This window comes from Taudactylus pleione, unplaced genomic scaffold, assembly GCF_031769625.1.
Source record: "Taudactylus pleione unplaced genomic scaffold, aTauple2 ptg000117l, whole genome shotgun sequence".
In the NCBI taxonomy this organism is placed as follows: domain Eukaryota; kingdom Metazoa; phylum Chordata; class Amphibia; order Anura; family Myobatrachidae; genus Taudactylus; species Taudactylus pleione.
The window spans coordinates 21,165,735-21,309,913 of record NW_028284519.1 but is presented as its reverse complement, the minus strand read 5'-3'; the positions used below and the strand labels follow the sequence as shown (position 1 = coordinate 21,309,913).

General features: G+C 46.1%; 3 protein-coding genes across 6 annotated transcripts in view; 1 reads left to right on the top strand and 2 right to left on the bottom strand.

The window, feature by feature from the left end:
- Window positions 1–12,502, bottom strand: part of B3GNT9 (UDP-GlcNAc:betaGal beta-1,3-N-acetylglucosaminyltransferase 9) — a 23,407-nt gene extending 10,905 nt beyond the window's left edge. The window contains exon 1 of one of the 2 annotated variants that reach the window (XM_088471980.1): window positions 11,731–12,502. The gene's annotated coding sequence lies outside the window, so the exon portion shown is untranslated. The remainder of the gene's footprint in view (window positions 1–11,730) is intronic. The other variant, XM_088471979.1, reaches the window with a different exon arrangement.
- A 21,382-nt stretch (window positions 12,503–33,884) lies between these two features.
- On the bottom strand, window positions 33,885–77,354 carry TRADD (TNFRSF1A associated via death domain). 2 transcript variants are annotated; one of them, XM_088471911.1, is made up of 5 exons: window positions 77,290–77,354; window positions 59,564–59,702; window positions 56,692–56,972; window positions 40,736–40,964; window positions 33,885–37,324 (listed from the first exon to the last, which is right to left on the bottom strand). In XM_088471911.1, exons 2-5 carry the CDS (start codon window positions 59,691–59,693, stop codon window positions 37,020–37,022), a joined length of 945 nt encoding a protein of 314 aa, XP_088328037.1. In that variant the 5' UTR covers window positions 59,694–59,702; window positions 77,290–77,354; the 3' UTR covers window positions 33,885–37,019. The 2 variants fall into 2 exon arrangements, with proteins under 2 accessions (XP_088328037.1, XP_088328038.1); XM_088471912.1 differs by lacking the exon at window positions 77,290–77,354 and adding an exon at window positions 66,527–66,548.
- Window positions 77,355–78,282: 928 nt separating this feature from the next.
- Window positions 78,283–102,355, top strand: PDCD2L (programmed cell death 2 like). 2 transcript variants are annotated; one of them, XM_088471909.1, is made up of 8 exons: window positions 78,283–78,424; window positions 87,953–88,140; window positions 91,246–91,409; window positions 95,947–96,016; window positions 96,107–96,432; window positions 99,792–99,905; window positions 101,168–101,313; window positions 101,399–102,355. In XM_088471909.1, the coding sequence occupies exons 1-8, from the start codon at window positions 78,364–78,366 to the stop codon at window positions 101,527–101,529; spliced, it is 1,200 nt and encodes a 399-aa protein (XP_088328035.1). In that variant the 5' UTR covers window positions 78,283–78,363; the 3' UTR covers window positions 101,530–102,355. The 2 variants fall into 2 exon arrangements, with proteins under 2 accessions (XP_088328035.1, XP_088328036.1); XM_088471910.1 differs by having other exon boundaries at window positions 78,324–78,568.
- Window positions 102,356–144,179: the final 41,824 nt, after the last annotated feature.

The window sequence follows — 144,179 nt, the reverse complement described above, 5'->3', positions numbered from 1 at the left end:
GGATATAATAGATACGCTCAAGTAATAAGGAACTTAGGGCCTGATTCAGAGGCGCTCGCAAAAAGCAAGCGCTCGCTCTGAATCAGGGCGGCCACTTTTTTTTTTTACCCGGCCTCTTGGCCGCTCGCTAAGCTGTGGATGACCAGGTGATGGTCAGGGTCTCGTTCCTGCAAGCCCCAGTGAGCTTCCTGCTCTAATAGAGTGATATCAGTAGGGCCGCCCACAAACGGCAGGCGTTCCGTTTGCCCAGCCACCCCCCCTCCCCACCTACAAAACGGGGCGCGCTGTCAATCAACATCGAAAGCCGACCCGTTTGTAGCAAGACCCGGAGCGAGCGAATTTCGCGCAGTGCCCCACCATCGACCCGCTTACGAGTGCATAGCGCTCGCAAGCGGGTCTGAATCAGGCCCTTAGCTATAACCTGTGCATATGGGAATCTACCTGAACATTATAGAAGGTGAGACATGAATATTCTAGATATTGACTCCACGATCATTCTAGAATATTACCCCTCCATATATAAGTGATCGGCCGCCCAACCAGCACTCGGTGGACAGTTGACTATAGTAATTTTCTTGTTTCTCGTCCATGTAGCTCAAAAATTAAAGACAATCTAGCAAAACCGATGTCATATTCGGAATCAGCACCACAAAGTTACCCCAAAATAATCTAATATGATTGGCAATAAATTAGTGTTGATCACTGTAATTGGCCCCTAAATCTAGGATTGCTTCCTTGCATGTTGGTTACCTAATTCCTGGAGAGATGCCCTCTGCCAGCAATCTAGAATGTCACTGCTCCTTGCTGATTTACCAGCTGTCAATCAGACTTGTGAATGAAAGTTAAGGTGATTTCACATCTCATTGTTTCCTCTGTTAATCATTTAGTTGTTAGGAGGGGAAATTGCTAACTAATGTGGGCCCTGGTTAGTGCTGCACATACGCAACAGGACTGCCGGGTCGTGAACCTGGAAGTCCTCTAATCGCAAGGGACAGCTTTTATCAGAAGAATAGTCCCAGGAGGTAAGTATTCATGCATTATTAAACACTGGTATGGATATGATTGGGGGCGGGATGTATTGCATAGTATATATCAGATATTTGTGGAGAGATATATAAATAGCCAATCAATCAGCTTCTGTCATTATTCTAGAACAGCCTGTAAAGTGTCAGGAGCTGTTTGTTTGGTCATTCATATATCTTTCCACTTTATTTCTCTCCAAGGCGTGAACATCCCCCCTGAGCCTTTTACACACATAGTAAATATGTATTCTGCACAACTAGTGTTAGATCTGGGCCCTGGGCTTTGCGCACACCATTGGCCCCCACACCATGAAACTCATGTGGTCTTGTGGCACATACACCTCTCCTGGTTCAGTGTCAACTTAAGCCCCAACCTGAACTCCCTTGGTTATATATGCCCCCACCTTTCTTATTTCACAAATAGGCCTTCCCCCAAATATGTCCCCTCACTTGCTCCTTGGCCCATATGCCCATCACAATAGCATTTTCACATGTGAAGCCACCCTCCTGCCACTTGTCACATATGTCCATCACTCTCTCTTCCATTGTGGCTTATAATATCCCATGATCCCTTATCCTATTGACCAGTTTGGGTGAGGGACTACAGTGGTAGTTATGTGACATTGGGAGAATGATGCAAGATAATATGTGACAAGCGGAGGATTGGGAGGGCATAGTGGCAGGTCCAGTTTAATTATTGATCCAGCAATTCACACATTCATGTGTTCTCTGTTAGGCCTTGAGGACCAAGTTTGGGAACATTACTAACAGTCCAGGTTCTAAGGATATCCATGCTTGACCACAGATGACTTAATTAGTACCTCAGTCAATTTGATTTAACCAATGTACAGTGGTGTATGTGCAATTATTTAATGATTCCTAATGCAGTTTAAAAACAATATTAATACAATGGTTTATAAGATGCAAGACAAGGCATAATACAGTGAGCATATAAAATCATACAACAAACATAAGGGTTGACGAGCTGTGATCTGAAATTTTTGTGACTCAGATACCATCCATCACCATCTTCACAATATATGCCAGAAACTGGACTACCTATTTTTAAATCAATACATGTCCATACCCTTATGTTTGTTGTATGACATTGATTTTATATGCTCACTGTATTATGCCTTGTCTTGCATCTTATAAACCATTGTATTAATATTGTTTTTAAACTGCATTAGGAATCATTAAATAATTGCACATACACCACTGCACATTGATTTATTAACCTCTTGCTGCGCTGTTAACTAGACACAAGCTTCTTATATCACTTACCCCAACTCTGGTGACAACGGGAATAGTCACCTGTGTCTATAGCTGCAGAATAATCCCTACCCAATTTTTCCCACATTCTAATCCCCAGTAGCGCACCACACCACTATATATACTCAAATTTGATTTAACCACCTATGCTGAACCTGAGATATCTCTAGAACCTGAACTGTTTAGGTGCCTTGAGGACCGTGTTTGGGAACCTCCAATATAATTAATTACACTTGACCTCCTGCCTAGCAACATACTTGTCAACTCTCCCTGATTGTCATTGAGACTCCTTGAAATAGTAGTAATCTCCCTGACCCTGAAGAGCCTAGCAATCTCCCTGATTGTTCCTCACCCCCATTATGTAGCTGTTATATACTTAGGGGAAAAAAAAAAGAAATCAGAGATATATACATGCAAATTGAATAATCAGTGCCATTTCCCTGCATTGGTTATTACTTATAAGGCACAATGATCCCTATGGCTACATGCATTTTCAGTTTCTTTTGGCCACTTGTATGGAACCACTTGTAAAACACAATATATGAGCAAGCCCTGAAAAGGAGTTGGGTACAGAATGCCGGCAGTCAGAACCCCAATGCTGGCTTCCCGGTTAGGATACCAACACCTGTCGGTCAGTATCCTAACCCTCCCCCCTCTCTCTCTCTCTCCTAGCTGATTAAACCTAACCTCCACCCCCACACCCTAAACCTAACCCTTCCCCTAGTGCCTAACCCTAACCCTTCCCCTAGTGCAAAAACCCTAACCCTCCCCCTAACCCCAGTACTTACCGTCGGGATGTCAGCACAGGGATTCTGACAGGTGACAGGATTCCGGCACCGGGATCCCGACTGTCGGTATTATGACCGCAACCTCCCTGAAAAGTATCAGTGTGTTTTCATCAACAAATAGATCTTACTAATTGCTTTGGGGATCATTTCTCAGATGTAGCAGTACACGCCCACTTTACCGCCTCACTCATAGGGGTTGCTTTCACAATCTCCCTGAAATGCTTTTTCAAAAGTAGGCAAATATGACTAACAATAATTTATCAAATCCTAATTAAAATGCATCAGGTTTCGGTTGTAGCTACTGTACTACATTTACAGTGCAAGCGAGTACTGACTGCCTATCTCGAACTATAAAATAATAAAGTCAAACTATGCAGACCCAGTTCTAGCTCTCTGTGGATCTGCTATTTCCTGTTGTGTTATATTATACCACATATTTAACAAATAAAAGGAACATCTGCCAGAGCCTCTCGTCCTCAGAACAGGTCAACAGTAAAAAGTTCCCTACGCTGTTGAAAAAGGGAAACTCTATTACCGTACATCCACTGCCATGCAGTTTGTAACTATGGGGTTAATCAAACATATAATTTCAAGCAAAGTGCAAAAGAATATGGGTATGCACTCTACTTACTGTTCCCATGTAGAGGTATCCTTAAATTATGACATCCTTCAAACAAATCCATCTGCAGTGCCAAAACCATTGCAACGAGCTATGAAGAGGTCACTACATTTACGAGGTTCATGAAACCAGCTCTTTGTGTTCGCATGGAAATTTGGTTGTCTCCTCCTAGCAGACAGATAAAGCATTCTAGAAGAGAGGTAACCGATCTTACCCCATGTGCGGAGCAGGAAGAGTCTTCAACAATAAGATACGTATCTATCCTAGACCCATATGTGAAAAGGGAGGTGCCCTCTTGGGGGAGAGATGTCTATTGGTTGATGAGACACAGACTTGTGTATAGAGGCTCCAGGACATGTTGTCTTTTCTCATATTCCGGGTTGCATTTTTTGCAAATGTGAGCAAGCCCCTGTGTCTGACGGATAATAACATCCCAACTGTGGATCGTCTGCCAGACGCCACAGATAAAAATAAGACATTAGATGTCGCACACAACTTCTGTATTAGAATGTAGTCTAAAATAAACTCCTATAGGTCTGCTGCAGCCACTACAGGAACATATTGTGTATACCGATTGGTGGTGCACTGAAAAATGTCATGGATAGACATAGATCTGTGGCAGCACCAACATCATGGCACAGTGATACTTTGCAGTCAAGATGGAGCATCTAAATACATTATGGGGTATAATTACTAAAGGTCAATTTTAATCTATTTCAAATTGATCTAAATTGATGTTGTGCTTCTGGGGCTGAATCACACATTTACTAAACTTGGCATCTGATGAAGAGCACCAGACTCTAAGTGCCGTCTATTTTACATACCGCTGTTACATCTGTAACATCACTGTGTCTTATACTTGTTGTTCTACCTGATTTAAATAAATCTAAAACTGGTTAAGCTGTACCACGTGTGGACTAACCACCACCAGCACTGTTACATATTCAATACCACATGTACCTTTGCCACGTATTTTGTGTCCTAGCATAGCAATCTGCCTGGAGGACTACTGTACCCAGCAGGTCTGCTCGCACTTCACGTTAACAGTTCATAGGCTCAGTGCTCAGATCTCCCAAATCATGTTAATTCTGTACTCTGCCAGAAGGTTATGGGGTCAGGGTGTTGCCACATATTACTCTGCTAATATTAGAGGGAGGCTACGATGACATGATTCAGCGCAAATAGCATCTTTGGCAGCCCACTTCACTCGGGAAGAGGGCGGTGCCGGGTGGACGCAGGCAGCTCCGGGAGACTTGAAAACTCTTTCGGGCGTCCCGGATCGCCACCCGAGATTTGTGAGCCTCCCGGCCATTCCAGGAGAGTAGGCAAGTCTGGAATAAGGTAAAGACATCTACAGTCTCCGGCGTAACAAATTATGACTGAGACCAACATACGACTGTAAGCACTTGCATAAGATATACATACAATTATTATACCAAAAATTACAGTTACTTATGTAGCTACATAAAAGATGCAGAGAATTTATGTAAGTGATTTTCTGGACTGACATCGCAGCATCAATTACTTTGTTTTGAAGTTACTTTGGCCCAGCTGTCTTATCTGCCTGGCCCATTGTGTTTCACAATCAGCAATCTTCACAGAGCCAATTGCAGGAACATAATTAAAATTTAATTATGTATCTTTAGAAATTGAGGGAAATATATTATAAATGAAGAAAGCTGCAGTTTTGTGCCTAGGGTATTATCAGCATAGTAGACACTAGGCAAAAATAATTTCAGGTGTACACAAGTGAAAGGATGTAATTAACTCTATGTCCTCCTTACAGACAGTTACCCTAACCCAGTGGTCTCCAACATTAGTTGAGGTGTGAGCTACTTTAGAAAAATGAAACCTAATGAAGAGCTACTAAAATTGTAGAAAAAAAAGGTAAATGAACGAAAAAAAATAGGTTTCATAGCAAATAAAAATGCATTTAATTATTACAGTGATATTGTTGTAGTTTGTGTACTTTTCAGTCAGGGCTGGGCAGGAGTCACTCGCTCCGCCGTAGCGTAGACACCGTGGGTGGAACCACGGGGAAGCACATCAGGCGATTGCTGTAGAGGCTGCGACAATCACCTGACATGCTTCCCTGGGCCTCACCCATGGCGTCGATGCCAAGGGGGAATCACACTTCAGAGGTCACTTCCTTTGCCCCCTGTGTCACTCCAGCCTCCTGCATGCCGTGCCTCTACAGCTTGCTGCCCTATATGCCTCTTCAGCCTGCTGCCCCATATGCCTGTGACGCCTCAAGAGCCAACCACATCCCCGGGTGCCTCCAACTTACATTCTTCTTTAACAGCCTGAAATGCTGCTATTTATGGTCCTCTTCCTAAGTGGAATGGCATGGACGGTGACCCATGCATGCACAGAAGGCACATGACGGAGGTCGCATCTCTGCCAAGAGCCACTGGATCCTAGTGCCCGGCAGCCAACAGTAAAAACATCCAACACAGAGTACAGTTCCATCAGACGGCGGTGATGACTATGGCTATGCCCCTTCCCCCTCCCCCCATGCTACAGCACTTCGGGCAACAGCCCTGCCAGTCCACCCCTTGAGCCCTTGCACACACACCTATTCTATCTTTGCTTCTTTCCAAGCAGAACAGGATTTTGCTAGCTCTCTCCCAGCAGCTTTCTGACACTATGAATTGTATTCTACGTAATGCAGGTTTGGGATTTTCCTGTACAAAATACCTATAAAGCGAAGGGAAGCTGGTGATTCAGTAACTGCATGTAGGAAAGGGGTATTTTTAATGGCCAGTTGGCTAATAATAAAAAATAGGGATTTATTCATGTACAATAATTTCCACAGACCGCTCTATAAAACCTATTATTGAAAATGATGCACATATGACAACTATGATTATGCATCAAATAAATGTATTCCATTAGTAATAGAAATCACTGAATTTTAAGTCGCACTTGGGAAACTTTTAGTTATCAATTATCAACTGGGTATCATCAATTTCTCCATGTGTGCCCTGTATGGAAGTGGGTGAGGATGTGGACAGAATAATCTTATTAGACAACCAGATCTTCAGAATGTGCACAGCAGGGCATAATATTCTCCCACGCCCCCGCTAGACACTGCGGTCTGATGGTGGGACGTTGGGACAGTGGGACTGTATTGCCAAATACAGGACGGTTGGGGGGTATGAGATGACAGTAAAATAAAAAAAATCATGACCAGGCCGCCACATCATTCCTGCCAGGCTAGGCTTTCTACGCCTATGGACCTTTCAATAAATCTGGGTAAACCAGGCACTGTAGGAAATAAACTTTCTAGTCTGTTTATTTCTAAGTGTAGTGGGTGAGATGTGTGGGGAGGGGGGAGGTGGTAGCCCTCACACAAGTTCGGGGGTCTTGCAGTTATTTCAGGAGAGTAGGCATGTATAGTGTAAAGTGCATGACAGGTCACTTCTAGGCCATAGGTCCAAATCAATAAACCACATAAATCCCATAACAACCATTATTCAATGTATTTTACATTCCAATGGAAATTTTGCTGAACTTTAATAATTGGGTCCTATGAGCTAACATGGACACATTAAGCACTCTGACCTTGGTAATAGTAATTCTATATGCACTAGCTGTGGCAATTCTAGGTACATTTGCCCGGGGCGCTGCGGCCTGAGGGCACAGCTGCAGTCTCACTGCCAAAGCTGTATAATTCTATGGCACCCGCGGGGGTGCGGCTGTTAAAACCCTTAATCCGGCGGCGCCATGATGACAACCACCTCCCTCCCACAATGCCTGTCTGGCACACCGCGGCCGCACCTGGCATTCTGGGATGCAGAGGAGAGAACTGAAGACTAGGGATGGACATCGTAAGCCCGGCATCAAATGATTTCCAGGCTTCAGACATCAAATCATGCAATGCGATGGCAACTAGCCATCACATCGCAAATATTCTATTGTTTAACCACTACCACCAGAAAAGGGGCGGAGCCTCGCAGAACCACCATCTACGTCACTATGGGGGCTCTCTCTGAGATGCTGGGCTGCCCCCAGGCTCCCCCTAAACTGAGCATAGATGTCGTGCGCATGCATCTGGCATCTATTCTCCTGCTGCTCACCCTCTGCTCTGCTACGCAGAGGAGCGGTGTGAGCTCCCCCGCTACAGCCAATCATCAGATGGGCATCGAAAAGCTGCTTCCGATGGCTGGCAACCATCAAATTTCCGGTATTCGATGGAAAAAGTACTTCCATCAAATTGAAAACAGAGGAGCATCCTGCAGGCCCGCGACACATAGGAGCAGCCTTAGCTTGGAGGAACACACAGGAGGAGGAGAGTCACTGGGGGGGTTAGGAGGAGGTGAGTCGCTAGGGGAGCATTACAGTGTGGCATAATAGTGTAAAGGGCAATGTAGTGTGGCATAATGTGTAAGGGGCATTACTGTATGCCATATTGTATTATAAAGGGCATTACTGTGTGTGGCATAATGGGTTATAAAGGGTATTGCTGTGTGCGGAATACTGTGTAAGAGGTATTACTTTGTGCGGCATAATGTATTATAAAGGGTTTTACTGTGTGTGGCATAATGTGTTATAAAGGGCAATGTGTTATAAAGGGCATTACTGTGTGTGGGATACTGTGTACGAGGCATTACTGTGTGACGACTACTGTGTAAGAGGCATTACTGTGTGACGAATACTGTGTAAGAGGCATTGTTGTGTGCCGCATACTGTGTAAAGGGCATTACTAGTGTTCCTGCTAAAACATCCTGCTCTGAGCCTTACCCACCCGTGGGTCGGAAAAGTTGCGGTGACTGATCACCACAGGGTAAACAGATGCCGCGTGCATGCGCACGGCATCTATTCACTTTGAGGGGAGAGCTTGGGGGCAGCCCAGCACCTCTGTAAGTGCTGGGCACGCCCCCAAGTGTGATGAGTTGGGGGTGTTCTGCAAGGACAAGCCCCTTCCCAATCAGCCATGCCCCCTTTTCAGGAGCGCACAGAGGATCACCATCTATGCAACATTTTTGTAAAAAAATAAAGTTATAAAATAAGCACACAATAACATTAGCACATAAACTTATATATGGAACATAAATGTGGTAATTTCAAACCTTATATGAAATATTTAACGACAAACACTAGAATAAAAAAGTAAGATTATGGTGGAATACGTATCAAACATTAGAGATAAAGTGGAAAATTTGCCCTTAGCAACCAATAGGCTTCTGCCACTTTATAGACTGTGCTAGATGACTGATAGCTAGAGGCTGACTGGTTGCTATGGGCACCTTCTCCACTATGGGCCTGATTCAGTAAGGTTCGCTATTCTGCTAATACGCACGCAACACAGTTGCTAATATCAGCGGTGATATGCAAATGTTTACATTCACATTGCGATCACAGCCTAACATAAGGACGCCCACTTCCCCTTACACACATCCGTATACTTTAGCAACATAGCGAAATAATCAGTAACATCGGACCCATATGCACACTTGAACAAGCCCATACCTTACTCAGAAATTGCTAACCTCCACGCACGCTATGAGACCTTAGACTGTGTATGGCATCGCAGTGGCTAATTTGTGCATGCCCCTGCAACGGCGTGCAGTTTGCGTGCGTATTCGCAGTTGTGTACGGTAGTGAATCAGAACCAATATCTTTCGCTAAGGTTTGATACATATCAGCTAAATTGTTATTCATGTTCCAGGGTAAAACCCTGTACAATGCCACACAGAAGGTCTGTACCTGGATTTCCCAGCCCAGTACAACTATTTTTATCTTTACTATTGGATTTATATCTTATATCTGCTATCTCTGAAGCCTTTCCTCCAACGTGCTGTACAGTTCACTAAACAACTTTGTTAATAATGAGATATCAATTGAAACCTAACTGCTGTCTTTTTTTATTTTATATTTAAACCTGGTGCACTATATGTCTCAGCAGTTCCTCGATGCTATAGATAGATTTACACGAGGCAGTATGCCCAACCACATAATGGCAAATAGAACATGCTGGGAAATGTAGTACACCATGGAATTAATGATAATTTCACCACCTAATCTAATTAATTTCCACACAGCCACCACCCAGGGGTTTGGGAATAGGCCTTGTGTTATCAGCATGGGTCTGGTTTGAGACCTGTGGTGCAGTATGGAAAAGTAAATATTGCATCCAACTCTACACAGAGATTAAAGTCAGTAAGCCAGAGTCTGCAGAGAACACAAACTACACAACGTATATTTGTAGTATTGCTATAAGACACTACACTAAAACATATTCTGTTACTGTGTGACATTTTACACAAATTAGCAAAACATGAATTGAGATTAAAAAAGAGTGAGTTTGGTGTATTTATAAGGCAAATATATTGTATGTAATGGTATACCATCTACTAATGCATACACTACCACATTCACACACATAGCTATATGCAGGCTTATGCCTCTTAATGATATTCCCAAATAACCATGTGTGCGATATGTAATCTTGGGGTCTATTCACTAAGCCTTGGAGAGAGATTAAATGGAGAAAGATAAATTCCAGCCAATCATCTCCTATCAGTTTGAGGCTGTGTTTGAAAAATGACAGGAGCAGATTGGCTGGGACTTTTCCATTTTATCTCTCTCCAAGGCTTAGTAAATAGACCTGTTTGTGTGGTATAGTAGACAGTATATCTCCTGGCTCCTTCATCTATTGCCTCGTGCTGGGCTGGAGCTGCTTGTGGGTTCTGCTGCGGTTCAGTAAACAACTGGCAGGGTAAGCTCCGGAGGAAGACCTACCAGGAGCCGGATTAAGGAGGTGTAGGGCACAGGGGGCACGTGCCCTGGGCCCCCCATCCTACAATTACAGTGCCGGTGACCATTGAGGTTTACAACCATCAATGTCCAATGGTTTAGCCATCGATAGCGGAGATCCAATAGCACAGAGCCCTGCAATGTTTTTGTTTTATTCTCCTCCATCCCCAACGCATCCTTCACCCCACTCTGATTGGTCCAGAGCACGGTGAGAAAAAAAGAGCAGGAGATAACCATCAGTGGGCAAACCATCAATTGTTCCCCTGTTGATGGTTTCATACCATTGAGGTTAACCACAAATTGTACCATCGATGGTTAAGCCACCGATGGCTTGCCATCCCTAAATTACAGCTGTAGTACAGAGCAGGAGTGCACTACAATCTGGAGAAGAGAAGAGGGTGATGGAGTCCGAGCAGGGACAGGACTACACAGAACTGTACAGTCAGTGCCAGCAGCATGGGAGAGAGGAGAAGCAGCTGTAGACCTAGAGTGATGAGGTCTATCCAGCAACCAGACAATTAGGTAAGAGGGTCTCAGGGAGGGGGCACTGTCTTTATGTATGTGTATACATGTGTGACTATGGGGCATATTAATTAACTACTGGGTCCTAGACCCAGTAATATTAATTTTATATATCCATAATTTGCGGCAATAAGAAATTAATAATCCCCCCGGATGTAGTCAAAAAACACACATAAGCACTACTGCTGACCACACATGGGTGAGTGGAGAGTGCCAAGGAGGGATCCTACTGATACCTCTCCCAGTACTTTTTGCGATCTGTAGCCCATAGGCAAGAGAATTCTGCTAATTTGCTGATATTGCAGAAAATGTGTGTTTCGCAGGGTTTAATGCAATTTTAATGAAGTAAATAGGTTCCTTAGTATGTGTGAATGTGTGGGACTTTATGTATGTGTGCACGTGTGACTAGGTATGAATATAAATGTGTGACTGTATGTATGTGTGCATGTCTGTGACTGCATATGTATGACTATATATGTATGTGTCAATCACCTGGTAAAGCATGCTGGGACTTATAGTTTCACAACAGCTGGAGAGCTACAGGTTGGCCAGGCCAGCCCTAGGGTTTACAGAGTAAAACAGCAAAGAGAATACTATTATTGGCATAGTAAAGGAAAATGTAATGTAACCGATAAGCTATTCCAGCCTCTTCACCATCAGCTCATTAATGTTTTATATTTGCTTGGCTGAATATACCATTGAGTAAAATCACAATGAAACATTTAATACAAGAACATTTGCTACCTACCATTTTCAGATACACTCACCAGACATCCAGAGGGAACGTATCCTTCAGCTGGTATAGGAAACGCCAGTTATCAGGCTCAGGAACATGTGACTCCACTGGTATCTGAGCTCTGCGCAGTATGTCAGCTGATAACGGAGACCATGCACATCTTATACTAGTTTTGTGCTGGATTTGCACAAGATACTGTAATACATAAACCTGGACCTTTGTATATTGGTTTTGTATCAATATAAACTGTTTTATAAAGGGAAATGTATGTGCACTTGTGCACATGTAATAATTCAGGCTTTGGAAACCTGAAATGATTCCACCTTTTTATAAAAATTGAAAAAAAAATAGAAGAAAATTGAAATTGACATATGAAAGTTTTCTTTGTCATGTTATATTAATTTTCCTGATTACATATTTTCCACTTCACAGTTTAATCTGTCAACCGATCTATCACATTTCCTTGAGGATCTGCTTCAAGTATAATGACCAATTTGCTAATCTCCAGGTAGCACAACTGTATTCTCCTGGGTCTGTGTTCAGCAAGTTTCCGTCCTGCCCGTGATGTGGCAGAAGGCATGAAATCCTCTGTAGAAAACTCCAGAGCAGCCAGTGACAGCTACTGGGTCTCCCACAAAAGTGCTGTTTATGTGCAAGGCTGGCCATGTCGGAGGCATACGTCTAAGATGTTGGAAAGGATGAGAAGAGGATGTATTACTAGCAGATCTCCCATTGCTTCTCTACACCAGCCCTTCTCAGTGTTTCAGGCTTTCTGTGTTCTTTGTGTGTGTGCTTCTCTTTCTCAGGACTGCCAAATAAGCACATCTGGATTTTTTTTCAATATGTACATTCCTTAAGCCTCGCCTCTTGGATAAAAGCTGAGCCGGAGCCAGACGTCTCACGGCAGGCCTGAACTTGCATCCTTGTGTGATACACTACAGGTTTACATATCTCAGGCTGCCATGTGTCCCATTTACTAAAGGTCAGTTTTGCCGTCGGTTTCAAAACCGTTTGCTAACAGTATGTTGCAGTCTAAAAAAATGCAGATTTATCAACCATCGGGTTTCCGCGTAAATTGCAACCCAACTTCAATGTCTGTAATTTTTTGCAGCTCTAAACGCCGTCGGTTTTGATCTTTCAGTTCAAAACGAACGGCATATAGGAGTTACAATACGACAACAAGCCAGTAAAAACAGAAACACTGCACAGATCTGTTGCAAGAGGAGTGTGGTACTACGCAGACTCCAGTCTTTCTGTCCCTCCATGTGGGCTTCATGCCCTGTTCCAAGATGGCCACCAAGCTCTCTACTGAGGATGTGCAGTGGCCATATTGTCTTTACTCTGTAGAGTGGCAAGGTGGGAGACGGAAGTCTCCTACTTAGCTCCTATGAGAGACCCAGTCAATATCTGCTATAAAGTTGTTCCAGCATCCCTGCACTTTGTGTTGCATAGTGTTCAAATTTTATAGACCTGAGAAAGGTTTCCACTAATGTGTTAATTAAAGGATAACCAGCAAGCCAACCTGTGACTATGACAGGAGATTTACATAAAAGTTTATTTTGTATATTCCTTTAAAAGGCTAAATCCAGACAACATACTGTCTGCAGGAACAAGGAGAGCATTGCTGGACTAATGCATACACAGAGTGTGACCTGCTGGATCAGGTGGGGCACCAGACTCCAATTAATTTGCACACCTTTGGACAAATGTAGATCCATTAATTATTTCTAAATTAGTTTTGAAAGACTTCCTAAGACAGCAATATTATTCATATCCGTCTATAAATAACAGCATGGCTTCTGGGAGATCAGCCAAATACAAATTGAATTTGGAAAGAATTAAAAGATTCCCAAACTCAGATAAGACACCAGAACACTCAAATTAACCACTTCAGGTAGTTATAACTAAAGATTCTCTACTGTGACAAGGGTTTTTTTTCCCTTACATTCACAAACAGCCACACTTCTCCTATATGTGCATAATTGCTCCTACGTTCCTGGATCATGAATACATATATTTACACTTAGCTTGTACAGGGGCGTCAGGATTCATTAGAGCAGCCGATTTGTGTGGTCAGTATTACTGTCCTATTGAAGACAGTATCCCACAATGCATCACTCATACAAGTGAAAAGGGGTACAGAGTAGTAATCGCTCCCACATGAAAAATTCTCCTCTCTGCCCACTACAGCTGCGTCTGTATAGCAGTGCAGCGGCACATTGGGCAGTGAGAGATGTGGCCACAGATGTGGCCACAGCGGTAGTGGGCAGCAAGAAGAATTGTTACAGGTGGGCCCCTGGACCGACCCTCCCCAATGGAGCCGCCCTTGTGCCAAGCGTGCATAGGGATGGCCATTGACCATCCATGATTCATAATCATCGATGGTTTATGGCCAATGTCAAATGTATTTACCATCGATGGGGGAGAATCAGATGGTTTTCCTCCATCGATGGAATAGCATAACTGAATGTTTTTTTGATTTTGTTTTTTTTCAAAAGGTACTGGGACACGGAACATAGTCCCGCCCCCCGGTACTGATTGGTCCATGTGCCAGTCAGTCGAAGAACAGGGTCAACCATCACTTGGTGAAAACATCGATGGTCATCCATTGCATAGTTGGTTACCATCGATGGCCACTTGCTATTTTGCCATCTACAGAATGGTAACCACACTGATGGCCATCCCTAAGCGTGCATATTATTTTATTAAAAGTTTTTTGGGTAAGGGGCGTGGCCATGCCTCCCAGATTTGGCCACACCCCCCATACTAGAGTCTGACGGAGCTCTTGACAGCCCTGGAAGTGTAAACGTCACCATTAAGGACGGAATAGTTGTGGTCCACTCCTTCATTAATATTAAACTTTTCCATTTTCTCATTTTACGGTCATATTTCCCTCCGCATAAGCTGCCTTTGTTTCAAGTGTTACAAATGTGAATTTAGTTTTGAAAATACAGTGGAGCACATGAACAGATGTGCACATTTTACCATACTTCTAGCATAACTGATGGGACACTTACTCTGTGGCTCCGGTTAGAAGTGATCCTAATATCGATGTTTCTGTACCATTGGAAAACTATACATAATACTGAATCTAAGATTGAATGCGTCATTCTTAGCGTATTAAGGTTAATAATATTATTGATTATGGGGCTTATTCAGAGATGGACGGTAATCACACAGTCTCTGCATCTTTGTACGCAGCGTCTGTGCGATATTATACAAATGCCGCAGGAGACATCTTGTTTAAATAGAAGTGTACCTGCTGTCTCCTGTGGTCCACTGCTGACTCCAAAGATGCAGCTACAGATCACCATCCGGCAGGCATTGGCCATCTGAGTAAGAATAACGGCTGCCAGAACTCCGCTGCAGAGGCCAGTAAATCTGTGTCGCAAGACACAGACACTGGCATCGGTACACCTACAAAACGGGACTGACAGTCAAACACTCCCCGTCGCCTCCCCCACCCCCAAATGGCCGCAGCCTGTCCGTCAGATCAGCTGCATCCAGGGCAGTGCGACCGGAGCCGCAGCACCGTTGATGGACATGGGCCCCGCGGCTCTGATGAATGCCCTGTTAAAAATAATCGCCAATTTGCATAAAAATCAATATAGTGTGATGTCCATCTCTGACTGAGCCCCTATTTCCCTTGCAGGAATGAAAGCAGTAGTTGAAGACCGCAGAAAGCCAATCTGCTACAGGCTTCTCCTAAAGCACAGTCAGGCTTAGAGTATTGGCACACAGTACCAGTTACACTGGTGCTTATTCTGCCTCAGAAGAGCTCAGAGCTTTTTTTTTTTTTTTAATTCTAGATAGACTTGTGCAGCAGTTATACATCTCACATATTCTAATTAGCAGAGAGTTCGGTTTTACTCGGATATGTTCAGATCTCAAAAACGGCACCTTATTGGCTATCGGCTATCACATGTTTTGGATAGCCAATAAAATAAATCTGAACTTGCGATAATTTTGTCCAAAAGAACAGAGTAAAACCAAACCCGCACAACTCTACTAATTAGCGCTTCAAATTCTCTAAGCTACAAATATAACGGTCATCTATTGGTATTTTTAGCAAGTGCTTAGGAACACTTGTCCAAAATGCTGCTATTGGCTAGTTTACCATTTCATCTGAACTCACCCTGTCTGGCACTGGTGAATTTTTGTAAGCAGACCATAAGTGCGGCATATAGGCAACACTTGCTTACTGGAGCAAGAACATTGTGGTTGATAGGGTTGAACTAGGACATGATCTACCTCTTGGGTTAACTGGGGAAGGTAACTTAACCCTCCCTATCTACTGAGATGATAAGGGTAATGTTTCCCATGGCTGCGATTATTGTCCAGGAATGCAGACTATCCAACTCAAGGAGGCAGTAACAACTGGGTACGAGGGGAAGTCAGACGGACCTCACATCCCCAAGCCAGCCCCTAACTTGTGGAAAGCCGTGATGGGATCAAGTTGCTGATCCCAGCATCGGCACATCAAGAAGAGATGTGTCCCCTGCGGCAGAGTATCTGTTCCCAGTGCCGGACAGCCTCGGGCACGGCGGGAGGTAGTGGGCTCCGGGTGCGGGCTTACTGTAGCCCGCCGCCCGGTAGCCTTGAAGCGGCGTCAGGTCCGGCGGGTGCTTGGCTCTGGCCAGGAGCCGTGTTCGGCTCGCGGACCATCAGCCAATAGGAGGCAGATGCGACAAGCCAATCACGGCTCACTGCGTCAATGCCCTGCCCACTCGTGGCGCCATGTATTAGATGCCGCTGAGCTTGATAGATCAGTCTGGCGGCGGAGAGGGAGGAGACCAGACCTCCTGAAGAAGGCCTGGCAAGAGTTCCGGCTGCCGCGGAAGAGGCCAGAAGATGCCGCTGTTGAGAAAGAGGACAGGCGGCGCCGGCTGAAAGAAGAAAAGAAGAGGCGGTGCTGCTACCGAGCGGCGGGCTACAGTAAGCCTGCACCCGGAGCTCACTACGACCCGCCACGCCTGACGCATGACCGGCGCTGGGAACAAATACTCTGTCCCAGCGCTGGCTACCCGCCTCCTGCATTACCCCGGCGTTAGGAGCAAAAACAGCATCCCAGCGCCGGACGCTGCCGCAGGGGACACATCTCTTCTTGATGTGTCGATGCTGGGATCAGGCACTTGATCCCAGCACGGCTTTCCACAAGTAAGGGACTTACTTGGGGATGTGAGGTCCATTTGACTTCCCCTTGTACCCAGTTGTTACTGCGGTTGAGGACCGGAGAGAACTGCGGGGGTGGAAAGTAAAAGAGCTAACGAAGCTCCCCCTCACAGCCTCCTGCTATAGCACGTAGGCCATCCAAGAGGTCTAACATATACCCATAGGCGAAACTGGGGGGGTGGTCCGGGGGTGCACAGGACCACCCATTAGCCCAGTTCGCTAAAAAAAAAAAAAGATGGCCACCGGGGGAGCTGCTGCGCATGCTCAGCAGCAGCTCTTCCCACAACAAGCAGCAAAACAGAAGAACAGGAAGGAGGTAAGTGCTGGCGGTGACTGCAGGGAGGGGGGTAGGTGGGATTCTAGCTGTGTGCAGTGCTGAGGGGGGAGAGGGGATTGTAGCTGTGCACAGTGCTGAGGGGGGATTGGAGCTGTGCACAGTGCTGAGGGGGGATTGGAGTTGTGCACAGTGTTGAGGGGGGATTGGAGCTGTGCACAGTGCTGAGGGGGGAGGGGCAGATTGGAGCTGTGCACAGTGCTGAAAGGGGAGGGGGGATTGGAGCTGTGCACAGTGCTGAGGTGGGGATTGGAGCTGACTGTACAGGGGAGCTGGGGAGGAAGGTTGGAGTTAACTACACAGGGCTGGCAGGGGAATTGGAGCTGACTGTACAGGGCTGAGGGGGGAGGGGGGATTGGAGATGACTGCACAGTGGGCTGGGGGGTATGGTTGGAGCTGACTGCACAGGGCTGTGGGGGATTGGAGCTGACTGTACAGGGGGCTGGGGGGGTTTGAGCTGGACTGCAAAGGGCAGGGGGGGTTGGAGTTAACACAGGGCTGGGGTATGACGCTGATGCACACTGTGGCTGGGGGAATGGGGCAGATAGAGACGCACACTGGGTCCGAGGGAATGGGGCTGAGAGACACACACTGGGGCCGAGGGAATGGGGCTGAGAGACGCACACGGGGCCGGGGGAATGGGGCTGAGAGACACACACCGGGGCCAGCGGAATGGGGCTGAGAAACACACACCGGGGCCAGGGGAATGGGGCTGATAAACACACACCGGGGCCAGGGGAATGGGGCTGAGAAACACACACCGGGGCCAGGGGAATGGGGCTGAGAGACATACACCGGGGCCGTGGGAATGGGGCTGAGACACACACACCGGGGCCAGGGGAATGGGGCTGAGACACACACATCGGGGCCAGGGGAATGGGGCTGAGACACACACACCGGGGCCAGGGGAATGGGGCTGAGACGCACACACCGGGGCCAGGGGAATGGGGCTGAGAGACACACACCGGGGCCGGGGGAATGGGGCTGAGACACACACACCGGGGCCGGGGGAATGGGGCTGAGAGACACACACCGGGGCCGTGGGAATGGGGCTGAGACACATACACCGGGGCCGTGGGAATGGGGCTGAGAGACACACTCCGGGGCCAGGGGAATGGGGTTGAGAAACACACACCAGGGCCAGGGGAATGGGGTTGAGAAACACACACCGGGGCCAGGGGAATGGGGTTGAGAAACACACACCGGGGCCAGGGGAATGGGGTTGAGAAACACACACCGGGGCCAGGGGAATGGGGTTGAGAAACACACACTGGGGCCAGGGGAATGGGGTTGAGAAACACACACCGGGGCCAGGGGAATGGGGCTGAGAAACACACACTGGGGCCAGGGGAATGGGGCTGAGAGACATACACCGGGGCCGAGGGAATGGGGCTGAGAGACACACACCGGGGCCAGGGGAATGGGGCTGAGACACACACTGGGGCTTTGGGAATGGGGCTGAGAGACACACACTGGGGCTGGGGGAATGGGGCTGAGAGATATACACTGGGGCCGGGGGAATGGGGCTGAGAAACACACACCGGGGCCAGGGGAATGGGGCTGAGAAACACACACCGGGGCCAGGGGAATGGGGCTGAGACACATACACCGGGGCCGTGGGAATGGGGCTGAGAGACACACTCCGGGGCCAGGGGAATGGGGCTGAGACACACACCGGGGCCAGGGGAATGGGGTTGAGAAACACACACCGGGGCCAGTGGAATGGGGCTGAGAGACTTACACTGGGGCTGGGGGAATGGGGCTGAGAGACTTACACTGGGGCTGGGGGAATGGGGCTGAGAGACACACACTGGGGCAGGGGGAATGGGGCTGAGAGATATACACTGGGGCCGGGGGAATGGGGCTGAGAGATATACACTGGGGCCAGGGGAATGGGGCTGAGAGACACACTGGGGCAGAGACACGCACACTGGGGTTGGGGGAATGGGGCTCAGAGACACACTGGGGCAGAGAGACACACACTGGGGTTGGGCAATGGGGCTGAGAGACACACACTGGGGTTTGGGGAATGCGGCTGAGAGACACACTGGGTCAGAGACACACACTAGGACTGAAAGGAGCACTCTGGGGCAGGTGGAATGGGGCTTAGATACACACTGGGGCCAGAGGAATGGGGGCTGAGAGACGCACACTGGGCTGAGAGACACACTGGGTCAGAGAGACACACACTGGGGTTGGGGCAATGGGGCTGAGAGACACACACTGGGGTTGGAGGAATGGGGCTGAGAGACACACTGGGTCAGAGAGATGCACACTAGGGCTGAGAGACACAGACTGGGGCAGGGGGAATGGGGCTTAGAGACACACTGGGGTTGGAGGAATGGGGCTGAGAGACGCACACTGGGGCCAGGGGAATGGGGCTGAGATGCACACTGGGGCCAGAGGAATGGGGGCTGAGAGATGCACACTGGGCTGAGAGACACACTGGGTCAGAGAGACACACACTGGGGTTGGGGCAATGGGGCTGAGAGACACACACTGGGGTTGGAGGAATGGGGCTGAGAGACACACTGGGTCAGAGAGATGCACACTAGGGCTGAGAGACACAGACTGGGGCAGGGGGAATGGGGCTTAGAGACACACTGGGGTTGGAGGAATGGGGCTGAGAGACGCACACTGGGGCCAGGGGAATGGGGCTGAGATGCACACTGGGGCAGAGAGACGCACACTGGGGTCAGGGAAATGGGGCTGAGAGACACACTGGGTCAGAGAGATGCACACTAGGCCTGAGAGATGCACTCTGGGGCAAGGGGAAAGGGCTTAGATACACACTGGGATTGGGGGAATGGGGCTTAGAGAGACACTGGGATGTACTCTGGGGCTGACACACACACACACACACTGGGGTCAGGGGAATGGGGCTGACAGACTCACTGGGGCTGAGAGGCGCACACTGCGGTCGGGGGAATGGGGCAGAGAGATGCACACTGGGGCTGGTGGAAAAAGGCCACATGTGGGCCTGAGGATGGAGAGGCCCAGGGGGTCCTGGGGATGGAAAGAGACAAGGGGGCCTGGAGATAAAGAGAAACAGAGAGCCTGGAGAACCACAGAGGGGCCTGGGGATGGAGACATTGGGGGGTCTGGAGTAACACAGGGGAGCCTGGAGAGACAAATAAGTTTGATCAGGAAAATTCAAATTTTTCCTGCACAAAAGCTTCTGTTACTACAGTAGATATTATCTGGTTATGATGATGACATTGGTTATATTTCTACGTAAACTGGCATCTTCCAGACAATGTGATCTCCAACATGAATAGTGAATACCGGCTGAAGACGCTGCCCAAATTCCGCACAGTTTCCCCATTGCAGAGACACCACCATATAGGTAAGAAAAGACTTTCAAACTGACTGGGGTCCCAAAAGCCCGCCTAGGGGTGACACCAAGGTGACAGGAGCCAGATGCTGCACTGTAGCATTAAATGCAGCACTTGGCTCCTGACAGTGCGAGGTAGCCGGCACTGCATAATGCTCACCCGTACTTCTTAGACACACACCAGACCACTGGAGTTCAGGCTGCAAGGCCATTCCCCCTTCTCAAGTGACCACACCCCCTGTTCACGAGGCCCTGCCCCCTTGTTTGGCGGCGCGCAGCTATGCCGCGCACACAACATATCTTCTTACTCCAGTTGACACCATGGGGAAGGACGCCACTGGTGTTTTTTTTCCATTATCTGACATGGTGCTAAAACTGGGACCACCCATTACCAGATCTCTAATTTCGCCTATGCATATACTACCCCCTCTCTAGACCACCAGGGAAGTCGGGCACTAGGCCCATGGGGTCACATTCAGACATTAGGCCTGTGGGCAGATAGGTGGGCCCCACAGTTAGGCAGGCCCGTAGGCCTGAGCCATCATTATGAAAAGGGAACTCTGGGCATTAGGCCCAAGTCCCTCCTATGCCCTGTATTAGGCAGGCTTGAATGTCTGAGCTGCTGGTAAGACCCTGGGCGTTAGACCCAGGTCTCTGAGCCCATTGAGAGTGGCTCTGGGCAATAGGCCCAGGCCACTGGTATAGTAGTATGTAGCCCCTGTGTAAGAATATAGAGGTGTGAGTTGCTGTACGGCGCTTACCCTCCAAATACCCAGTGGAGAGCTGTCAGGCTCCCACCAAAAAGGTAGTGTTTCCCCCGTCATTTAGAAGAGGAGCTGGCCAGCTCTAGTTAGACAGGAAACAAACATTTAAAGGAACAGCACCGTGGTTTTACTCTTGTGTGATTACCGTCTGTGATTGTTGTTCCGTGCAGTGCAAACGTTTAGTTGTTTATTGTTATACATGCCGCACTACACACACACTGTAGGTTGAGGGTGATATTGTCATAGTATGTGTAGTAGCGTGACACAGGTTTAGGCCCTGCACAGCTGTGGTGTGTATCTCCTTACGTGAGTGGCTGAAGAGCAAGAGTGAACATGGTGAGCAATATCTGTACGTACTGTCTCTCACTGTCTGTTTGTTTCTTTCTGTCCACCTTCCTTCAGGGCGTACAGTGGATCTTGCATCTTGGTGCAAGGTTGGGTCTTCACCTGGTGCATGAGTACCTATAGGTGAAAACTCGGGATCTGAGGCCAAAAATGCCAATGATGATCTTCACTTCACCCGAATCTATCCCTCAGTCCGGTAGGGCATGTCGGTCGACGTGAGGAAGGACGGTTCTCACATCATCTCCTTCCTCCTAGGTCATCGTGTCCGTGTTGTGTTTGGGAATTCCAGGACCGTCTGTTCAACATACGGCCTGAAGGTGAGAGGATGCGACGCAAGGTAAGAAACAGCAGTACATCTGCATGGCACCAGGCACCGCACCGCACCCCTCTTACATACTAATAAATCCAATTCTTAGTTATGGGAGATACATAGTGGCCCCCTGGAAGAGGGTGTTTGTAACAGGGCAGTCAGGAACACGGTTCCCAATGGACTGGATACTGTGGGGGCGATTAATTTGTTCAGCCGGCGGCAATTTTTTTAAAGGCGCCCAGTGGAGCAATTCAATCGTTGCACTGTCTGAGCGCAATAGCCACCGGCTTTTCTGCTCGCACCCTCAGGAGGATGCGATCAAAAATGTGTGTGAGAAAGCTGGGGTTAGGGCGCATTAACCAGGACTTTTAGGCGAGTTTAGCCGTTTTACGCGGCTAAACCCGCTCTAATAATGCGTGAAGAGGGCGATAATTAATGAGCTCCCAAATCAATTGAATTGCAAAACTGATCGCTCATTAATTATCACCGCCTACGCAACAATTGAATCGCCCCTTGTGAAGGAGGAATTGGAATCTTGCTCTAGACCGCAACTACAGTTGGTAATTATACATAGGTTCTTGTACATGAGTGGATCTATCAAGAGCAGGGTCATACTAAACAAATGCCTTAGCTGGCAGTAGGATACTGGGACGAGTGGGACTTTATCACAGAGAAGTACATACAGTGTGCTCAGGTCGCTGGTAAAACCTCTGTTATTAGAGTGTGTCTCCCACATGATTTAAATGTTATTATTAATGTGGTCATTTCTGGGAGTTTGTTGTTAAATAAAAGTGCCACAACCGCGTCTGTGATTTTATGCTACTGCTAGTATCTGCCCTTCCCTCCCTGGTGTACAAGCGTGCGTCAGAATGCGCAAGGCCTGATACGCTTTGTGCGTCTTAAGACACTAATACCTCTTGGTGTGTCTTTAGACGCCACCAGTGTCGGACTGGGACAAGAAGGGCTCACCGGGGTAATGCAGTTCTAGGGGCCCATGCTTACGAGGAGGGGTCTTCCACCAGTGGGGGTGTGGCCAGCCACCACAGATTAATAGCTCACAATTAGACAAATCTTGGTGTAGTCACTATTGAAGGGAACCAAGCCCCCATGTTGATCAGTGGTCCTGCTCCACCTCATGACTGACCATCTAGTAGAGTAACAATCTATATTTTGAGGTCTGGAACCTGACACCTAGAGGATGGTGGGCCCACAGGCAGTGGGGCCCACCGGGGATTCCCCTGTACCCCTGTGGGCCAGTCCAACCCTGGAAGCCACCCTCGAAACTTGCACCAACCCCACTTCTGCGATGCGCCCATAAGACACCCATAAGATGTAAGCTATGGGTATTATGACAATCATAAATTATTTTTGCCCTGTTTTTACTTTTTCTGTCACATAATAAGTGTTGAAAAAAAAAAAAAGATGTACTTTTGATTTCGTTCAGCCTATTATAAATCCCAGCTGTACTGATCCAGACGAAGGCAAAACAACCCAACATGGAGGCAGCTGCCAATTTATCACCACTATGGGGAAAACAAACTCCTCCTGTTCTCACAAATGGATTCCTGAATAAATCACTTCACTTATATAATGTAAAGCCACAGGTAGCAATTAATCTAAGAGAGGCCACCAATCCACTTTTATATCCAGATAAAGAATTGCTCATAACTATTTCCATTTATAGAGAATTCCAGTCTGACTACCCTTACAGTAAAGAATCCTTTCTTATGCCGATGGTGGAAACGCAGTGGATGTCTACTTCTAACCTATACTCTCAAGGGTAAAGTATAACAAGCTGATTTAATAAACTTCCTTGGATTTACTGATATAAATGTAACTAGGACACTTCCAGGGCACCATATATATATATATATATATATATATATATATATATATATATATATAGTGAACAAAAAATTCTTACAGTAAATATAGTGGCGCCAGTGACCTCTGGCTGCTTGCTGATGATGGGCAGACAGCCCACACACCACTTTACATCATACCAATATTAGAGAGGGCTTCTACTATTGTGCCACCTGTCAAATTTGTAGAAATGGATGTACCACTAAAAAGAGGACAGAACAATTCAATCCAACTCCAGAAAGACGACCTATAAAATCAAACAACGTATCAGCTGCAATAGTACAGGGGTACTCTATCTAGTTGAATGCCCTCGTGGCTTACAGTATGTGGGCAGGACCATACGCAGATTGAAAGTAAGAATCTCTGAGTATCCGCAATGTGAGAAAAGGATTATGATACGCACAGCCTTTCACTGCATTTCAAGTAGAGATATAATAGAACCCAGAAGGCCTGAAATTCCTAGGGATCTCCCTGGTAGAAAATAATTGGAGGGGGAGGGAGATTTTGATGCTAAATAGAGAAGAACTAAAATGGATATTCACCCTGAAGACCCTAACATCCTGTGGCCTTAGGGCCTGATTCAGAGCCGCTCGCTTGCGCTGTGCGTTTGCAAGCGGCCCGATGTTCTGTGTACGCGCACGCATCATTCTGCGATTGCGCAAACTACACATTGCGATCGCAACCCTCTCGCTCACCCAGCAAAGGCAGCCCAGGGTAACGAGTGACAGGAGAGACCGTTTGTGGGTGGTAACAAGGGCAGGACACTAATAACGGGGGGGATGGAGATGCGAACGCAGGTGTGCCTGAGTGTTTCAACGCCGTTTTAGAGGCGTGCATAATTAACAGGCAGCGTCATAGTACACGTCACTTGCCATTTTTTTACATTGATTTCCTCGCAATGCTTGCGGTAGGGTAAAGCTACCTCAAACACTGCGTTCACATCCGATGGTGCTCGATGTACCAATGTTTTAATACACTTCCTGGTGATGACGTGTTGCTGGTGGGGGGCTCTGCCTGTGCGATTGGGCGTACACATACACAAAGTGGCCGCTCGCTAAGACATGGTGGGCGTGCTTATGCCTTGGCGAGCGATCGCTTCCCGTGGCGTCACTTTGAAAAATTTGCATTCGCATCTAGCGAGCGTACACAGATAGCGAACGGGTCTGAATCAGGCCCCTAATGCAGAAAATGAAATCATTAAAAAGTAATTCCGCATGAAACTGCCGCAAAATACCTGACCCCTACCTCAGCGATGAGGCCATAATTAGTCAACAAATGCGACCCATTACATGGGGCTGGTATCATATATTCCCATGTTTAAATACAATTTTATATTTATATAAATTACCCCCACATACCATTAATATCCACCAATAATAACAATTAGTCAAGTAACATCAGGTGATAGAAACACAGATTACTCCAATATATTGTTAATAATAATAATCATTAAGGAAACAGATTTCCCTGACTAAATATGGCATAAGTAAGACTAGAACCACTTCCAAGATGGCGTCTCTACACAATCTCCACGGACAATATGTAACTATGCACAAACCACAACAAAGATGGCGCCACTATCAGGTTCCTATAAAAAGGCACCACATCAAAGGTAGCGCATATTGATTCCCTGGTAACGGCCTAAAACGGCTGATACGCGTTGGAGCTGACATCTAACACTTAAGGGGCCTATCCATTAGCAGATAAATTGAACGATAGAACGATATATTGTTCAATTTATCTGCTATGGATAAGCCCTGAACGATGACAAATGCGCACTCCCGCCACCGATAAATTGAATCTTTCATCTCTCCAACATGTTGGTCAATTATCACATATCGCTGCCAGATATTAGAAATATCTGGCAGTTTATATGCGGTAAACGACGAAAGATATTAGCAGCAGCTACAGAGCGCTGCAGAGAAAAAAATCCACTCCCTGAATGATGTCATGTGATATCGTTCATCGTTTGCCAAAATCGGTCATGCACATGACAGATATCGTTCAGCACAGCCACCGGAATTTTCAAGGGATAACTTTTGTCTTTCATCGCTCAGAAAAACATCTGCTAATGGACAGGCCCCTTTACGCCCACTACCAACCACCGCTACCCACTAACATCCAAGTCTCCTCGCTGAGGTTGAGTGAGCGGCCAGACTGCTAGCTGAGACACGGGAACTACGTGATCTCGCGGACTTCCTGGAGGTCTGCTTCCCAGACAGTGTGTGACAGCCCTCACACCCTGCAATATAGAGGCACAGCGAACGAAGCGGACAGGAGACGAGGAGGAAGACCGGACCGCTTAGCAAGAGGTGACCGAAGCAAGACATAGTGGGCAAATTGTGCACCTGGGGGATACGGGACACTGCCCCACCAGACACAACACTAACACCTGGACTTACTTATTGGACACTGCTAGTTAAATTGGACTTTTTTAACTAGTGTTTTCTTCCATTAGGCCATCAGACTATTTTTTATCTAAACACTTGGACAATACTATACCCAATACTGGGCACCTATAGTAACCACATATTAATATAATACTGAAGAGGAGCACTGTGACTCCTAGGATGATCAGTATTTAATAAATAAAAGGAACCCATACTTTAACATTGCACATATACTGTACCATTGTTTTCTTTAGAATTGGTATACATGGTCACAACCACCGCACACTTGTAGTGCAGACTTTCCTTATTAATTTGTGAGTAATAATATTTAGGGACGGGTTATCCTCTATATGTCCTGCAGCTGACCAACACATATCCCACTATCTACTGAGCGCAGATTCTATCCTTGAGCAATACTGAAGCCCCTGCCACTATAACAAATGAATAATCTCTAGCCTATCTTTCATAGATAATGGGTCTATCTGGACTGGCTTAGGGGGTCACTCTACCTACCGACACAGTGGGAAAAAGTAGGGCTAGAAAGGACATTTTTGTGAAATAATTCTTTGTACATTGAACATGTTATAAGAGTCAATTAACGTTTTTATATTACATGATCCTGCTTTTTCCTGCAAAGCCGCCTTGCTCTGCACTGCTGTGTTCCTAGTGATAAACAGATTAAGAGCCACATTTATCATTGTATATTTGAGGTATAATCTCCGAAAAAAACTGTTTGAGGGTTAACCACAAATATTTAGGATCATCTGGATGTATGAAGGAGGGACAGCAGCTGTGATCTCTCCATTCCTGCAGGCAGCTGCATCCCCCGGTATGCAGCCGGGAAGCCGGCGGACGTAACCCCGCCGGCCGGCTTCTCCACTGCTTTATCCCGGCGAGGGTTAAATGACAGGCGTCTAAATCTAGATGCCTGAAAATTAGGTTTAGGGCTCCCGGGGGGGGGGGGGGGGGGATTTAGGGTTAGGCACCCCCCGGGGGATTTAGGCTTAGGCGGCAGGGAAGTTAGGTTTAGGCACTTAGAAGGGGGATTAGGGTTAGGCACTGGGGGGGAAGGTTAGGCACCCCTAAAGAGGGTTAGGGGGGGAGGTTAGGTTAGTAAATACTTACCTGGGGACGATCTGGATTTTCACCCATGTCGGGCAGCCGCTGTCGGGATTTGAACGTAATTCATACTGATTCCGCATCCCCCATAGGTTTGTATGGGGGATGCGATGCTGCCAAATTTACCAACCGCAGCTAAATCCATCTGAAGATGGCGTTAGCCGCTGTAGCCTATGGGCTAACACCGTGCATAATTAGCCAGGAGAGGGTTCCTCCAGAACCCTCCCCAGCAACGGTGGCCATGCATGTACAGCAGCCCCGGCAGCTCTCCGGGCACATCGCAGGAATGGGCTCCTTTCAGAGCCTGAATGTCACGGATTATACATCCGGGCGCTATGATCACATGTTGCAATGTGATCATGGGCGGTAATGTCATGCACAGATCACATTGCAACAGAAATCATTAATGGGGGCCTAAAGCTCCCACTAACTCACACCTTTGTTGCCCTTTGTGGAGCCCAATGTGCCTGAATAAGTACTCTACTTCTACATATTGCCCAAGGAGTGCAAGTGATTACAGGACCTACTGAAGAAATCTGGGGGTGACCGCGGTTACTGTCCTACAACCAGGGACACCCCATTTGTGTGCCAATCGGAGAGGACTAGTTGCTGAAAACCGGCAAAACCCCGAAAAGCCTACTGGAGTAGGCTGGCGTAATAGGCTCAGCCCATCTGAGTGATTTATTACATAAAGAATAAGTCAAGTTGTAAAATCAATTATAAATCATAAAAAAAAAGAGAATATAATAAGTGGGAAGGACAAATACCAAGTACCCCCCTGCCAGTCAGTAAAATAAATAAAATATATAGGGGAATTGTAAAGTGAATGAACGGTTAAGAGGATGGGGTGTAGAAGATATAACATAACTATTGTGAGACATGTGCCATCATTATTTCTATGTATCCTTTTAAAATACATTTTTGTATTGGTGGAATAGTTAGAGTTTTACAACCTAAAAACAGGAGAGGTGTAGAAATTACCAGTGAATGAACGCACAATGCTAGCGAATGAACAGACAAGTCCAGTAAATGAATAATCTCACTCAAATCAATAAAACAATAGATCTAATCCAAGATTGTATGCATTCAATTTAAGACGACTGCATCATAGCTGAAAATGCCCATTCACTGGTAGAATTTGTTTAGTCACTAGCTGATTCACTATACTGTATATGCATGTGGTATGTTACCACGTTGTTTAAATAAGAATCACAGAAGCCATTAGAAAGCATGGGGATTTTGTTCATATTTTGATCAATACATTTAAGCTTGCAGTCCGCCTTCAAGGGACCCCAAACTTCCGCTATCTATCACTATGAAGTATTTACATGGCAATTGCTATTACACTAGAATAAAATGTAAGATAAGCTTCCTGGTTTGAAGCTCAAATGCACACAGACTTTTAAAGGTAAGACATTCACCCATCATATCATCCATTAAACACCTAGGAAAGCACCTGACACAAAAAGCCATCTACCAGTCATCAGAAGGCCTGAACTCCAGTCAATAAGAATGCCACTTGTATGCAGGGGCCTAACTATAACTTTGTGGGCCCCATAGCAACATTTTGAAGGGCCCCCCTGCCCTATTGCTTCTAGAGAGACACTGAACAGTTGGGTCCCCCACCACTCTGGGCATGATCTTCCTTGGTCTTGCTCCCCAGGATGCTGGCGATGTATGTTGTACTGTGTACTATTATGTTGCTCAGCAAAACATAATAAAATCAGAGCACTGAACTTACCAGCCATCCTCAGTTCAGTTGTGTGGTGTTGGACATGGCTTTGTGTCGGTTTGTCCATGTAGCTTCAGACCAGCAGCCAACAAGACTTGATTGTAAACTAGAGCAGCAGAGGAAGAGGAAGGTAGGGGGTGAAAAGGAAAGTAGTTGAGGTAGTAGGTAAAGGTGGGTGAAGGTACAGGGTATAAGGTAAGTGGGTTCTGAGGGGCATAGCAGAAAAGTGGGGGTAAATGGTAGGAAACAGTGAACGGGTATACAAGACTGCATGTATACGGTTAAACATATACAGTCAGGTCCATAAATATTGGTACATTGACAGAATTTTCATATTTTGTCCTCTATTCACCACCACAATGGCTTTGAAATGAAACAAACAAGATGTGATTTAACTGCAGACTTTCAGATTTAATTTGAGGGTAATTACATCCAAATCAGGTGAACGGTGTAGGAATTACAACGGTTTCTATATGTGCCTCCCACTTTTTAAGGGGCCAAAAGTAATGGGACAAACTAAACAATCCTAAATCTAACTTTCACTTTTTAATACTTTGTTGCAAATCCTTTGCAGGCCATTACAGCCTGAAGTCTGGAACGCATAGACAACACCAGACGCTGGGTTTCATCCCTGGTGATGCTCTGCCAGGCCTCTACTGCAAATGTCTTCAGTTCCTGCTTGTTCTTGGGGCATTTTCCCTTCAGTTTTGTCTTCATCAAGTGAAATGCATGCTCAATCGGATTCAGGTCAGGGGATTGACTTGGCCATTGCATAACATTCCACTTTTTAGCCTTAAAAAACTCTTTGGTTGCTTTTGCAGTATGCTTCCGGTCATTGTCCATCTGCACTGTGAAGCGCTGTCCAACGAGTTCTGAAGCATTTGACTGAATATGAGCATATAATATTGTCCGAAACACTTCAGAATTCATTCTGCTGCTTTTGTCAGCAGTCACATCATCAATAAATAAAAGGGAACCAGTTCCATTGGCAGCCATACATGCCCACGCCATGACACAACCACCACCATGCTTCACTGATGAGGTGGTATGTTTTGGATCATGAGCAGTTCCTTTCCTTCTCTTCCCATCACTCTGGTACAAGTTGATCTTTGTCTCATCTGTCCATAGGATGTTGTTCCAGAACTGTAATGGCTTTTTTAGATGTTGTTTGGCAAACTCTAATCTGGTCTTCCTGTTTTTGAGGCTCACCAATGGTTTGCATCTTGTGGTGAACCCTCTATATTCACTCTTGTGAAGTCTTCTCTTGATTGTTGACTTTGACACATATACACCTACCTCCTAGAGAGTGTTCTTGATTTGGCCAACTGTTGTGAAGGGGTTTTTCTTCACCAGGGAAATAATTCTTTTGTCATCCACCACAGTTGTTTTCCGTGGTCTTCCGGGTCTTTTGGTGTTGCTGAGCTCTCCGGTGCATTATTTCTTTTTAAGAATGTTCCAAACAGTTGCTATCTCTCTGATGGGATTGTTTTGATTTTTCAGCCTAATGATGGCTTGCTTCACTGATAGTGACAGCTCTTTGGATCTCATATTGAGAGTTGACAGCAACTGATTCCAAATGCAAATGTCACACCTAGAATCAACTCCAGACCTTTTACCTGCTTAATTGATAATGAAATAACAAGGGAATAGCCCACACCTGTCCATGAAATAGCTTTTGAGTTGATAGTCCCATTACTTTTGGCCCCTTAAAAAGTGGGAGGCACATATTGAAACTGTTGTAAGTCGTACACCGTTCACCCGATTTGGATGTAATTACCCTCAAATTAAATCTGAAAGTCTGCAGTTAAAGCACATCTTGTTTGTTTCATTTCAAAGCCATTGTGTGGTGAATAGAGGCCAAAATCTGAAAATTCTGTCAATGTCCCAGTATTTATGGACCTGACTATATTTACACAATAGTGGCAATACTAGTCTCAAAGTTGCACTGGACACATTAGACATGATGAAAGTGTGTACTACGCCAGTTTGTGTAGCAAATCTTGTATGGAATCACTCTGTAGATCCCCAGAAAACGGAGGCACACATATGCACCTATGCAGACTTACGTGATTCTGACACACCTGCCTACAAAGTCAGGATGGCAGAAGACAGGAACGTACAGTAATGGTGTACTTGCATAATTGTACACTGGCAACCCGACTTACACATCTGAGAAAGCTGTATTATTTGCGGGTGATCAGGGGCAAGGTGCAATTGCACAGATGATGATGATGATGACGAACGGCTTGTGATTGTTCAACAGCAAAAGCACCACAGTCATGGTGCTTTCTATATGTTTGCGCATATTTTATGCTTATTTGTGTGAGGGTGTTTTTATGTAATCAAAACAATAAGGATTTTCTACTGTATTTGAGAGTTGTGTTTTTATTCTTAAAACAAAGCTTCATTGATGCCCAATAGCATATGCATCCTCTTTGTCTTTTTTTAAGTAAAACAAAAAGTTCTGAGCATAGATTTTAAGTTTGTGCATAAATACCCTATTTCTGCATCAGTCAAGCCCATCTGTGACCCATAATACGTACCATAGTGACATTTAAGTTAAAGACAAAGGCTTGGAAACGTTTCATATAGACCAATTATTATTGCAGTTGATCTGTAAGGCTCTGCAGGGCCAGTCAGTGAGGATAGCAAGCCATACATATAAAAGGGACTTACTAGGTAAATCCCAAAGAAACTTGTTGGTTAATAAATGTTATACGGTGATGGACAGCTCAATATAAAGTGCTCATTCAGGCAGGTGAAACCCAAATTACAGCAGCCCTTCCAGCAAATGAGTCAGTCTAACATGCCAATGACATTTACAGATGTTTAACAATATCTATACCTCAGTGATAGGATTCTAGACAAATACAAATAGTAGCGAAAAGTTAGAACCAAGCCCTTTTTATCACAGCTTTTGGTATAAAGTCTTATCATGGATCCTTATATAAAATACTTGAATAACGTTTTTGCTTTAGGTTTACAGCACCTGTATAGACCTTGGGAGTGCGGTAAGGGCGACTGCTCTGTTTAACGCACACCTCCTCTATGGGCACATTGGGCGTCTCCTCCCAGGGCTCGGGCAAATAGTTGGAGGACGTGGCCGCCCAAAGTCCCCATGGAGTGTGTTACGGGGTACAATCGCCCTGATCACCCACCCCCCTGGATCCACCACTGGCACATGAATGTTGGAAAGGATAGAAAAATAAAAGTGTCTGTAAAATCTTCAGCACTTTAGGATTTCTTTATTCATTCATTTAAACTCCTAAGGGAAAAATTTATCAAATATCTTCTGAAGAGTACATAAGAGGACAAGAGGAGAAGTTCCCCATAGCAACCAATCAGCTTCTAACTAGCATTTATCAAGTACATTCTATAAAATGATGGGCAGAAGTTAATTGGTTGCTATAGGCAACTTCTCCACTCTTCAGAAGATTTGATACATTTACCCCTTATACTGTAATGATACAATACTGATTGTGTGAGCATCATTTATGTCACAATAAATTGTAAGAGTAAGACAACATTGGGGACATTCAGCTCAGCGGCTACCGCTCCCCTCACTATGCAGATCTCATTTATAGATCAATCCCATTTTTGCATGTGAGGCCAATACCCGCATGTAGCTACATGCATCAGTGGGCCAAGCCCGCATGTAGCTACATACGCCCCAATGCGCTCCGATACTCTTTTTAGAAGGTGCAGACGCAGTCATGCTGATCCATGTACTTCCTGTGTAAAGAAACGTCTTCCTCCTAATATGACAGTATGCACGGCAGGGGCACATTTTTATTTATTTATTTTTTAAAACAAAAAATGACTTTGTTCCTACATTTAATGAGAGATCACAATAGAAAATGTTACCTTACGGCTTTAACAGACATTAATGTGGGTTTATGGTATGTGGGTATTGAATGAAAACTATAATCAAAATATACGGATATTAGGCGCTTTGTTATTTATAACATGTCTCTATAGAGCACAAAATAAGAAATAAAGGTTTACCCATCACCTAATTATAGTGGTCTTCATTTATAAATCACAGAATGGCATGACACCTCCTGCTGCATTGCCATAACTGCAAGGACAGAATTGCAAAGCTGCTTACAAGCTGAATCACGCCCCCAGTCCTCTTTAGTGTGCATAGATATCTGCCAATGTGCATGGATTTCCAGAGTACAATTGCACTGGCCACTATGAGAAAGATCCTTGCTAAGTACAGAGTAGAAATACAGAGCTTTGCAGGGCAGTGCAAAAACTAGATTTCTATATGCAAATCAAACTTACTCAAATAAAACATGGGTTGGAAGGGGGCACATTTCTGCTCTGAAAAAAGCTGGATTTTATTTTCTACCCCTGCCCCCCAAAAAACACAAACCAAACATTCATACTAGGGATGGCAATTAACAGAAATATCATCTATGGTCTCCATCAATGGTGGCTTACATTGATGGCAGCAAACCTTCAGCAGGAAACCATCAACGTTTTACACCACTGCAATTGATGGCCATCATGGCAGGTGGTCTGAGTGGGAAGGAGGGCGGGGATTTATGCGCCATGTCGGGGCTAAGCTCCGTGCCCTCTGTGCTGGGAGAAAATACATTGCTGCGCTCTCTGCCATTGATGGCGGAGAACCATTGAACCTCTGTCATTGATGGCAAACCAAGGATGGTTGCTAACTATCGATGGCCAATGGCTATCCCTGCTTTCTACACACAAATGTCCCGCATGTAATAAAAGTCGTAAAGTCTTCTCACTATTGTAATTAAGTTAAACTATAAATGAGAATAAAGCAAGCTGTAGTTTAGGAGACAGAGAACTTTAATTCAATAAAAGGAGTGATTCTGAAGTAATAGGTGGTTGGACTTTTTCACATTTTTCCACATTTCTGCAAACCTAGACACACTTTTGGTTCAGGCATCACAAGTGGAGAGTAGGAGTACACCTTGCAACGCTCTGAACATACATGTTGGAGCACCAGTGCAAAACCAAGGCAATCTAGAATGGACATCCACTGAACTATGCAAATTAGGTCCACAGGAGGCAGCCATTTTGTGAGTTAAAACATACAGGACTATACAGCCTATCAAATCACTGGAAACTTGTGACAGCACAGCCTCAATGATGTCACTAGTACCCAGTGAACTGATGGGCTGAATTTTGGTTCAGCCCATTAAAATGGCTTCCACCTCTGAGTGTATTTGACAGGTTCACTGTAAACAGCCAAGTGAGTTCTATGAGTTAAAAATAAGGTGCTTCATATTTACAGATAACACAATGCACTGAGGTATTACCATGTAAGGTAAATGTGTTTGGCTGTTTTAAGGCAACGTAAAACTGACATAAGAAAGATTCCCTGCACATATCAATTTCAACAATACATGTGTATAATTTGATCATTGGTTTCACAGTGATCCTCAGTGGCACTACACTGGCTAGATAATCTGCCATAACTCTACATTTATATCATCTTATGACAAAGACTAATGGATAACTGCTTTCTTTGGCTTCATTTACATACAGGATTAAAATTATTGCAGTTTTAAAGTGCTTGTTCAGGCACAAATGGATTAGGCAAGAACACTGGCTGATGTATGCGTCTGATGAAAAAATCAAGACAAATATTTAATTAGCCGCGAAAAGTGCCGTCTGGCGAAAAGCTGAATGAATTAGCCTCATTCGCCCTATTCAATTGTAAAGCAGGCGAAAACGCGGATAGGCGAATGTGTTACAAAGCAAAACTAGCGAAAAGTACATTTTTTGGGGGGGGAAATTGGTCTGTACCCAATAAAAAGGCTTTAGTGACCCTGGGAATTAATATAGAATAGTTGTAGTAGCCCTAATAAAACTATTTAGTGAATTTATTTTGAGGCAAAGGGCTGTTATATGCATATTTGCATATGTGTGAAAAAATGATAGAAAGCTATGTTTTTTTTCCAGAAAAATAAGTACCGTAGTTAAATTTGGGGCACCTGAAAATGGGTTCTAGTATATTTTGATGTTTCTAAAATGAAGATTTAAATACATTTAAAAATACACCTGCTGCAAGCTGCAATTTCAAAAACCCCTGTTTCATCCATATAGCCCCCAAAGTACCAGGCCCCCCACTTTTTACCCATTTACCAACATTTTTTACATTTTCGCCCCAAACATGTCATTTTTCGGGAGTTTTAATTTTTTTTTTGACTGATTAGTCCTTATGGGGGGTGGCCAAAGGGTTCTGGATGAAATCCCCACATTTGCACCCCAAAATAGCGATTTTGCACTTCCAAATTCGCTTGCCTATATGTGGAAACACTTTTTCGCCTATTTTCCATATAAAGTTTTGCGTAGGCAACAACGTCCTGGAATTGAATACAGATAAAAGTAGAAAACATGCGAAAAGCGCATATCGACAAAAACTTTTCTCCAAACTGCACTTTTGCGGCTATTTGAATGCGGCCCTGTGGCGTCGGTGCAGAGCTGAGGTTTACCCTGCTTGCGAGCATATCTGGCGTATTTTGCACTGTCCGTGTTCCGAAACTAAGTAATGGGCCTGATTCGGAGGTGGACGCAGTTGCAGCCGCGACTGTCCTCTTTTGCCGTGGCCACGTCTATTGAAATTCCGCGCCCAATGGTCTTCCTACTGAGAGGCCCACCACCTGCGGCACTAATCCATTGCGGTGCGTATTAAAACACACCATCGGTCACACCAACGAAGATTGCACCAGCCCTATGGCGGTACAGAATCTCCATCTGTACATGGGCGTTTGTGTCAGTGCAACTGCGTCTTTACACTCCGTCACTGTCCGCGACATACCTGGGTCTGGCTAGGCACCCCCATTACCTCCCAGAAACGCCCGCCCGAAATTGCCTCTTTCTGCGTTTATATTGATTCTGCTTCTCTCGGCGATAACCATCGGGACTCATGCACAGTAATTCCAACATCGGCCAACTGCGCGAGTATCAGCACTGCGTGCGGTTAGCGTTGCACCTCTGAAACAGGCCCAATGTGTGTTGTACACATTTCAGGTCGCATCTCCTCTTGCTACCGAAGGGGCATAGCTGGGCTGTAACACGGCGTTCTCCTATAGTGACAGCGTTTCAACGGAATAGCCATGCAGCACTTCCAGGCGCATCGCTGGCACCAAGTATAGGCTGACGATCGCGACTGGTATCACACAGAGCATGCGGATAGGGGAGGTCCTCCCGCACAAGGCTGCATCCAGATGAACACAACTATGATGAAGTTTCACAGCATCATCAGCAAGACTGAAATAAATGACCCTGGAGTGGGCAATATACAGTGCCTGCTGTACAGTGCAACCTCCTGACATAGGTGCCAGTCAGAGTGTGACTGTACATAAGAAGCATTACAGCGTTCCACTATAGCTGATGGTCTCATATATTTCATTATGGACCAATACAAATATAAAGCAAATTATGTTGTGCTACAAGTAGATTGGGCTCTATCTTGGTTCATACGTTTGGCTGTGTTAAACATTTGATGAAGAAGATAACTAGAGACTCTAAAAAGATCTATTAAATGGTTGAACACATTAAATGTGTCTCTCTCTCTTCCCCATATATAAAATGGGACAATCTAGAGACACAGAAGTGAAGGAAGAGATGAGAGGTGCTGTAAAACAAGAAGTAGCTTTGTTCATTTTTTTAGTTTACTTTGATCAACTGAACAGGATTGCCTTGTGTAGACTGAGGCAAGGCACTGGTCGGTGTGGCAGTCCTGCAGCGACCTCTCTACCTCTGCTGATGAGGTAGCTACCTGCAGAGGAGATGTGTAGCAGTACTGTATAAGCGTGGTCACCACTGCTGTATAAGAGCTGGCACTCCGTTACACAATGGACAAGGCAGTCTGCCTTCACATCACACATTTCTGAAAAGATTAAAGTAAACCAAGGACAGATGAGAAAAAAATTCCCAGGTTCCTTCCCGAGACACCTATTTCAGTCCATTTTCAGGTAAAGCTAGAAGTTCCTCGGCTATTCCATTTAGTCCATTTTCTACCAGTGCGTCCACAAGTCTCTGTACTGTGGCTTTCCTCCCCTCGCAATCAATGAAACGTCGTAGCATCTGGTAGGCCTGTTCGTACAAACCTTCTTTCTCATGTTCAAAAGCCAGGTTTTCTATGGCGGGATCTCTTAGGGCGCGGCAGTCTGTCTTCAGCGTCCTGCCCACTTTCTTCCAGGACTTGCCCACCGAATTGGCAAACAGCTGGTGATGTGCAGGAGTCAGAGGCCGGTCAACTGAAACAGTCACATCCATTAGTGATAGTTGAAGAGAGATCGAGGATGAAATGAGAAGGAGAGAAATATAATTAGAGAGTTCTCAGAATAAACTGCACTTTGCTCATTTCCAGAATACATTGATCGCTATCATTAACTTTATGTCCCTGTAACAGTCTCTATAAGAATCTGTACATCACATATAATGCTATAAATAACACTCATTGAGGGACATTTATGAAAACTGGTACAAAGGAAAAAGGGGGTATTGTCTATAGCAACCAGATTCTTTCATTTACTCCAGTGCTCTTTAGAAAATGAAAAGGAAACATCTGATTGACTGAAATGGGTAACACAACCATTTTTGTTTGCTGCTCCATACAGTGCATCCGGAAAGTATTCACAACGCTTCACTTTTTCCACATTTTGTTATGTTACAGCCTTATTCCAAAATGGACTCATTTTTTGTCATCAAAATTCTACACACAATACCCCATAATGACAACAACATGTAAAGTTTTTTTTTTAGATTTTTGCTAATTTAATAATAAAAACAAACAAACTAAGAAATCACATGTACATAAGTATTCACAACCTTTGCTCAATACTTTGTTGATGCACCTTTGGCAGCAATTACAGCCTCAAGTCTTTTTGAATATGATGCCACAAGAAATTGCTGCATTCATCTTTCCCTCTATCATGACTAGTCTCCCAGTTCCTGCCGCTGAAAAACATCCCCACAGCATGATGCTACCACCACCATGCTTCACTGTAGGGATGGTATTTGTCTGGTGATGAGCGGTGCCTGGTTTGCTCCAAACATAACGCCTGGCATTCACGCCAAAAGAGTTCAATCTTTGTCTCATCAGACCAGAGAGTCCTTCAGGTGCATTTTGTCAAACTCCAGGTGAGCTGCCATGTGCTTTTTACTAAGGAGTGGCTTCCGTATGGCAACTCTAATATACAGGCCTGATTGGTGGATTGCTGCAGAGATGGTTGTACTTCTGGAAGGTTCTCCTCTCTCCACAGAGGAATGCAGTAGCTCTGACAGAGTGACCATAGGGTTCTTGGTCACCTCCCTGACTAGGGCCCTTCTCCCACGATCACTCAGTTTAGACGGCCGACCAACTCTAGGAAGAGTCCTGGTGGTTCCGAACTTCTTCCATTTACGGATGATGGAGGCCACTGTGCTCATTGGGACCTTCAAAGCAGCAGATATTTTTCTGTACCCTTCCCCAGATTTGTACCTCGAGAAAATCCTGTCTCGGAGGTCTACAGACAATTCCTTGGACTTAATGCTTGGTTTGTGCTCTGACAAGCATTGTGAAGTGTGGTACCTTATATAGACAGGTGTATGCAGGGCCAGTGCAAGGTTTCTGGGTGCCCTAGGCAACATTTCACCAACCGCCCATCGCCCTCCAATTCATAATATGCCATGAATCAGTCTCCCCAGTTTATAATATGCCACACAGCAGTGCCCAAAATTCATAATATTCTATATAAAAGTTTCCACACAGCAGAGGACCAAAATCATAATGTACCTCATAACACTGCAAATTCATAAAATGCCACAAAGCGCTGTGCCACAAATTCATTACATGCCACTAATTTTTTTTTTTGTGGACTCAGTGGTGCCCTCTTTGGCCAGCTCCTCTAGGCAGCTGACTAAACCTGCCTAATGGTAGCACCGACCCTGGGTGTATGCCTTTCAAAATCATGTCCAGTCAACTGAATTTACCACAGGTGGACTCCAATTAAACTGTAGGAACATCTCAAGGATAATCAGTGGAAACAGGATGCACCTGAGCTCAATTTTGAGCTTCATGGCAAAGGCCGTCAATACTTATGTACATGTGATTTCTTAGTGTTTTTTTTTTTTTTTTATTAAATTTACAAAAAAACTTTTTACACGTTGTCATTATGGGGTATTGTATGTAGAATTTTGAGGACAAAAATGAATTTATTCCATGGTGGAATACGGTTGAAACATAACAAAATGTGGAAAATGTGAAGCGTTGTGAATACTTTCCGGATGTACTGTAGGTATCACTCAATACATTTTGCCTATGTCTACATCATTTATAAGGCAACAGTATTTTTCTTTGGTGTGTTTTGCATTCAACAGTCAATACATTTTCTGCACTTGAGTACGGTCTTTCAAGGAGATGTATCAAATCTTGCAAAGAGAAAGTGGAGAGAGATAAAGTACCAACCAATCAGCTTCTACCTGTCCCTTTACATATCTCTCTCCCTTTAAATTACTGCATAAAGTACTTGAGTTTCTCACTTTGGCCGGGATGTACTAAGGTTGTGGTGTCCATTCCGCCAGTCACCGCAACCTTACTAACCGCATATGTACTAACATATGCGATTAGTATCGCAAAGGACAGCTCTTGCGATAAGAGCTGCCCTTTGCGAAGCAGCCGATGCCTGGTGACTGGGTCTCCGTGGGACCCCGCCCCCTCCGAGCCCCGGGAGCTTCCTGCTGGTCACATGTGCAGGAAGCCCCGGGCTCCTCCTCCTCCTCCCTGCACCCGGAAGAAGACTAGGAGGAGGCGGAGGACCCAGGAGGAGCGTGGGCCGGCGACCATGGAGAGCAGGTGAGTGGGGGCCAGCGCTGGGCAACAGCAGCGAACCATTGGGAGCAGGGAGCGGTAAGAAGCCCATAGGCTTCTATAGGGCAACGCCAGGTTTTTCTGTCGTTACCCTCTGCACCGATAAAAGTGTGGCCGAGCCTTAGTACATATGGAAATGCGGTAAAAACCCTGAAAACTGGGTTTTTACCGCATTTTTCCTTTAGTACATCCCGGCCTTTATTATACTTGGAAGTCAGATTTCTTGCTATTGCTCTTTAGACTGAACCCACCCCCCCCTCAGTGAATTGCACTTATAAAGCCTGATGTACTTTCTATTGTAGAAAATAGGGGTAACTGAAGGCCTTTTGAAATGATATTGCCTGGATAATAAAGTCACCTGTCCTTCAACTTGTCAACCATGGAATTCCTCTGTATAAGCTTCTGCAACACTGCTATACAAGGTATGGTATACATTATTAGCTAAGTAACACCATACTTGCTGACTTCCTGGGGGTAGCCAAGTTGGCTCAGTGGAGGAGGGAGGAAAATGTTGCAGAAAAGTGGGTGGACAGGTGGGTGTGATGACGCAATTGCAATAACTTAGGCAACTTTTAATATTCTTTTATTTGACATAACCCCACAAAAAAAAAAAAAAATGCTTGCATAAGTTGATCATTACGTCCCTGACAGTTGTACATTCATTATGGAACACATTCAACGTGAGTCATGTGACATATGTGACATCACTACTCACCAAATATAAGAATAACATACTCATGTCACTGGTGTACTACAATAATCTTCTTTACTCAAATCTAGATTAAATGTCAGTTACGCAACCCAAGAGAGAACTCACCATATTCTTGTCCAAGGAATTGGAAGGTGTTTCCCTCAGATGGTCCATGAAGAGTGTGGGGTGGGGAGCCTTGACTGGATGGACACGGTGGGTAGCCTTGGCTGGAAGGACACGATGGGGATCCCTGGTTGGAAGGACAGCTGCTGCCCTGTGGAGTGACGGAACTCAGCGACAACTGCATTAAATTCCTGTCCAGCTCCGCAAGTTCATCATCCTTCTGATAACTGGGCTGAAGCACAAACAGATGGAGAACGTCAAAGACAATTTAATTTGGAGACGATACTCTCGGCTGCTCAACACCGCTCACTTTACTTCACACCCGTATGGTAAAATGAGCAGTACTGCAGTAGCATTGTATCGCCCATGCCATTCTGACAAGAGAATTGCAAACATCGCTCCGAAATTGAATTGCCCCCTCTGTGTGTTAATAGGACATCATCTGAGATATCTCTAGCTCTACCCTCTCAATATACAGTACTGTGCAAAAGGTTTAGGCAGGTGTGAAAAAAATGCGGCAAAGTAAGAATGCTTTCAAAAATAGAAGTGTTTATAGTTTATTTTTATTAATTAACAAAATGCAAAGTGAATGATCAGAAGAGAAATCTAAATCAAATCAATATTTGGTGTGACCACCCTTTGCCTTCAAAACAGCATCAATTCTTTTAGGTAAAACAAGAGATATGGTAAGACCTTTGTTATCTCTGTTTCTACGAAGTCCATAGGGTCCACAGGGTTGACCTTGGGGTATAGCTTGGATCTGGATCCACGGGCACCATACAGTTAAAGCTTTAGCTCCCAGGATGCACTTGGGTCCTCCTCTATACCCCGCCCCCGTGCCACAGGCACCTCAGTTGGTAAGTAGCCTAGGCCGAAGGAGGAGACTAAACAGAGAGAAGGAAGACTGGAACACACAAGAAACCATAACCACAGAAATGGGAGACGGAAACACCGGTGACCAGTACCACAGCCCATTTGAAGCCAGGTGCGTCAGGGCGGGCGCCCTGTGGACCCTATGGACTTCGTAGAAACAGAGATAACAAAGGTAAGTTCTTACCATATCTCTTGTTTTCTACTTCAGGGTCCATAGGGGGTCCACAGGGTTGAACTTGGGGATGTCCCAAAGCAGTTCAACTAAGGGCGGGGACGCTCCTGAGCAGAAAGGAGAATCCTGCGCCCGAAGGATGCATCCTGAGAGGCAAAGGTGTCAAACGCATAAAACCTCAAAAATGTCTGAATTGAAGACCAAGTGGCTGCCTTGCACAGCTTAACAGCGGAGGCACCACGTCTAGCAGCCCAAGAATGGCCTACAGACCGAGTGGAATGAGCCTTAACCGAGGCTGGAACAGGCAAACGTTCCTGTATATAAGCCTCCCTAATAACAGAACAAAGCCAACAGGCTAAAGTTTGTTTGTTGGCAGGCCAACCCCTCTTATGGAAACCCAAGAGGATGAACAACGAATCGGACTTCCTAACAGAGGCCGTCTGTTCAACATAAATTCTGAGAGCCCGGACCACGTCCGGCGAAGCCTCGCCAGCCGGAAGACCCGGAGCCTGAAAAGCTGGTACCACAAGTTCCTGATTTATGTGGAACTTAGAAACCACTTTAGGCAAAAACTCAGGACGGGTGCGAAGCACAGCCCTGTCCTGATGAAAAATCAGGAAGGGGGGGCTACAGGAAAGTGCCCCCAACTCGGATACCCTCCTGGCCGAAGCAAGAGCCAGGAGAAACACAGTCTTAAGTGTTAACCACTTGAGGTCAACCGACTCAAGAGGCTCAAAAGGAGGTCCCTGCAGGACCCGAAGAATCACCGCCAAGTCCCACGGAGGCACTGGAGGCACAAAGGGAGGCTGGATCCTCAGCACACCTTGGAACTAGGTGTGAACGTCAGGCAGTGAGGCAATCCTTCGTTGGAACCACACTGACAGGGCCGATACATGAACTTTTAGGGAAGCAAGCCGTAAGCCCAGGTCAAGACCTGACTGCAGAAATGCCAAGATCCTAGAAACTCTGAACACCTGAAGGTCATAGCTTCTAGACTCGCACCATTGAAAGTAAGTGTGCCACACTCTGTGGTAAATCCGTGCAGAGGCAGGTTTACATGCCCTAAGCATGGTACTGTTGACAGAGCCTGAAAAGCCCCGGGACCTTAAGACGGCTGTCTCAAGAGCCATGCCGTCAAAGACAGTCGACCCAGATCCGGGTAAAGGCAGGGACCCTGAGACAGCAGATCCCGACGTTGAAGCAGAAGGTATGGAGCGTCTACAGACAGGCCCCTGTTCTGAGTACCCGAGGGAGCAGGGAGATTGGAGGAAACAGATACGCTAGGTGAAACGACCATTTCACTGACAACGCATCCACTAGGCTTGCGCCAGCGTCCCTTGTCCTTGAGCCGTATATGGGCAACTTGTAATTGTGACGAGAGGCCATCAGGTCAGTTCCGGCAGTCCCCACTTGTCCACGAGAAGTTGAAACACCTCTGGTTGAAGCAACCATTCCCCAGGATGCACGTCGTGACGGCTGAGGAAGTCTGCCTCCCAATTGAGGACTCCCGGGATGAAGACTGCCGATATTGCTGGAAGGTGGCACTCCACCCAAGTCAGGATTTGGGACACTTCCGACATCGCAGCTCAACTGCGAGTTCCTCCCTGGTGATTTATGTATGCCACCGTGGTGGCATTTTCTGATCGCAACTGAACTGCTCTTCAGAGAATGGTGCCTGACACCAGAAGAGCACGGTACACTGCCCGTAGTTCTAGAATGTTTATGGGAAGTACGGCCTCCTCCGCCGACCAACGGCCCTGAAGAGACAACGAGCCGGTCACTGCTCCTCAACCCCGGAGACTGGCATCTGTCGTGAGCAGAACCCAGTCCGGAATCCAAAAGGGGCGACCCTGGCTGAGATGAGCTGACTGCAGCCACCACGCCAAGGACCGGCGCACTTCCGGGGACAATACCAGCATCTGGGATCGGATCCGGCGGGACAACCCGTTCCATTCCACAAGAATCTGCCCCTGCAGGGGTCTGGAATGGAACTGGGCGAACTCCACCATGTCGAATGCCGACACCATGGACCCCAGGACTCATTGCCGAATGTATTGACACCCTGCCACTGCTTAGGCAACCGTGTATCCTCAGTTGTAGGGAGGATACCTTTTCCAGAGTCAAGAAAATCCTTTGTTGACTGGAGTCCAGAAGTGCTCCCAGATGGACCATCCGTTGAGATGGGATCAGAGACGACTTCTTCCAATTTATTAACCACCCATGTGCTTGAAGACAAGCAATTGTCAGGTGTAGATGATGAAGAAGCACCTCCGGGGAACTCGCCAGCAGCAGCAGATCGTCCAGGTACGGCAGCAGCCGTATACCCTGACCCCGAAGGTGGGCAGCCATGACTGCCCTCACCTTGGTGAAAACCTTCGGAGCCGTGGAAAGAACGAAAGGCAACGCCCGAAATTGGTAGTGATGGTTTAGGATATGTCGAAGCTGAATAATTGAGTGAGACAAGTTCAGTTTAAAATTTAATCGCAGCGACGCCATTTTGGAAATGAGATCACAAGACACCATTTTGTGTGGTCAGCATTAATTCAAGTTATAACCCATTAACTAAGAACAGATGGCAATGTTTTTGTTAACACCAAGGGCAACGGGAAAAAACCAGCTTTCTAAGTAGATAAGGAGAGACAATGGGTATTTTTACATACAAATTGGGAATCCCGGGATGCAGATAAAGTATAGTTGTGGCAATTGTAATATAATATCTACACAATTGCATTTGCCTGAATACTAGACAAGATGTCTCCTAATCCCATAGTTTGAGGTGATAATACATTTGCACTTCACACAAGTGTCTGTGAGAACAAAAGAGGTTTTGTTTTCCTTTGAACACAGCAGGTGGGGGCCTGCTGACAGAGGGCATGTCGAATTACAACCCTCAACCATTCACACTGCTGGAGGTTCACTTCGTGTATGAGAGATTATGCACTTAAATCTCACCCATTAATAACTAGCGTCCTTGTATCAAACCCCAAATAGCCACACACTACATATTCGCACATAAGGTTCCATAAGCATCAAAATGTATGATTCAAGTTGGTTAAGTTAGTTTAAATGCTAAGAAATAGAGGTTTTTGATATCTAAGGTATTATATATGATAAGCAAGGTATGTTTGATCTCGTTCTGATGCCTACGCTTTTTACAGAATCCCGGTGTTATCGGTGGAGAGATCGCATCATGCAAACTCAAGTTATGGATCGCAGAATTTATAAGCAACAAAATGTTTTAGTTGATGGAATGTTACAGGAGGCGTTACCAGAAAGACCCCGGCTGTTAGAGGCAGGAAAAGTTTATTTGAAACAACCTGTTAAGTGTGTCGTTACATATGCTCCTCCTCTGGGAACCAATGAGATCAGCAGGAAGTTTCCCCTTTGTCCTGTTTTAGTCTGGGGGGGGGAATAAATACATGTGTCCAAACACTGGTTTGGTAGTTCATGCTGAATTTTGGGTGAGCTGAGGATATCTAGTGAGAAGTCTATCTCTGGATCCAGAGGCGCAGCGTATGTATAACCGTACTTGGCCTGTATTATTTCCTTTTACGCCTAAATTATGTATGTATAGATTGCGTGTAACTGACTGTACTTTTACCTGAATAATACTTGTGAGTTGGAACCACAAGATTCCACTCCGGTCTTTATTTGCGGTCATACTGCGTACGCAATTAGCGTTGTCTTAGAGGTTTTTAGGCAGGGTTTTGTCTTAGAGGCTCTAGGCAGGTGAATCTTAGAGGTTTATAGGAAGGAATATATTAAAAGGTTTATTTAAAATTTAACAGATAGCAAACCTCAGGTACCGCTAATGTGCCGGTGCCACGGGCACATGGAGATAGGTGTCCTGGATAACGAGGGAGACCATGAAGTCCCCTGGTTCCATCGCCAGGATGATGGATCACCATGTTTCCATCCTGAACCTGGGAACTCTGAGGTACTTGTTCTGAGACCTTAAATTCAGAATAGGGCCATGAGACCCATTGGGTCTCTGCACCAGAAACAGAGATGCGAAGCTATGGACTCGTCCAGCGAAGGACTCGTGCAAAAAAAATTGGTGGGGCGGCCTGCACCGAAACGACAGGGCGTACCCCTGAGAGACTACTTCTCGAACTCAAGCATCCGTGGTGGTACTGAACCAACACTGGGCGAATCTGAGAAGTCGGCCTCCCACTCTGGGGTCCCCCAGGGAGAGGCCCGTCCCGTCAGGCAGCAGGTTTATCCTCCTGTTTGGAAGAGGGGCGCCAAGCATTCCATATGCTTCTTGGGTTTGGATGAGGCTTTGGTCGCTGAATGTCTCGGGATGGACTGGCCCTTGGCCTTACCCTGAACCCGAAAGGACCGAACGGCAGTGCTCCTCACCCTAGCCGGCGCAGAAGCCGAAGGGAGGAAAGCCGACTTGGACTTAGCCAAGGTATCCACTATTTTGTCCAAATCCGGACCAAATTGCAAATCTCCATTAAAGGGGAGAGCCTCCAGACCCTTTTAGAGTCCGCATCAGCCCTCCAGGACCGCAGCCACAAGGATCTCCGAGCAGACACAGCCGCAGCCGAAACTCTAGAGGTTAACATGCTTGCGTCCAATGACGCTTCCCCAATATAGGAAGCGGCATCCCTCATTTGTGCCACTAATGCTCTCTGAACATCCGGAACATCGTCCGTAAGAGAATCCTCCAAGGCATTGGCCCAGTTCTCAATGGCTTTAGCCACCCAGGAAATGGCCATGGACGGTCGCGCCACCGCTCCGGAGAGCGAGTAAATGGACTTCAAACAAATCTCCTTTCCTGTCCATTGGATCCTTTAAAGAGGAAATAGATGGCAATGGTAGCGTAGCGGTTTTAACCAAGCGAGTGACATGTGAATCCACCGCCGGTGGAGTCTCCCATTTCCTGCAATGATCCTCAGGAAAGGGATAATGAGAAGCCAACCTTTTCTGCGGTTGGAATCTCTTGCTGGGTAATTGCCAGGCCACCGCCATATGATCCGCCAACTGATCGGACAGAGGGAACACATTAGAAGTAACCTTTGCTTTCTTGAAGTCAGGAAACTTCGACTTAGGGACCGGTGCCTCCTCTTCTATATTGAGAATAGCCCGCACCGCCCTAACTAATGCTGGAACATTAATGGAGGACCTAGGCTCAACCTCCTGTCCCACAGCACCCAAATCAGAATCCTCATGGACCTCTCCATCATCTGAAGAGGGATCCGATTCTGATACCTGCGCAGTGAGTAAACCCACAACAGGCCGCTAGGTCGCCTTCTGTGGCACATCACCCTGCAAAAATGACTGAAATGTCGAGGATGAGGCCGCCAAACACTGTACCGAGTTGGAGAGAACATCCACCCAAGGTGGAGGAGCCGACTGAGGGAAGCTCTGAAAAGGCACTACAGACTGTTGTGATACAGGGGGAGGCTGGACATACACAGGCAGCCCCGAATACGGTCTCACAGTCTGGGCCCCGGAGGGAGACCGCAATACCTGCGGAATATCCGGGGAATGGGAGATAGAGTGCTGGGACAATGCCCCAGAAGTGGTCACTGTAGGGATCGACATCTGCAATAGATGTCAGCACTTGTGAAAACATCGCCCAAGGGGGGTCCTGCTGCATAGGGGGTATAGAGGGGCCTGGTGCCAGCTGGCACTGCCCGCAAAGACCATCCTGAGATAAATCCCCCCCATTAACACCAGCAGAACAGCGTCTGCAGGAAAGCAACACAGGAGCCCCGGAGTGCTCAGTCTCCTCATCAGACATGATACAGTAAGTATGCAATAAATACTTATCAGCAGAGGACATACGGTGTTAACACCCCCGCACTCACCAGCATGCAACACAAACAGGCCCAAAAATATGGTACTGTGTAGCACACCACAGTATGTGACTGACCTCACAAATACATGATTTATAAAAGTGAGGTTAATAGAAAACGCCCCTCCCCCACACACCTTCGGGCTGTAGGAGAAGCAAAGGGATAGATATAAGCTGACAGCAATTAGAGAATAAGTACAGACAGCAGCACTAGCAAAGTCACATACAATGCAGGAAGATTGTACTTACTGCACCAATCGCTACCCTCAACCACCCAGATTCAGTGTCTGGGGGGAGTTAAAGCGCCGTGTACACTGTCCTTTTGGTGGGGAGAGGTACACAGGGGGACCTGACCATGCACCTGCCTGGGAGCCTGCGTTAGTCGGAGAGCTCTGAGGAGGAGTGGCCAGCAGAGGAGCAGCTCAGCGACGCCAGTACACATGAGAAAAGGCGCGCTGAGCTGAGGGGAGGAGCCGCTAAACCAGGGAAGGCTGCCTCCCCTGGCTAGTATTTAACCCCAGGGATGCCGGTTCCCCTCCGGAACTTATACCCTGGTGGTCCAGCGGAGCACGGGGTATGCCTGCATGAGGGGGAGCCCGCCGCCGCTACTAGCGCCGCCGGTCTGTCCCCAGAGACCGGCGGCAACTGACTGCATTTATCCCCGCGAGCGGCACTAAGAGCGCTGCTCGCGGCTTACCTGTTCCCCGTAGAGTCCGGCAGCAGTCAGAGGGAGGACCCGGAGTCATGCTAGAACTAACTCCGGGGTCCCGCTGCGATCGCCAGATCAGTACTGGCGTCGCAGCGCCAGCGGGGTGTTGAAGCGGCAGCATGGACCTTCAGAAGGACAGTCCTATGCTGCCGCATTAAGTGTAAAGCAATAGAGAAAAAAATAAAAAACTTTTCTTCTATAAAAATAAAGCTTAGGGGCTGCTCCTGCAGCCCCACTGCACAGTGCAACCGACTTCGGCCGGCACCAAACTGAAACTGAGGTGCCTGTGGCTCGGGGGCGGGGTATAGAGGAGGACCCAAGTGCATCCTGGGAGCTAAAGCTTTAACTGTATGGTGCCCGTGGATCCAGATCCAAGCTATACCCCAAGGTCAACCCTGTGGACCCCCTATGGACCCTGAAGTAGAAAGTACACTTGCACATGTTTGAAGAAACTCAGCAGGGAGAACTAACCACAGATCTGTGGCTGTAGGCTTGCTCAGATCCTTCTGTCTCTTCATCTAATTCCAGACAGACTTAATGATGAGATCAGGGCTCTGTGGGGGCCATATCATCACTTCCAGGACTCCTTGTTCTTCTTTACGCTGAAGATAGTTCTTAATGACATTGGCTGTATGTTTGAGGTCGTTGTCCTGCTGCACAATAAATTTGGGGCCAATCAGACGCCTCCCTAATGGTATTGTATGATGGATAAGAATCTGCCTGTATTTCTCAGCATTAAGGACACCATTAATCCTGACCAAATGCCCAACCCCATTTGCCGAAATGCAGCCCCAAACTTGCAAGGAAATTCCACAATGCTTCACTGTTGCCTGCAGACACTCATTGTTGTACCCACTCCAGCCCATCTCTCCAAGATGTTTGGAACAACCTCCCTGCTGAGTTCCTTCAAAAACTGTGTGCAAGTGTACCTAGAAGAATTGATGCTGTTTTGAAGGCAAAGAGTGGTTACAACAAATATGGATTTGCTTTAGATTTCTCTTCTGTTCATTCACTTTGCATTTTGTTAATTGATAAAAAGAAACTATTAACATTTCTATATTGAAAGCATTCTTACTTCGCAGCATTTTTCCACAGTACTGTGTATAATGTATAAAATGTTTTTGTCACTTGCCCTTACAACCAAAATAATGTATAATAGGAGCATTATCTTCTATAGATATCTAGACAACTACCTGTGCAGGTGTTAATGAGCTGCAAGAAGTAAGGACACAAAGAAGGTTGTAACTATAGATCCTGGAATTCTGAGGAATAATAGAAGGGTGAGGGAGAGAATTTATCTTTGTTACTCTGTCGAATGGAAATCTCCACTTCCTGCTCCTTGATAGGGACGAGCAGATAACTAATGGCAGCTCTATGATATTTTCTGTAATTATGCATGCTTGTCAAAATAATGATCTATAGATCTCTAGGGCCCTATTATAATACTTACAGCAGCTTTAAGATTTGCTGGACTAACCATAGATGAAGTTCATTCAATTTTTGATCCATTCAGCTAAAACTGCTGTAAATAGAGATCTATTATCACTACTTAATATTTTGAAGAGCCGTCAATCTTCGCTCACCAGTATCCGGTCGACAGCTAGAAGGGACACTATCATTATCAATATGTAGACTGAAATTTAGGTCGACATGGGCAAAATGTTGACACATCCAGAATGTCGATATTTAACATGTTGACGCAACAATTTTTTAGGGTTAAGTTGAAATAAAAAAATGTCGACATTAAGGTTTTGACATTTTTTAGCCATGTTGACCTTAATAGAGGTCTACATATTGATTGTCGATCTAATGACCGTACCAACATTCCAATTGTCAACATTTAGAACTTGACAAGTCATGAGACACCCTATCTCACCAGTGAAAGTGGAACAGGACAACGCGCCAGGGACATCAGTTAACACACTCGAGAATTTTAAGTATGAATGTCCATTTTGGTTTAGGTGAACAATCCTCTCGGCCCTCACTGATAACATCAATCAGTGAAGTCGTTTTGCTTTGGCGCACTCCAAGAAGCTGAATCGTCAAGCATAGATCCATCAGACAGCAGCAAAGACAGGGAAGAAGAACACCACATGAGGTCACATGTATAAATATGGCTGAGTGTAGTTTTTGCTAAATCCTGGGGCTAGCTCTTTTCCAGTCTTTGTTCATTTTGGTTTAACCACGTTTTAGCCTCAATGGTAAGTCTGCAGGTTCCTGGGGACTCCTACAGGACCACAAGTTATCAGGAGATTGGGTGAATGTGCACATTTTGAAAATGATTGCATTGATAAATCAATTCTAATGAATCATTACATACATAAGTTTCCTGAGTGTTCCAATGTCACAAATAACAAGAGATATGGTAAGAACTTACCTTTGTTATCTCTGTTTCTACGAAGTCCATAGGGTCCACAGGGTTGACCTTGGGGATATAGCTGGATCAGGATCCATGGGCAACACACAGTTAAGCTTTTAGCTCCCAGGATGCACTTGGGTCCTCCTCTATATCCCGCCCCCGAGCCACAGGCACCTCAGTTGGTAAGCAGCCTAGGCCGGAGGAGAATATGGAACAGAGAGAAGGAAGACTGGAACACACAAGAAACCATACTCACAGAAAAAGGAGACGGAAACACCGGTGACCAGCAACACAGCCCATTTGAAGCCAGGTGCGTCAGGGCGGGCGCCCTGTGGACCCTATGGACTTCGTAGAAACAGAGATAACAAAGGTAAGTTCTACTTCAGGGTCCATAGGGGGTCCACAGGGTTGACCTTGGGGATGTCCCAAAGCAGTTCAACTAAGGGCGGGGACGCTCCTGTGCAGAAAGGAGAATCCTGCGCCCGAAGGATGCATCCTGAGAGGCAAAGGTGTCAAACGCATAAAATCTTAGAAACGTTTGAACCGAAGACCAAGTGGCTGCCTTACACAGCTGAACAGCTGAGGCACCACGTTTAGCAGCCCAAGAAGGGCCCACAGAACGAGCGGAATGAGCCTTAACAGAGGCTGGAACAGGTAAATGCTCTCGTATCTAAGCCTCCCTAATAACAGAACAAAACCAACGGGCCAAAGTCTGTTTGTTGGCAGGCCAACCCCTCTTATGAAAACCAAAGAGGACAAACAAGGAGTCGGACTTTCGAACAGAAGCAGTCCGATCAACATAAACTCTGAGAGCACGGGCAATGTCCAACGAAGACTCCCCTGCTGTAAGATCAGGGGACTGAAAGGCTGGGACCACCAGTTCCTGATTGATATGGAACTTAGAGACAACCTTAGGTAAAAACTCAGGACGAGTGCGAAGCACTGCTCTGTCCTGGAGAAAATAATTAAGAAGGGGGGACTACATGAAAGTGCCCCCAACTCGGAAACCCTCCTTGCTAAAGCAATAGCCAGGAGAAACACAGTTTTAAGCGTTAGCAATTTGAGGTCAACTGACTCAAGAGACTCAAAGGGAGGTCCTTGCAGAACTCAAAGAACCACCGCCAAATCCCACGGTGCCACCGGAGGCACAAAGGGTGGCTGAATCCTGAGAACACCCTGGAAAAAAGTCTGTACATCCGGTAACATAGCAATTCTACGTTGGTACCAAACCGATAAAGCAGACACGTGCACCTTCAGAGAGGAAAGGCGTAAACCTAAGTCCAAACCCGACTGAAGAAAAGCCAGAATCCTTGAAACTCTGAATACCTGAGGATCATAAGTTTCTGGACTCACACCACTGAAAGTACGTGTGCCACACTCTATGGTAAATCCTTGCAGAAGCAGGCTTGCGTGCCCTCAGCATGGTAGAAATAACGGAACTAGAAAAGCCCCGGGACCTTAAGACGGCCGTCTCAAGCGCCACGCCGTCAAAGACAGACGACCCAGATCCGGGTAAAGGTAGGGCCCCTGAGACAACAAGTCCTGCCACTAAGGAGGAAGGTACGGAACGTCGATGGACAGACTCTGTAGGTTGGAGTACCACGGACGTCTTGGCCATGCTGGGGCCACCAGTACCAGAGTGCCTCCGTCCTGCTAGAACTTGCGCAGGACCCAAGGCAGAAGGGATATCGGAGGAAACAGATATGCCAGGTGAAACGTCCATCTGACCTACAGAGCGTCCACCAGACTGGCGCCGTCGTCCCTTGTCCTTGACCCGTACAACTGGTGATTGTGACGAGAGGCCATCAAGTCCATCTCCGGCAGTCCCTACTTGTCCATGAGTAGTTGGAATACCTCTGGATGAAGCGACCATTCCCCTGGATGCACGTCGTAACGGCTGAGGAAGTCTGCCTCCCAATTGAGGATTCCGGGAATGAAGACTGCAGAGATCGCTGGAAGGTGGCACTCCGCCCAGGTTAGGATGCGAGACACTTCTGCCATCGCAGCCCGGCTGCGAGTTCCTCCCTGGTGATTCATGTACGCCACCGTGGTGGCGTTGTCTGACTGCACTTGCACTGCCCTTCCGTGAAGAGTGGTGCCGGCCGACTGCAGAGCCCTGTACACGGCTCTTAGTTCCAGAACACTGATGGGGAGAGCCGCTTCCTCCGCTGTCCAACGACCCTGAAGTGACAAGGAGCCTGTCACCGCCCCCCAACCCCGAAGACTGGCATCTGTCGTGAGCAGAACCCAGTCCGGGATCCAAAAGGGGCGAACCTCGAAGGAGGTGAGCTGTTTAAAGCCAACAATTCAGGGACTGTCGTACATCCGGAGATAGCACCAGCGTCTGTGACCGGATCCGGTGAGGCAACCCATTCCAGTTTGCTAGAATCAGCCTCTGCAGAGGCCTGGAGTGAAACTGGGCAAATTCCACCATGTCGAATGCCGGCACCATGGAACCCAGCACTCTCATTGCCGAGTGTACCGAAAGACTGGCACAATCCAGGCAACTGCGTATCCGCAACTGTAGGGAAGATACCTTTTATGGAGTTAGAAAGATCCGCTGCTGACGAGAGTCTAGGAAGGCCCCCAGATGGACCATCTGCTGAGATGGGATCAGGGATGACTTCCTCTAATTTATTAACCACCCGTGCGTCTGCAGACAAGCCACCGTCAGTTGGAGATGTTGCAGCAGAACCTCCGGAGAGCTTGCCAGCAATAGGAGGTCGTCCAGATACGCTAACAACCGTACCCCCTGGTTCCGAAGGTGGGCAGCCATAACTGCCATCACCTTGGTGAACACCCTCGGCGCTGTGGAGAGCTCGGAACTGGTAGTGATGGTGCAACAGAGCGAACCGCAGATACCTCTGATGTGACGTTGCTATCGGCACATGGAGGTAAGCGTCCTGGATATCCAGGGAGACCATGTAATCCCCTGGTTCCATAGCCAGAATTATGGAACGCAAGGTTTCCATTCTGAACCTGGGAATCCTGAGAAACCTGTTCAGAGACTTTAAATTTAGAACGGGTCGATGGGAGCCATTGGGTTTCTGTACCAGAAACAGCAGAATAGTACCCCATCCCATGCTAAGATTGTGGAACAGGTACAATGACCCCTGCAGTCAGCAAGGAGTCTATAGCTTCCCTGATCAGCCTAGCCTTGGCTATGTCCTGAGAAGGACTCGTGCAGAAAAACTGGTGAGGCGGTCTGCGCCGAAAAGACAGGGCGTACCCCTGGGAGACCACTTCTCGCACCCAGGCATCGGTGGTGGTATTGAACCAGCTCTGGGCGAATTGAAACAGTCGGCCTCCCACTCTGGGATCCCCCAGAGGGAGGCCCGTCCCATCAGGCGGAAGGCTTATCTTCCTGTTTGGAAGAGGGACGCCTGGCACTCTAAGCTTGTTTCTTGGACCTAGCCAGTCTATCCACGATCCTATCCAAGTCTGGACCAAAAAGTAATTCCCCATTAAAAGGTAAGGCCTCCAGGCCCTTCTTTGAATCAGCGTCTGCTCTCCAGGACCTCAGCCATAAGGAGCGGCGGGCATGCACAGCCACAGCCGACACCCTAGAGGTTAGCAGACTAGCTTCCAAGGAAGCTTCTCCAATATAAGAAGCCGCATCACTCATCTGTCCTAGTAATGCCCTCTGGACTTCCTGAGTATCCTCAGGAAAAGTGTCCTCTAAGGCATTGGCCCAACCCTCAATGGCCTTAGCCACCCAGGAAATGGCCATGGACGGGCGAGCAATTGCTCCCGAGAGGGAATAAATAGACTTAAGGCAAGCCTCAACCTTTCTGTCCGTGGGATCCTTTAACGAGGAAACTGACGGTATTGGCAGCGTAGCACTCCTAATAAGGCGTGTGACGTGGCAATCCACCGCCGGTGGAGCTTCCCACTTCCTACAATGCGCCTCCGGGAATGGATAATTGGAAGCCAACCTCTTTTGAGGCACAAATCTCTTACTGGGTGTCTGCCAAGCCACCGCCATATGATCCGTTAATTGATCAGATAGGGGGAATACCGCCGAAGTCACCTTAGTTTTTTTTTTTTTTTTTTTTTTAAACTAGGGAATTTCTACTTATGTTCAGGTGCCTCATCCTCTATTAGGAGAATGGCACGCACCGCCCTAAACAGAGCTCGTACATTAATAGACGACCGAGATTCCAACTCCTGAGCCGAGGTGTACGAATCGGAGTCGTCCTGGACATCACCCTCATCTGAGGACCCCTCAGTGTCCGAAATCTGCGCCGCATGCAACTTATGTGCACGCTTAGATGCCCCTGCAGACCTGTCATTGTGCAGCATCGACTGAAAAGTCGATGATGCAGCTGCCAGACTCTGGACTGAACTGGAGAGCACGTCCACCCATGGTGGAGGAGCTGCAACATTGGCCTGGAAAGGCACCACAGACTGTTGTGTAGCAGGAGTGGCCTGAAAATAGATAGGCAATCCTGAATAAGGGTCCACAGTCTGTGACCCAGAGGAACTCTGCAATAATTGCGGGGTACCCTAGTAATGGGAAATGGTAGGCTGGGACAGAGTCCTCGTAGGATAGCAGACGAAGCCGCAAGGCGGTTCGCCAGAGACACCAGCACCTGTGAAAACATAGCCCATTGGTGGCTCCTGTGTCATAGGGGGTCTGGATTGACCAGGAGTCAACTGACACCGCTCACAAAGGCCATCCAGAGATGCCTCTTCCCTATGTGATCCCGCAGAGCAGCGCCTGCAGGAAAACAACACTGGAGTCCCGGAGTGCTCAACTTCACCCTCAGACATGACCAAATATAATGTACAGACAAAATATATATGGCAATAGAGGAAAAAAGAATTGCACTTCCCTGTGTGCTGAACAACAGTCCTGAATATGGCACTGTGTAGCACACAACTGTATGTGACAGACCTCACAAATACTTGATTTATATATGTGAGGTTAGTAGAAAAGCCCCTCCTCCACACCTGTAGGCTAAGGAAGAAGGAAAGAGATAGATGTAAGCTGACAGTAATAAGAGAAAAATACAGACAGCAGCACTAGCAAAAGTCACATACCATGCAGGACGATATACTCACTGCACCTTTACACTACACTCAACCGCCCAGATTCAGTGTCTTGGAGGGCTATAGTGCTGTGTACGCCGTCCTAACAGGGGAGAGGTACACAGGGGGACCGGTCCGCGTGCTCCCTGAGGGATCTGCGCTGCCACATGTAGAAAAAAATGGCCGCCAGAGACCTCAGAGGAGGAGTGGCCGAGTGAACTGCAGCTCAGGGACGCTAGACATGCAGGCTGAAAAGCGCGCTGAGCTGAGGGGAGGAGCCGCTGAACAGGGAAGGCTTCCTCCCCTGGCTGGCCATTAACCCCAGGGATGCTGGCTTCCCGCTTGCCGGTTATCCCTGGTGGTCTAGTGGTCCCACGGGTTATGGGGGGGCCCGCCGCCACTGCCAGCAGCCTCTGGTCTGTCCCCAGGACCGGAGGCTAAAGGACTGCGTTTTAAGGTATTCCGCTAGCCAGCGACGCGCGGCTTACCTGAATCCCCGGCGACTCCGGCAGCAGTCCTGGGAGGTAGACAGAGTCCGGCTAGTACGGACTCTGTCCTCCCGCCGCGATCCCCAGATCAGTACTGGCGTCGCGGCGCCAGTCGGGGATCAGAGCGGCAGCGTGGGCGTCTGTACAGACAGCCCTTCGCTGCCGTCTGTAGTAAACATAGAAACTAAAATAAATAAAATCTATTAGAAAATAAAAAGCTTCTGGGGGCTGCTCCTGCAGCCCCCCTGCGCGGTGACCGACTCCGGCCGGGCACCAACTTACACTGAGGTGCCTGTGGCTCGGGGCGGGATATAGAGGAGGACCCAAGTGCATCCTGGGAGCTAAAAGCTTAACTGTGTGGTGCCCATGGATCCTGATCCAGCTATATCCCCAAGGTCAACCCTGTGGACCCCCTATGGACCCTGAAGTAGAAAGATATTTAGTTCAAGTACTTTCACAGAAGCAATATATATCTGGCCAAGTTTCCAAAAGCTTAGAATATCTACAGTACTCTCTATTACCTTCAATGAGAAAATATACCGCAGACATTGGTCCTCTTTCTCTAAAATAGTGTCAAGTTTCTCTCCGTCAACATTAAGCTCCAAACGGACTTGCAGAGACTCCATAATCAGGCAACGACTGAGTTGGTTTTGTAGAAGCTGATGTAGCCTCCTCTTTCGGTAATCTTGGAGAAAACTCCTACAGGTCTCTTGTCCACAGAACTTGAGGTGAAGAATCAGTTCATGGTCACCTCTATTAATCTTTAGGATCTCAAGAGAATTGGTGGGACCTCTGGAAACCTCTGTGAACCAGAGACAAAATGGATAATCATGCTACACATAACTAAACTGCAGGCTGCATCTGATAATATTCATGGAAACAGGTCACAAAGTAAAATAGCCACAAACCCAACTATGAGGTCAAGCCAATAAGGTGCGAGTTGCCTTGTGTAAGCTGTTTTCAAGGCTAAATCACACAGTGAATTGCAGTTGCAATCCAATTCCAAACTTGAGGAAATTTGCGTTTTTTTGTGGGCATTCCCCTTTGGTGGTGAAAAGGTAGGAAAAATCTTTATTGTAAGATAAAAATGCCGGGACACAGCGCAGAACCCCTGGGACACCCCCCTACAGACTAGTCAGGCATTTGGAAGTTTTTAATTAGCTTAACTGGCCCATTAATTTGGCGGGGGGGGGGGGGGGGGGAAGAAAAAAAATGGCCTCAAATCACCTCAAAATCAACTTTTCCGCTAGTTTAAGCACCCCAAATGTAAACACAGTAGATGCACTAAGCTCTAAAAAGTGATAAAGTGGAGAGTGATAAACTGCCAGCCACTCAGCTCCTAACTGTCATGTCACAGGCTGTGTTTGAAAAATGACAATTAGGAGCTGATTGGTTGTTAATTTACCACTTCTAGAGCTTAGTACATCTGTCCCAGTATTTTATTTCAAATGAAAAATAACAGCTTTTTATTTATTTTTTTTGCAAAATTTAAAGTGGCCTAAAATGACCACCAAAAATCACCTTTTTTAAAAAATTTTTACATTTTTTTAGCATTTTTCATTTAATTCGTTTGTGATTAAATGAAAAACCTTTGCTTTTCATCTATGCACAAATGATACATTTGACACCGTTTAAAAACCTCCAATACTTTCCTTATAACCACTAACAGCTTTCTATATGATGCTGCTAACGAAGATGTCACTTTTTGGGGGACCAGGATGATTTCCCCACTTTTTCAATGCCCTTCTCCCAAGTCGCATGTTACAGAATATTTGCACACCCTCGCAGCGAGTAGCGCAAATAGGCATTTCTAATAGGATCTCGCATTTCTCGGGAGAGCGCATTCGTGTGATGTTTGTGAGTTTCAGAAGACAAACTCGCTTTTGCAAATACACACCCAATTGGGCTTAACCCATAGTTTTTGGTTGAACCAAAGTGGTCCATTCATTCAATGATCTAATTGTTTGACCAGAAAAAAACAACAACAACAACAACTTGCCGTTCTAATATTGTCCATTGAAAATTATTAAACCTAACCAGTTGCTTTTCTATTTTTTCTAGTCACATTTGATTCGACATCCCCATATAAAAATTTTAAATTATTATGTAGCCACTTTAAGCGTTAATCTAGTACACTGTATAAAACGATAGGTAGAATTATTGGATGAGGAGTGCTCCGCGCTTCCTCATATCCATAGAGTGCAACAGCCGACGGTCTCTAGGACCCGCAGCGGCTCAGCAGGAGGTCTGACCTGTGACATGCGCTACTGCGCATACGTGCCCAGCTGGCGCGCCTTTCCTTCTAAGCGTTCCATGATAGTGCACGTGCCCTTCGATACTTTGGTGTACAGCCAGCCATAGGAGCCACATACAGACCCCACAAGTACCCTGTACCACCAACACTTACATGGGGGTTATAGCACCACTAACCACCAACTTATCGCCCTGCGCACTATAACACCCAGCAGTACCCTTATGCTCCAGGCTGCTCCAGCATTCCCTGTGTCTCTATGCCAACTTGTTGTTCCATCTAATTAAATAAACCTGAAACGGGGTTAATATGTACCACTACCAGCACCCCTACTGTGTAACTCATGTAACATTCTGTGCACCCAGTGTACCCCCAGTGGTTATATACGTATATATTCACATCATACCATCTATCGGGTTATGGACCCCAGCGTCCTTCCCCAGTCACTCTGCCAAAAAGTCACGTACCCAGGCACACTCCACTATATTATGCTAATAAGAATCTGAATAGATGGTTTGATACATCTCGCACTATGGGGTAAATGTAAATTGGCACAATTTCGGCGAGTCGCCTGATGTTTTAATGCGGAAATTATTTAAGCACACAAAAGCTTCAGAGTAAGGAACTCAGGGCTTGCAGTGAGTAATCAGTGGTGCTACTGGTCAATGGGAATATTAATCAATATTAATATTAATAAAATAAGCAGGTTCCAGACCAGAAATGGTCAATCTACATCTAGGCTGCGAGAGGGAAGGATTAGGTTAAGGCTGTGGGGAAAGGTGGGTTACGGAAAGGTTGAAATTACTTACCTGCATCCGTTGGAATTTCGGTACCGGAATTCTGACCCCTTGGATCGCGTATCCAACCCAGTTGTTGGTGTCATATTTTATACAGTGTAACAGCAACTACCTGGTCAGAATCCTAAAGACCAGTATGCAGTGAGTGCAGTGTATAGGAGGTTTATAGCAACGTCTGATTTTATGTATTTTTAATTTGCGATTCTTCCTACTGATCATACCAATTATAACTTCCAATAATAAAGAGATTATGTTTTGTCAATTTAATATAGGTTCCATATGAACATGTGAGAAGTCCCGGCAAAGCTGTAACCACCCTATGAATACATAAGAAATCTGCTATACCTGTCAATGCTTTGCTGAGTGCAGCGTACACTGTGGATCTACTGTTGTCATATTGGGCAGGGAGGCAGGTAGAATCTGATTGGATGTAGAGGTAAACACTTCCAATCCAATCACTGGGACAGGATGTCATCTTTAGAGCCTGAAAGACACAAAAAGGGAACAAGGCTGTCCAATTACACTCCATGTACGGTACAACATAATATTGATAATCAAGTGAAATGTGTTTTACAAACATTTAAATACATTGGGGCTGATTCATTTGGCCAGTTTGCGTAAAACTGTATAAAATTGCTCAGCGCATGCCGAGAACACCAGCATCTGCGACCATTCCTGACAAGAGCTATTAAAGATGTATGAAGCATTACTGTGTCAAGTCTGGTGAGTGCCCTTTTATGATATGATCATTGATGTATCTAATATATATATATATATATATATATATATATATATATATATATATATATATATATATGTAGGGAGAAATTCCATGGCACTCACAAAACTTGTAGTTATAGTAAGAGCAGTGTATTAACACCTAACACCAAATGGTATCTTCATATAGTAAACGTTCCATTTTATTTAAAAATTTCGTCAGGACTTTTGAAATAAAATGAAACATTGACTATATGAAGATACCATTTGGTGTTATGCTGGCCATATACTAGCATGATTTTGGTCCGATTGCCCGATTTTCAACGCTTCGTACGATGAATCGTGTAGAAATCGTGCATTATTTAAGTAGGATCCCGATGCGTGCTCCCGCAGCTTCTAAAACGTATCGCATGATCAGATGTGCAGCCCATATGATCTGTCGTATTTGTATGCCGATCATGCAGTGACCTTCAGCATGCGACAAATCGTGCATCCAAGCGGCGTCACTTGTTAAAAAAGAAAAAAGACTGACGTACGCACCGGGAGGTCCGTGATGCATTCATCTGTCTGTAATAAAATAAGCACAGATGCAGTGTGTAAAAAAGATAAACGGCACACCCCCCCCTCAAAGAGCAACCAGCCCCGGGCTTAGTGACCCAGTGCTGGTTGGGCAACTTACGTAGGGGTCCCCCGTATGTAAGCACAACCAGCACCGGGCTAGTCAGAACCAGCCCTGGTTGCCAAAATACGGGGGACAAACAACGTAAGTGCCCCACGTACTCTGCTCAACCTGCACTGGGCTCTGATCCGGTCCTGGTTCTGGAAATACAGGGTGAAAAAATGCATAGGGCCCCCCCTTTATTTTCCAGAACCAGCACATGACTTTTTCTAGTGGGGGGCTAATGCCACAGCCAGGGGAGCCCTTTCACCTGGCCCCCCAGCCGAAGCATTAGCCCCGACTGCTAGTCAGCCCGTTTTTTTATACACTTTTTTTTATTTTTATATTCACAGATGTACGGACGGTTCTCACTGAACCATCCCTGCATCTGTGTTTCTTTTATTAAAGAAGAATACATCACGGATCTCCCCTTGTGTGCATCAGTCTTTTTTTTTTTTCTTTTTACAAATGATGCCGCTTGGACGTTGGACGCACAATGCATCGTATCGTGAGAACGCATGTACATCGTGTGTCAATCGCGTGGCCGGGACTGCCAGGGAGCTCGAGGGAAATCGTAAGTTGACTCTTATCTTATGCTGGTCGTACTACTGTATGGCCAGCATTACTATAACTACAAGTCCTGTGAGTGCCACGGAATTTCCCCTACTTGAATCTAACCTGGTCTGGAGGCACCCAGGCATGATGGATTCTGTATACAATGGAGTGCCGGCTTGCTCTGGTTGTTATAGATATATATATATATATATATATATATTTATTTGTAATGCTGAACCGTTATGAACTGTGCGTTAGGCACATCATTTATAATGTAATGGTTTGCTATTACAAATTTGGCTCATCAATGTTATGTATTTTTATGCATGCGATATATCACACTACTATTTATTAATAGTTATTTATATAGCGCAAAAATATTCTGCACCGTCTGACAGAGAATATATTAGTCATTCACATCAGTCCCTGCCCCTGTGCAGGTTACAATCGATATTCCCTACCACAGGAAGACATACATACAGTAGCGGCTCTAGGCCCGGGCAAGCCGGGCCGTCGCCCGGAGCCGCATTGTATACGGCGGGCGCTAGAAACGCCCGCCCTCCCTCCTGGCGCTATCGTTACTATGTAACTTCAGGGGGAGGGAGCGGAGGAGGGAAGGGGCGGCAACACAGGTCGGCGCTGGGCGCAGCAAAGGCTAGCGCCAGCCCTGCATACATATTAAGATACACTAGGGTTAATTGTTTTGACAGGAGCCAATTAACCTTTCAGTATGTTTTTGAAGTGTGGGAGGAAACCCGTAGCACCATGCCTTGAATGCAATAACTGGTTGGCACCAACTAATTGTTTGTCCACATAGATCTCAGTGTTAAAGCTGCATACACACGTAAAGATTTTCTGTCCAAACATCCAACTAGTTGGTTGGTTGGAATGAAAATCTGGTAAGGTAAGAAAGCAAATGACAATCAGCAATTTGCTCCCAAATGCTGGAAAATGGACAAAAACTGTTGTCTGAACAATTTGTTTAGATCAAACATTTAACAAACTTGTCTGACGACCATTTTCATCTGTTTTCTGCCATTTAGGAGCAAATTGTTGATCATCAGTTACTCCCATACATTACCAGATTTTCATTCCAACCAATCTTTACATGCGTATGCAGCTGAAGTTGGCAGATCCAGACCATGTGCATTGGTGTATTTCTGGCACTTTGCAATGCATGCAGAATGTGATCCTGGAAATCTGTTAGTCTTATTCTATGCACAAGGTTGTTTTTTTTTGCTGCAGACACACATTATCTAATTTCCTTACTGGCATAGGTGTGTCTTTTCCTGTAAATAGTTTGTGGATTACAAAATATTACTTAACACAGGGGAACACGATAGAACACACTGCTCCTTGTACGCATACACAGAATACATTCGCTCTGGGAATTTTGGACAACAGATCAGCAACCTATATTTCTACTTTTTGTACGCACAGTATATTTCTATGCAAGCAAGGTAATTATAACTCCTTAGTTGGTATACTACATAGGTGCCTTTCTATTTTGTCATTCCCTTCCAAAGCTACATACTGTATCTAAATTAATTTTTGCTACCAGTAACACCGAAGACACTCTACGGAGCACACTGCTCACTGTCCAATATGTCCAAAGGTCTGCAAGATTGTTTTTTTATTTTTTTTTATTACTACACCAAAGTTGTTGGGAAAAAAATATCAGAGTACACACTGCGTACCTGGTTAAATGGGATCATGCTAGAAAATATAGAACTGCCCATTTCATGAACACTTCCAAGCAAGAGGGAAACCCCCTCCCGGATGACAGCCAAGCCACCTATTTACTAAATAAGTCTTTTTATACTTAGAGTTACCACTTTTTTGCTAATTGCAGTTCAAAACAGAACCAGTGTTGGAAAAAAAATGTTTTAAATTCATTGGGAAACTGGCGATTCTTCCTTAGCTTGTTAATGGCAGAAAAAAAATTCTACTTGTAAAATATTTCTGTGGGTATAATAATATAAATATTATTCTTTATTTACTTATTTAAATATGTACTAATAAATACATATTTACATTACAATAATTGTCAGTGGCATAACTAGGGCAGGGCCGCCGGGGCTCGTGCCCTGGGGCCGGCGGTGCCAGGGGTGTGTGTGTGTGTGTGTGTGAACGGCCACAGTACAGGTCCGCCCTAGTCAGCCCTGCACCGCCCTGATGATGGTCGCGCGTGACCGTAAATGGGTGTGTGGCCTAATTACCATAGGCCACACCCCTAAATTATGTTATTTGGGGGAGTGCCCGCATGGCAAACCTCCCGTGTAACGTCAGGCTGGGGGGGGGGGGGGAGCCAAACACTAAGGACCTCATTCAGAGCCGGTCGCATAGAGCGTGCGGTCGGTCTGAATGAGGGGAGGACCTCTTGAATTTTCAAGACGTCCTCCTTTGCGGTGGTAAGGCTGTGTAACACCCACAGCCTTACGACCGCCTAAGGTGATGGTCGCGATGGTCAAGACCATCGCGACCATCGGGGCTTACGACGAGACCCTAGGGTAGGGTCTCACTTGTCGTAAGCCCCGGAGAGCTTCTGGCTCTGTCTGAGCCGGAAGCTCTCCACTGACATCACTAGTGATGTCAGTGGGGCCTCCCCCAAATGGTAGGCGTTCCCATGGGAACGCCTCCGTTTGGGCTGCCGCCCCCCCGGCCCGCCTTCCAAACGGGGCGAGCTGTCAATCAACATCGACAGCTCTCCCCCTTTGGATCGAGACCCGCTACTACCGGCGCTGTCGGTCGTAGCGGGTCTCACGCATGCGCACGACGGCGCCGTCGTGCACATGCTCTGTGGGGGGCCATCGACCCGGTCCGAGCGCATCGGCGCTAACGACCGGGTCTGAATAACCCCCTAAGTCACTAGCTGGGCTTCCCCCAGCACTGAATGGATGCCGGCACATGCGTGCATCATCCATTCAGACTCCGGGGTCCGGCACCGCCGCACAGTTGTGGCGGTGGGGGTGCCCAGCCTCTCGACCAGGCCACCCATGAGCCACTTCGTTCCACGAGTGGAAAAGTGGGGAGTCGGGGAGGTGTGCGCCCTCTATGGGGTGGCGCCCCTGTTCGACCACACTGGTCGAACACCCCAAGAGCCGACCCCGAGTACACTCGTACTACCCCGGCAGCGATGCGTGTGTTTAAGCAGCCAATGAGAGTCAGACAGACTGCTGCACCCACTGCCAGAGCCGGGTTGGAGCTCACTCATGAGCTCCGCCTTTCGGCTCCGGTGATGTCAGAGATGTCATGATGTCTCTCCCATAGTACCGAGCGGGAGAACGGAGGAGCAGACAGCGGCGGGTGCGGCAGGGATGGGGATTCAGGTAAGTCAGTGTTTTGTGTATGTATAGACACTTAGCGCTGATGGTTGCTATAAAATATATAGATTTATTTAGATAACATAAAATCAGTATAAAAGAAATAATAAAGTAGCTGCAATAGTACATTTTACCCAGAGGATTTAGGGATTAACCCAGTTAGGGCTCACTATCTACTTTTGGGGGTGCACTCAGAGACTCACCATACAATTGCTTTTGTGTATGTATGTCTGTGTGTGTGTGTTATGCACTACTGGCCGGGGGCACTGTATCCCTACTGGGGGCACTGAATAGGGAGGACCACTACAGGGGGCACTGCATAGGGGGGGGACCAATACTGGGGGCACTGTATAAGGGGCACTACTGGGGGCCTGCATACGGGGGACCACTACTGGGGGTACTGTAAATGGGGCACTACTGGGGGCCTGCATAAGAGGGACCACTACTGGGGGCACTGCATAGGGGGGCTGTATAAGGGGGACTGCATAGGGGGGCACAGTATAAGGGTGCACTACTGGGGGCACTGCATAAGGGGCACTGTATAAGGGTGCTCTATAGGACGCACTGTATAAAGGGCACTACTGGGAGCACTATATAAGGGTGCACTACTGGGGGCACTGTATAAGGGGCACTGTATAAGAGGGACCACTACTGAGGGCATTGCATACTGGGGTACTACATAAGGGGCACTGTATAAGAGGGACCATTACTGGGGGCCTGCATAAGGGGAACCACTACTGGGGGCACTGCATAGGAGGGACTGTATAAGGGGCATTGCATAGGGGGGAACAGTATAAGGGTGCACTACTGGGGGCACTGTATAAGGGTGCACTACTGGGGGCACTGTATAAGGGATGAACTACTGGGGCACTGTTACTGGGGACATTGCATAAGGGGCAATACTACAGTGGGCATTGCAAGAGGGGCACTACTACTCAGGCATTAAGGTGCATATGGAATGGAAAGGAACGTTCCCAAAGTGACGAGAAAGGGGTGTGTGTCATGTTAACATGCCCCATTTTCAGTGGCCATGCCCCTTGTGGCATTTGACCACACCCATTTACCGGCACATAGGTCTCTACTTTTCATCTTGCCCTGGGCTCCAAATACCCTAGTCACGCCACTGTAAATGGTTAAAATATAAGAAAAAGGGAGTAAAAGTAATGATGATAAAAAAATATTCCTAATTTACTTAAAAGGTAACAATAAATACATATTTACATTACAATAAACGGTTACAATATAAGAAAAAAGGGAGTAAAAGTAATAGAGTAAAAGATGTAATCAGTTCCATCTCCTTCACACACACAGCAGCGCTGTCTGCTTCCTCAGGCTGCCATATTCAATTAGGCTGCGAAAAGCCGTTATCGGCTATAATTTATCGCCGATGACGTCATTTTCGCCGTTTTGACTTTTCCCTATATTCAATTTCAAAGACTTTTCTCAGGTGCGAAGAGTCTTTGTCAAAAACCGGGGATAAGTTTTCACCACAGAATAGGTGGCGGAAAAAAGTGCAGAATTGAGGTTTTGGGGTGCAGACTTAAAAATCGTACCCTACACCCCTTGGAATGTCCACTAAAAGTCATCTGTGTCAAAAAAAAACCTTAAAATTCCCATAGGACACCTCAAAAAAAGTGGTTTCGTTTTAGAGGTGAAAAAAAAAGTTGGGGGACAAACTTAAAAACTAGTGAAATAGACTCAGGGGGGGTCCCCAAGTATGCGGCAGGTGTTTTATAGAATGCGGTTGGTTGCGGCAGGTGGATTTTTAATGATTTTTAAAAGTGCAGTTTAGGGACTTAAAAATATGCTTGCCCCCATTTTCATGTACCCCAAATTTGATGGGACTAGTTCTTTTCCCCCAAAAATGAAGCTAAATGCTATTCTGCACCACATTTTCAAAGACGCATTAAAAGCACCTGCCGACACAGTTTAAAAAACCCAAATACCTTTAGCGGGCCAATTTGGGGGTACCCATAATGATCCCCCATGTCAGACCATCTTTTGGGGGGTGACAGGCTGATTTCCCCAAAAGTGACAGGATTTTTCGATACTTACCTTTTCGCCGGGTCCCGTTTTCGCAGATTCCTAAATGAATGCGGGGATATGCCGGCACGCGCCAGATACTTTATTCCCAGGAAAACCTGCGATAACGGCGAAAAGTCCGACTTCAGACTTTTCGCTTCTAATTGAATATGGCCCTAAAACAGAAATATTTTACAATTAGAAAATGTGGGGGATTTTTTTGCTCATCATGGGCTGTGAGTTAATAATAACTTAAGTACAGCTCATAATCCCGATAGTCCTTATATCGCAAAGGATAGCTCTTATCGGGAGAGCTGTCCTTTGCGATTCTGGCTGCAATTGTACAAGCATTCGGCGTTACTAAAAGCCGATATGCAGGAGATCAGTGGCGGGATGCATCGCATGCAAAATGCGATGCTTGATGCATACCACCCATAGTGGCATCTGAGGATGGTGCTATGGGCGGGATGCACCAACGCCAGAAATGCAGTGAAACCCCCCCAAAATTCAGTTTTTGGGGGTTTGACCGCATTTCTCATATGCACCAAACCTCGGATGGCGATACATTCTGGGACTTAGATGGTGTTGCCCAAAAAAAGGTAGCCAGATCCTCCCAGCACCCCCCGCAGCGTGCATACGCAGAAGGACGACTGAGGGACTTCTGGGTCATAAACCCAGAAGTCCCTCTGTCGCAAAGGACAACTCTTAACGGGAGAGCGGTCTAGAGCCGTAACTAGACTTTTTGGTGCCCTGTGCCAGAAAGAGCATTGGCGCCCCCCTCATTTTTCAAAGGGACATAACGCACCCAAAAAAGGGCCATGGCTTCATGGGGAAGGGCCAGGGAAGAGATAGGAGAGGCCAGGAGATGCTGGGGATGAAATAAGAGGCAGCTACAAGCAAGAATGATAATAAACAGAAATTTTACAAGCCCAAACAGCGCCCCCTGACCTGTGGTGCCCTGTGCGATGGCACCGGCTGCACTACCCTACCTACGGCCCTGAGCGGTCCTTTGCGGTTTTCTACATGTATACCAGTGTAATTAACGCCGGCATGCATGCGATGAGTGGTGGGATGCATCGCATGCAAATTGCGATGCATCATGCATCCCACTCTATGGGGTTTATTTACTAAGCAGTGTTAGGAGACAGAGTGAAAAGTGATAAGAAAGTGATTAGGTGCCAGCCAATCAGCTCCCAACTGTCATCTCAAAGGGCGGTGTTTGAAAAATGACAGTTGGGAGCTGATTGGCTGGCACCTAATCACTTTTCACTCTGTCTCCTAACACTGCTTAGTAAATAGGTCCCACAGTCTGCTTACATGTCTGACCGCCGCCTCCAGATGGCTTTGCACATGTGTTGTTTGTGAACCTGATACAATACAGCATGGCAGAGATCGCCGGAGGGGTTACTGTAACACCTCTCCAGTGACAGCCATAACAGCCATAACACCTCAAACAGGTGACAACCATACATATATCTGTATAGTGGGCACTAAACATCAAATTGTAGGAACGATTTTCTTAATTTTAAACAGGCATAAAGTTATCCCTTACAGCAGGGGTGGGGAACCTTTTTCTGCCGAGGGCCATTTTTGACATATATATAACATTATTTGCGGGCCCGATGCAGGCCACGCCCCCTCCGTGTGATGTCACATGGGACGGGGCGACAATTACCGGTGATTACAGCAATGCTCCGGGGAGCCGTATGGGCAGCGGTGTAACTGTCTGAAGCGTCCTAAGGATGCTCCAGGCGGCACTGCTGCATAGATTTTGTGTGCAGGGTGCCATTCTAGGCACAGTGCTAGCCAGATGAGGCTTGCAGAATAAAACTCAGAGGGCCAGACCAAATGATTTCGAGGGCCTTATACGGCCAAAGGGCCTGAGGTTCCCCTTAGAGCCTACATTTATTTTTCAAAAAGGTTAATTTACTGAATTTGGGGAAATATATACATGACAGGTGTGTTACTCTACACAGATAAGGCCTGTGCACTTGGGCAAGGAGTGAGAATATTTTATTGCAGATTTACAGGAGAAGAATTTATAAACTAGTGACTAGATATCTGAACCTTTTTAGATCTGCCCTCCCTCACACTGCAAGAAATTTAGCAGGAAAGGGTTAAAGTTAAAGATAAAGATAAAAAGAGCTGCAAGCTGTCACACAAGGAAGTAAAGTGTCTAATGTAGTTTAATACCTGGAATCAACCCATAATCTTGCAACCTACATTTACAGAGTATACGTCTCATACACCAAGCCGCAGCTATCAGCTACTATCCACTACATGTAATATTACATATGATATTACACATTCACTTAATGGCTTTCTTGAAAAGTAACTATAAAAGCATTGTCATGGTCACAGGAAACATTTGTGTAGCTGTCTATCTTGTTTCCAGGACAGAATACACTATACATTTAAATCATGGGCTTGTTTGTAGGATAAATGAGCAATTGCTGGCAGGTATGTCTGAGTTACTGATCATCTAGTAACTATTTACCGGCGTTTCCTAATGTAGGGGTTCTATCAGGGACACATATGAATTATACAAGGCATATGCTGTCACATAAAATGTCTGTCAGACCGACAGCCATTTTATCTGACAGCCCGACACCCAGCAGAGATTGTGGCCATACACTGTGTAACAAACGGCATCTGCAAAGGAACATTTCACTGATCAATGATTGGGCATGTTGTAAGATTTATCCTGTCTGACCGTCCAATCATCACTGCTTGGTTGCGACCATACACAATGCAATTATCCTCCCGATCCGCAAATAATGTGCGGATTGGCCCGATAATTGCATAATGTATGCCTGGCTTTACACTGGTAACAGTGGCTGTTAGACAGCCACAGAAGCAGTGTAATGGTGCGTACAGACGAGACGATCGACAACGATATCGATCATCCAGCACACCACCAACTCACCAGCGACTATAACGACCTGCGTTCAACGATCGTGGGCCCCTACAGTAACCTGGTCGGTATCGTCCATACGTGTCCGCGCATCGCAGGTCATTGGGCACCGAAAAATGAACGATAACGGTATGATCAATATTGTTATCGTTCATATCGTACCATGTGTACGCACCTTAATGCTGCGCATCCACTAGGCAATTAAAAATAGCGATTGAACGATAACAACATCATTATCGTTCAGTCGCTCATTAATCGGGCAGTTTAATGTCGAAAAACAACCAGCGATGCGCGCTCCTGCTGGTCGTTTTCGACATCAATCATCGCCTGAACATGCCGGTCAATCTGCCGATAATGATAGATTGGCCATGTTCAGGGATGAGGGAGGGTGCCTACACTGACCGACATATCATTCAGTGTATGAGGAATGACTGTACGATTACAATGTTGTAAACGTACTGTCGTTCCACCATATGCTAGTGGATACGCACCTTAACTCGTGTGTCCCTAAATGAAAGGGATATTACAACAAAACACCAGCCTAGTGCCATAGTCTAGAAATACATGTAAAAGCATTGGTGCCCAATGTCCCTAATTTTCCAGCACTTGAGAATCTACTAACAAACCAGGGATTTGATGAGTTGAGCCAATAGAGTTTTACAAAGCCAGTCTACAAATTAAATCAGAAGCAGACCTAGTGCTAATAGCTAGAATATATTTCCATACCCTAGTTCAGGTCTGCCATAATAGTGTGGAAAGATGGCACCGTCAGGGTCAGGCTTGGCTTAGTGTACAGGTTATTGTTATGCTTGAGTATAGGTGCAACTTCGACACCTTTCTTATAATAGGTCACACGTGCTTCAGGAAAAGCTGAAGGTGTCAGTTGGGTGGGGGGACAGCTATAAATGCCATAACTATAGTCTGGGGAACACAAATATATACGTTCCCCGTAATAATAGTTGTCTTAGTAGTAGCAATTTTAGGTCTAGTGCTTTTTTTTTTTTTTTTTTAAATATCTTTTTATTATATCCAAAATTCAATAAATTACATACATACAAAAAATGTTACAACAAATGTATATCTTGCATCATAAAAAAAACATATACATGCAATAAAAATACATACATTTTGTGGAATATTGAGTATCTGAATTTTGTCTTTTTTACTTTTTATGGGGAGAGGGAAAGAGTCTAAAACATACCCCCCAAAAAGATATATAAAACATATTTATAGTAGTAAATACTATTAGACTCAGGGTTAATAAACTAGATGTACAATCAAACAAAAATAAAATGCAATAAAATAATAGAGAAATAAAGATAAACAAAATGTAATGAAAATAAAATAAATATAGAAATAGAATGAAATAGAATGAATCGTCTTACAATCACCAAAGCATACAATGATTATGTATTCTGTTAGCTATTCCTCAGTGAGAGTAAATCCTATAATGTGATATCAGGTCTAGTGCTCTTTTAAGACTTATTGAAGGGGAACAATTGTATTAGAACGTCTTCAGTTGTCATGTTGGTGGGTCACAGGGTCATCCATTTACATGTAGTGAAACTCAAGTGATCTGTAGGGATGAACCTGTCCCGCAGCATAGTTCCACCAGAAAGTACGTTACTATAGCTGGCAATAAGTTACATTTAAAAGGTGGGGCATAATGAGAAGCTGATGGCTGCCAGCAATTTAAAGAACAGAAAATAAAAGTCATTGACAGTCTCAGTATAATAAAATCATTTCATGACCACTATTATATTATCGCTTTGTCTGAATACTAGATAAATATTGCTGGCAACACCCAAGATAATTCCCGTCACTGCGTCGCCAAGTAACCACCATAATCCTTTAGGCAAATTTCTTCATGAATATGCAAATGAAACCACTCACTCATTGACTACTTTTTTGGACTTAAATCATGATTTGACCATACACCTACTTGTGGCCCACATTTGATAAACATATTGGCATCTGTCTCGCCATCTTAATGTGGGCACCATCGGTAGACCCACCCATTTGGCCCAAGAATTAACTTGGCCACTCCATTTCCAATTGGGCCAGTGAGGCGGAATTAAACAGTTAATGGCTTGCTACCACCACATACAAGTAGTGTGGCCAGACAGTGACTGCATACAATTAGATATTCTCATTATTCACCAGCAGTTTTGACATCTGAAAGATCCTCACCCAGATACTGACCAGCTTAATGCTCTTTATTGGCACAACATACACACTGCAATTAGTGGCTATTAAAATGACCTAACTGGCTGGTAGAATAGCGCAAGATTTAAAGTGGGACAAACCTGGCACAGCTAGAACACTAGTAGCAGAGGATGAGGAGGTAATTGCAGGGAAAATACAGGGCAAAACACAATCTGGATATTGGAATACTGTACATTAATAAAATGAATCTCTGTGTTTAATTACCTAGTGCAAAGGAGAGCAGCAGGTGGCCCTACAAGCCTTCACTCTCAGACCCCATCCGATTAGACTGGATCTCTGCTTTATGATAAAGACTGAATGGGAGCCGACTACAGCATCTTGTTACCTTACCATACCAGAGGAGCAGGAGGAGCAGTAGCCAGTAGAACAAGTTATATATAAAAGAGGGGGGAGGTGTGCGACAGTATGGATGGCATGTGAGGGAGTTTTGGCATACATGTGGGATCTGAAGGCTAGTTGTGAATAGTAGGTGGGAGGTCTGAGTGGCATGTGTTAATAGCTGCTGGGGGCAAAAAAGGGAGCATTTTGGGATGAGTGAGCTGGGCGTGGTGAGGCTGTTTTCTGGCTGTTTTTTTTTATTATTATTTTAATTAAGGGTAATGTGCGGCTCTTTCTTTCTTTGGTTGAAGGACCACACATGCACTTGCCCTTGAAGTATATCTGGTTGCCCATCACTGACCTCAAAGCCAAAACTAGTGGTGTGCAGGTGGTGCTGACTAGGGTGCAAGGCAGGGGGAGCGCCAACATCGCTGCCCCAGGGCACCTGTATTTGGCTTGTAGGGTGCCTCAAATGGCATCTGTAGAACTAATTGGACAAGATCTCTATTGAAGTACCATGGATTGACTTATGGCACCACAACTTGAAGCTAGCTCTGCAATTCACAAAACAGGGAATGACCACCATGTTCGCTATACGCACAGGGCAAGATTAATTAAGTTTTTTTTATTACATTTTAATTGTATGCATAAAAAATAATTTCACACAAATTGTGCCTGGACAGTGCCACTGGGGATATAAGCAAACATCCATTCTTTACACATGTAGAGAACCGTGGTCTCTTCCACCTTGTGGCTGACCTATGGGCCTGATTCAGAGCTGAACGCTCTGACCAGAGCGCTCGCTCTGAATCAGGGCCCTCCCCCATGAAAATGGAGCGGCCTCCTGGCCGCTCGTATAGCTGTAGGTGACTACCCACAGCATATGCGAGCGGCCAAAAAGATGGTCGCGATGGTCTTGACCATCACGACCATCGGACTTGCGACGGAGACCCTGCGGTAGGGTCTCCCTGCCACAAGCCCTGGAGTGATTTTGGCTCTATCAGAGCCAAAATCACTCCCACTGACATCACTAGTGATGTCAGTGGGGCCGGCTTCAGACGGTAGGCGTTCCCATGGGAATCAACATCGACAGCACGCCCCCTTTGGTGCGAGACCTGGAGCGATGGAAAGCCCGTCGCTCCCCGGGTCTCGCGCATGCGCACGACGGAGCTGGTCTGAATCAGGCCCTCAGTCTGCATTCAGCAAGGAATATCGGAATCTGCCTACACAAAACTTTTTACCAGTTTAAAAACACCAGTTCTGTAATTGAGATGTGCAAAGTACCTCTGACAGTGGTGTCATTGGCCAGAAAACATACACTGAAGTGCCAAAAGTCATGGGATAACAGTATGTAAAGGTAATGGTAGGTGGCATTAACGTACTGTGATGTCTTGGAAATGCCCAGACCTGCATCAGCTGTAATCGGACATCTCGTGAGTCAGTTTGAACACCGGCTAGGCTGCTCATCGAAAGGAGATGTGAAATATCGGCAGTTCGAACGGGGCACAATAGTGGGTGCCCGATAGATGGGATATTCCATTTCTGAATTTGAGCGGACATTCAACATTCCTAGATCTACGGTGTCATGTGTGTACTGGGAATACCTCATGGAAGGCATTACCACCCACCGTGGACAGCACAGTGGCCGACCATAGGTGCTTAATGATCGTGACCGGCAACGCCTGGCCAAAATTGTACATGGTAACAGACAAGCAACACTGGCTCAAATCACATCCACATCTATGCAGGAGGTACCAGCAGTACAGTGCAGCGTTCATTAGCTTCCATGTGATATGGGAGCAGAAGACCCATCCGGGTGCCCCTGTTAACATTATGACACCGGACACAGGATCTGATTCAGACCCGGACGCTATTTGCGGACGGTCGTTCCAAAAAAAGGGGCCGGCTATTTAAATTGAGCGCTCGCTCTTTGCGGTTTGTTGACGCCTCTATGACTGAGTGAGCGAACGAAAAATGCGCTCGCTATTTTGTAAAGACGCCCCTTTGCCGTTCGCATCACACGTCATCTCCGGTATTTATTAGATTAATCGGGAACATCGAAAGGCATCAGAACTGCCCTTTTGACTGTTAGGCACACCTGCGTTCGGATCTCCACTCCCCTGTTTTCAAGCACCTTCCCCTGTTACCACCCACAAACGATACATTCTGTCAATCACATTAGCAGCCCCTCGCTGTTTTGCGAGCACATGATTTCCGACAGCAATGACTGGTTTGCGCATGCGCATTACGACCCATACGCATGCGCAATTGTGCGAACATCGCTCAGAGCGAACGAGCGGCGCTTACGAGCGGCTCTGAATCAGGCCCACAGCTAATTGGACACGTGGTCTGATGAGGTTCCAATTGTTTTGAGCTAGTGGTAGGGTTCGTTTGTGGCACAGGTCATGGACCCCAGTTGTAAAGAGGCACTGCTCAGGCTGGTGGTGGTTCTATAATTGTGTGGGGTGTGTTCAGGTGGCATGGGTTGGGTCCACTGGTCCACCTGAATTCGTCATTGACCAGCAACTGCTACGTTGCATTGCTTGATGACAGTTTTCAGCTCTGCATGTACCCCCACAATGTTGGAATATTCAAGCAGGATAATGCACCATGTCATCAGTCCCAGGTTGTCTAGAATTGGTTCAAGGAGTATTCTGATGTATGGTTCAGCCACCACGTTCGCCCGACATGAACCCAATTGAGCATTTATGGGACGTGGTGGAGAGATCCATTCACACCCAAGATCCTGCACCTACAAATATCAGGGAGCTGCGGGAAGCTATCCAGGCGGCATGGGTCAACATCTATTCAGAGGTCTTCCATCCACTTGTGGAATTGATGCCACGTTGAGTTGCTGCACTTCTCCGGGCTAAAGGGGGGTCCTACACGATACTAGGCATCTATCCCATGACTTCAGTGTGCATGGCGAATCTATTCAAATTCTGCCGTTTTCGTAATCTTGGAACCTACATTTTCTCAGCAGTAAATTGGCGTCTCTATTATAGTACAGTGTAATTCTGATGCTTACAAGCTTGCGGACAACCTTTTGTAACACTTTAAAGAGTGTTTTGATTTCGTGCTTTGTTTTTTTTATCTGCTATGGAAAACGCTAAATGTAGCAATCATGAGACTTAGAAACTGTTTGCGCCAACTACGAGCAAATACCATAGACTTTAGTGACATGTGTTAACAACTTTAATTAGGTATTTCTACGGACACACAAAATCCTGCTTCCAAACCCATATGTGACACCAGCTCTATGCTTCAGTAAGCACCAGCAGATATTCATATCGCTAAAGAATATGGGATTGCTCTTTGCTGGCATACTAGCAGTCTCCAAAACGTTTTGGGTGATGTCACACAGGTGCTTTCCCAGTTTCCGATGTGCTCATGCCTAATTTTCTTTTATTGAATCTGAAAGCACTGCTTTTAAAATCACACTGAGGGGGTGATTCAGCAGAGAACGCAGATAAACAGTACCACCCAGATTATCGAGAATCTGTGCATGCACAGGATCCAGTCTGTGCATTGGTAGCAGACAGTCAGTGATTGACAGTCTGTTGCCGTTTCTGGGCGGGGGAGGGCCGATGACGGCTTGTTTCCCAGAACGGAGGCGTGTAGCCGCTGTTGGGGAGGAGTGGAGAGGCCAGGATCTCCGTCGGCAGACTTATGCTGCCCCTACACTACTAAATGCGGGGACGACGGCACGATTACGACATCATAATCGTGCCGTCGTCCCCCTAGGGCTGAAGTGCATACACTGAACGTTCAGTGCGTGCAGATCAATCATACCCGAACATGGCAACCTGCAGTGTCAGGTTGACCAACATGTTCGGGCGATGATAGATGTTAAAAATGACCAGCGGTTGCGCACATCACTGGTCGTTTTTAACATTTTACTGCCCAAGTTGCGGGCGATTACCAAGCGATTGAGCGATAACGAAGGACCCCATGGTCACTCAGCCTGGAGATGGACACGCAGATGTCACTGATCCTGTGTTTGAATGCACCGACAGTGCTCCAGTATGGAGACATGTGAAGCTCCTGGCTGCTGCTCCTCCATGTCATTATTACGGTGGTAGTGTGGCGCTTGGCTATGATGTCACAGTCAAACACGCTACTCCCAATCAGAGGAAGTGAGGATGCCAATCCCATCTCCTACCTGGCAAGGTAAAAAGCCTCTGGGAGAAAACTAGGCTGCTGCTTCAGAGTGTGGGGGCATCAGGGCTGGTGTCAGCTCTGGGCACATATATAAATATGGTTATCCCACCTAACAGAAGGAACAACTGCTGGAGAGTGTCCATTGGAAGGAAAGTATAATACTGTGTAGCCTGTGCCATTCATGAATAGCAGAGCAGCATTTCCCCAAAGAACTACAAAAATGCTCCTAAAACATGTTGTGAATATTTGTGATCACTAGGAGAACCCTATATCTGACACCCAGGTATGACCCCAGCCTTCCTGGATACATGCAGACAGGATAACATATTTATTTATTATTAGTTATTTATATAGCGCACACATATTCCGCATCGCTTTACAGAGAATATTTGGCCATTCACATCAGTCCCTGCAATCTACATTCCCTATCACATGCGCACACACATACACACTAGGGGTAATTTTGTTGGGAGCCAATTAACCTACCAGTATATTTTTGGAGTGTGGGAGGAAACCGGAGCACCCGGAGGAAACCCACGCAAGCACAGGGAGAATATACAAACTCCACACAGTTAGGGCCATGGTGTGAATTGAACCCATGACCTTATTGCTGTGAGGCAGTAACGCTAACCATTACACCGTCTGTGATGCCCATATAACAGGAGGATGTGATCACTAGGAGAACCCTACACCCAGGTATGACCCCAGCCTTCCTGTACACATACAGATAGGGTAACATATAACAGGAAAATGTGATCACTAGGAGAACCCTATATATAAAACCCAGGTGTGACCCCAGCCTTCCTATACACATACAGATAGGGTAACATATAACAGGAGTATGTGATCACTAGGAGAACCCTATATATAAAACCCAGGTGTGACCCCAGCCTTCCTGTACACATACAGATAGGGTAACATATAACAGGAGTATGTGATCACTAGGAGAACCCTACACCCAGGTATGACCCCAGCCTTCCTATACACATACAGATAGGGTAACATATAACAGGAGGATGTGATCACTAGGAGAACCCTACACCCAGGTATGACCCCAGCCTTCCTGTACACATACAGATAGGGTAACATATAACAGCAGCCCCCCAGAGTTATTTCCTATCACAGTGTAATGTTCTCAGCATTAATACGGCACATGTACATGTATGTTACACTTTACCTGTTCTCCCAATTCCCAGCAGAGAGTCAGCTCTTCCGACCTTGCTTGCAGCTCACAGTCACACCCAGGCCAGTGACGCTGCAATGAGCAGGAGCCTGCCGCCCACTTAACTCTTACACTGCTGCGGAGACCAGGAAACACCTCGTTACATGTATTCACACACCAAATACTACCACGTCCCTCTTCCTGGCTTTCCCTATGACAGACAGTGATAGCACCAGGTACCCAGGTAGTAGTAGCAGGAAAAGTCTTCACATTGGCCTGCGGCTACTGCATGATATGATAATCTACTGACCTCATATCATTTACATGTGTTTTGGGAAATCAAACTGTTGTTGATAATAATAAGAATACGATTAAGATGTTGATGATATAATAATAATAATAATAATAATAATAATAATAGAAGAGCAGTTACAATAATAACACTAAGAATAATGATGATAATAATAAAGGCTTATAACAGGAATAATAATAGAATTAACCTAATAGCAATAATAACAGCAATAATATTGATAATAAAATGCTACTACTATTATTATTAATAATAATAATAATAATAGAAATAGACTAGTAATAATAACGATTATAATAGAATGAGAAACATACTTATAACAAAAATAATATAAGACTAATAATAAAAAAGCTGATATAATATAAATAATAATAATAACGATATTAATTTGTCATAATCAGTACTCCGAGTAGATCTAAAGTGTCCAAATAAAATGAAATAAATTGGATGTAAAGATGGATTACTAAGTATTTTTTGTTTTTTTTAAGTGATTACTATGTTTTATTTTATGGCTAATGTGTGCACTCAGGATCAGGGTATTTATGTTGTATATATATATATAACCTGATAAAGTCAGACAATGAGCCTGGCTGGAATATGAGGCTGCTGTGCATTTGAACTATTACCACTAGCCCCAACCTCCATGGGTGAATGGGTTAATGTTACACACCGCCTTCTCTGACACAGCTGTGACCAGAGGACGCTCGTTTGCATGCTGCTACTGATTGGCCGCCTGGCGACAACTCTGCTGCTAGGCTGATCTCTGTGTAGTCTGTAATATGTATGATACTGGGAGGCTGAAGAAGAGGCTGCGAGTTGTACTGGGCCGGACAACGTCAGGTTAGGTTGCATTGGGTTTGTGTGACTCGCTACATACACCTAGCACATGGTCAAGTACTACTGAGAGAGGCCTGTGGCTGTCTTGTCTGTTGCTGCCAGACATAGAGTTGGGAGTGGACTGCTGATAGGGGAGCACAACTACAGGTAACCAGCTCCTGGTTCTTGTATTGGGTGATAAGGAAACAACTTTGCAGTATGCTGTGCCCATCTTGTGCGTTTTCCATCAGGAGACTAGTGGATATTGGATGCATAGGGATCTATTCACTAAGCCTCGGAGAGAGATACAGTGGAGAAAGATAAGTCCCAGCCAATCAGCTCCTAACTGTCATTTCTGCCAACACAGCCTGCAAACTGATAGGAGCTGATTGGCTGGGACTAATCTTATTTATGTATTACCAGTTATTTATATAGCGCACACATTCTGCAGTGCTTACAGCATACGTCCCAACTTTTCAACAGCTGAAGGAGGGACAGGGCGCGTGTGTCCGAAAAGGGGTGTGGCTTCTAAAAGGGGTGGAGCCAACTGAAAACTGGGCGGAGCCTTGCGGCTTTACCCCGTTTTCGTCACTATAGGGGGCGTGCCCAGCACTCTCCGAGATGCTGGGCAGCCCCCCAGGCTCTCCCTACGCTAGTGAACAGATGCCGTGCGATGCGCACGGCATCTGTTCACCTTCTGCACACCCGCTGCTCTGCTAGGCAGAGCAGCGGGTGTGCTCTCCCCAACTTCCCCCCCCACCGCGGGACAGTCCCAGAAAAACGGGATTGTCCCGCTGGAAGCGGGACAGTTGGGAGGTATGTTACAGAGAATATTTGTCCATTCACATCAGTCCCTGCCCCAGTGGAGCTTACATTCTATATTCCCTATCACATGAGCACACACATACACAGTAGGGTTAATCTATGTTTGGAGCCAATTAACCTACCAGTATATTTTTGGAGTGTGGGAGGAAACTGGAGTACCCGGAGGAAACCCACACATGCACAGGGAGAATATACAAACTCCACACAGGTAGGGCCGTGGTGGGTATCGAACCCTTGACCTCAGTGTTGTGAGGCAGTAACGCTAACCACCGTCTGTGATCTTTCTCAATTTTCTTTCTCTCCAAGGCTTAGTGAATAGACCCCATAGAGGAATATACTGTTATTAATATATATATGTACAGTATAAAGCCCAGTTGTTTCTGTATGATTTAAGTATGCCTGATATTTACCAAAGGCTGAATGCAGTATATACTAGTGATGTCATGCTCTCAGCTAAGTACCGCAATCAAATTTATTGCCAATGCTGTCCGCGATAGTCTCCAGTTTATCAAGCTATGAAAAATAAGTTCTCACTGGAGATGGAACTTTGGATCCCTCTCTGGCGGCCTATGCTCTAACTGGTGGTTGTGCATGCACATTAGGCAAATCATGTCTGATCCTGACCGTAATGTGATTGTGTAACCTATACTATATCCGGGCCATTGTCCCTGCAAGAGAAGAGTGATAAGTAGCCCTGAAAGTTCACATCTTATTACTGCAATATATGATAAGATATGATACCATGGGGCTCCCTCTGCCACCAGTGATAAATAGCCCCCTGAGAAGAAATAATGAGCACAAGGGTGTTGCGTGGAAGTCTTTGGCAGGAGAAAGGACTGATGTGAGAGTGGTGGGTCATGGAGGCACAGAAGGAACGTAGACAGATTATCTTGTTGGAGTGTGGATTAAAAGATCTACACTGTATTCACTACCCGACAGTGAAAAGACTGAACCATAACGATATCGTTATCGTTCAGTCATTCACTACACTGCAGGGTGCCCACACTGAACGATATGTCGTGCAGTGCAGGCACAATCAATCATCTGCAAACATGCTGAACCTGACGATATCGTCAGGTTGACCAGCATGTTTGAACGATGATAGATGTCTAAAAGACCAAATTTTCTAACGATTTTATCGTTCAATCATTCAACTTTATCGTCTAGTGGATACCCCCCTTTAGACCGTCAAAAGATTGACACTAAATGGTAGACAGGTTGACAAGTACAAAAGGTTGACATGGATGAAGATCGACCGGTACAAAAGGTTGACATTGGAATAGTCGACACACAAATGGTCGACACGTGGTTTGATTTTTCTAACACTAATCTTCACCCTATCTCTGCTCTTTGTGCCTAACCCTAGCCCTCCTTCCTGGTCCGTAGTCATCCCTCCTAGTGCCTGACCATCGGGGTAAGTGACTAACCTGTAGCCGGGTACACACTAGACGATGTGTCGTCCGACCCGGGCAGTGTGTACCCACTATGTCGCTGGCTATGCGCGCTCCTGCATGTCATCGGCGACATTGCAGGTCCGACAGGCGATATTGTCAGCGGGGGCCATGCTGCCTAATACAGCATGGCCGCCACTGTTGTTTCATTGCTGCTGGGATCGGCAAGTGTGTATGCACTTGCCGATGCCTGGACCTGCCGTGGACTACATCGAGCTGGGTACACATAGTTAAGTGTGTACCCAGCATAACTGTCCCTTCTAGAGCCTATCCCTAATCTTTTCGGTAAGTGCCTAACCCTAACAAACAAACAAAAAACAGTGTTTGCTGGGGTTTTTTTGTGTTGACCATTTATCCATGTTGACCATTTGGCATCTACCTTTTCATTGTCGATCTATTGACTGCCATCTATCTTGTTGAAATCTGGGAAAATATGGGACATATTCAGTAAGTGTTTCTCAAGGGGAAATTATGGGACTTGTGGGTGACCCGTATGGCAGAGGGAAGGGACAAGGATGCCATCTGGGTAATGGTATTTGGAGGTGGGTGTTAGGGCATACCTTATCAGATGAATTTCAGGAAGGGGTTGGTGTCTGAGATATGCAGGGTGAGATGGCAACTTAGCCTAGACAGGAGTACATGGAGCTTGGTGTTACAGATAGCATGCTGCTGAAGACAGTTTATCTGTATTGTACAGGGGGCACTGACTGACAATCACATGACTCGAAAGCTCATAATAAAGTCAGAGTGGTGCACTTTTCTTCTTACAGCTTGTGCAGCATTAACACCTCTTTGCATGCTTGAATTCCAGGACAGGCCTTGCTGGACCTGGAACCATTAGATAAAAATACCAGTTGCAATATTCAATATCATTAGTAAATCTGAAGCTTTTATCTCAAAAGTTAGTGCCAAAGCATACTTCACACCACAAATATATAGACAGTATATGGTCGCTCTTTTCCATCGAAGCTTCATCAGTAGTATTATACAGAAAGTAAATTCCTGCGAGTCACAGCTGGAATCCTTCAGGATCCCTTCACAGGAAACTGGAAGGAAATTGGCCCATACTATTTGACACTACTGAAGTGAGCGGCCATGCAAACTCTCCTTAGGCAAAGGCGCTATCTATGTATGCTTTATCATGTTATACTGGAATGTAAAGATGTCCTTTGTGATGTTAATGAAATTGGCAAACAGATCCCCCCCCACAATGTGTAGACTTCTTGAGAGTTTGTTTAGTGATATTCCCTCTAGGGGTTGGGTACGAGATGCCGGATCTCGGGATCCCGACAGTCAGAATACCGTTGCCAGCACCCCGACAGTTATCGCCCATGCAGGAAGGAGCATTGTTGGTCGTTCACTGCATAAAAATTAACGATATGAACGATTTATTGTTGAATGTTATCATGCATAGATATTGTACCGTGTATACTCACCATTAGGGGTATATTTACCAAAGTAAGGGTTTAGAAGTGGAGATGTTGCCCATAGCACAAATCAGATTCTACTTAACATTTACCTTCTAGAATATAACAGCTAGAATCAGATTGGTTGCTAATCCACTTTAGTAAATATACCCCTTAGTCTGACTCTTTTGATGAGAGAAAAAATCCTAATAACTTTGGATTGTTAATGTTAGATAGCATTAAAACGGGCTGGGTATGAAATACCAACGGCTGGGAAGCGGTCTGACTGAATCCTGACGCCGCAAGCCTGAACGCTGAAAATCCCTACTGGGGCTGGTAAGTACTCTAACCCTCCCCTCTTTCCCGCCCCCGCCCCCCCCCCCTAACCTCCCCCCCAGGGGTGCCTAAACCTAACTCCTCTCCGCACCCTAAACCTAACCCTCCTGGGTTAGTCCCTAACGTCCCTATTCTTAAAAACCCCCGCGCGGCTAGGCGCTAACACTGCTCGGCTTACCTTCGTTCGGGAAGGCGGCTGTCTAGAATTCGGCATCGGGATTTAGACGGGTGTCTGGATTTCGACGGCTGTCTTTAGTCCTGCGTCAGTATTTAGACGCCGGGATTTAGACAGTCGGTCTCCCGGTCGTCGGCATTTTGACTGTATCCCCATTAAAACATGGTTGATCAAGGTTTCTAATACCAAGTAATGTTTCACAGTATTAATATGATAAGTATGAATTAATTTGTTTTCATTAAACATTAATGCAAAAAAACTGGTTCAAACTAAAACAAAAATTTACTCCTTTTTTTTTTTTTTTTCCTCACAAACCTGGATTCCTTTTTCTTTCCCCTAATATTTTCTCTTCTCAAATCTGTCTAGCTAATGTAACTAAAGAGTAATAATGCTCTCACATTGTAGTAGTTTAGGGGATGATGCCTATAAGCAAGCAGTATGTGTGTGTAATGGAATAAGGAAATATGACCATATTAATATACTCATTTTGTACGTGCTACTTCTATACACTTTTGTAGACATATTGGTGCGTACACCCTTTCCATGCTTTTCATTGTACTTGTTACACCATCCCTGCTTAACGTGCTTTACCACTTAAATAACCTACAACCCCTAAATAGATAAACATGCTTAAGATATCCTGTATCAAGACTGTACTCTTATAAATAACCCACAATATATATCCTTGGTAAAGTTCACCTGCTTGTATAGACACTTTAATGTCTAGTGTTCCTTCTAGGGTGGTCAGGGGGCAGGGTGGCTCTTGGGCATTTTGCTATGTGTGCCTGAAAATGGAGCGTGGTCACTAGAAAAGGGGCGTGTCCTTGAGAAGCGCCCCCTTTTCATTACTGTAGGGGAAGTGGCCAGCAATCGCTGAGATACTGGGCTGCCCCCAAGCTCTCCTGCAGTGTGAATAGAGGCCATGCGCACATGCACGGCATCTATTTACTCGCCGGGGGAGCGCAGCAGTCTGGAACGCCTTATTTATCAATGAGTTTATCACTCAAAATGAGTGATAAATATCACTGTTTGTGATAAATGGTGCTCCAGCCAATCAGCTCCTGTCATCTGAAAATTGACAGTTGGGAGCTGATTGGCTGGAGCACCATTTATCTAAAAAGTAAAATTTCTACTTCAGGGTCCATAGGGTATCCACAGGATACCTTGGGGGTATAGGTGTGACGTCAGTCATCGGGCACCATAGAGTTAAGCTTTCAGCCTCCCAGGATGCACTAGGGTCCCCCTCCTATACCCCGCCCTCGAGCCAAGGCACCCCAGTTTAGTTTGGTGCCCAGCCGGAGTCGGGTGCACCTGTTGGAGTGGGGGCTAAGAAGGGCCCCTGGAGTTTTCCTGCATGCAGCTGTGGCTGCACATCTGGATGTACAGCATGGACAGTCAGTCCTGACGTCCATGCTGTCTTCCCTACGCCCCCGCCGGTACCAGAACGCCGGTACCGATCCGGGGATGCTGGTGAGCATCTGGGGTCACAGCTAGCGGTGACCCCAGATGTTCCGGACCATGGCCGGAATCAAGGGGGAATGCAAGGTAAGCAGCGGGGTCCCGCGGTGGGTCCCCGCTGTTACATGGTCCAGAGTCCCCAGGCAGGGGGCTCCCTGGGGACTGGCTGCAGCGTGGAGCCAGGTATGTAACTTGCGCTTCCACTACCCCCCTGGGACAGCGGACCGCAGCAGAGCGGTAGCGCTGCGGCGTCCCGGGGGTTAAATGCATGCCAGGGGAACGCGCCTTCCCTGTCTCACAGCCGGCGCCTCCCTCGCTGCACACAACCCTCTCTGCACATTGCCGACTGGCCCTGTGGCAGCGCTCCTCTCTGCTCCTCGGCGGCCATCTTCCTGAAGCATCGTGGACGCATAGTGAACGCTGCTGGAAGCCTGGAAGGAAGCCTCTTGGTCTGGGTCCCCCCCGCATACCTCTCCTCCGCTTGTGGTCAGGTCTGTGTATGCAGCGCTGTGTCCTACCAGACTCTGTGTCTGCGTAGTTGATTGACCAGCGCTGGTTAGTGCAGGAATTGATTTTCTTTGCATTGTATGTGACTGTGCTAGCGCTGCTGCCTGTATCTTCTATTCTGACTGTCAGCTTTATTACTGTCCCTGTTCTTTCTGCTAAGCCCTTGCGGTGCGGTGCTGCAGGGTGGTCTCTCGCCTCTTTAAAAAAACAATTGGTGAGAGGGGGTCACATACTTTGTACCATCATGTCTGAAAGTGATTTTCCTCTCCGGCTACAGTGTACTACGTATAAGGTACCTTTAGCGGAGGGGGAGGGTAGCGCGGAGGGCCTCTGCCGGCAGTGTTTGTCAATGGCGCGGCCTATTACGGTTACAGCACCGGTACAGGAGCCGCCCTGGGCTTGTTTCGCTCAGGCGCTTACAACCTTAGTGGGCCAGTTAGCTCCGCAGCCCGCGTTTACGCAGATGGGTTTGTCCCAGCAGTCAGTGGTGTCGTCACCCATGCAGGGTTTCCCAAGACAATTGGTGGTACCCCACAGTCTCCCTATTTCCCCTCTCCCGGTTTCTCAGGAGACGGCGTGGGTTAACTCCCTGACGAGTTCTGTACAGCACTTGTCGGATGTGTTGCGGCCACATAAACGGCCGGTGGCGTCTCTGTCGGCTCCTTATGAGGATGACGAAGGGACGTCTGATGATGGGGAGATTCTGGATCCTTACGATCAGGAACCTCTCCATACTAAGGACGCTGACGCTAGGTCCAAGGTGTATATTCCTGGACTTATTCGGGCAGTCCGCACAGCCTTGGTGATTGAGGACGAAGTTCCCCCAGCGGCTAAATCCAAGTATGCCTTTTTTAAAGATGTGAAGGGTGACGCCACAGTCTTTCCTCTTTCGGGTCAGTTAGTGGACCATTTAGAAAACAGCCTGGCAAGCGATACCAGCCGCAGAGGCGCCTGGCGGTGGCTTATCCGTAATTATTTTGCTAAGTGGGAATCCCCTCCACAGGTGGATTCTCACGTGACCCGTCTTGTCCGTAGTGCCACATTGCCGATGCCATCCATGTCCTCCCTTAAGGATGCTATGGACCGCAAGGTGGAGATCTGCCTGAAGTCCGCTCATTCCCTTGCGGGGGGGGCAGCGCGGCCGGCTATGGCCATTTGCTGGGTTGCCAGAGCGATGGAGCGCTGGGTGGATTCATTAGAGGCGTCTTTTGATTCCGACTGTCCGGCCGATCAGGCGAAGTTGATTGGTAATCTCCGTGATTCAGCCACTTATATCAACGAGGCGGCCTTAGACATTAGTACCCTGGTGTCTCGAATTTCTTCAGCAGCGGTGGCTGCTCGTCGCACCTTGTGGTTGCGATCCTGGAAGGCGGACGCTGATGAGGCGTTTCTGGTGGATGCTCTGTCCGTCCGGTGGACGTTCCGGTTCGCTTACCTGGACAGTCCTCTGCGGTTGCCGCTACGACCGGACCTTCTGTCGCAGGGTCCTTGTCTTCACCCGGACCTGACTCTGCTGTCTTTGACGGCGTGGCTGTTGAGACAGCCATGTTGAGGTGCAGGGGGTTTTCCAGCTCTGTAGTGCGTACCATGTTACGAGCTTGGAAACAGTCTTCAGCGAGGATATACCATCGCGTGTGGCATACGTTCTTCCAGTGGTGTCGACCGAGAGGTTATGCACCGCGGGAGTTTCGTCTGTCTCGGATACTCGCCTTCCTACAAGCGGGACTAGATCATGGGCTTCGCCTTGCTTCTTTGAAAGTACAGGTTTCGGCCCTGTCTGTCTGGTTTCACCGTAGGATTTCTACAATCCCGGATGTGCGCACCTTTATGCAAGGTGTTCTCCGCATTCAGCCGCCCTTTGTTCCACCTGTGGCACCTTGGGATTTGGCTGTGGTCCTGAGGGCTCTCCAAGGACCGCCGTTTGAACCACTGGGCTCAGTGGATCTTAAATGGCTAACAGCTAAGACTGTTTTTCTTCTGGCCATACGTGTTTCTGATTTAGGGGCTCTTTCTTGTAGCCCCCCTTTCTTGATTTTTCATGGGAACAGGGCAGTGCTCCGCACTTGGCCTGAATTTCTTCCCAAAGTTGTTTCCCAGTTTCATGTTAACGAGGAAATAGTTGTTCCGGCTTTTAACTCACCTGGACTTTCAGTGGGTGAGGCCACTTTGGATGTTGTGCGGGCCTTAAGGACTTATGTTGACCGCACTTCTTCATTTAGGAAGTCGGACGCCTTGTTTGTCCTCTATGGCTTCCGTAAAAAGGGTTGGCCTGCTTCAAAGCAAACTTTGGCAGCCTGGATCCGTATGGCTATTTCTGAAGCTTCTCTTCATGAAGGCCTGCCGGTTCCTCCTTCTGTGAAGGCTCATTCCACTAGGTCTGTGGGTCCTTCATGGGCAGCTCGACGTGGTGCCTCTGCAGTCCAGATCTGCAAGGCTGCTACGTGGTCCTCTGTCCATACCTTCGTGAGGTATTACAGGTTTGAAACCTTCGCCTCTCAGGATGCTTCCTTCGGGTGGCGGATTCTCCTTTCAGCACAGCAGCGTCCCCACCCTTAAAGGATACTGCTTTGGGACATCCCCAAGGTATCCTGTGGATACCCTATGGACCCTGAAGTAGAAAATATGAGATATGGTAAGAACTTACCCTTGTTATCTCTATTTCTACGAAGTCCATAGGGTTCCACAGGACTCCCGCCCTGTCGCACCTGTGCTGCAGATGGGCTTTGTTCTGGTCACCGGTTTTTCCGTCTTCCTCTGGTGAGAGTGTGATTCTTGTGTGTATCCAGATCTTCTTTCTCTCTCTTCCTTCTCCTCCTCTGGCCTATGGCTTGGTAACTAACTGAGGTGCCTTGGCTCGGGGGCGGGGTATAGGAGGGGGACCCTAGTGCATCCTGGGAGGCTGAAAGCTTAACTCTATGGTGCCCGATGACTGACGTCACACCTATACCCCCAAGGTATCCTGTGGAACCCTATGGACTTCGTAGAAATAGAGATAACAAAGGTAAGTTCTTACCATATCTCATATTTTATCACTAGTTTTGAGTGATAAACTTGTTGATAAATGACAGCTGCAGCTTGTCAGCGTGGCGATCCCAGCAGGGCAGTGGGCCCCACGAAAGAAGCCTAGCAGGAGCGCTAATGTCTATACCAAACACAAGTAGCATCACCTGACTGCCTAAAAAAACATGCAAAGGAGCATACGCTATAACCACAATTACAAGATATTTACAGTATGTTTCTGTTTAAGCTTACAGTGCAAGTCACACCCACAATTCGCTCAGTTTTTTTTAAATGAGTCAATCCAAATGCAGTATGGCATTGTTACTAGTGTACATTGTTTTGTTGTCATTTCTTACATTTTGATGACCCCCAATAATTGTTTATGTCCCCACAGATTACCGGTGTTTTCCATCTAATGAAGCACATGTGTTACCGGTTTCCTGGCTAGTGTGCCTTCTGCCCCAGCCTGAGGTGATGGCACTGGCTCCTTCCCAGGGGCAGCGGGTACTGCTGGGATTTAAAGATGCAGCGCTAGAAGAAAAAGGTTCCTCGTGGGATGTCAGCAAGATAGGGGGTCTGCCGGTGAGAGCAAAGGGCTCTGTCTCTGTCAGTTGTTCAATTATTATAGATGTACACAGGAATCATGTTTATGGCAGGATCTTAGAAAATCAGAAACCAAACATTCAGGGACTTATGTAATAGCCTGTTAGATGCAGGCACGGGCGCAATTCTGGTATGTTTGCCCACATTTTTAAATCGGCAGTGATTAAACAGGTTAAATTTGCTTTTACACGATTGCTGTTTTAAAAATAAATGTAACCACGAAAATAAAGTGTAGTTGCTTTCTGCCACAATTAGGCCGGCATTGCGGCTTGTATGGCAGGTGTGATGAAATCTTGTCCAATCGAAATCCAACCCTAGTGGATTGTAATGGAATTGCGGGATGAAAAATCATATTGGTTGAGATGCAGAATTCACTGCTTTGTTTGGTTGGTAAATTGCAAGGTGTATGTCCTATGTGGCCATAACAACTATGACCCATCAAGGCATGTTCTCCACAAGGCCTCTGAAGGTGTCCTGTGGTATCTGGCACAAAGGTTTTTGCAGCAGATTCTTTAAGTCCTGTAAAGTTGCGAGGTGGGGCCTCCATTCCTCTGACTTATTTTTTCCATCACATCCCACAGATCCTCGATTAGATGGAGATCCGGGAAATTTGAACAACACTTTGAACTGTCTGACATGTTCCTCAAACCATCCTGAACAATTTTTTTACAGTGTGGCAGGGCGCGCGTGTACTCTAACCTGTCTGCGGCTTTGTGGCCCCATATGTAGCAAGCTGCGATTACTGCATGTTCAGAAAGCTTTCTATCATAGCTAGCCTTAACTTTTTCAGTAATATGGGCTACAGTAGCTCTTCTGTGGGATAGGGCCAGACGGGCTAGCCTTCACTCCCCACACATCAATGAGCATTGGGCGCCCATGATCCCGTCCCTGGTTGTTAATCCTTGAAACACTTTTGGTAGGTACGAAACATCCATACCGGGAAGACCACACAAGACCTGTCATTTTGGAGATGCTCTGACCCAGTTGACTAGCCCTCACAATTAGGCCCTTGTCAAAGTCGCTCAGATTCAACTACAAAAACAGTGTTTATTTGCTGCCCAATATATCCTACCCCTTGATGGGTGCCTCTGTAATGAGATAATCAGTGTTATTCACTTACCTGTCAGTGGTTTTAATGTTATGGCTGATCTGTATATATATATATAACAGAATTTTCATATTTTGGCCTCTATTCACCGCCACAATGGCTTTGAAATGAAACAATCAAGATGTGCTTTAACTGCAGACTTTCAGATTTAATTTGAGGGTAATTACATCCAAATCAGGTGAACGGTGTAGGAATTACAACGGTTTCTATATGTGCCTCCCACTTTTTAAGGGGCCAAAAGTAATGGGACTATCAACTCAAAAGCTATTTCATGGACAGGTGTGGGCTATTCCCTCGTTATTTCATTATCAATTAAGCAGGTAAAAGGTCTGGATTTGCATTTGGAATCAGTTGCTGTCGACTCTCAATATGAGATCCAAAGAGCTGTCACTATCAGTGAAGCAAGCCATCATTAGGCTGAAAAATCAAAACAAACCCATCAGAGAGATAGCAAAAACATTAGGTGTGGCCAAATCAACTGTTTGGAACATTCTTAAAAAGAAAGAACGCACCAGAGAGCTCAGCAACACCAAAAGATCCGGAAGACCACGGAAAACAACTGTGGTGGATGACAGAAGAATTATTTCCCTGGTGAAGAAAAACCTCTTCACAACAGTTTGCCAAATCAAGAACATTCTCCAGGAGGTAGGTGTATATGTGTCAAAGTCAACAATCAAGAGAAGACTTCACAAGAGTGAATATAGAGGGTTTACCACAAGATGTAAACCATTGGTGAGCCTCAAAAACAGGAAGACCAGATTAGAGTTTGCCAAACAACATCTAAAAAAGCCATTACAGTTCTGGAACAACATCCTATGGACAGATGAGACAAAGATCAACTTGTACCAGAGTGATGGGAAGAGAAGAGTATGTAGAAGGAAAGGAACTGCTCATGATCCAAAACATACCACCTCATCAGTGAAGCATGGTGGTGGTAGTGTCATGGCGTGGGCATGTATGGCTGCCAATTGAACTGGTTCCCTTGTATTTATTGATGATGTGACTGCTGAGAAAAGCAGCAGAATGAATTCTGAAATGTTTCGGGCAATATTATATGCTCATATTCAGTCAAATGCTTCAGAACTCATTGGACGGCACTTCACAGTGCAGATGGACAATGACCCGAAGCATACTGCAAAAGCAACCAAAGAGTTTTTTTAAGGCTAAAAAGTGGAATGTTATGCAATGGCCACGTCAGTCCCCTGACCTGAATCCGATTGAGCATGCATTACACTTGATGAAGACAAAACTGAAGGGAAAATGCCCCAAGAACAGGCAGGAACTGAAAACATTTGCAGTAGAGGCCTGGCAGAGCATCACCAGGGATGAAATCCAGCGTCTGGTGATGTCTATGCGTTCCAGACTTCAGGCTGTAATTGCCTGCAAAGGATTTGCAACAAAGTATTAAAAAGTGAAAGTTAGATTTAGGATTGTTTAGTTTGTCCCATTACTTTTGGCCCATTTAAAAAGTGGGAGGCACATATAGAAACCGTTGTAATTCCTACACCATTCACCTGATTTGGATGTAATTACCCTCAAATTAAATCTGAAAGTCTGCAGTTAAAGCACATCTTGTTTGTTTCATTTCAAAGCCACTGTGGTGGTGAATAGAGGCCAAAATATGAAAATTCTGTCAATGTCCCAATATTTATGCACCTGACTGTGTGTGTATGTGTATATGTGTGTGTGTGTGTATATATATATATATATATATATATATATATATATATATATATATATGTGCACATTGCATTTGTGATTTTAATATATATTTTCACCAATCAAGCCAAGACTTAATATATGCAGATTAAGGGGGAGATTTTCTTGCTGTCATTTTATAGAGTGTACTTGTAAAAATAAGTAGAATCTGTTTGGTTGCTATGGGTAACACCCCCACTTGTCCTGTTAAGAAGGTTTGAAAAATGTCCCCGTAAAAGGACTATAGCATTTACCAATGAATGATGTTTCTTTGGCAGGACGCACCACCACACGTGACCCTTCTGTTTCCATCATGTCCTCTGTGTTCTGCAGTCCTCTGTCATGTTGTCCAAGTGTACTGTCCCTTAGAGGGCTCACAGTACCACCGTGTCATCCACGTGTTTGCATGCAGTAAGAAGTCGTGCTGGGGGAAGCCTGAGAGGTAAGTTATTAGTAACACCATAGACTATTAGCTGACTACTATACCTACTGTTCATATTGTCCTAAAAGGAACTACTGTTAACTGGGTGGGATTTGCAACCCTTATTAAGTATTTTTAGCTTTTGCTTGTAAGATGTCACAAGAGTTTCATTGTGCTGTACAGTACATAGGGGACAGAGGACAGAACAAACAAAAATTAGATATGTACAAACAGATACAGGCTATATCAGAACTTTACATATATGTATAATTGTGTGAAGAAAACAAAGGAATATAACCTACTTTACATATATGTATAATTGTGTGAAGAAAACAAAGGAATATAACCTATCTTGAAAGTGTTGATAATCTACATGGACAATGGTTGGGAATAAAAGGCAGTAGACTGAAGGGTAGGGGAGGACAGAGTCTGGAGAGTTAGGGGGGGTTGGTAATCCACAGGGCCGGATTATAGGCGGGGCGGTCGTCCAGGGGCCCCCACACTTTGGAGGCCCCCCACAGTGCCGCTAACATTGGCCGGAACCTGGCCACTCTAAAAATTCACTGGCTGGCTCCCGCCTCCCGGCAGCATCACGCAGCACACAGCAGCCACAGTCAGTGCAGCAGCACCCTTGATAACCGTGCCTGACTGTAGAAGCCCCGCCCCTTTTGATGAACTAATGCCGCGATTCGCGGGTGGGAAGGGGGCGGGGCCTAATTCCGCGAAGTGCCCGCCCCTTTTAGAAAAGCTGGTAGTGTGGACTGCTGGTACTACAACAGGTAAGAGGTTGGTACTGAGCGTGCACACACTCCTTTACTCCCTCTCAATCTCTCTCTCTTCCTCACTACCTCCACTGCTCTCTCTGTCCCCTAATCCTGTACACCTCCCTCTCTCTTCCTTTATCTCACTCTCTGTCTATCTCGATCTCTCTCTCTCTCCTATTCTCCCCCTTCTCCCTCCCTGTCCCTTCCTCCCTCCATCTCTTTCCCTCTCTTAGGGGTCTATTCACAATGTTAATTATCAAGATCCGAATGGACCCCGATAATTAGCATTCTAACTCTACGCGAGCGCCGGAGCAATTCATCATTGCTCCAATGCGGAGACAGCTGATCCGAAAATCAGCTGTCTCCCCAAAGTGTTTCACTGCTCCTTTCGGAGCAGTGAGACAAGTGCACATGCATGACCTACGGGTCACGCATGCACACTAGAGCCCCAAAGTCCGGTGGAAGGAGACGGACAGTGGGCCTGATTCAGACCCGCTCGCAAGTGCACAGCGCTCGCAAGCGGGTCGATGGTCCCCTACTGTGCATGCGCCACCTCCGGCGTGTGCATGCACGAGACCCACCGAGCGACTGAACTTCAGTTGCTGCGGATCTCGCTACAAGACGGGGCGGCTGTCGATGGTGAGTGACAGCTCGCCCCGTTTTGTAGGCGGGGAGGAGGGGTAGCTGCACAAACGCAGGTGTTCCCTTAGGAATGCCTGGCGTTTGTGGGCGGCCCTACTGACATCACTCGTGATGTCAGTAGTGGACTTCCTGCTCTATTAGAGCAGGGAGTCCACTCAGGCTTGCGAGAGCCGAGACCCTACCACGGTCTCCTCGCAAGCCCGATGGGCACCAGGCCGCTCGCAAAAACTGTAGGTGATCTCCTACAGCTTAGCCAGCGGCCTGAAAAAAAAAACCCCGCCCTGATTTAGAGCGAGCGGCTCTGAATCAGGCCCAGAGTCCTCTTCACAACCCGGGACTCCTCTCATAGGGAAGGAGCGTGTTGTGAGCCCCAAGCGGGAGCAATTGCCATCTGAAGATGGCGCATGCCTCTGCACTGAAGCTCTGAAAATATTGTATTTTCGGAGCTTGATGAATTCTGCCCCCATACTAGTGTATGGGGACAGAGGGCCATTCCGCGAGAGGAAGGTAAGCAGGAGATATCTGTGATATCTCCTGTTTTACCTTCTTGATGAATGGCCCGATAGCTTAATTTCTACAATTCCAGGTGAAAACTTTAATTTTCCTGTGCTTTTGTTAAAATTTAAGTGACGATGAATAGACCCATATATATATATATATATATATATATATCTCTCTGTTTGTCTCTGTCTTTCTCTCTCTGTCTTTCTCTCTCTCTCTCTCTCTCTCGTCTTTCTCTCTCTCTCTGTCTTTCTCTCTCTCTCTCTCTCTCTCGTCTTTCTCTCTCTCTCGTCTTTCTCTCTTCTCTCTTCTCTCTCGTGTTTTAATCCGGCCCTGGTAATCCAATATTAAAATATGAGTAGTAGGGACACATCTGAAGGCTGGGTGGCTGGATAAGAGTCTACTTGAGTTTAGGGGAGTGTCCCAGAGGTTAGGAGCGGCCTTGCAGAAATCCTCAAGACGAGCATAGGAAGTGATTGATGAAGGAGGAGGTGAAGCAGCAGAATGAAGAAGGTGTGCGGAAATGAGGCTGGAGATGTAGGACTTACAGATGGTATTAGAGGCTAAAGAAAGTGGGGGTGGCTGGGTGGGTGGTTGATCAGTGGAGACAAGGAGTACAAACGTATATAACTGGTCCTTGGATGAGGTAAAATCTTTGTGAGGGCTGAATACTGGATCACAGTGGGCCTACGAGAGTGTGAGAGGCGAGGCAGGTGGTGAGTGTATCTGAAGGTAAATATGGATAGACAGTGACGTCATTTGTCTGTGAATGAGCTTATTACTTGGTAGCATAAATGATGCTCCGCTGACTGTGTACCTTTCATCTATGGCCATACACATACATGTGACCTGGCAAAGATCCGGCCACCAGACTGTTATGCTGCGAGGGACTGGTTCAGCAAGTGTAGGGCCAGGTTTGTGTTGCATACAGAGAACCAACCATTGCCACCCATATATTGCAGATAAATTTTCCTGTATTATTGACAGCGAAGGATCTCCCCAACTTCCAGGCTCTTGTGGCAAATAATCCTGCAGCTACAACCCTCCTCTGGTGCAAACAGACATTACCTGCATCCTGTGGCAGAGAACACAGACCCAGCTTCCAGCCACATGTTGTACAGGCTGCTCACCTCCTCTCTCAATCTCCCACACTTCAGCAACTGGAGAGTTAAAAGGACCTCATCTTATCACTCCCAACATCACAGGCCTATGAGTGAGCTCCTATCGGTCCTGCATGGTCCCAGAATCCATACCAAAGTGTCTGGAGAATAGTATTGCTGTCTGGATCATATAGGTATGACTGACTGCTGTACAGTGGCTGCGGAGATGACCGTTAATGTATCTTCTCCATTGTCACGATCTGCCAGCATGGAATGCTGGGCATAATGGCCTGACATGGTCCTCCACTGATATGGTGCTAAGAGCAGAACCAATGGGCACATTACTGTAATGACTGATCTTCCTGCATATGACAGAGGGAATGTTTCTTCCCATGGATGTGACGCGATCACCGCACACCTTCCCCTCCATTGAGTCGCAGAGCTCACTGAGTGCATCCATAGCTGCATCATGGTAACACAGAAACATCACTCTTTGGATACTGACTGGTACATTCAGTGTTCATTTATACTGGCTGCCCAAAGAAATGCCATCATTGCCTTGAAGACACGAAGGGGTGAATTTACTAAAGTGAGCGTTTTTAGAAGTGGAGATGTTGCCCATAGCAACCAATCAGATTCTAGCTGTTATCTTCTAGAAGGTGCTAGTTAAATGTTAGGTAGAATCTGATTGGTTGCTTTTGGCAACATCTCCTCTTTTAAAAACTGACTTTAGTAAATGTACCCCCTAAGAATGAAATCTGCCCATGCATGCCAATTCTTGTAGCAGCCAATGGACACTGGCATTCCTGCTTCATCCTGCAAGTCCCACCTATGTCACCGCCAACCTCTGAAACCTGCCTCTGCCCACCACATTCAGCTCAATGCCAGCCCTGATATCCTCTGCTGAATGACCCAAGTGTGAGTGGTAAAATCAGGAATATACCCGGGATGCTAATGTGGGTGCAGCCCCATACACCTAGATCAGAACCAGAGAGCCAGCATTCCAGGAGGTGTTTCATTGAAAGAAGTTATAATGTCAATGTAGTGAGTGTAAGATGTAGAGCAATGTCTGTGCTTAAAGGCCCATGCGCAGTTTGTCAGTCTCTTATTCAGAGAAACCGTTACAGATCAACAGAAAATTAAAACTTGCTTGGTGTTTTTATATATACATGAAAGAACATACGTTTTCATTGCTGCATATTTAGTGTTCATTCTAGCACCCTGCACCTGTCACAGTGTATGTGACTAGCTCCACTATTCTACCCCCTATCATTGTTTTCAATTAGCCTCCTCATACCCATAATATCCACCCTCCTCATCACTTATCCAGGCTGCCACTCTGCTCCTCAGCATTTGCTGATATATGCTATGTTTTTATACTCCCCATTCTTATCGCTCTTAAAAAGCCTTTTTTTGCCTCCAAAGGGGCAATCTAATGGCACTGCGAGAAAAATTGAAGCACCGCAGTCATTTCAGTTATGTCCTAGAATGTATTTAGTAATAACTTTTTTTATTTTTTTTCTCCCCCATCTATCTCTGTTACGGCTGCAGCTGGGTGGCATTACGATCCCAGTGCCTTGAGGGACATAAGCCACAGGATACACAGTCCTTGTCACCGCAGGTACTAATCAGGTCTTCATGTGTACATATACAGAATGACATTAATGCAAATGGTTGCCTTACTTACTGAACGCCTGCGTCCTCTGTGTAGGAAAACAAGATGGCCGCTGCCGATTGGTGCGAAGATGCTGATAATTGGGGGTTTGATGGTGCTGAACCTCTTTCAACACCCACAGTGTCGCATGTCCCAAGTTGCCCTTCAGCGCCCCTGCAGACAGACTTTACATCACAGCTCCTGAGCCTGTCGCTCACGGACACATTGGAGCCGGTACTGTCTTGTGACTCTGTATTTCAGTCTTATTACATGGCTGTGGCAGAGGAGGAAGACACTGAGTGGGACATGGACTTGGATCACGCTCGGCGTCTTCTTCGTGACTACGAGCAGCGAGAGGCAACCTTGATGGAGGATGTGGAGAGGTGAGGTCACAGGTAGTGTTTGACTTTAATTTGCATTTGGTTGCGCTACAATTTGCCACTATAATGTGTAATTGTTTATCGGTAATGACATTCCTGACTAACTGAATGTAGAAGTCGGACACTGCATTGACTGTTCTATAGGGGCAGTTAAGTTCTGCACGATGTGTAGTTCCGTAAGTAGCTAGAAAGTGTGGTTCCTAAAGCAGATTTGAGGATGTACACTGATTTAGAGGGCAATTAAATGACGCTCAATGTGTGTTCTGCAACAGAATATTGCAGCCACCAACATCATTACTTTTGCTTCACACCCCATAGAGCTGCAATGTTGTGCTACCACAATATATGGTAAAGGGAATCGGTATGTTATACTGCCGGACGTCAGCCTAACGGATGAAATACCGATGGCGGAAGTCCGGCAGATGAGCTCTCCCTTAGGGGTGCCTGACCTCCCCCCTAGTTCCTAACCCTGACCTCCCCACAGGGGTGCATAACCCTAACACTCCCAGGGGGTGCCTATCCCTAACCCTCCTGGGGGAGTGCCTAACCCTAAGCCCTACCATCAGTATACCGGGCATTGGGATTTTGGCGTGGGGCTAATGATAGGCGTCGGTATTTAGACGCCTATGATTAATCCCATGTCAGGATTTCACTGTCGGGAAGCCGGCAGTCTGCATTTCGACCGCAGACTTATACCTTATACCTTACTTATATTAATTTACTTTGTATGTATGTGTTTTCTAACATAACATTAACCGTTTAATACGCACCCACCTTCCTCCAACCACAACTTGACAATATAATCTTGTCACATGGACAAATGGTCTATAAAGCTGAAGATTTCCTCTGTGTACAGACGGGGAGACCTCAAAGCTATCGATAGCAGCTGTAAACGTAACAGAACAAATGGTCCAGCTGCAGAGCTCAATTTGAAAAATATTTTAACACTTAGGTAAAACTGAAATTGTTGGTTAAATGAGAAGAGTCCCTTTTTTAAAGTTCCTATAACAAATCTAATTTGTCTACGTAGGAAAGATGTCGCTGTCATGCTTATGTGCAGATGAAAATCCATTTACCCATGTTCTCAGGAAACTTATATGAGGAGTCCTTGGGGTCAATTGTAAATTTCTCTAAAAACCAGAGACATTTCATCCTGGCTTGAAATTTCCAATCTACCCTCCCGAGTCCCCTCTCCTCCCCTGCCCTCCCTATCAATTGAAGGAGTTGGGTAAAGGGTCCTGGCGGTCGGGATGATGGCGGTCAGAATACAGACAGTGGCATCCAAACAGAATCCTGACACAATTAGGTTAGTATCCTAACTCACCTTTCCCGAGGCCTAACCCAAACCCTGCCCCCCACAGCTTGTGCCTAACCTTAACCCCTAACCCTTATCCTCCCACTAACCCTAATACTTACCGTCTGGATTTTGGAGCTGTGATCCTGACTGCTGTCGTGATTCCGGCGCCTGTATTGTGACTGCCAGCACCGCGACCGCTGGGATACAGACTACATCCCAATTGAAGGCAATACACTGTCTCTGTTTCTAGCTGCATTGCCCGGGAGCCATCCTTCACTCTTCCCTCATCATCTCTCACCTCGCACACTGAAACCCCCTTCTCTCTGGCCTTCCCAAGTCCCACCTCCTTGCACTTTAATACACGCCACTGCCCTCCTTATTGCTCTCTCTCGCTGCTCTACCTCAGCTGACATTTGCTGCATTGTCTCCCCCAGAATTCAGTTCAAACTCCTCACTCTAATGTACAAAACCCGCAGCCACTGCTTTACCACCTACATCTTCAGCCTCATTTCTTATACATCCTCACACCCCCTCCTCTCTGCCAATGGCCGCTGCCTTGCTACCACACTGGTTCTCTTTGCATTCCCACCTCTAGGATTTTGTATGTGCGGCTTCTGACCTGAGGGACACTCCCATATCCTATTAGATTAGCCACTGTTCACCAAAGCTTTAGACATGCTCTCAAAACTCACCTCTTCATTCAAGCCTATCAGCCTTCCTAACTCCTCTACTTATTGCTGCCATCTCTACTCATAACTTAAGGTGCCCATCCACTAGGCGATTAAATTGAGTGATTGAACGATAACAAAATCGTTCATTCATCATTTGCAAATCGTTCACTAAAACGACCAGCGATGCGCGCTCCTGCTGGTCGTTTTAGACATCTATCATCTGGCAAACATGCTGGACAACCTGACGATAATGTCAGGTTCAGCATGTTAGCAGATGATTGTGGCTACACTGAACGACTGCTCGTTCAGTGTAGACACATCAGAGACTGACAAACGACTGATCGATTGCGACATTGCCTGTCTTCTAGTGGATGGGCAGCATTAGTGTCACCCTATGTGTGTCTGACCCATCCCTGTAGGAATGCGTAGGACCCTCTTCCCTTATGGTTTAGCATCTAACCCTGCGACCTTTTCTTGCAAGTCCTGTTTTTCAAGCCTATGCTCCTGAGCACTGGCCTACATCACACAGGTTCTCATCACTGACGCTCACTGTCTTGTCAATCACTGGATCTGTAATTCTTTCTGTTTATACTGTACTCTGTCAGTTTGTTGCTGTTTGGTCATTGCATAATTTTGTGTTGTATAATTGTTTTATTCATTGTGTCTGTGCGTTAATACTGTTAAATGTGTTCTCTGTTCGCCCCCTATGTATGGCGCTGCTGACCATTTGTGGCACCTTACAATAACAACATGTGTAAAAATGGAGTTTGCCACCAGCCCCCATTTTTGGCTCTGGGACATGAGCAGAAAACCAGTGTTCTTGAAACTATTACTGACTGCAAGGATTCATGTCTGTGATTTCTCAAGGCGTGGGGAACATGCTGGTGTAGCACAACCTATGTTTAGTTTTTACTTTGTAATAATTGTACACTGTAATGCTGCCCATCCACTAGGCGATTATACCTAACGACGGTCGTTATAGCTCCATCGCTTGGTAATCGCCCGCAAATCGGGCAGTAAAAGGTTCAAAATGGCCAGCGATGCTTGTGCCCGCTGGTCGTTTTTAACATCAGTCATCGCCCGAACATGACGGTCAACCTGACGACCGCCGTCAGGTTGCTATGTTCGGGGATGATTGATCGGCGTACTCTGAACGTTCAGTGCATGCAGTTCACCCTGCGGGAGACGATGGCGTCGTAATCGTGCCGTCGTCCCCCGCATCGCCTAGTGGATGGGCAGCTTTAGACCTGGCCAACCATGACAATGTTTGTTTACTTGTATTTGTATATGTTGTATTGCTATAATATTATAACATACATAGTGTATGTATCTATTTGTATTTTTGGAAAGCTAACTACGTATGTTATTAGCAGAGTGTAATTATTCTCTTTCAGCATGAAGGGTAGAGGAGAGGGGGAGAAATATGAAAAGTGTGACCTGCAGAACTGTGACCTGGTGTTTTACAAGTTCCTGAAGAAGACCGCACCATGCCGACAGCAGATCCTCAGGTTACTAACCCCTATACCTGCCAGAAAGACTAACAACGATTTTTGTTGTGTCCTCACATAAAGTTACTATTGATGTTGATGACGTAAATGCCAATTGTGAGTGTGTTCAAGATATACAACAGTAACAGCATCTTGCCTAAATAACAGACTTTACTATTAGAATAATAATAAATTAAAGACTTATGTCACCCAAGACAGAAATAATCTTGAAATATCTAAACTGCCCTCAGTGGCTCCTTTGGGTTCCCCAATGTTTCTAAACTTCTAAATAGATTATTACAGAGGGGGACTGTTCATTTGTCATAGCACCTCCTCCGGTTTAGTGTTGTGAATCGTGTATTTGGAATTTATATTTACCAACATTCACAGAGTTCCAGAATTGTGGCTTTCTCGTGGTCTTCTAAGTATTGTCAGTATCCTGTGCAGCTAGGTACTGTTTCCTACAGTCTACAGTGGTAATTCTTCTCTACTGTGAACTTCCGACACACACACACACAAAGACACGCACAAATGGGAAACTCGCTGAGGAAGGGCAGTGACCTACAATGGTAATAGCACAGAGTAGACAGACTGTAGCAGACTTATAGAGGTATTGAGGGAATACCAAACTGCCTGTAAGTAACACTCTGTACTTTAGTCTAACATAGTGTACACCACCAAAAATTGCATTTTAGGTTTTGGGTAAACTTGTTTAAGAATTAATATTATACTTGTCCATAATTAAGAATCATGTCTGGTACAGCACCGCAGAGTAAAACCAATTCTCATACCATAAAGCAGGGATGGGGAACCTCAGGCTTTTTCCCGCTAGCCTCATCTGGCTAGCACTGTGCCTAGAATGGCACCCTACAGCCAGAATCTATGCAGCAGTACCACCTGGAGCGTCCTTAGGATGCTTCAGACGGTCACACCTCTGCCCTTACAGCTCCCTGGAGCATCCTCAGGATGCTACGGGCATTGCTGTAATCACCGGCGATTGTGGCTCTGCCCCCGTGTAACATCACATAGAGGCCCCGCAAATAATTTTATATATATCAAAATGGCCCTCGGCAGAAAAAAGGTTCCCCACCCCTGCCTTAAAGTATGTGAAGATCTGGCAAAGTGACCACTCTTATTACTTGATAGTGTTGCAGTGTCTTTCAGATAAAATTAGCCTCTATTTCATCTTCAATATAATTTACAAATAGGCAACTCGTGTGTTATTTGTCTATTCTTGCCACACCGCATTTGCACCTTGTTCATTAACCCTTCTGACCCCACAGATACTCTTGGAATGGAATTCCGTTATACATGAGCCCCCCTGCTTTTGGAGCCCAGCCTCCCCCCTGTACACGTTGCAGGGGAAGAAGAGTTTTTGAATTTCAGCTGATGCCAGCTCTTGTAACAATGCTGCATGGAACAGAAGCTGGTAAGATAATCATCTATTGGTCAGTGGATACATTGCTGTGACTCACCTGTGCATCTGATGTGTCTCATACTTGTGTGTCTTACAGACCTGTTGCTGGAGTTTGGGACAGTTCTTATTTTCACCTGTGAGAGGAGCTGTTGGGAGGCTGATGCCAATACACCAGTACAGGAAGTCTGCATTGTACAGGAAGATCCAGACCAGAGATACTTTAAATAACTGGAACTGGTATATTGTGTGCATCTCATGAACAGTCCACAGAAAGCAAAGAACATTTTCAGAATGTAATCAGCTAGGACAGAAAAAGGTGGTTTCGGTTTATATAGATGATTTAGTGCATTAACACTCTGCTTGCTGCATTTCTACAGCAGGATCTTTCACGTGAAGCCCAAAAGTGAACCTTATTATAACACTTTGCTATACAACATCAGGCATGAAGGATCTGTTTGTCCTCACGCGGCATAAGTTCATATTTTTGGGTAGTGGGTATCTCCTTCCTAGGAAGCCAAATGTGGTCTGTTATATGTCAGGCAGCTACAGCATTCTAAATATACCCATTTTTTTATCAAACTAGAGGTGCTCCTGGATATATTTATATAAGACCTTTCTATATGAGGAGCACGAAACTCATGCTACTTGGTCAATGCAGATGGGTTCTTCCAAAGTGAGACAATAATACAGATATTGTTGAGTTGTACAAAACAAAATTGTAGCTGGTAAGTAGCAGCATGGTTGGTGTAATGTATATCATTGCTGCTTCCCAGCCCTGAGGTCATAAATACAATTCCTGACAAGGACTTATCTGTGTGGAGTTTATATCTTCTCCCTATGTTTGCTTGTGTTTCCTTTCACACTGTAAAAACATACTGGAAGGTTATTTGGCTTATGACAAAGAAAAAAATGAAGTTTGTGTCTCTCTATGGGATATGCAATATTCAGTGTTATCTCCACACTGGACTGTGATGTGAATGACTGAAATATTCTCTATAGCGCTTTGTAATATGTGTGCGCTGTATAGGTAATAAAATAAAGGGTTCACACCTGGGCGTTTGATATTTTAAGTACTGAAATGCGGCAGAGCCTCAAGTCCCCTAATTTGACAAAGCAGGGGCCAAATGTCTAATACTGTGGGATATTTTTTTTATTTCCACGTTTTTTTTTTAGCCTTGTCATGCCATATGTAATTACATTTGTTATTTAAATGTCCTAATGGTATGCCCTGGGCCATTGATTGCTAATGCTCAGGTCTCAGGTTTATAATAGGAAGCTTTATTGTAGAAGTCTAGGATCGAATATAGGGCCTGTAATAAGATTTTTGGGAAGGGGTACAGGCAGGAGTACATCAACAGCAGAAAGAGTTTGTGTCGTTAAAATTTGCTCCCGAAACCTCTACATTTCTGACCATGGGTGTCTCTGGGAATGTGAAACCTGGCTGAAAGACCTTACTGAAGACCCACCCTCAAAGATGGATTATATTATAGAGCAGGCTCTAGTATTCACGCTGAAGAACCAAAATGGACATCTGTGCTCCTGGATGGAGAATAGCTGTTTGTATGTGTAAGTTGAATCAAAAATAGACAACAACTGCAAGCACACTGGCTAATACATAATAGGGACTCCCTTCAAAATACATACATTGCTTTATAGAAGGAATCTGGAATCCTGCAACTTGTTCCCATGGAGCAAAGTGGGAGGCACTCTGATCTCAGATGTACTTCGTGACCTCGTCTGCAGATATTAGCTGCTTCGGACAGAGATGACCTGCTCAGCTTCACCTGTGGTCCCAGCTTTTATCAGTAAGATCTGAGTGTAGATTGACAGTATATAAAGCATAGACTAAGAACCTGGGGCCAATGAGGAATAAAACAGATGAGCAAGGAGGAAGCAGAAAAGTATTTGTCTACTCTGGGCCAAATTTGACCTTATTTTTACATGCTATATTTCCTTACAAGAATGTATAACTATGCAAGAAACAACAAAAAGTTTTCCCCCAGCCACCTTCCCTGGGGTGGCTGGCCTTCACTAGCTTTTTCGGTGTTCGGCACCCCAGACTCTGACCAAGTTATAGGGACCTCCAGTATCAGGGAAGCCGTGACGTGGCCTGGAGGCTTAGCCATATTTTTGCAAATATATGCAACTGAGATCTCTGAATTATCTACCACCATGTAGTTTTTCGAATCGTATTGCTGATTTAATTCTGTGTGCTGGGGGATTACTTTTTGTTGTGTCTTGTATAGAATAACCCCTCCCTTTCATGCATTATTTCAGTGATATTACTGAAGTGATTTAGCAGCAACTAACATGTATTAATGTATACCTATGGCCTCAATCCAATTTATTGCTAGCGGAGAAATATTTGATTTTCAATTATACTTTCACCATAAAGAGGGTGAATTCAGTTATCTGCAAGGTTTTACCCTGTGGCTAATTACCTGTGGTGTGTGGGTTCATGCTAGTCAATTAAATAGCATTTTCCCAGTGCAGTAAACAGTGGCATCAATGGATTTCTCCGCACGTTAGCCCTTTGCGGGTGCCTTATCTCGCTGACTTACTTGCTGCTCCTGAAGCTGCAAGGAAAGGTCCACCTCTGCATTACAATGGCAGTATATCTGAACGGAATCGGTATGAAATACCGCCGGACGCACGATTCAAATCCCGACGCCGGAATACCGGCAACAAGATCCTGACAGGTAAGTATTTTGTCTATTACTAACCCTCCCTTAGGGGTGCCTAACCTTAACCTCCCCTCCCAAGTGCCTAACCCTAACCCCAACCCTTTTTCCCTGCAGCCTAAATCTGTCTCCCAGGGTGTTGTCTAACCCTAACCTCCCCCCAGTGTTGCCTTACCCTAGCCTTCCCAGGGGAGGTGCCTCCCCCCCGCAGCCGCTGCCCGGCTTACCTTCGTTCGATATGCCGGACGTCGGGCTCCAGCGTAGGTAAAATGACAGGCGTCGGGATTTCGACACCTGTCATTAGACCCCTGCTGGGATTAGACCGTTGGGAAGCAGACGGTCGGCATTCTGACTGCATCCCATCTGGTCTGGGGTGAAAGGGAGGATACTTTACTAGTTTAGCAGTCACATATCGCTGTACCTGAAGCCAAAACCATCTCGGAGGAGGAAGGCTCCACAGTGAATGAAACAAGTCTGCCTTCCTCTCCAAGCATGTAAGGGACATTGGGGCATATGTATCAAAAAAGGTGAAAAGATCATGTTTCTTTTCGCCAGACATCGTGTATGTTTTTGCTTTTTTTATCGTCATATTTATCATGTTTTTTTGCCAAAAATAAAAAAATAATAAACCCCCTGAATTGTGATAATTTTCCCATTTTTGTTTTCGAATTAGTAATGGGAAAACGGCATAAATAATTTTTTTCATGTTCCGATAAATAAATAACAACTGTGCATGCTCTGTTCCAGTTTTGGACATGCGCAGTGAACGGTAGGTGGCGTTCTGCGTGAGTGATGAGCGGAATTCTAGTGGTTCATCAAAATAAAGGAATCCCTTGATACTAGATTTCCCCTCCCCTTTAGTTTCTCCTGATTTTCCCTACGAAAACTTCTGCTTTTCTTCTATGGGTCAAATAGTGTGTGTGTGTGTGTGTGTGTGTGTGTGTGTCATCATAATATAATAACTGTTTTATAGAAGAATGGAGTTTATGTGTAGTACTTGTTTCCTTAATTGTGGATCCATTTGTAGCAAATGGTATGTTTAATGATAAAAAAGAGAACTATTTATAAGAGTTATCATTTATATTTTTATTTAAATTGAAAAAAAAACAACAAAAAAATATATTTAAAAATAGATTACAAGTAATACTGATTATATAACTTTCATGTTTCATAAAATAGCAATAACTAATATAGCTTATTTCAACATCAGTGGTGCTGGAATACAATTCTCGCCAGCCAAAGTATGTTGAAAAAAGCCCACAATTTTCACTTCAAAAAATTATAAAATGATGATACATAAGGCTCTCATTGATTTCAATTACAACAAAAATAACGATAACCTAAAAAAACCGAAAAGCATATTTTGGCCAAAAAATATGCGAAAAACATTGATACGTTTCCTCGATAATTATCTCTAGTGAAAACACAAACTATTTGTATCACTTTTTTTAACGCAAAAAACTGTTGATACATATCCCCCATTGTGAGATAGGGATAGACCTATAACATAACTATGAGGTGGGGTTAAATTACTGCGATGAAATACATTTAGGAATAGTTACATACACATACTAACAGGAATGAGGCGACAGGAATCTGTCAGAGCCTTCAGGGCTTCGGTTGTAAATTCAGGATGTAACGTTGGCTCAAACCTGATATAATGGACCCACGTACTTTAATGCTGGGTACACGTAAAGATTTTTTGTCCAACCATCCAACTAGTTGATTGGTTGGAATAAAAATCTGGTAACGTATGGGAGTAAATGATGATCAGCAATTTGCTCCTAAATGCCAGAAAACGGATGAAAATGGTCGTTCAGACAAATTTGAATAAATTGTTACAACAGTTTTTGTCCATTTTCCGGCGTTTGGGAGCAAAATGCTGATTGTCATTTGCTTTCATACCTTACTAGATTTTAATTCCAACCAATCAACTAGTTAGATGGTTGGACAGAAAATCTTTACATGTGTATGCACCTTAAGAAAGTGGTGTTTAGTAATGGCCTTGTGCTGGTGTGGGCTACATCTAGGACAGGGAGAAGCAACCTGTGGCACTATAGCAGCTGTGTAACCACACATTCCAGCATGTCCTGCCACAGTTTTGCTGTTAAGGCATGCCAAAACTGTGACAAGATATGCTGGGATGTGTAGTTCCACAGCAGCTGGAATGCTGCAGCTTGACTACTACTGATCTAGGGCATTTGCCAATCTAAGACTCCTAAATGTCATACTAATATAGTGCTTGTCTACCTGGATCACAGCGCAACAATCAGGATCTAGCACTGCGCCGTATAACACGCTTGGTAAAATCTATAAACTGCTGTCAAAACAAAATGGCTCCATCAGAAAAATGTAGCCAATCGCATGGGCAAAGGTTCCCTGCTATGACAGTCCACACACATATAGAGACCTGATTGGTCAGCGTGGTCATTTTTTTTTTTCAATTTTCTCTGTCACTTTTCATAGCTCCATCCTGACAGAGTGGAAGAATGAGCCTACTGGTGACCGGCAATGGGACGCATGGAAATAATGAGCAGCCAGATGCAGAGGGATGGGTGGTAAATGACGGTGCCTGGGCAGCTAAATGTTTGCTCACCTTCATTTGTACTTACATCCGTGTCAGTACAAATCCTCAACTCTCATTTTATGGTTCATTAAAGCATCACCAATCACTAAGAAATGTCAGCATTCAACACTAGTGGTACAGAGAGCAAAAACGATGTTTGATTTCAATTAAAAACTGGGCACGTTATCACTTTATTAACTACTTTTTGGTGCCCTGTGCCAGAAAGCATTGGTGCCTCCCCTATTTTTTAAATAGGGAGATAAAACCCGGAAAAGGGCAATGGCCTAATGGGGAAGAGAGAGGGGAGGCCAGGAGATGCTGGGGATAAAATAAAAGGAAGCTACAAGTGAGAATGATGATAAACAGAAAATGTACAGGCCCGAACAGTGCCCTGTGCCATGGCACAGGTCGCACCACCCTAGTTACGGCCCTGCGTTATCACTAGGGATGTGCAGGCTCGGATAGGTTCGAGTTTGCACGTTGAGTTCGGATTTTTCCCTCCAAAAAAACGGAACTCAGAAAGAGGCTAAACGTCATCTTACATGGACGAACATCATCATTCCTGGACTTTTGTCCAGGAATGATGATGTTCGTCCATGTAAGATGACGTTTAGCCTCTTTCTGAGTTCCGTTTTTTTGGAGGGAAAAATCCGAACTCAACGTGCAAACTCGAACCTATCTGAGCCTGCACATCCCTACTTATCACTATAGCAGGATGCAGGAAGTGTGAAATCTAGCAGCAATATATCCTTAGATAAACTACGTACAGCACTCCAGCTGACGGGAGGAGACGTTGCCTTGTAGTTGGGGCGTCTTCATAGGATACGCAATGTGGGAGATTTACCAAAGCGTGGAGAGAGGTAATGTATCAACCAATCAGCTCCTGTCATTTGTCTAGCACAGCCAGTAAACTGACAGGAGCTGATTGGTGGGTACTTTATCTCTGTCCACCTTATCACTCTACAAGGTTTGATAAAACTCCCCCAATGTGTAGAGGAGATCTCTATTCTCAGGCTGAAGCTGGCTGAATGACGGGTGGAACGACAGGTTTGAATACCAAACCGAATGATGCAAGCCGTTATTCAGCCATTTTCAGGCTGTGAACGATTATCACTCAGCACCCTACACTGAACGCTAATCGTTCAAACCAATCATGTAGTTGGCGGGTTTGCACGATTATCGTGCAAGGCACGCCTAGCTTTATACCTCTCCTAATGGCTGTATGCCCCTGTACCTTTTAAAATAGGTCAAATATAATCTGTTACTAATATACTTGTCTGTCCTTGTTGATGTTTATCACATATCAAAATACTGGAAAATATGTTCTTTTTGAAATATATATTTTGTCTGTACAATGAGTGTTATAATGTATAATCAATGGTACTAGCAGCATTATGTTTGCAACTTTAGCTATAACATGTATGTTACTTATGTAGTTTGCTGGCATGCAGGGGCGTATCTACCTATTGGCCAGGATTACTGGGGGGACTGTACAGGGGGGGCTACTACTGGGGGCACTGTATAAGGGTGGCTACTATTGGGGGCACTGCATAGGGGGGGGGGGGGCGTGCCAGTCCATTACATTGCCAGGGGCGCTTGGATCACTAGATACACCCCTGCTGGCATGTATTGTCCAGAGGACCACAGGAGCTCCCTCAAAATGGCTGCTGCCTGGGAGTGACTCTGCAAACAGAGACGTAAGTAGTAGCAGTGAGTGGCAGGAAATTGCGCCCAAAAGGTGATAAAAGGAGGTGTTTTGATGCCAAACGGAGATCTTGCTGTAGTGGAGAGAGGAAGTGGAGCCATGAGGCTCACGCCGTTAATGTGGTCAGGCTTGCCTGGGCATACGGCTGCCAGGAGCGGACATTTGGGAGCTAGCCCACAGGGCAGACAATCCCTGTCTTGGCTGTACAGTGGGCTGTAGTGACTAGCCACACACATCTCTACCGTGCAGGGGACCTGATTCAGCAAGGAACGCAGTTGCTAATGCGCACGCAATTGGCCAATTGTTGCGTATGCAACACAGTGCGTGAGGTGGCCACTGCGATCGCAGTGACTACGCAGACCCATTGCAGAGTGACAGGAAGTGCAGTTTGTGGGTAGTGCATAAATTATCCACTGCAATTGTCTACGCAGTCTGAGATCTCATAGTGTGTGTGGTTGTTAGCAATTTCTGAGTAAGGTCAGAGCTTGTGCAAGGGTGCGTGAGGCTGCAGTGGTACTCAATTGTACCGATGGTTTCGCAGTCTTACTAAACATGGATGTGTGGTAAGTAAAGTGGGCGTCCTTGTGTAGTGCTGCAGGGAATAGCGATTGGCATACTATCGCAGTTGAACTGTGCGTAATCGCTATTGCATACGCAGTGAGTCAGGCCCAGAGAGCAGAGTGGAGCTAACATTGACCCTTAATGGAGCTTAAGGAGGTGTAGGCGGAAGATGCAGAGTCCTAGAAGTAGAACTACTATACTGTAAGTGATTTAGTCCTACAGGGATTGCATTGTGGACCTGATTCAGAGATGGACGGATTTGCACAGCCGCACACAAGCGTCTGTGCAATTCCATCCATTTAAAATGCAAATGCAGAAGGAGGTGTCACACACACAGACATCTGCATGATCGCAGCGATGCGACCGAGTTCGCAGCCTGGGATCACCATCGGAACATTGGTCGCGATTGTTTTCCCTTCGGCCAGGCTGTGGTAGCTGAAGCTTACCACAGCCTGAACGGGTCTGGCAGCTTGCGAGGCAAGGAATTCTGCATGCACCCACACAGACCCTGGCCTCGTCCCTCCCGGACAGCTGAGGCGATACACTCCCGTTTCCGGGAACTCTGCTCAGGAACGACCCTGCTCCGCCTTCTAAATGCCGCAGCCTGTCAATCAGGCTGCATCTGTAAGGCTCTGTGTGCGAACTATCAGACGGAGGGCTGCACATGTGCAGTACACCTCCTGGGCATGCGTGGTCCTTCCACCCTCAGATGTGCGCTAACCATCGGGCCTGATTCAGAGCCGGGCGCAAGCAGCCGTTCGCTCGTACGCTTTCGATTTTTTTTTAAACCACGCATGCGTCCGGTTATCATTGCGCATGTGCGGCTGTATCTTTGCGGTCATTTTTCTTTCGCTCGTATACACAGCGAACAGGAAGTGACCTATGTAATTTGATTGACAGAATGGTCCGTTTATGGGTGGTAACGGGGGTGGAGATGTGAAAACGCAGGCGTGTCAAGCCGTTTTTTGGGCGTACATATATTATCTTGAACGAACGTCCAATTTGGACGGTATTTTTGATACGTCACTGTGTGATCCAGTTTCCATTATTACTGCTCGTTCAGCTTGTGGTAGGGTATTGGATCTCGCAAAGGCGATGGTCTCTTCGTAGCTCCCTAAGCGAATCGATGTTTTGCTATTCTCCTTAAGAAGGCACAAGACCAATCACCTAATAATTGGTTCACTTGTTAGAAGGTGATTTGCAATGGCCCTGATTTATTAGCTAAATTTAGAACGCAAGTTGTGTTCCTATTTGAATGTGTTTGAAATCACAGCAATCACCAAATAAATGTTTCATTTATGTTAAAAATGCTTGATGTTTTTGAGATATTCCGCACGCATGTTGTTGTCAGATTTCTTTCTGTTTTTTAATAGCCCAACACCAATCTACTTTTTTTGTAAAATATTCTTTTCGTTTAGTTTTAAATCCCGAAAGACAATCAGCTACTAATTGCTTGTTATTGTTTACTTACCTGTTACCTGATGTTTTTATTTTTTAATTATTATTTTTAGTATATGACCTTTGTTATGTATTTAAGTATGTTTGTTCCAGTCCCTTTTAGCCAGTTGATAATGAAATTGACGCACAATTTTTGAATTTTGGTTTTATTTTTTTAAAACCTTAAAATCCATTATTTATTTATTTTTGTTTGGCTTTTTGTTCCGCAAAAAATGCAATTTTTTCCATTTGGAAAAATCCAAAGTAATTAAATAAAAAAAAAAAACAATTCACAAGAAAGGAGAGGGGGGTTTTGGGTGCAAAAATATGGGGCAAACACAGAGATGGAATTTTGGGGAATTAGCCAGTGCTGTCAACGCCTTTTCCCCTGCTTGGCTTGATGTTGGAGGGAGCATGACTTTGTCTGTCTGGTCGTGCGCCTGGCCTGGCCAGAGGTAGATGTTGTTTCCTCTGGCCTAAGCATAGGGCTAGGCACATTTGGAGGGATGGCTGATGTTGCGCCAGAGGTGGAGGGCCCTGATGTTCCGGCAGGAAGGGAGGCCGGCTCCAACATGCGCAGGCGGACGAGCTGCTCCAGGGCATTAGCTATTCTGACATTGGCCGCAGCATTTTTCTCCAGGGCGTCCGCCACCCATAGCAGATTGGCGTCCATCCTCATCGAATCTCTGTGTTCTTATCCGTTTTTTCATTGAAATCTGAGAGTAGGGCCACTGCCTGCGAGGGGGAAGGCCCTGGACTGTGCGCCGCAGGGTCCCCGGCCGGATATACTGCTTCCTCCCCTGCGGAGCCAGCATATCCACTGCGGCCAAATCTCAGTTCTGGAGCAGACTCGTCCTCTTCTGTGCCTGTGTGAAAAAGATAGATAATACAATCTTAGTACATTTGTAAATTTACTTAAACAAGTTTTTTAATAATTTTTTACTAAATTACCTGCGGCAACATGTGGAGTCGCAAAGTCTGGCATGTCTGTGTCCATGTTGGACACGCCAAACACCTCCTCTTCCTGCACACACCCCTGTGCCAGCTCCTCCAAATCTGTTAGCTCCAATGACACAGGGTTTGGCCCACCACCTGTCCCCCCTGCATGCCTAGCCCTATCTGCCAATTTTTGTTTTAGCCAATATTTGAAGTCTCTCCATCTGTTGTTTAAAAATGTATGGTTAGATTTGTTCATAATTTAATACAAATTTGGAAATAGGTTACAGCATTTACGTACCGGCGTTTGCCCTCTTTGGTTGAACGGACAAAGTCAGCAACCCCATTGACAGCACTGGCTATTTCCTCCCACAGTTTCCATCTCTGGGTTGCACCCATATTTCGGGGTGCCTGTGCCAGGTTATCAAAGCACTTTTGCACCAAAGCCTCCATCTCCATTTTTGTGAATTGCGGCTGCCTTTTGCGTTTGGCCCTGGCCTGGGTACTAGGCCCCGCAGCCTCCTCATTCTCAGTCTCAACACCTTACAAAAAATGTAGAAAAAAATATAAATTTTTATTTTTTTTGTTTTAGTGGTAACTTTAATTTTGGAGCTACTTACTGTGAGGTCCTGCATTTTGGCTTTCCTGCTGTTCAGTGGACATGATTAAACCCTTGAATTCAGCTGACCCATTGTGGGCTCTCGTGACGTTTTTATAGATGAGTGTGCATTATATGGGCGCATCTATTGTGCGTCATTGATTTGAGCGGGAAAGTTCGGTCTATTTAAGGCTTTTTTGTGGCCTTGTTTCGGGGTGGGTTGTTTGTAGTGGTTGTCGTTTGAGAGTTAATCGGAGTAGTGGTGGTTTGCAGAGAGTTTGGTGGATTTTTGGCGAGTTTTCTGTTTGTTTATTTTCTTTCGCATTTTTGCATTTTTTTCTTTCACAAATTTTTTTTTTTGTTGAGGTAAGTTTTTTGGGAAGAATTTTTGGTCGATTATAACTAGCAAATATTTTTTTCATTTTTAATGTTAATACGTGTTTCCTTTTGCTTTTATTTAGTTTTTTTTTTACGTTTGATGTTGTGGATCTCGTTTATTTTGGTGTTATCATCTTTGTGCGGTAAGTGTTTTTTGTCATACATTAGACCCTGTTATTTTTATAAATTTTTCATGTTTATTTAAGGGGTCACACTATGCAGATAGGTGTACGTAAAAATTGTTTTTTTTTTGGCAATGGTTTTTTTGCCATTATAAATTCGAAATGTATTGCGTATATTTTGCTCATCTACTGTCTGTGGCTTAAGCGTACCATTAAGCATTATTTTGTAACCTGTATTGCGTATATTTTGCTCATCTCCTGTCTGTGGCTTAAGCGTACATTACAATTTTCTTGTACAATCCTAGAATAACAACATAATCTGTGTAGTGCATGCATTCTTTATATTTTAGCCTTAGCCTGTCTTTATTTTGTGTACATTTTTACATTATTTATGGAAAATCTAATTCGTAGGTTTACTTAAAGATGTCACTGCCTAACCCTGTAAGATTCTTCTTAATGTGTAAAAAACATAAGTATATTTTCTCATTGTTAAATTTCGAAAAAATAACTACATTGTCTAACATTTCAGATTGATGTTGGGCGAATTATAGTTGCGATGGTCCACGACCCCGACCAACCTGAACATCCTCCTAGGCATAGGAATCGTAGGCGTGCAAGGCCCCAGATATTTAGAACACATATCACCCTTTTTGGAATGCCTGATGATGTGGTCTTAAGGCGTTATCGCCTACCACCCCAAATCATCCTAGACACTCTTTCATTAATAGAGAGTGATCTTGAAAGGCAAATTAACAATCCAACAGCAATACCACCACTTACGCAGTTAATGTCGGTGTTACATTTTTGCACCTCAGGATCCTTCCAGACCACAGTTGGCATCCTTGCCGGAATTTCCCAATCCTCCTTTTCAAGGATCCTGAGGGCGGTAATGGATGCACTATTTAAGCACCTCCATCATTTTATTAATATGCCATTGGATATGGGGTCCCTTAATGTGGTTAAGCAGAAATTTTTCGAAATTGCAGGCTTCCCACACATCATAGGGGTTGTGGACGGCAGTCACATATCACTTCAGCCTCCAGCAGCGCTGGAGGCAATATTTAGGAACCGAAAACATTTCTATTCAATGAATGTAATGGTGGTATGTGATGCTTCCCTCCAGATCCTGACCCTGAATGCTAAATTTCCAGGAAGTGCACATGATTCATTTGTCATCCGGCAATCAGTGCTTTGGCACAAATTAAACAACCTACAAGCTGGTGATGCGTGGCTTCTGGGTAAGTGGTACCATTAATTTTTAAAACAAACACTGTTGACTTGGAAATGGTACTGAATGTTTTTTTTTTTCACAGGAGACAGTGGTTACCCTTGCACGCCCTGGCTGCTCACTCCTTATTTGGTTCCTACACCAGGGCCAAAAAGTCAATATAATTCCGCACTTATTGCCACCAGGCAGGTGGTGGAGCGTTGCATTGGCCTTTTAAAAGGCCGATTTCGATGCCTCCACCGCTCTGGTGGCGACCTCATGTATTTGCCGGCTATGGTTTCCAAAATTGTGGTCCTGTGTGGGATATTTCACAACATCGCCATAAGGAGTGATGTCCCAATGCAGCCAGAGGATGCCTTGCCTGAGGATAGCCCCTCCGAGGTTGGTCGGAGGAGAGTGTCAGGGGGGGGGCATATGTGATGAGGGAGTTTCTCGTTTTTCAGGTATGTTATTTTCCTTTTTTTAACATTTGTTTACATTGGGCAGAAGGTAAATTATGTGTTAACTATCCTATGTTTTGAATTGTAAAATGCTTCTTTTCTTGTTTTTTCCCAAACAAAACAACAACCTGCTTACTCCCTGAAATTGAATGACTGTGACAATAATGACTCAAAAATGGACAAATGTGCTATTATCCTGAATTTGGACAACATGTTGGCATGCAACATCTTCAACCAGTTCTTGATTTTGTGATTTGTACTTTTGTGTGTATCTTTCTTTTTGTTTGTGATAATGTGTAATATAATTTCTAAAACTTTATTGTTTTGTTTTTTTTTTAAAGTTTAAAATGCACCAAAAACCTTTAACAAATGGACAGTACCTTTGAAATTTGTTTCCAAGTGTAAAGTGTTTTTTGGTTTTTTTTTTCAATCTAATGCATTAACTACATAAGGGTATTCTAGCGAACCATTATGGAGTTAACTTAAAATTTCTAATCTTTGGTAAATTGACATTATGTCTACAATTTCTGGAAATCCACTCAGACTGTATGTTATATCATTTTTTCAAATTTTGTTAAAAATTTTGGACCCTAAAATTGTCAAACTTTTTTGTGTGGAACATTCTTTGTATTTTCATAAGCAAAAACACAAAACAAATGAAGCAAACAACATTTAACACATGCAAACAAATTGATTGTCCTTGGTAGCTAATGTTTGAGGCAATAAATTAGATTTTTGAAATGTATAAATTTTTAATAACAAAATAAACAAAAAAACAATATTAATGTCGCAATAAGGACACCAAATGGTCCATGGCCACAAGAATGTGGATCAAATGGCCACGCATATTGTGGAGTTCATCCAAAATAACATGGTCCCGCATCCATGGCTCTGTCGAAAGAGAAATCTGTGTATTATTTTTTTTTTTTTTTGAAACAAAAAAAGGACAGTATGATTTACCAAGAAAAAAAAATGCACACCATGCAAAATTTGTGAACAAAATATAGTGGTTAAAAGAAATCTCCTAAATTACCAATTGCCCCCCCCCAAAAAAAACAAAAAACATGAGAATAGTGGGTTGAACAATCACTTTGGCATCTGAAATAATCCTTACACAATTTGTATCTTGATATAATACAACAAATTAAAAAAAGCCACAAGAAACTTTTATTGGGCTGTGGCATATATGGTCATAAAAAAAATTTATTTGGTAAAGAGTATGTAGAACACCCCCAAAAAACAAACATTTGAGGGACACCACAATTTTTTTTGTCAAAAAAAAGGAAGACATTGTAATGTTAAAAATGGACCTTAAATTAGACATTTAAACCAAATAAAAAAAACCATGTGATGAATGTCCCAAAAAAACCACATAATTGTTAAAATTGCTAATGACCTTAGATTGTATTCCAGGATACCACAGCATATAGGGCACCTTTTCACAAATTACTTGTACACATGTAAAAGAAATTACCTGCAGCTTCAGGGACAGGTTGGGCCAGATCCTCCTCCTCAGATGATGTCGGCCAATGGATGGAGGAATAAGGCGGGGTAATTGAGATGGGGATAAAGGGGAGGGAGTTGAATAAAGAGTGGGTGGATCAGGGGAGGGTGTGGAAATGTGGATGGGGAGGACAGGGGAGGGAAGGGAAATTTCGGATTTGGGGTGTAGGAGAGGGATTTGAAAGAGGGATGTCCAGGTCAGGGGAGGGTGGCGAAATTTGGGAGGAGTGGGCAGGGGAGGACATGGTGGGAGTTGGGGAGAGGGGTCGGGCAGGCCTCCGACGAAGTCTCTGCCTCCGCTCCTGACCTAAATGATGTATAGTTTGGAATATTACCAAATATGTATTCCCAAAAAAATTTGAAATGTAAAACGTTAACCAAAATAAAAAAAATACAATACATTTACATTAACAAGGTCTAATTTATCAAAATAAAAATGCATACTGTACACATGCACACGCATTAATGCAAATTTACATTAGCAAAGACAAAAATAAAAATAAGATTGACATAGATATTTAAACATTTAAATATCCAATTACGCCTACGGATCCGCATCCGAAGATGTGCGGGGACCAGTGCCGCAAATCGGACCAACAGCGCTCCAATTGTCCGATGGCCCGGCGATACCCCAAAAGTACGCAGCCTACGCCGCACCTCTGCGTACGCCCGTCGCTTTAGGATGTTGGGGGCGGCCTATCCGCTATCTATGATTTCGGTGAGCACCAGCAGCTCATGCCGTGTAAAAGCACTGACTCTCATGATGGCAATGGTTTTTTTTTTTACTCACATCAGTTTTATTACAGGGACCCCTAAATTTTGATTGGCTAATGTACTTTCAGAAATAACATGAACAATCCTATTGGTTAATGTGTGAGTCATGTGAACAATCCATAAAAATATATTGTGACTTAGGATTGGCTTGATGCATTTTGGTGCATTAGCAACAATCCGAACCAAAAAAAAAAAAAGAATTTCTCTATTATAAACCAAATTAAAGAAAACAAAAACAAATAAACAGTCTTTGGAATTAAAAGAAACAACAAGTTTGCCCTTAAAAGCGGACGGATTGTATGGAACAAATTGTACACAAAACAAACAATAAAGTTTATTGACATTCAAAAAACAAACAAGATTGAAAACATTCGACCAACAATTAAGTAAATTAAGGTAATGATTGGCACCAATCGATTCACGGATGTTTGCCGAACGAGAAACAAGGCAATGGACAAATGACAGGCCTATTTCCGGTAGTACTTGTGCGAGCGAACACAACAACAAAAAACGAGTAGAGCGCTCGCTATTTCGGACGCTCGTTAGCTAGAGGAGGGGTTGGGGAAATATGGGGCGGAAGACTCGCTACGAGCGACCACACGTGCGAGCGCTTGATTTGACATTTTGACGGTCGTACCTACTGCGGGCGAACACAGTTTTGCGTCCGGCTCTGGATCAGGCCCAGAGTTTGAGAACTACTGCTCTAGAGCACAGGTTCTCAAACTCTGTCCTCAGGACCCCAAACAGTGCATGTTTTCCAGGTCTCCTCACAGAACCGCAAGTGAAATAATTAGCGCCAACTGTGGATTTTTCAAAATGTGTCAGTGAGTAATGAATACACCTAATCCCCTGCTGGGTGACATGGAAAATGTGACCTGTGTGGGGGTCCTGAGAACAGAGTTTGAGAGCCACTGCTCTAGAGTCAAGAGATGGATTGAAGTAAACTGTGTATAGGTTGCTGCAAGGATTCTTTCTAACTATAGGTGATTACAGTACAGATTACCTCCATTAGAGAGCAGTGACTGTCTGTGGAATACGTTTGTGCTTAACAGCAAGGTAACAGGAACACCGCACCAAAGGATTCTCTTACATCTTGGCGAGGAATACACATCCAGGAGCTGACATTCCAGGTTTTTCCCCGGGAGACTTTGGCATTTATTGGCTCATATGTGAATAGGTGTGCATTATACACCGCCATCTCTGGTACGCTGCTCTTATGTTGGTGGAGGATTTTATGTTCTAGTCATGTGTCATTTGCTTATTTTATGTGATTAAAATTGTATTACGCTATATTGTGATTCTTTTTCATTTGCATGTCATCTACGAGGACTTTACCTGTTGGAATTGGTTCTGTTTGAAAACTGAAGGACGCATCCTTCAAATTCCAGTGAACTTGTGAAATATATTTGGGACTATCTTTCGTTTTATCTGGTACCGATCTTTTAGAAGGTTGCGCCATTGTCCACAATTTTCTTGTTTATTATTGTTCTAGAGGTGTTGTATGACCACCTCAGTGGATTGAAGTGCAGCATCCGTTTATTGAAGCTCAGGTTCCCATTTATTATTTTTCAGGGTATTTCTAGTTTGTCTACATTTTCCTTTATTCTACCTTCTCCATTGTATAGTATCATCATTGCTCTAAATTCTATGCTAGACATTAATGTGTTATTGTAATTATCTATGCAAGAAATTCATGTTATGCTTTCTTTTTCTCATTTAATAAAGATTTTCGATTATCGCCGTGTATCAGTCTTTACCAAACTTCGTCCTGTCAATTATCTACTTTTTTATATTCTATCTATGACTGAGATTATTCTATTTCTAATCTATTACGGTTATATTGCAATTTTGTGTGATTTTGCATTATTCCAAGTCTATGGGCCTGATGCAGAGATGGACGCAGTTCCGATGTTTACGCAGTTGAGCGATTATCGGTGGACTGCGCAAGCATCTGAGCTGCACTGCACATTAGCTAAGTTACATTAACTTTGTTGGGTATGGGATCCCGACGGTCGGGGTGCCACTGGTCAGAATACCAACAGCGGCTTCCTGACAGTCAGAATCCCGACACCCTTAGGTAAGTCTAACCCTTACCCCTAACCCTCCCTCCCTGGTGCCTAACTTACCCCCCTTAGTGCCTAACCCTAACCTCCCCCTCCCCCCTTAGTGCCTAACCTCCTCTCTTAGTGCCTAACCCTAACCTCCTGTCTTAGTGCCCTAAGCCTAACCCTCCCCCTAACCCCCCGATGCTTACCTTCAGGATGCCAGCGGTCGGGATTCTGGTGAACGCTGGGATACTGACAACATCCCACATTCACGTTGTGGTCGCAGCGACTATTTTACCACAGTGTGATTGACAGTCAGAAATCATTTGGGGGAGGTAATGGGAGTGGCAACAAAATGCAGGAGCGTCGCTACCGTCTTTGGGGCATGTCGGAGAAGGTGACTGCGATCCTGTATGCAGAAAACATGGCTCAGTTACAGCAAACCTATTGTTACACAGAAGCAGGATTTTCAAAGGATCTGCTACCATTGCTGCATTTGTGCGCAGACATTTTGGGTTTGCGAAGTCACCAATGGGCGACTCAATACAAATCTGCAACATTTTAGCGTCCATCTCTGAATCAGAATATAGGGGTCTACTTACTTAGCCTTGGATGGAGATAAAGTGAATGGAGATACTATACCAGCCAACCACAGTTGGCTTGGCTAAAAGGTCACAGCTTTTATTTATAATTAATTAATGAACCTAACCAGGGTGGCAAAGAGATGCTGCAGACTAATTTCTAGCTTTTACTTTGCTCAAATACTCGGAACAACTGAAACGTTCCCCCTCTAGATGCACTAACATTGCAAGGGTCCCACTTCCCTCCTGGGCCAATCCGAGATGCTTTCGTACAAAAGCGCCCGGGTCCCCTCGCACGGAGCAAGACAAATTTGCCAGGTTCATCGAGGGGAAGTGCCCCCACCACGTATCTTGCGCCACATGAAGCCACTGAGCTGCAGCGTACTCCCGCCAAAGCCAGACTCTAAAGGAAACTGGCCCGCCACCCAAAACGACCTAGCCCAGAACAAGAAAACCTTAATAAGCAAACCGATCCAAGTCATCAAAATGGCCTCAATCAGGATTGAAAATACAGAGTTAAATCCCCAACTAAAAGCTATGACTCACAACCAAGCCACCCAGTGACACCGCATGAGAGACTTCTGACACATTCACCTTCTTCCTCGCCCTGTCTAATGCACCATGCTTACACACCACTCTCCAAGTCAAACTAGGCACCATTTCAGATCACACAGTCCTTCCATTCGGCCTTTATCTCCACAAAAACTTCTCACCACGAACGATCACTCCACATCTTTCCACTGCAGCACATCGTTGCTCCCGACAACACCCCCTAGTCAGGCACACCCTATTCAGCCACTGAGCTCACAAGAAAATCAAAAACGAAACTCTACACCAAACCTCACACATCATTCTCAAATCAAACTGTCAACTGCTGCAATCCCAGTGAGCAACAAAGTTCCGTACCATGAGTACCACACCAAACCCAACCATCCCGACACAACTTTAAGAAGACACATAGCAACTAACTAGCAGGGATGCATAAGAGGGGAAACAAGTAACCCGAGTGAAGAGGAAAAGCTAAAAACCCACCCGTGAACCAAATTGGGCCAGATCAAGGTTCCCGGGAGGAAAAATTAAATAATCCCTTCACCACGCCCCAATTGTTGAATGCTAGTCGTTCAACGATTGGTTGGTAAACAACGTTTCGGGTTGGCGCCAGGTGCGCAACCAGCTCTAGCTGCAACGAGTATATATCTCATAGGCAGCCGACTTTCCACACCCAAAACTCTGGAGGAAATGCTTCAGTAATCGCTGCGCCAATAGCTGCCCCAATTTGAAGGAAATGAGTACTAGAAGCTGAAGCCTACAACACCTACCCCAACCAAACCTTGACCAAAACAGCAGAGAACTGAAATATGGTACGCATGGTAAGATTGGCATGTAAGCCACTCTTGTGTTCAACTAGTAGAACCCACATGTATAATGCACCGCAAGGCGTACCTGGCAAATAATCCTTTGGATGTTGAGAAAATTAAACTATCCACCCTACCTGTTTGTTCCGGCACATCTTCTCGAAATAGGTGCCGGAAACCGCACAGCCCGAAGGCAAACATTTATTTTCTAAGTTGCCTGAAACCCCATGCATTGCACAGCCTCCGGGTGTAAAACAACAAACTAAAAACCAACTCAGAATAAACGTAACCAGAGAGTCACCATAACCAAAAATGCAAACTAAAACCAAAAACTCGTCAAATGTATAAACTGCTCTGAAGGACCTACGGGGAAGGCATCATTAACGGAACTCCACAATGTATAGGATACCACCATGTATAGGAATGAATGCTGCACTAACCGAGACTAACCCGCAACCTGCGTGGGGGCTACCCCACCGGAGAGGTACAGAGATCTTGCCAGGGGGAATGAGGAAAAGCACCGCCATCCGCCCCAGCAACACCCCTGTCCCAACCTTGGCCGCAAGCCTCAGTAATAAATCCCGACAGAATGCAAACCAAGGGGTGTCCCGTCAAGGAGAGGCTATACCACCGACTAACGAGAAACGAATGCAAAACCCTACAGCCACAACAAAGTTCTACCTACCAAGTTAGCGATAGCCACAGAGAAAAAGCAGCCAAACAAAATGGCGAGCAAGCCTTAACTAGCTCCCTTGGAGCTAACCCCTAAGTCGGGAGCTAAATCCCCCTATTCACGTCGGCAATCCTTGGCCAGGAGCTCACCTCCGCAAACCAGGCTTACCCACATTCCGAAGAGGTTATGCGGGGCGGCCCTGTGACCTAGGGGGGTCGACGCTGCTGCGACACCTATAAACAAAACTAAACATCTTTTACTCCCAAAAGGCATAACCACCCTACTGTCGTGGTTCCGCCTGCATTGGGCATCAAACTCACCCCATGCCAATTTTCTGGACCAGACAAACATGTCAATCACACAACAGATGTATTAATAAAACTACCCATGCTCCGCAATCCGCTCGCCAAATATCCCCTGCCAAAGCTGAATGTGCCCTACAACCAAAGTATTATATTCACAAAAAATTGCGACACTCGTCTATGTAGCCTGATTCCACCATATGACATCCCATAATGAGCGAGAAAAAGCAGCAAATTTACTTCTGCGAATCTGTATACGCTGTAGCGCAAAGCTCACAGAAAAAGCTGAATTCACATAATGTACAGTATCCTTGTTTCCTAACCCCCTATAACCAGCATCATCAGCCTCCCTGGAATTATCGTCTGACCCCGTCTAACCGCTGCACAACCCTCCTGTCAATCTTACGTGGGCGCACCAGGTAAACGGAAGATGAGAGACAAAACTGGAGCCATAGCAAAATTTGTGACACAATCATACCCACCAGAACCAGTTGGTCCCAGAACCTCCTCTACAATGCTTTCACATGGAGTAACCACTGGCTCGACCACCGGGGCTGCCTCTACGCGCACAGGATCATCATCATCAGCTGTACGAGTCCCCAAATCTTCTCCCAAAACGCCACCCGCAACCATGGGCGACTGCACGCGGAGGAGCCACTGGATCAAAACCCGGGGCCATCTCGACATGCACTGGAACAGTAGCCGCACAAACTACTGTATCAATTTGAGAAACCCTTGCTGAGTCCGGCTGACCTGTATGTTAAAGAAGAAAGGTGAGCAGGAGAAGGGGGTCAGGCACGGGGCAAGGGTGAAGGCAGGGGTATACAGGGGACCAACGGGGTGGGAGAATGATGGATGAAAGAGGAAGATGGGGAACAGGGCGAAGATACGGGGTGGGGGGAATAAGGGGGGCTGGTATGAGTAAAAGGAGGTGTGAGGAAGAGAGGGAGGCATGAAAGAGCAGGTTGTAGGGGATGAAGAAAGAACAAACTGGAGCAAGGGATGGGATGAGAGGCAGGTGTATAGCTCACACTGCCAGCGCAGCTGAGAACACAGCCTGAGGCTGAACGCTGGGGCTGGATCTCACTACAAAGGTGGGACCCAAAATGGCTACCATGGGAAAATGGCCGCCGAGCCTGCTGCACAGGCAGGGTTGTTGGCTCGCTGCTGGGAGGCAGACAGGACCACCCAAGCACGGGGAACCGGGGACGCAAGGGGGATGCCGAGTGGGTGGGGCTGGCGAGCGCCGGACTTGCGGCGGGACAGACCGGATCCGGCGGGAGGAGCAGGATCGCTCACCCCCGCTGGAGACAAACGCAAATGCAGGGGGGGTTTCTGTCTGCCTGGAAACCCCCCTCCCCAACACATACCATGACCACAGTAGAAATAGTAATATAATAGAATTTTACTTGTGCTGCATGTCCTTCTCAGTATCACAAATGAATCAGCACCACCTGTGGATCTTTTAACATGTAGCCAGTAATAAATAACCTGTGCACCAACTAGGAGATCTGGAAAACATGCACTGTTAGGGATGCACTGCTATAGAGCCCAATATGTACATATATGTCCAGGGAAGTGCTAGGTTCTTCTACTGCTCCTCCAGGCTCCCGGCCTTGCTCCAATGCTCTGGAATGGTGCTTATTTCTACAATAAAAACATTCAGCTCAGGCAGGATGGCTTACTGCCGCATCAAATGGCTTACTGTGATCCAGTATATGCTGGAATTATGACACACAATACACATTGTATGACGCATATTAAAGCTGGATACTAATTCTGCCCCCTTCATGGACAGGCCAGACTCGCTCTAAAATCAAGCATTTGGAAACCACTCTAGAAATCCTGCGTTTGCCACTGAGCGGCGGGGTGTGTGAGCCCGGCGGTCTTTCAGGACAGCGTCTGTTTAAATCCGGTGGAGTATATTTTTAAACATCACGTGGTAACCAGCCCACACAGTTTGTTTTAAGGTACGGGCGGCACCATCAATGCCGACGTGTGTATTCAGCAATTTTGTGTCTAAATAAAAACCATGTTTATCTGCACTATGGAGCGCTCTCCTCTCTCTTTATACTAACATATATATATATATATATATATATATATATATATATATATATATATATATACTGTATATACTAGGGGTGTGCACCGGACACTTTTCGTGTTTTGTGTTTTGGTTTTGGATCTGGATCTTTCTTCGTGTTTTGGATCTGGATTGGTTTTGCCAAAACCACCCTTCCGTGTTTTGGGTTCTGGGTTTTGTGTTTTGGATCTGGATTTTTTCTTAAAAAATAAAAAAAACCCGCTAAAATCACATAAATGGGCCTTTTTTTGTTCCTACGCTATTAATAACCCCAATAACATTAATTTCCACTCATTTCCACTCTATTCTGAACACCTCACACCTCACAATATTGTTTTTAGGCCAAAAGGTTGTACCGAGGAAGCTGGATGACTATGCTAAGCGACACAAGGGGGCGGCACAAACACGTGGCCCATCTAGGAGTGGCACTGCAGTGGCAGACAGGAAGCCAATCAGCGTTATGGTGCCCATTTGCATGTAGCACGAACCCGGGAGATCCGTGCTACATGCATCTGTGTGATTGGCACAGAGCAATGACAGGTCCGTGAGACCCGTCTGTGCTGCTGTGGTAAAAAAAAAAAAAAAAACCTGTGTAAAAAAAGAAAAAAATGGCGTGCACCCCCCCAAAAAAGAGCAACCAGCCCCGGGCATTAGTAACCCAGTGCTGGGTGTGCTTAAATACAGGGGACAAACGACGTAGGGGTCCCCTGTACTTAAGCACAACCAGCACCGGGCTAGTCAGAACCAGCGCTGGTTGCCAAAATACGGGGGACAAACGACGTAGGGGTCCCCTGTATTCTGCGCAACCAGCTCTGGGCTCTGATCCGGTCCTGGTTCTGGAAATATAGGGGACAAAAAATGAGTAGGGTTCCCCTGTATGTTCCAGAACCAGCACTGGACTTTTTCTAGCGGGGGGCTGATGCCACAGCCAGGGGAGCCCTTTCACCGGGCCCCCCAGCCGCAGCATCAACCCTGACCGCTAGTCAGCCCAGGCCGGGGATCCCTGGAGAGCTGGGGACCCCCCCAATAAAGGGGTCACCCTCTCCAGGGCACCCCAGGCCCAGGCTGATAGCCCGGGGCTATCCCCGCCACCCCTGGTGGCGGTGGGTGGCGGGTTGATTGTGTGGTGTGGTGTAAATAAAGAATATCAAACATTGTCTTTACAAGTAGAACTGCAAGTCCCAGCTAGCCTGCCCCGCATGCTGGTACTTGGAGAACCACAAGTACCAGCATGCAGGGCATTAAGGGCCCACTAGTACCTGTAGTTCACCTGTAAAAAAAATGTTTAAAAAAACACAGGACACACACACCGTGACAGTATAAGTTTATTAAACATACACACACACACACACACATGTACACATACTCACCTATGTAACCTGTAGCATCGGTCCACTTGTCCGGTAAAGTATCCCTAGGGGACCTGTGAAAAAAAACATACTCACCATCTCCTATGCGAGGTTCTGTCCTCTTCGTTCCAAAGTAGGCATCCCCGGACTTGGCAAAAAAAAAAAACGAAAACGCGATCCACGAACTTAGTACCGTTCTATAGAACGGTACTTCCCGAATGAGAGCTTAGCGGCGGGGTATCACCATGGAAACCCCGCTGCTAAGCGTTCATTGGCTGAGAGAGGTCATCTCCCGTCTCTCAGCCAATGAACGGCTCCCTCCATTGTAGTCAATGGTGGGAACCGCAGGGTAAACTTTAATAACCTTGCGGCTCCCAGCATTGACTACAATGGAGGGAGCCGTTCATTGGCTGAGAGAGACGGGAGATGGCCTCTCTCAGCCAATGAACGCTTAGCAGCGGGGTTTCCATGGTGATACCCCGCCGCTAAGCTCTCATTCGGGAAGTACCGTTCTATAGAACGGTACTAAGTTCGTGGATCGCGTTTTCGTTTTTTTTTTTTTGCCAAGTCCGGGGATGCCTACTTTGGAACGAAGAGGACAGAACCTCGCATAGGAGATGGTGAGTATGTTTTTTTTCACAGGTCCCCTATGGATACTTTACCGGACAAGTGGACCGATGCTACAGGTTACATAGGTGAGTATGTGTACATGTGTGTGTGTGTATGTATGTTTAATAAACTTATACTGTCACGGTGTGTGTGTCCTGTGTTTTTTTTAAACATTTTTTTACAGGTGAACTACAGGTACTAGTGGGCCCTTAATGCCCTGCATGCTGGTACTTGTGGTTCTCCAAGTACCAGCATGCGGGGCAGGCTTGCTGGGACTTGCAGTTCTACTTGTAAAGACAATGTTTGATATTCTTTATTTACACCACACCACACAATCAACCCGCCACCCACCGCCACCAGGGGTGGCGGGGATAGCCCCGGGCTATCAGCCTGGGCCTGGGGTGCCCTGGAGAGGGTGACCCCTTTATTGGGGGGGTCCCCAGCTCTCCAGGGATCCCCGGCCTGGGCTGACTAGCGGTCAGGGCTGATGCTGCGGCTGGGGGGCCCGGTGAAAGGGCTCCCCTGGCTGTGGCATCAGCCCCCCGCTAGAAAAAGTCCAGTGCTGGTTCTGGAACATACAGGGGAACCCTACTCATTTTTTTCCCCTGTATTTCCAGAACCAGGACCGGATCAGAGCCCAGAGCTGGTTGCGCAGAATACGGGGGACCCCTACGTCGTTTGTCCCCCGTATTTTGGCAACCAGCTCTGGTTCTGACTAGCCCGGTGCTGGTTGTGTTTAAGTACAGGGGACCCCTATGTCGTTTGTCCCCTGTATTTAAGCACACCCAGCACTGGGTCACTAATGCCCGGGGCTGGTTGCTCTTTTTTTGGGGGGGAGGACGCCATTTTTTTCTCTTTTTACACAGGTTTTTTTTTTTTTATTTACCACAGCAGCACAGACGGGTCTCACGGACCCGTTAGTGCTCTGTGTCAATGACACAGATGCAAGTAGCACGGATCTCCTGGTCCGTGCGTGCATCTGTGTCATTGAAATACACAGCAGCACAGACGGGTCTCACTGACCCATCTGTGCTCTGTGTCACTGTCAATCACACAGATGCATGTAGCACGGATCTCACGAGTCAGTGCTACATGCAAATGAGCACCATAATGCTGATTGGCTGAGAGCCGTGACAGACGGCTCTGTCAGCCAATCAGCACTTTGCCCATTAAAGGCAAAGGCATTTTTTTTTAAATGGCCGCTCGAGGCAAAACCTCGAGATCCGACAGCAGATCTCGAGGTTTTGCCTCGGGAGAGGGATCCGGGGCAGACAGGGAGATCCGAGCTTGGGCTCGGATCGCCCCGGATCCCCGAAGTTCGGGTGGGTTCGGTTCTCAGGGAACCGAACCCGCTCATCCCTAGTATATACACTATACACACTGACCAGTACAAACAGACATGCTGGGCTGAGCTTCCTTCCCCCTTCAAGCTAGGTGATTAATTGAGCAGGATGGTTCAGCGGGCGGGCCCTCTGCAATGTGGAGCGGAGCTTTGGTTGGCCGTAGGTGGGCGGGGCTTCGTCTGCATGATGTGGGCATGGCTTCGGCTGTGCGGGGGATGGGTGGGCGGGGTTTCAGCCTGGCCGGTCGGATTGTCCAAGAGGAGGAGGTCAGAATGGACTAAGCAAGCTGTCCTGACGGCCATTAGGTGAGTGGTCTGGGCTGTTGTCAGGAAAGATAAAAAACATTTTTGTTCCTGCCTGCACTGCAATGCATTCTGTGTGGACCTATTTGCAATGGGAGGCCTGGAGCTGGAGCTCCACCCGCCCCATTGGTAATCCGGCCCTGCCCTTCTGCATCAGCCGGCAGACTCCTCTCCCCCTTCCTCCTACCACCCACAGCAGCAGCAGCCAACGGCCCCCTTCCTGCATCTGCAGGCAGTCTGATCTCCCCCTTCTTCCCACCATCCGCAGCAGCCAGCACCCCCCCCACACCTCCCCCCCAATCAGCCAGCAGTCTCCTCTCCCCCTACCTGCCAACCGCAACAGCAGCAGCCAGCCACAAAGATACACGGCGTGTGCACCGATTTCAGCAAAAAAAACCAACAACTTAATTTGCCGGTGCTGTTTGTGTAAGTAAAACAGTGCTAAAGAGTTTATTTACACTAGCGCTCGCCGGCGACAGCATCATTAATAAATACAAGTTTAAAAAGAAACGCAGCGACCGAAAACGTTAAATATCCTCCACTTTAGTTTTCGGCCTCCAATCTGCAGGATAGTAAGTATTGTGTTTTATATCCATACATGCCGACTGTCTGGCTGCCCCTTCCGGGAGGGAGCAGCCAGATCGGCATTACTGGGGGGCGTGGCCAGCAAACGGGGGCGGGGCCGGCCAGATGACAAGTTTTTGCGGGCGTGACCGGGGCGGAGCCACGCGAGCGCGTCATTTTGGCCCCGCCCCCGCTACACATTGCTGATATTACAGGCAGTGTGATGCAGGGGGCGGTGCCAAAATGACGCAAATCGCGTCACCGCCCCCCTTCGCTGCTGTGATTTTTACAAGTTATTGCGGTGGGAAAGGAGGGATCCACGGCAGCCGGGAGACTTGCCTGCCATCCCGGGAGGTCGGGAGCGCACCCGATTTTCGGGAGGTTCACGACCAAATCGGGAGGGTAGCCAAGTATGTTTATATCTTTAACCCTCATCTAATTTATAGTGGTTGTCAAACCACACAATAAACTGCAGCTTAGTAAATGAATCCCTTGGTCTACTAAATGCCATTTTCAGTGCCGTGACCAGCATGGAGGAGCCTTATGTATAGTCAGTGGCAAACGCAGGATTTTGAAAGGGGGGTTTCCAAATAATTGCTTACAGAGTTAATGACAAAAAAGTCTAACCAGAATAAGCCTGCAACATACACTTTATTGTGTACTTCAAGTGTTTTAATATAAATAACAATAAATAATATAAATAACAAGGCATCTGGGCATAAAAGTTGCACAATGTGATTTTTAGCAACTGCGCATGTGCGAGAACCTCAGAAAGCCAATACGGCAAATGTGTTACCCTGAGTGTACACACAATGATGCTTTTGCGATCGGATCAGATGGTATTGCAAATGGAGCGGCAGAGCAATGGGAGTTCCTGGGTGGTGACCTGAAGTGAACGCAGTGCAGAGTGTCTCATAGGCATGTTATGGGAGTGTTGTGGGGTCATCAGTGACAGCTGCTGTGTTCTCAGATAGCCGCAGCTACAGAGGTCATGTTTAAATGGAGAAACTGTGCCTAACTAGTCAGAGTCAGAACACAGCAGTGCAGTGGCGTAACTATACATTTTGCTCGCCACCTGCAAAAAAAACGTTTTTGTCCCCCCTCCCCCCCAATGGCATTTTGATAATACTAGTGCACGGCCATTTGTGCAATTTGGCTCCTGTGGCTCCTAGTGCGAACAGTTAAAAAATGCGCCTCCATCCTCCACAGACAGTTTATATAATTTTTTCCAACTTATAGTAATGCCCATTACACATTATGCTACACACTATACAGCCCATTACATTATGCCACATATAGTTATGCCGCTAACACCATTTTATTCCCCATAGTAAGGCTTCAAATTACTTTTCTATTACCTTCTCATTGCCAGGGGTTTCATGCTGGGGTTTCATGCTTGTTGCCAGGGGTTTCATGCTTGTTGCCAGGGGTTTCATGCTCATTGCCAGGGGTTTCGTGCTCGTTGCCAGGGATCTCATGCTCATTGCCAGGGGTCTCATTCTCGTTGCCAGGGGTTTCATGCTCGTTGCCAGGAGTTATATGGGAGAAGATGCAGCTTTCTGCATCTTCTCCTGACTGATATGCACTGTGTACCTTGACAGACACTAGAGGTCAAGTAGCACCTCTAGCGTCTGTCTAATATTAGGCGGCGGCCATTTTTGGAGAGTATTTTTAGCAGATCGGGAGCGCACCCGATTTTCGGGAGGTTCACGACCAAATCGGGAGGGTAGCCAAGTATGTTTATATCTTTAACCCTCATCTAATTTATAGTGGTTGTCAAACCACACAATAAACTGCAGCTTAGTAAATGAATCCCTTGGTCTACTAAATGCCATTTTCAGTGCCGTGACCAGCATGGAGGAGCCTTATGTATAGTCAGTGGCAAACGCAGGATTTTGAAAGGGGGGTTTCCAAATAATTGCTTACAGAGTTAATGACAAAAAAGTCTAACCAGAATAAGCCTGCAACATACACTTTATTGTGTACTTCAAGTGTTTTAATATAAATAACAATAAATAATATAAATAACAAGGCATCTGGGCATAAAAGTTGCACAATGTGATTTTTAGCAACTGCGCATGTGCGAGAACCTCAGAAAGCCAATACGGCAAATGTGTTACCCTGAGTGTACACACAATGATGCTTTTGCGATCGGATCAGATGGTATTGCAAATGGAGCGGCAGAGCAATGGGAGTTCCTGGGTGGTGACCTGAAGTGAACGCAGTGCAGAGTGTCTCATAGGCATGTTATGGGAGTGTTGTGGGGTCATCAGTGACAGCTGCTGTGTTCTCAGATAGCCGCAGCTACAGAGGTCATGTTTAAATGGAGAAACTGTGCCTAACTAGTCAGAGTCAGAACACAGCAGTGCAGTGGCGTAACTATACATTTTGCTCGCCACCTGCAAAAAAAACGTTTTTGTCCCCCCTCCCCCCCAATGGCATTTTGATAATACTAGTGCACGGCCATTTGTGCAATTTGGCTCCTGTGGCTCCTAGTGCGAACAGTTAAAAAATGCGCCTCCATCCTCCACAGACAGTTTATATAATTTTTTCCAACTTATAGTAATGCCCATTACACATTATGCTACACACTATACAGCCCATTACATTATGCCACATATAGTTATGCCGCTAACACCATTTTATTCCCCATAGTAAGGCTTCAAATTACTTTTCTATTACCTTCTCATTGCCAGGGGTTTCATGCTTGTTGCCAGGGGTTTCATGCTTGTTGCCAGGGGTTTCATGCTCATTGCCAGGGGTTTCGTGCTCGTTGCCAGGGATCTCATGCTCATTGCCAGGGGTCTCATTCTCGTTGCCAGGGGTTTCATGCTCGTTGCCAGGAGTTATATGGGAGAAGATGCAGCTTTCTGCATCTTCTCCTGACTGATATGCACTGTGTACCTTGACAGACACTAGAGGTCAAGTAGCACCTCTAGCGTCTGTCTAATATTAGGCGGCGGCCATTTTTGGAGAGTATTTTTAGCAGATTCCATGCGGACGGCTAGTCCGCATGGAATCTGCAGCCCAGCATCCATTACCTGTTTAAGGAATCAGCGGCTTGGCTATTGAGCAGCTCGGGGGGCACAAGGCACCCTGCCACCCGGCCCAGCCCGACACTGGGCCAGGGGGGTTTCCAGGTACTCGAAACCCCCCCTGTGCGTGCACTTGATAGTAGGGGTTGAAAGCTTAAATGTCATTGTTCTGTATACATCATGACATCAGCATGTGTACAGAGGCATAGCCAACACTTTGAGGGCCCCATAGCAACATTTTGTAGGTGCCCCCACCCCAATGCTCCAAAAGAGACACCTCTTTCCACATCAGTTGTTCACTTTATGCCATACTTGCCTACTCTCCTGGGGGAATTGGTATGAAATACCGCCGGCCGCATGGATTCCCGTCAGCGGCAGCCCGACAGGAGCAGAGTGCAACGCAGCGGAAGCCCGACATTGCTGGAAATCCCGATCGTGGATAGGTAAGTATCCACTAACCTAACCTAACCCCCCTAACCCTCCTTAGGGGTGCCTAACCCTAACTTCCCCCCCAAGTGCCTAACCCTAACCATCCCCTTCCCCGCTGCCTAAACCTAAGTCCCCCGGGGGGGTGCCTAACCCTAAGTCCCCCCCGGGGGTGCCTAACCCTAAACCTCCCTCCCCCTAGCCTAACCCTCCCGGGGGGCTGCCTAACCCTAAGTCTCCCCGGGAGCCCTAAACCTAACCCTCCCCCCCCGCGGCTGTCTACGATCGTGATGCCGGGCGCCGGTCTCCCGGCATCGGGGAAATGCGGGCGTCTACATCTAGACGCCCGGCATTTCACCCTTGCCAGGATAAGACAGTCGGGAAGCCGACTGCCGGTATTTAGGCAGACGGCTTCCCGATTGCCTCCCCTCCTGGGACTGTCGGGAGCCTCCCGAAAATCGGGTGCCGCTCCCGACACCCCGCAAGACTAGGCAAGTCCCCCGGTATGGCTATCGGCACCCCGCAAACCCCCGCACCAGCAGCAAAAGTGGGTGGTCCAGGGGTGCGATGACGCGATTCGTGCTGAATCGCATCAACGTAGCCCCACCCCTTGCCAGTAATATTGGCATTATAAAGCAGGGGGCAGGGCCACTATGACGCGATCGTGTCGGCATGCCCCCGCTCCGCCCACTTGAACTGCCTCCACCCTCCCTGCTGGACGGACCTGCCAGACCCCTCACTGATCCTCTTGCTGAAATGTCGGCAAGTATGCTTTATGCCCCATAGTAACAGTGGCTTCATGAGATATGCGGGGGGGTGCGGGCCACACCCGAGTGTCACCCTCGGAGGTGGTGACACCAAAATGCCGGCTCCTCTGCAGTGACAGGAGCTGGGTGTTGCAGTGTGACATTCTCCTGCAGCACCTGGTTCCTGTAATAGAAGAGGAGCCGACAGTGCAGACTGCCCAGTCTCCGGGGGCAGCCCAGCGTCTCTGGTGATCCTGGGCTGCCCTCGGAGTGATGTTATTGGGATTCCACACAAAGCCACGCCCCCTTTATATATGCCACACAACCTCCTGGGTATCCAGAGTGGGTTTGCAGTCGCGAAGCCGGCGTACCTAATCCCGACAGCCGGCATCCCGACTGCTTATTCCCGGCGAGGGTTAAATGATAGGCGTCTAAATCTAGACGCCTGTCATTTTACAGACGCCAGGAGACCGGAGCCCGGCATCCCAATCAAAGTGATGCCGGGCGCCGAGCGCGGACAGGGTTAGGTTTAGGGTTCCCGGGGGGGGACTTAGGGTTAGGCACCCCCCGGGAGGTTAGGGTTAGGCTAGCGGGAGGGAGGCTTAGGGTTAGGCATCCCCAGGGGGGACTTAGAGTTAGGCCCCCCCCGTGGGACTTAGGTTTAGGCGGCAGGGAAGGGGGGGTTAGGTTTAGGCACTTAGAGGGGGGATTAGGATTAGGCACCCCTAAGGGAGGGTTAGGCAGTAGAATTAGGTTAGTGAATACTTACCTAGGGACGATCAGGATTTTCATCCTTTTCGGGCTGCCACTGTCGGGATTTGAACCGCCGGCCAGGGGTCCGGCGGTAAATCATACCGTTTCCCCAGAGTGCGCACCTGGTGTCACCAGACCTGGTGACGTCTCTGCATAGTAATGTCCAAGTTAATTTTCTGGATCATAGTAGTGCCCTATTTTATGCCCCATAGTAGTGCCCTATTTTATTTTATGCCAGATCATTTATTATTATATTATAAAATTTTTATTCCATCATCCCATCGTAGTGCCTAGTAACATTATTACAATAGTAGTGTCCTAGTTCATATTACTGAAATAGATATTGGAGATATTGGAGACTGGTGTGCAATATAGCCTGTGTGAGAGCTATATTTGACTACTGAGCTGCCACACTAAGGACCTCATTCAGACCCACTCGCAAGCGGGTCGATGTTGGGCTATGCACACGCGCAGCGGCCGCACTGCGCGTGCGCAAGCCCCGGAGTGAGAGAGAAATTCTCTCGCTCTGGGGCTCACTACAAAAGGGGTGGCTGTCGATGGTGATCGACAGCTCGCCCCGTTTTGTAGGCGTGGCGAGGGGGTGGTTTCACAAATGGAGGCGTTCCCAAACGAATGCCTGCCATTTGTGGGCGGCCCCACTGACATCACCAGTAATGTCAGTGGGAGAGCTTCCGGCTCTATTAGAGCTGGAAGCTCTCTGGGGCTTGCGGCAGACGAGACCCTACCACAAGGGTCTCGTCGCAAGCCCCGATGGTCGCAATGGTCTTGACCATCAACCTGGCCACTCGCTGAAGCTGTGGGTGCTCTTTTTAGAGATGCGGTCGCCCTCATTCAGAGCGAGCACTTGCATTTTGCGAGTGCCTCTGAATGAGGTCTTAAGGTCCATATTCAATATGGGGCGAAAATTCCGACCTCATTGCCGTTTTTTGCAGGGTTGAAGTATCAGGCGCGTGCCTGCTTATCCCCGTATTCGATTAGGAATCAATTTCGCTACTTTAGAAGTTTGTCCCCCATTTTTTTTATCACCCCCAAATTAAATTATTATCTTTTGGGGTGTCCTGAGGACTTTTTTGTAAAACAATTTGACACAGAATACTTTTAGGGGATACTCCCAGGGGTGCAGGCACTTTTTTTAAGCCTGCACCCCTAAACCCCAATTCTGCACTTTTTTTCACCATTTATTACATGGTGAAAACGTATCCCCTTGCGACAAGTCTTTGAAATTAAGGGCCTGATTCAGAGCCGGACGCTATTTGCGCATGGTTTTTCCAAAAAAGGGGCCGGCTATTTAAATTGAGCGCTCGCTCTTTACAGTTTGTTGACGCCTCTATGTTTGAGCGAACGAACGAAAAATGCGCTTGCTATTTTGTAAAGACGCCCCTTTGCCGTTCGCATCACACGTCATCTCCGGTATTTATTAGAATAATCGGGTACATCGAAAGGCATCTGAACTGCTCGCAGTGGTTGTGGTAGGATTTTCTTACCGCTGTCACTGCGAGCAGTTCAGGCTAAAAGTCAACCAAGTGACGTGGTCGATGACGCTCCTTTACTAATTATGCACACCCATTAAACGCCCTTTTGACCGTTTGGCACGCCTGCGTTCGGATCTCCACTCCCCCGTTTTCAAGCACCTTCCCCTGTTACCACCCACAAACGGTACATTCTGTCAATCCAATTAGCAGCCCCTCTCTGCTTTGCGAGTGCACAATTTCCAACCGCAATGACTGGTTTGCGCATGCGCATTATGACCCATACGCATGCGCAGTTGTGCGAACATCGCTCAGAGCAAACGAGCGGCCGCTTATGAGCGGCTCTGAATCAGGCCCTAAATACGGGGATAATTGAAACAGGCGAAAATGACGGGTAGCGCTGGTAGACAAAGAAACAGGCAAAAAAAGAAGGTAGCGCTAGTAGACAAATAAAAAACAATTTATTACACCGCAATAATAAGATAAACAATACCAACAAATTAAATAAGCAATCAATGTTACTAATACAATGTACTGTAGCAATAAAAGAACAAGCTGCTGAAATTGACGGAATGATAACAATAATATCCCCAGTGTTCCCCTTCTGAGATGTAACAGTCCAGATGGTGAGTGGAAATAATAAAAGATTGTAAAGTCTCACCTAGTAGGAAAGTGTTTGCAATGTCCAATCCAATTATAGGGAATAAAGTCTCTGTGGTGGACTGTATGTGTGGCCCAGTTAGGATAGAAGGTTAGAAGCTGCCGGAGTATGCTCATAACTGAGGGTGCCGTGGTATAATTCCCGTTTGGTCCTGTGGCTCACCTCAGCCTGAGGTAGCGTCTTATGACACAGTCTCCGTTTGGATCTCTCTCACAGTATGCTGTGTGCGTGGCACAGTGGGGTTGAGGCCACCGTAATGGAGAGGTGCCGTAGCGCAATTGCCACCTGGTCCTCTGGCTCACCTCAACCTTAATAAATAGTCAGCAGATAGCGGTCTCCGTATAGGGCTCCCACATGCAAATCGGCTCGTGCTCAGTATTGTAATCGCAGTGGCCAACAGCCGCTGTCCGCCCGTCCGTGGAGCAGTGTGCCATGATAGATTCCCCAAAGTGCAGGTGGTGATTAGAAGGACAGAGCGGATGAGCGTCAGTGTTGATCCGTCTCTGGTTGGCAGCATAAAACCAAAAAGCCCATATGGCTTAACGCGTTTCTCCGGGAGTTTTACTCCCAGTTTCTTCAGAAGGAGGACATCAGTGCTGTGCAGTACTAAAGCAGGTTTATATATGGCTTAGAGTCACACCCCTTTCATTAGTTAATTAATAAAACACCTGTGATAGTACCAGAGTCTCACTTCATTCAATTAGCTCAATACAATTTAAAGATTAGGAGGCAATACAAATAAATAAATAAAAAACACACACTGTGTGCACACTTGGCAAAATACATTTATACATATATAGCAATATGGAAAAAAACTGAGTTACTCACGACACTGGTATCACTTATAGAATATAACATATAACAAATAGCAATGTATGTTGTTATCTGTATATGAGGCGCACCTTAAAGTACACTATAAGTGCTAGAAAGTTATAATATCCTACCAGCTTAATATTCCTATTGGTTTATATTACTTTGTTATATCATATGGTATATCACTAGTGATGACAGTGGGGCCTCCCCCAAACGGCAGGCGTTCTCATGGGAACGCCTCCGTTTGGGCTGCCACCCCCCCAGCCCGCCTTCCAAACGGGGCGAGCTGTCAATCAACATCGATAGCTTGCCCCCTTTGGTTCGAGACCTTTGCGCCGGCGTGCGCATGCTCTGTGGGGGGCCATCGACCCGGACCGAGTGCATCGGCGCTAACGACCGGGTCTGAATGACCCCCTATGTACCACCATTACTTACATAAGGGGTTATAGCACCACTAAACACCAGGGTGTATGTCATCTTATTGCCCAGCATACTGCAAAACCCAGCAATACCCTTGCGCTCTAAGCTGCACCATATAGTGAATATACCTGTGATATACCTGTGTCTCTATGCTACCTGTCCTTCTACCTGTGTCACAGCGCCGCCAATTCCAGGTCCCTCTTACCTGGTCTGGTGACGCTGGGGTCCGGGCTGGCGTGGGACAGCGGGCGGGAGATCCCCGATGCCCGCTGTTCTTCTCCTTCCCCAGCGGCTGTGTGCAGGCGGCCACGGCTTCCATAGGTGTGCACGCGCCGCTCTGCTAAAGGATTTAAAGAGGCAGGCACAAAAATAGGAAGTGTTGATAGGGGCTGGGTTGAACTCTGATCTATATAAGGAAGTTCCTGGGAGCACTCCAGTGCCAGAGTAGAGGCTCCATTACCATACTCCAGCATTCCTGTGCATATCCTGATTATTGGTTCTGACCTTGGCTTGTTTTGTGACTCCGATTCTTCCTGACCCCTGCTTCTGCATTGATATCGGGTCACAGGCTATTCCGTGACCCGTTTACGTATGCTCCCTGGTATCATCTAGTCTGTTTGGCTCTGACACGGCTTGTCGACTTCGCTAAAGTCTCCTGCACTCCAACCAAAGTTTACCAGCACCTGTATAGGGAAACCTAACCTGAGGGCCGCGACCTGTGTGTCGGATGCAGCCAAGCCCATACCTTCTTGCGAGGGTCCCTTGTGAATACCGCCGGCACATTAGACTCCGTGCATCAGGAATAGGTCTAGCCAATTCTCTGAATACGGGTTGCTTCCACAATCTGCCCGAGAGTTTGCGATAACCTGGTTAAATAAATCTTAGACTTTGTTATGCTGTACTATGTTTTGACTTACCACCACCAGCACCAATCTACTGCACAACACACTTATCATCCTACACACTTTGGCCAAGTGCATTGTCGTCCAACTGGATAAATACATTTATCACCCAGTGTCCTCCACAGACACATTCCACTGCATTCTACTAATAAGTTATGAACTGCGGACATGGGGCCTGATTCTGTAAGGATCGCTATTGTGATCACAATAGCGATTACGCAAGCAGTCTCACTGCGAAGATATGCTAATGACTCCAATCGCAATGCCATCCGCAGCCTAACATAAAGATGCCCCCTTAACTTACACATATCCCTAATACTTAGCAAGACTGCGAAACCATCGGGAACATCGAGTACAATTGCAGCCTCACGCACCTTTCACAAGGTCTGGCCTTACTCAGGAATTGCTAACCTCGCACTCAGTTAAAGCCCAAGCTGCGTATGGCATCGCAGTGGCTAATTTATGCACACCCCTGCAACGGCGTTCAAATGAACTGACATGCCTGTGTTTTGCAGACCACCCCCTTGTCACCACCCCCAAATGGTACTTCTTGTCAATCACTCTGCGATAGGTCTGCGTAGTCACTGCGATTGCAGTCCCGATCGCAGTTGAGTGTTCGCACTGTGATGCATACGCATGCGCAGAACGCAACAATCGGCCTTTTGTGTGTGTAATCGCAATAGCGATCCTTGCTGAATCAGACCTGTGGTCCAGCAGCCTCAAGCAAATACCCTGTGCAATACTCTGCTAATTGGTTATGGGCCCAGGCAGCGCTCCAGACATTGCTTAAACATTACTCCAGTCACAGTCACCCAGCACAAGTGGGATCTGAACCCAGGCTGTAACTGTACACAATGGCTTGCAAAAATCCAGATACCCTTGGTGTGGAACAAGCCGATACCAAGATCATCAAGTCGCAGTTCTGTATAATAAGAGCATAGGCGAAACTAAGGAGTGAGCTTGGTGTGCACTGTTTCCACCCATTAGCTTGCCTTGCAGAATAGTTTTTTCCATTCCCCCCTCCCCCCGGTGCCGCCGCTGGGCCTGTTGCCTGCCCACTGCCCAGTGCCTGGCTCTGGTAAGGACTCTGAGTGGATGGACACCTCAGAGGCTGAGCTCCGCCTCCCTGGCTCGAAAAAGTTAGCCCTTCACTGAGTACTCACGCAATGTTATGTGATGACGTCACACTCAAGATCACTGTCAAGATTTTAAGTGCCGAGTAGGAGCAGCAGCGCCGCGCATTATTACAGGAGCAGGAGGTGACCCAATGATTCAGCTGCATGACCTTCCTGCACCCTTGAGAGGAGAGGGGGGGCTGCCAAACAGGTACAGTAAATGTGTGCACTTTATTTTCCACCCCTTTAGTAACTGTTATTTACCCCAGTGGTTCCCAAACGTTTTTGAATAACGGCACACTAGAGTATCAGCATTGTTTTCAAGGCACCCCTAGGCCAAAAGTTTGTTAATGAAAAATTAAAAAAATAATAATAATAATAAGTAAATTGTGCTCCTTAGGTTCAGTTATGTGGTGGTGGTGGACAGGTATTATCCACATTTTTACATTACATTGACCATAAATAATTTGATTTGATGTTGGTCCACCAAGCTCAGGCACCCCTGCAAGTGTCCCGAGGCACCCCTATATTTAGCATAGAGGGCTTTTAGAAATGATCATTTTTAGATGCATGCCTAATGGAGAACTATCTTACTGTTTTATGTTTACTGTTATACATTGCCAGTAGTGAGTTATCTGAGACGTTGTTTGGATTATCGGAGTGTTTGATCACATATGTAGCTTAAAGCCCTTATTGATGTACTGTATGGCAGTCACTGGGATGCTCGACAAATTGTAATGTTGCTAGGGCAATAGTTTGCTAGTCTCACTAACGTTTTTGTTGGGCCTAACCTACCGTTGAATTGGTCTTACATGGGGCCACTTTAAGGACATTTTTCCAGGGCCACTTTAATGTCTCTTGGCTGGGGTATTATTTGGTCTCTAAACTGTTAGGTTCTGTCTTGCTGCAGTCTATGTGCAGTGCTGCTACTGTAGCTGGAAACTAAAGTGAATTCCTAGCAAATACAATACAACAGTGGTTCCTAAGCTGGGTGCTGCTGTGGCACCCTGGGGTGCCGCAGAACATTTGCAGGGCTGCCACGGGTTGGTTATCTAGTACCAAATAGAAGAGAAATGTGATCAGTGATTGGCAACCACTAAAACAGATTTTGCCTATCATAAAATATGTAGGCAAAGAAGTGCAAGCCTGTCCACCACAATATAAGTGACTAGGATGACATTTAAGCACAATTTACTTTTTGCTGAGCTTCTAAATAACTCTAGGGGTGCTGTGGAAAAAAATGCTGATACTCTAGGGCGCCTTGATTCAAAAAGTTTGGGAACCACTGCAATACAGAAATTAAGGGGGGCATCCACTACACGATTTTAGCAGGCGACTGGACGATAACGACGTCGTTATCGTTCAATCGTTTAAAAATTGTTTACAAATCGTGCAGTGTTTGGTCGTTAACGATCGACGATGCGCGCTCCCGCTGGTCGTTTCATCGTCTCGTCAGTCGACCGAACATGCAGGTCAATTTCACTTGATCTATTAAAGATCGTTTGCAAATCGTTCAGACTGAAAGATAAAATTTCAAGGGAAAAAATCAAGGGAAAATCGTTTAGAGATTGGACAGGGAGTAGATCGTCTAGTGGATGTGCCCCTTTAGTCTTCACTTCATAGCAGGAAAGTAATTACACATAACATCCATTTTATTTGGCAGAGAATTGTTAAAGGACAAAAATTAATGCAAAGATGGTTGGTGTTTGTATTGGTGAAAACAATGCACTAAGATTATTTAAATTTAGGGCGTGATTCAGAAATGTACGTACATTTACTATGATGGAGCACCTGCGCATGTGCAGGACCCATCACACTATATCATAATCCTAAAAGACATGGGGGCAGTGGAGGGTCGTGCGGGCCATATGACCTGGGCACTGTGGCAGGCCCATCAGAGTGGGGATGCCACCAGCCAGGGAATCGTACCCTGGCGCTCCCCCTCCCGCCACCATTGCGTCCTGACTTTAATGTGCCTGCTGGTGCTGGCTGGGCTGCCTGTAGGGGCTGTTTGGGGGGTGCAGCGAAAGCACACAGCCCATCTCCGTTTTCTTCCCATTCTCTCTCCTGACCTGAGAGCTGCCGCCTGCGCTGGGTGAAGAGTGATTCTTCCTTCTCCGGCACTTTCTCCGCAAATATATTATAATATACGATGGATGGGGGGGGGGCACCAATCTTAAACTTGCCTTGGGCTCCGAAGACCCTAGTTACTTTACATAGGGGCCTAGGCTGAACCCAGGCACTCAGCTATACACCTCAACCAGGAGTCAGAAAGGGTGACCTAACAATAGGGATAAGGCTAGAAATCTTTGCTGCCTAAATAATGGTCACTAAACACACTAGTAACCTTCCAATGTAACATAAGTTCTGGTGAGAGGTTGGAACTGGGACCACCCATTACCAAATGTCAGTCGATGGAGATCCTGGCTATGGCGTCAGTCGACGGAGATCCTGGCCTCTTTCCACCCCCCGAACGGCAGCAACACACCTCCGTTTGGGGAAATGAAGGCTGTCGTCGCCATCTCCCCAGCCAGAAATGGCAGAAGACTGTCAATCACTGACACGCAGGACCCGTACTGCACATGCACAGACCGGCACAATTGGAGATGTGCGCACATCTCTAAATTAGCCCCCTATGTTAGAGTAGGAGAGGGTCATTTAGGAATAGGACAAGAAATATTATGGAAATGTCCCATGGTTATCAATGTTCTTTGACTGCAATGTTCTTTGACTGCAGATAAATCTGCAGATAAATCTTTCCTTGACCTGTCCTAGAGGATGGCTAAGGCGGCCCATACACGATGTGCACGATTTAGATTGATCGCGACGATCAATCGTACACATCGTGTGTGGTTTGGCATGCTGTATGACGGCGATGCACGTCCCCACCATCGTACATCGGCATCGTAGATCTTATGGAAAAACCATCATGCTGTTAAATAGGTAACCGAAGTATCTTGTAAGATGCATCGTTTACCATTCACAGCAGCACGCGATGCATCGGGCTGCGTACCGAGGTGTTGTACGTTTTCAAATCGCCCCGTGTATGGGCCGCATAAGGTGCTCCCTTTACTCCTTTGTTTCCCCATTTTCCCCTCCCTGACCTTGACTTTACCATCCCAGTCTGATTTTTTTGCCCTTTGTTCTATATTGAATATGCAAAATAAACACCCATAAAACAAATCAACCAAATAAATGTACATAGCAGTTCTTTTATCTATAGATCACATTATTCACAGACATGGGCCTTATAATAAGAGGGAGACCTGCTCTAGGACTTTAAAATGTATTTTTAAATCATCTAACTGATTCCCAGTCCTGGAGAAGAAGGCATATACAATAGTATACCAGTATTATTGATGTATATACATCACTTATATTCAGGCCCGCCAAGAGCCGTGGCGGGCCCCGGTAATAGGGGGTGTGGCCTAATTGGGGAGGCCCCTTGGCGAGAAAAAAAAAAAAGATTTGCACCACTGCGAGGCGGCGCTGGGGAGAGGGGGTGCTCTGAGCCCCTTCAGCCCGGCGCAAAGCCAGGGGGGGCGCGATCAGTGTGATCGCTCCCCCGCACAGGCATAGGAGACCGCTGTGGCTGCTGCTCAGCAGCCACGATCAGTCTCCAACTGCAGCTCAGCACACGCTGTGTGCTGGGCTGCTGTGAGGGGAGGAGCGGCGCCAGACCCGGGCCCCCGCCGGGCCCCTCAGGAAGCCCGGGCCCGGGTAATCTGTACCCGCTCCCCCCCCTCTCGGCGCCCCTGCTTATATTTACCTACATAAATCATTTTAGAGTCTGTATTGCACATCTTCCTACACTTCATCAGTTAGTCATGAATAATGTTATTTCAGGTGTATTATTTCTCAGCAATACCCAGTATCAGCATGTAGCAGCTGAAGACACAGAACATTTATTGCATTCAAAAGCGTATACACTCTTCCGCGAACATAGTATTTCTGCCCCATGATAAAGCTGTAATAAAAACCTCATATTAAATTAAGATTCGGCGCTAGGTCATGCAAAGTACTTACGGCACCAAAGATGCTTGGTGACAGAGTTGGACGAGGCGGCGGAATTTAGCGCCGAGTTCTCCTATGTTTGCATGCACATGCAAAAATTAGATTCCGTTTTGTGGGACAGTATTATTTAAATGAGAAAAAAGGGTGGAGGGGGAGAACAACCTTTATGTCTTGATATTTCCCCACCTCTGTGATGGTGGTGACCAGGTTTTGCAGAAAAGCTACGTGCACTTCGGACAGTGCAAATATTACAATGTAGATTGCTGTATATGTAAAACATATAAGAGAGAGTCTCTTTATGCTCATGAATGACCTGTAACATACAGAAGGAAGACAAACTGAAAATAATAACTTAATGAACACAAATGCTCAAAGTTAGGTGGAGACTGATTTGACAAGGCAGTTCCAAGGACTGGTAAGAGAGAGCGTTGCTTAAAGTCTGCTACATAAATAGGCGCGCATGGCACAAAATAAATGTTTGCAGTTTGCGAATAAGCCTTATTGTTGCAAGCAGTGTGTAAATAAACTAAGAACCTTGGCTGATCCCCAACTGTATCATAGTAAGTAGGGAGAGGAGGGCGATGTGAGAGTGCAGACACCTCTTCAATTATTTAGGACTGGTTTCAGCTGTTACATTCCATAAATGCACCCTACTGAGCACATATATATATACATATACACATATATAGCACATATATTAAATGTACACTGACTAACAACATAGACTATGAACACAACAATTTACAATATGTTGCACCCATGGGGGTACATGTAATAGTCTGCAGACTGCAGGCATTGGCGAGATCGGCTAAATCAACCTGGTTTTGCCTTTTAATTGACTGCTACATTAAAACATCGGGCAGTCCTGCACGGGGCACGCTGATGCCTGCAATCCGCAGGCTATTACATATACCACATGGTCTTTTATCTGGGATCAATTGGTAAAAAGGAAAATATGGGGTTTGACATTAAAATTTTCTGTCTACCAAATACTCTTTCGACAGCTCACATAGGGGCCTATATATCAATTATCATTTGCGGGGTATTCCCCAAAAAACGGGTGTTATCATTGGGTACTCGCAAATGATATGTAAACCCTAAATGTATTGATAGGGGACAGCAGCAAATATCAATTGCAAATTCTCTGGTTTCGACAGCAAGAAAAGCCGAAAAGTGTTTTTACCGAATTTGCCAAGCTCCAGGATGCTTGGCCGATAGGCTACACTGGCTAATGGCATTACAAACTGTAAAGAGCAACAGGAGAGAGACTGCAGGATCCCAAGGCGGCACTCTCCAATCAAGCATGTGCTGTCACCAGACCTCACATGTGCAGCAGTGCGGCTGCCACGGAAATTACAAGTAAAGTGATCGCTAATGCAATCACTTTACCTCCACACATCGTCCTTGTCCCCGTTAGTAAACTATGATACACCTGGGCGGTAATTTCTCATTGCCGTGAATAAGAAATTATAATTATTGGGTCTAGGACCCAATAATTAACAAATATGCCCTATAATCTTCACTTGGTTGGGTAATGCACATTGGATATAGCTGGGGGAGCGTTACAGAGAAGTCGCTCCAATAGTTCCAAGAAATCACATTAATGAAGTTATATATGTATTTCCCATCACTAATGGATAACTATTTCTTAGAAGAGACAGAGAAAAAATAATCCTTCAATACATGTGCAAAGATTTAATCGAAAGAACTGCAGGTCTTATATCAGGATATACATGGTACATATTTACAAGATACAAACCTTACATCTGTTCAATGTGTCACAACTAAAGCTGTATGGAAACACTGTGTGTAACGTTCACAAATAGGTCTGTAATCGTTTTTAAAACTCTTACATTTTATAAATGCCCTGCTCGGCAGTGAGGCAATACTCCTGTATGCAGGGCCGGATTATAGGAGGGGCGAACGGGGCGGTCGTCCAGGGGCCCCCACACCTTGGGGGCCCCCACACTGCTGCAGCTACTAACCCGAACCTGGCCCGATCCCAGCAGCAAAAAAAAATCACAGTCACACTCACTGACTCTAATGGGCAACGGACCCGACCATGGCTGACAGTGACTGTCAATGGAGGCAGGTACCTCACGGCATTAGGCCCCGCCCCTACCCATGCACCCGCGAATCGCGGCATTATGACAGTAAGGGGGAGGGTCTACTGTGGTGAGGTGCCCGCCTCCATTCATCAGAAAGCTGTTGGTGATGCTGCAGCTGAAAAGGTAGTGCGTGTGTGCACCCTTCTTTCTCTCCCCCTCTGTCCCTTCCTCTCTCCATCTCTGTCTCTCTCCCCCTCTCTTTTCCTCTATCTTGATCTCTATCTCCCTCCCCATCCCTCTATCCCACTCCCTCCCCC

What these genes read in the sequence shown, in the direction of transcription:
- TRADD (XM_088471911.1), bottom strand. Translation starts at nt 59,693, where the DNA reads ATGACATCCTGTCCCAGTGATTGGATTGGAAGTGTTTACCTCTACATC. An exon ending in ACTCAGCAAAGCATTGACAG is followed by an intron (nt 56,973 to 59,563) that starts GTATAGCAGATT and finishes TCTGGTTCACAG; the next exon opens with AGGTTTCCAGAGGTCCCACC. An exon ending in ATTCCTTGGACAAGAATATG is followed by an intron (nt 37,325 to 40,735) that starts GTGAGTTCTCTC and finishes TGACTGTTTCAG; the next exon opens with TTGACCGGCCTCTGACTCCT.
- PDCD2L (XM_088471909.1), top strand. Translation starts at nt 78,364, where the DNA reads ATGTATGATACTGGGAGGCTGAAGAAGAGGCTGCGAGTTGTACTGGGC. An exon ending in GCAAGATAGGGGGTCTGCCG is followed by an intron (nt 88,141 to 91,245) that starts GTGAGAGCAAAG and finishes TTTCTTTGGCAG; the next exon opens with GACGCACCACCACACGTGAC. An exon ending in TTGATGGAGGATGTGGAGAG is followed by an intron (nt 96,433 to 99,791) that starts GTGAGGTCACAG and finishes ATTCTCTTTCAG; the next exon opens with CATGAAGGGTAGAGGAGAGG.